Source organism: Oncorhynchus gorbuscha, linkage group LG06 (genome assembly GCF_021184085.1).
Source record: "Oncorhynchus gorbuscha isolate QuinsamMale2020 ecotype Even-year linkage group LG06, OgorEven_v1.0, whole genome shotgun sequence".
NCBI lineage: Eukaryota > Metazoa > Chordata > Actinopteri > Salmoniformes > Salmonidae > Oncorhynchus > Oncorhynchus gorbuscha.
In genome coordinates this window covers 21016231-21138126 of record NC_060178.1, presented here as the reverse complement: position 1 = coordinate 21138126, position 121896 = coordinate 21016231, and the positions used below count along the sequence as shown (strand labels likewise).

At 43.5% G+C, this 121896-nt stretch overlaps 2 protein-coding genes, 1 long non-coding RNA gene and 1 pseudogene across 6 annotated transcripts; 3 read left to right on the top strand and 1 right to left on the bottom strand.

Moving 5' to 3' along the window:
* The first annotated feature begins 11083 nt into the window (after positions 1–11083).
* On the top strand, positions 11084–48277 carry LOC124037046 (histone-lysine N-methyltransferase, H3 lysine-79 specific-like). Of its 4 annotated transcripts, XM_046351671.1 has the most exons (30): positions 11084–11623; positions 27764–27807; positions 27923–27997; positions 28400–28463; positions 28664–28892; positions 28995–29089; positions 29183–29245; positions 29343–29398; positions 29553–29635; positions 30041–30109; positions 30215–30321; positions 34370–34411; positions 34565–34648; positions 34791–35010; positions 35133–35246; positions 35419–35510; positions 37893–37994; positions 38100–38237; positions 38402–38527; positions 39621–40069; positions 40170–40272; positions 40406–40522; positions 40621–40663; positions 40773–40973; positions 41064–41332; positions 41541–41743; positions 41845–41918; positions 45259–45939; positions 46770–47463; positions 47628–48277. In XM_046351671.1, exons 1-29 carry the CDS (start codon positions 11543–11545, stop codon positions 47357–47359), a joined length of 4614 nt encoding a protein of 1537 aa, XP_046207627.1. In that variant the 5' UTR covers positions 11084–11542; the 3' UTR covers positions 47360–47463; positions 47628–48277. The 4 variants fall into 4 exon arrangements, with proteins under 4 accessions (XP_046207627.1, XP_046207625.1, XP_046207626.1 ...); XM_046351669.1 differs by having other exon boundaries at positions 11085–11623; positions 40773–41332; XM_046351670.1 differs by having other exon boundaries at positions 11086–11623; positions 29556–29635; positions 40773–41332.
* Positions 48278–57453: 9176 nt separating this feature from the next.
* LOC124037671 lies at positions 57454–58465 on the top strand (annotated as a pseudogene).
* Positions 58466–60528: 2063 nt separating this feature from the next.
* On the bottom strand, positions 60529–63537 carry LOC124037045. The gene is made up of 5 exons (XR_006839103.1): positions 63405–63537; positions 61412–61453; positions 61184–61318; positions 61020–61105; positions 60529–60746 (listed from the first exon to the last, which is right to left on the bottom strand). It is a non-coding gene; the product is annotated as an uncharacterized LOC124037045 (long non-coding RNA).
* Positions 63538–76017: 12480 nt separating this feature from the next.
* Positions 76018–87538, top strand: LOC124037669 (ornithine decarboxylase antizyme 1-like). Its single transcript, XM_046352616.1, is given in 7 exon segments — positions 76018–76243; positions 84658–84715; positions 84717–84803; positions 84895–85035; positions 85037–85071; positions 86764–86849; positions 86934–87538. Coding segments are annotated over 7 exon segments (657 nt in total). The 5' UTR covers positions 76018–76124; the 3' UTR covers positions 87065–87538.
* Positions 87539–121896: the final 34358 nt, after the last annotated feature.

Genomic DNA, 121896 nt, shown 5'->3' with positions numbered 1-121896 from the left:
ACCTCATCCCCATATTGTTATTTATTTTTTGCTCCTTTGTACCCCAGTATCTCTACTTGCAAATTAATCTTCTGCACGTCTATCACCCCAGTGTTTAATTGCTAAATTGTATTTTTTTTACCACTATGGCCTATTTATTGCCATACCTCCCTAATCTTACTACATTTGCACACACTGTATATAGACTTTTCTATTATCCCATTTCTAACTCTGTGTTTGTGTCGCACTGCTTTGCTTTATCTTGGCCAGGTCGCAGTTGTAAATGAGAGCTTGTTCTCAACTGGCCTACCTGGTTAAATAAAAGGTGAAATATATATATATTTTTTATTTTAAAAAGTCCCTGATAGTTTTTGATGTCATATTCCATATCAAGGAGAACACAGCTTTTCATGTCCTTTGTTGTTCTAGAATGTGTCTCAGTTGCAGGAATCGCCCCCAGCTGTTGAGAGTGCATATTCATGCTTCAGCAGATTAGAATGCAAACAGCAGACACGGCTGCAGAACTGGCAGGAGTATGCGTCATAGTTTTGTGTGTGCGGCAGTGCTGCAGGTCGGTTGAACGATGGGTGAAGCTCCCTCTATACATTTTCAAGTACATAACTACAGAGAACATACAAAAATGCTATCATAATAAAAAATGTAAGTTTACAGTCGTGTTCAAATTTTTGAGAATGACACAAATATAAATTTTCACAGTCTGCTGCCTCAGTTTGTATGATGGCAATTTGCATATACTCCAGAATGTTATGAAGAGTGATCAGATGAATTGCAATTAATTGCAAAGTCCCTCTTTGCCATGCAAATGAACTGAATCCCCAAAAAACATTTCCACTGCATTTCAGCCCTGCCTCAAAAAGACCAGCTGACATCATGTCAGTGACTCTAATTAACACAGGTGTGAGTGTTGACGAGGACAAGGCTGGAGATCACTCTGTCATGCTGTTTGAGTTTGAATAACAGACTGGAAGCTTCAAACGGAGGGTGGTGCTTGGAATCATTGTTCTTCCTCTGTCAACCATGGTTACCTGGAAGGAAACACGTGCCGTCATCATTGCTTTGCTTAAAAAGGGCTTCACAGGCAAGGTTGCACCTAAATCAACAATTTATTGGATCATCAAGAACTTCAAGGAGAGCGGTTCAATTGTTGTGCAGAAGGCTTCAGGGCGCCCAAGAAAGTCCAGCAAGCGCCAGGACCATCTCCTAAAGTTGATTCAGCTGCAGGATCGGGGCACCGCCAGTACAGAGCTTGCTCAGGAATGGCAGCAGGCAGGTGTGAGTGTATCTGCACGCACAGTGAGGCAAAGACTTTTGGAGGATGGCCTGGTGTCAAGAAGGGCAGCAAAGAAGCCACCTCTCCAGGAAAAACATCAGGGACAGACTGATATTCTTATTTATTGCACCCAAATTAGCAAGATTCTTGTACCTTAATCTGATTTGGACCAAAACTACATCTAACAATGAATAAGACATGGAGAATCCAATGAACTGATCATAAGCCACCAACGGACCCCACACACCCCACGCCAATCCCACCCCAACATCCAGTATACAGTATCAGTTCTCTATGTTTGACAAGTAGTGTGCAGCTGCTGCTTAGACTATTGCTTCTTCATCCTTTGTAATGTATTCCCTGTGAATCTGGTGATGTTTTTTTTCCTTTCAAAGAAATTAGAGAATTGAAGTTGATGCATTATTTACTGTAATAATTAGTGGGAAAGTACCACGTTTTGCCCACTAGACGCCACTGTTCCTGCTACTGCCACCACACTATTTTTTCCATGTTGCTGGTCTTTTGTGTTTATTAAATGGATCACAACATTTTCTTTGTAACTTTGGGAAGAAAACCAATAGATTTTGCTCATGATGAAAATGCATTGTATGGTCATCCTCACAATTCAAGCAATTCAGTTTGTCCTTCTCTTAGGCTTTATTTGTGTCCTGGAAACTGTGAATGATTCATTCCGTTCAAAAACAGGTCTGGATTGTGACTAAAATGTTGTAACTAAAACGGCAGCATCTAGTGGGCAAAATCTGGTACTTTCACACTAATTTATGGTAAATAATTCCATGTCAAATTTCTCTGAACAAGGGGAAAAAAACATCAACATATTCACAGGTAATATATATCAAAGGGTGAAGAACAATACTCCAAGCCTCAGCTCAAACATGGAGATCTGATGCTGTAGACTGGTTGTTGGGGTGGGATTGCTGTGGAGTGTGGGGGTCCATGGGTGACTTTCAACAATGTTTTGGATTCCTCATGTCTTACTCAAGGGTAGGAAGAATTTTGGTCCAAATCGGTAGTTGGGTACTATGTTTGTCGAATATTATGTGAATCCTATAAATAAAAAATGGTCAATTTGGGTGCAAGAATTTAGCCTAATTTCCCAGAGATCAAATACAATTTAAACAAACAAAAAAATCAGGAATGGTAATCTTATCTGTTTCGAACATAAGAAACGATTTCATAACAATCTGAGATGGTGGGTGAAATAACATGTAATGACCCACAAGTTAATTATTTGCAATATACTAATTCCTATTAATCAACTGAAGAAATGATTTAACCTCTACGGGATTGGTGTCCCTACACCGGGGCAGTTGTTGCTCAATATGCGATAATGTGACTAGAAAACATTGTAAACAACAGCCAACTTCCGGGACATAGACATGTCTGACATGGGCATAAAGCTTATATTCTTGTTAATCTAACAGTAGCTATTACAGCAAAATAATACCATGCTAAGAATACCATGCTGTTTGATGACGACAAAATACTTTTATCACGGTTTGATACATTCCCATCTGAAGGTAAATAATGTACTAACATTCAGTAATCTTGCTCTGATTTGTCATCTTGAGGGTCCCAGAGATAAAATGAGTGTAGATTTGTTTGAAAAAATAAATTTCTATATTCAATTGTAGAAACTGGTTCTACAGTTTGAACCCATTACTGTCTCTGGCTCCACACCCATCCTGCCCGGTCATCTAGATGTGTGAAGGTTAGTGTCTTTTCTGTAGGGAAGCTAATAATCTATCATGAATTACATTCCTGGGAGTGTGTACAGTCATGGCCAAAAGTTTTGAGAATGACGCATATTAATTCCACAAAGTTTGCTGCTTCAGTGCCTTTAGATATTTTTGTCAGATGTTACTATAGAATACTGAAGTATAATTACAAGCATTTCATAAGTGTCAAAGGCTTTTATTGACAATTACATGAAGTTGATGAAAAGAGTCTATATTTGCAGTGTTGACCCTTCTTTTTCAAGACCTCTGCAATCTGCCCTGGCATGCTGTCAATTAACTTCTGGGCCACATTCCTGACTGATGGCAGCCCATTCTTGCATAATTAATGCTTGGAGTTTGTCAGAATTTGTGGGATTTTGTTTGTTCACCTGCCTCTTGAGGGAGTGGGCTCAATGGGATTAAGGTCTGGGGAGTTTCCTGGCCATGGACCCAAAATATTAATGTTTTGTTCCCCGAGCCACTTAGTTATCACTTTTGCCTTATGGCTAGGTGCTCCATCGTGCTGGAAAAGGCATTGTTTGTAACCAAACTTTTCTTGGATGGATGGGAGAGGTTGCTCTCGGAGGATGTATTGGTACCATTCTTTATTCATGGCTGTGTTCTTAGGCAAAATTGTGAGTGAGCCCACTCCCTTGGCTGAGAAGCAACCAGCATCCCAGGATACTTTACTGTTGGCATGACACAGGACTGATGGTAGAGCTCACCTTGTCGTCTCCAGACAAGCTTATTTTCGGATGCACCAAACAATCGGAAAGGGGATTCATCAGAAAAAATGACTTTACCCCGGTCCTCAGCAGTCCAATCCCTGTACCTTTTGCAGATTAGGAATGCTAATCTTAACCATTTTTAACTACAGAAACGATTTCAGAACAATCTGAGATGGTGGCTGTTGAAATCCTCTTTCTTGTGCTTTTTGAGATGTAATGACTTCTATCTCTGTCATTGGGCGTTATCATTCTCTTTCCTATGACATGTGTACCTTGAGGATCAAAAGGCACTGGGTCAGGGAGGGTATCTCACTGTTGGCTCTCCCTCAATGAAATGCTGTGATATAACAATTTTAAGTCAAATCAATGTTGAGTTGTTAAATCCCAATGTAGACATACTGTAGATCAGGGGTACTCAACTCTAACAGTTCGAGGTCCAGATCCTGCTGCTTTTTGTTCTGATAAGTAATTGCACACACCTGGTGTCTCAGGTCCCTGATTAGAGGGGAACAATGAAAAAATGCAGTGGAACGGGCTTCGAGATCTAGAGTCAAGTTTGAGGCCTGTAGATGCTATACACTGAACTAAACTACCATGTAAATTGTAATACAGTGAGGCTCACAGTACATCTGAGCATTCAGGATCCAAGCCCTAGAAACCTGCTAACAAAACTGGTTAGTTGTGTCGGATTTGTTAGCTACATCCAAAATACACTAAAAAGTACGTGGACACCTGCTCGTCGAACATCTCATTCCAAAATCATGGGCATTAATATGGAGTTGATCCCACCTTTGCTGCTATAACAGCCTCTACTCTTCTGGGAAGGTTTCCACTAGATGTTGGAACATTGCTGCGGGGACTTGCTTCCATTCAGCCAAACAATTAGGTTTGGCTTGCAGTCGGCGTTCCAATTCATCCCGAAGGTGTTTGATAAGGTTTCTGTATGGACCTCACTTTGTGCACAGGGGCATTGTTATGCTGAAACAGGAAAAGGGCTTTCTCCAAACTGTTGCCACAAAGTTAGAAGCACAGAATCATCTAGAATGTCATTGTATGCTGTAGCGTTAAGATTTCCCTTCACTGGAACTAAGGGGCCCACACCATGAAAAACAGCCCCAGACCCGTATTCCTCCTCCACCAAACTTTACAGATGGCACTATGCATTGGAGCAGGTAGTATTCTCCTGGCATCCCCCAAACACAGATTTGTCCGTTGGACTGCCAGATGTGGAAGTGTAATAAATCACTCCAGAGAACGCGTTTCCACTGCTCCAGTGTTCAATGGCGGTGAGCTTTACACCACTCCAGACGACGCTTGGAATTGCGCATGGTGATATTAGGCTTGTGTGTGGCTGCTCGGCCATGAAGACCCATTTCAAGAAGCTCCCGACAAACAGTTATTGTGCTGACGATGTTTCCAGAGGCAGTTTGGAACTCGGTATTGAGTGTTGCAACTGAGGACAGATGATTTTTACACGCTATGCATATCAGCACTCAGCGGTCCCATTCTTTGAGCTTGTGTGGCCTACCACTTTGAGGCTGATCCATTGTTGAATGTCACTGAGCTCTTCTGTATGGGCCATTCTACTGCCAATGTTTGTCTATGGAGATTGCATGGCTATGCACTCGATCTTATACACCTGTCAGCAACGGGTGTGGCTGAAATAGCTAAATACACTAACTTGAAGAGGTGTCCACAAACTTTTGGTGATGTAGTGTATATCTAGCCTAGCAAATGCACTAGCTAGCTACTCACCTCAGTGCAGACAAAAATGTTTCTTAAGGTTCTACACACGTTACTGTCAGCTCTTCCGCAAAGTGTTATCCTTGGTTTAAGGAATGGTAAACACCAACCGGACACCTGGCCAGAAATCTTGAATAACCCAATATTTCATGGTTAGTTGTTGTCTTAACTTTAACGGCATCTCTCCCAACTGTGCCTGCAGCGCTGCCACCGGGGAGATCCCAACTGCTCCACAACATATTCGTAGAGCTTGTGCCAGGAACATCGATCTTTTCATGTTCACCATTTTGGGGAAATTTTTATCAAGTTGTGCCTTCTGTTGTGATTGGTGAGCCGGTTCTTGTTCATTAGGGAAGACAGTGTAAAAATGTTTGCAATGGAAAAGGGAATAAAGCGTATGTTATTGGGCTAGTCCAGATAGTACGTTACCATTTTTGTCCTTTCATGCGTACTGAACACCACCCTGGTTGAGTATTGCTAATTGGCATCCGTGTAGCAGCCCGGCGTGAGAAAGAGTTGGGGGAGACCCGGGTGGGAGTTTTAAACTCTGTCCAAGGCCTGGGCTATTGCGGTGGAGGTAGTAAAACTCATTGACTACGGCAGTGGTTTTTCAAAGCTCTCTTTGGGGACCCCCAGTTTCACAATTTGGTTGTAGCCCTGAACTACACAAAACATAAATATAAACGAAACATGCAACCATTTCAACATTTTTACTGAGTTACAGTTACAGAAATCAGTAAATTCAAGTAAATTAATTCTGCCCTAATCTATGGATTTCACATGACTGTGAATACAGATGCATTTGGTGGTCACATATCTTTTTTTAAAGGTAGGGTAGTGGATAAGAAAACCAGGCAGTATCTGGTGTGACCGCAATTTGGCTCATGCAGCGTGACACATCTCCTTGCATAGAGTTGATCAGGCTGATGATTGTGGCCTGTGGAATGTTGTCCCACTCCTCCTCAATGGCTGTGTGAACTTGATGGATATTCCCGGGAACTGGAACACGCTGTCTTACACGTCAAGCCAGACTCTAGAGCATCCCAAACATGTTCAATGGGTGGCATGTCTGGTGAGTATGCAGGCTATGGAAGAACGGACATTTTCAGCTTCCAGGAATTGTGTACAGATCCTTGCGACATGGGGCTGTGCATTATCATGATGCCGGTGGATGAATGGCACGACAATGGGCCTCAGGATCTTGTCACGGCATCTCTGTGTATTCAAATTGTAAAAAAATGCAATTGTGTTTGTTGTCCTTAGCTTATGCCTGCCCATACCATAACCGCCACCATGGGGCACTATTCACAACGTTGACATCTGCAAACCACTCACCCACACATTGACATCTGCCCAGTACAGTTAAAACCGGGATTAATCCGCACACCTCCAGCGTGCCAGTGCTCATCAAAGGCAAGCCCTTGCCCACTGAAGTCGGCTACTATGCCAAACTGCAGTCAGGTCAACACCCTGGTGAGGATGACGAGCACGCAGATGAGCTTCCCTGAGACGGTTTCTGACAGTTTGTGCAGAAATTCTTTGGCTGTGCAAACTCACAGTTTCATCAGCTGTCTGGGTGGCTGGTCTCAAAGGTGAAGAAGTCGGATGTGGAGGTCCTGGGCTGGCGTGGTTGCATTTGGTCTGCGGTTCTGAGACCGGTTGGTTGTACTGCCAAATTCTCTAAAACAACGTTAGAGGCGGCTTATGGTACAAAATGGAACATTAAAATCTCTGGCGACAGCTCTGGTGGACATTCCTGCACACAGGATGCCAGCCAATTGCACACTCCCTCAACAATTGAGACATCTATGGCATTGTGTTGGGTAACAAAACTGCACATTTTAGAGTGGCCTTTTATTGTCCCAAGCACAAGGTGTACCTGTGTAATGATCATGCTGATTAATCAGCTACTTGATATGCCATGGATTATTTTGGAAAAGGAGAAATGCTCACTAATGTGGATGTAAACAAATTTGTGCACAAGATTTTTGATAAATAAGCTTTTTGAGCGCATGGAACATTTATGGGATCTTTTATTCAGCTCATGAGATATGGGACCAATACTTTACATGTTGGGTTTATATTTTTGTTCAGTGTAGCTGACCTAATCAAGGGCTTGATAATTAGTTGCTTAGTTGAATCAGGTGTGCTAGCTCTGGAATAGTTCAAATACATGACTGGAGGTCCGCTACGAGAGGTTTGAAAACCCCCTGGAAGGCACTATAGCATTCATTCGCGCTACATCGGTTGGCTACATTGGTGGCAGCGATGGGATGCCTATAGGTATTTGTTTACCTTAGAACAATGCCTAGTGACTTCATCAAGAGTTTTTGACCTTCTGGTGTAATGTGTAGTGACAGGTTTGAGCTGCCTACACCCACCCCGAATTTGCTTCAATGGTCAGAAGTGGGGTTGCTCAATACTTTATTTGGCTTTAATACATTATTGAGTCTTCACATAGGAATTAATAGTGGCAGATGATCAATAGCTTTGTCCATTCATATACAGTCATTGAACTCAAGTTGAAGGTGTTAACTCTCGCAAGGCTGCCGGAACAGACGGCATCCCTAGCCGCGTCCTCAGAGCATGCACAGACCAGTTGGCTGGAGTGTTTACGGACATATTCAATCTCTCCCTATCCCAGTCTGCTGTCCCCACTTGCTTCAAGATGTCCGCCATTGTTCCTGTACCCAAGAAAGCAAAGGTAACTGAACTAAATGACTCTCGCCCTGTAGCACTCACTTCTATCATCATGAAGTGCTTTGAGGGGCTAGTTAAGGATCATATCACCACTATCTTACCTGACACCGTAGATAGACCCACCTCAATTTGCTTACCGCCTCCAATAGATCCGCAGATGATGCAATCGCCATCACACTGCCCTATCCCGTCTGGACAAGAGGAATACCTATGTAAGAATGCTGTTCATTGACTATAGCTCAGCATTCAACACCATAGTACCCTCCAAGCTCACAATTACGCTCCGGGCCCTGGGTCTGAACCCCGCCCTGTGCAACTGGGTCCTGAACTTCCTGATGGGCCGCCCCCAGGTGGTGAAGGTAGGAAACAACACCTCCACTCAGCCCCCTCCTTTACTCCCTGTTCCCCCATGACTGTGTGGCCACATATGCCACCAACTCAATCATCAAGTTTGCAGATGACACAACAGTAGTAGGCCTGATTACCAACAATGACGAGACAGCCTACAGGGAGGAGGTAAGAGCCCTGGTAATGTCGACAAAACAAAGGAGCTGCTCATGTACTTCAGGAAACAGCAGAGGGAGCATGCTCCTATCCACATTGACGGAACCGCAGTTGAGTAGGTGGAAAGATTCAAGTTCCTCAGCGTACACATCACCGACTGTCCACTGTTCCAACGGAATTGGACCAACCACACCGACAGAGTGGTGAAGAAGGTGCAACAGCATCTCTTCAACCTCAGGAGGCTGAAGAAATTTCGCTTGGCACCTAAAACCCTCAACTTTTACAGATGCACAATTGAGATCATTCTGTTGGGCTGTATCACCGCGTGGCAAGGCAACTGCACCGCCTGCAACCGCAGGGCTCTCCAGAGGGTGATGCGGTCTGCCCAGCGCATCAGCAGTGGCAAACTATCAGCCCTCCAGGGCAACATCCAGCCGAGCCACTGCCTGTTCACTCCACTATCAACCAGAAAGCAAGGTCAGTACAAGTGCATCTAAGCTGGTACCGAGAAACTGGAAAACAACTTCTATCTCAAGGCCATCAGACTGTTAAATAGCCATCACTAGGCGGCTTCCACCTGGTTACGCAACCCTGCACCTTAGAGGCTGCTGCCCTATATACATAAGACTTGAAATTACTGGACACTTTAATAATGGAACACTAGTCACTTTAATAATGTTTACAAATTTGTGCTTTACTCATCTCATATGTATGTACTGTATTCTATTCTACTGTATTTGAGTCTATGCCATTCTGACATTGCTAATCCTAATATTTCTATATTCCTTAATTCCATTATTTTACTTTTAGGTTTGTATGTATTGTTGAGAATTGTTATATGTTACTATATTGTTGGAGCTAGAAAACAAGCATTTCGCCTCATCCGCAATAACATCTGCTAAACATGCGTATGTGAGCAATTACCTTTTGATTTGAAGGCCGCCTGGGTTACTCCAGGCTGCAATTAGCAACTAAATTATAATTACTTTTTCTGGTATATTAGAAGCAATTATTGGTAACATGATTATCTTCAAAACTTTTATTTACAAGAAGATTGACCACGAAGATCGCCATGTTTCGATTCACAATAATAGGGGATCCTGTTTTCTGCTAACAATGCTGCAGTACCATGGTTGGCCTTGAACTCCCTGACTTCAATGGCAGGGAGTTCACCTCTGCTTGAGTTCAATGGCCCAGATTTCGACTGCTCCTACAGTTTTGCTTCGGTACTGCTGTTTAACACGGAGAAGTCAGATTTGAACATTGCTAAAAGATTTTAACATTGCTAACAAAATATCCATTGAATTATTAAAATCGTTGTTGCTGAGGCAGATTTATTTTTTCTATCACTCACAGCCGAGATCAACATTTTCTATTCATACAATGTCTGCCATGTGTTTGGATGACGTGTTGACGTTGTGCGCATTTGACGTTCTTCCATATAAACCAGATGCAACCCGGATATAATCGGTCCATGAATAGGCGTATACGAATGTGAGTAGATTACCTTGAAAACAATGTTAAGATATCTTGGGTGCATTCCTCAGTTAATTTTATACCGCGTTGGTTAAATTAGTCAATGCGAGGGGGCAGCACTGACCAAGCCTGTAACGTCACTTCCTTGAGTAGCTCAAACGGTGCATGTTATGGGTGCGTTCCTCTGCCCATTCATTGCTGACACATGCCATCTCTCAAATGTTAAAGTATTATGTTGGTCGATGACGTGGCATGCAACCATTGGTTGATGTGTGCAATGTTTGAGCAGGGGACACAACCTTTGTCTCCATGAGAAACTATTTTTAGGGTCATGCTGGGATACAGCTTTTGTCAGTGTGTGTGTGTGTGTGTGTGTGTGTGTGTGTGTGTGTGTGTGTGTGTGTGTGTGTGTGTGTGTGTGTGTGTGTGTGTGTGTGTGTGTGTGTGTGTGTGTGTGTGTGTGTGTGTGTGTACACACACACTTTGACAATAGCTATATATATATATATATTATTATTATTATTTTTTTTTGGGGGGGGGGTTGTTGTGCGCATTTGACGTTCTTAATCCTAACCTGCTATCATAACCTGCTGCATAAGTGATCCTAAACCTGCTACGAAAAGTCCATTTTGACAAGCTGTAACCCTTCGAGACAACTAATTTTAATCGACTTTATTTGGCATCAATTCGCTATTTAGTCTAAACATAGGAATGAATGGAGTCACGTGATCAATGGCTTTGTCCATTTATATTATATACAGCCATTGGCTCCTTGATAAACACACTTGACACACTTTAGGTAAATTGAGGAAAACAAACGACCTCGGTCTGCTCCATCCAAAACATTGGTTTTATTGTTCAATGTCATCACATGCAGTGAGTAATCGAGTAAAATGGTATCTCCCGCCAGTTGTCCGTTATTGGTCCCGGGAAATTCTAATTCAAACTGTTTTATACAGAGGAGAATGTTTGGTTGTTTTCGTCATACTCATCTCTCGAAAAGTAACAATCCGGTTGTACAGCCCCGGTAACCGTTGATAGTTCCCATTCTCCGACTGCCGCTCCCCCCACATAGACATGAAAACAGCCCCCCCCTGGCGTTTCGGTCCCTTTGGTAGTGACCGATTTTCATGCCGGGCAAGATGGCGGCTGTACTGCCGAGGTGTAGGAGCCGCTCGGCATGAAGTCATTTTTTAACAAATTGATTAAAATCAAACAAATATTTGAACACCGGACTACAGGGAGCGTGTACCACTTGCCACTCATTACATTCATCGATATCTAATTGTATATGTTGCGATAAGGATTTATTTCTGACAAAATGATAATTGTAGTAGCTCGCTAAACTAGCTAACGTTAGGAAACGCCGGAGAAAGTGTAGAATGGGAGAAAAGCTAGAACTCAAGCTGAAGTCGCCAGTTGGAGCTGAAGCTGCTGGCTACTCGTGGCCATTACCAGTATACGTGAGTATTTAATTAAACCAACCAAGTTGCCAGTTATAACTTGGCCAACCAAGTGAGGATTAGCTATTCAACTCTTAATGTACCTACCTAGCTGTTGTTAGCTAGCTCTGTGTATAGCTACTAGCTTATGTGTTCGCTAAGGTTACATGCATACAGGCCAGACAGACGGTCCACCACAGGGCTAGCCAGAAGCTGTTCGAAGTGGGTATCATTAACATTATATCCACCGATTCTCAGTGGAGTGTATAGCCAACAATGTGGCTACTGACTGTGCGGAACACCTTACTAGTAAATAGATTACTAACGGATTAAAGTATACACATCGTTAGATGGAGCATGACACAAATTACACACGAGAAGCGCTGCACACTTGGCTAGCTAAGTACAGTATGTTAGCTAGTTATAGGTCCCGGTAACTCTCAGAAGTCTAGAAGAAGCTCTCCACCATTTGGTTTCGGTTGGGTCAGTAAGTTAGCTAGGTACTGTAGCTAACTAGTTAAGGTTCAACCACATAAAGGGTTAGTTATAAATATATTTGGTTAAACTCGGCTAGCTAGCGTTCTTAACGGCGTTCTTTGACTCGCATTATAGTTATGAGTAACGTTAAGCATTTATTTAGATCGCTAGCTCGCTAACTTTTTATTTTATACATCTATCCATGATTTAATGTAACTAGCTACCATGCCATCATGAAGTGAGTCAGAGAGCGATGTTTTAACACCACTGTCATTTGCAATACGTGTAATTCGACTCATGCATGCAAGGAATTTTGCCAGAACTTAAACAATATATTGTACCATGTGTGTTTCAAAATATTTTGCTGAAACGTTATTACTACAGTAGCTGGACTTCAAATGACTCTCTGCCTGGTGGTCACTGTCTTGTTGAGATCTACTGTTACTGTTATTGCACAGAAAGATTGTTGCATACTCCAGTCTGATTGAATTTAGGGTATAGCTGCCAGCTGGAATTGCACTTAAAATCCTGCACTCTTTATGCAATACTGCACTCATGCCAATAGAGTACAATCTGAAGGTATAATTTGCATTAATATAGCAGAAACACTGCACAATTCCTCAACTCTAGTCCCTTATATGGATATAAAAGTTGCTTTTCCACTAGGTCCAGTAAATCAAATAAATAGCGCTTCTGGGTAGTGCCATCCCATATGACTCACATGTGTCTCACATGGTTTGACCAGTTATCCATCCCACTTCTAAAACCAGTTCCACAAATTCAGTGGATTAGCTGACAGACTTGAACATGAAACCTAGTTTCAACCATAAATGTGAACATCCAATACTGTTTTGCAGTATGTAGGTTACTCAAAACATGTTTTTGTTAGTACAGAGGAGACTGCAAACACCTAACCGAAAGGGTGTTAGACAGAAGCCTAATTGCAACTATTTTGCAATCCAGAAGATAGCCTATATACGTTGAGAAATCTGTGGAGGACTAGGCTAAGTTTCGGTTGTTCTACGCAAATCCCACTAAATAAACCAGTAGTGTGGGTTGACTGTGGGCAAAGGCCTACTGAATAACACTTAAGTCTTTTTGTTTTTACTTTTGCATGCATGTCATGTGTAGATTAAAAACAGTGAATCATTGCTGTGTGTTATGACCAAGCTTCTCAATCTTCCGTAGATTGCTTTTTGTTGTTGCATGCACATACTATGATGCTGTAGTATTTTAACCTATGTGGATCTTACTAGATGGGCTATATGCAAAAACATATTTTCCTAGTTAGGCCCTAATGTGTTAAGTAGAGGTCAACCGATTATGATTTTTTTCAATGCCGATACCGATTTATTGGAAGACAAAAAAAGCCGATACTGATTTAATCGGTCGATTTAATAAAATAATAAATAAATAATGTATTTGTAGTAATGACAATTACGACAATGCTGAACGAACACTTATTTTACTTAATATAATACATCAATAAAATCAATTTAGCCTCAAGTAAATAATGGAAGATGTTCAATTTGGTTTAAATAATGCAAAAACAAAATGTTTGAGAAGAAAGTACAAGTGCAATATGTGCTATTTAAGAAAGTTAACGTTTCAGTTCCTTGCTCAGAACATGAGAACATACGAAAGCTGGTGGTTCCTTTTAACATGAGTCTTCAATATTCCCAGGTAAGAAGTTTTAGGTTGTAGTTATTATAGGACTATTTCCCTCTATACCATTTGTAATTCATTAACCGTTGACTATTGGATGTTCTTATAGGCACTTTAGTATTGCCAGTGTAAGAGTATAGCTTCCGTCCCTCTCCTCGCTCCTCCCTGGGCTCGAACCAGCAACACAACAACAGCCACCAACGAAGCAGCGTTACCCATGCAGAGCAAGGGGAACAACTACTAGATGCCTCAGAGCGAGTGACGCTTGAAAAGCTATTAGCGCACTAACTAGCTAGCCATTTCACTTCGGTTACACCAGCCTCATCTTGGGAGTTGATAGGCTTGAAGTCATAAACAGCGCAATGCTTGAGACACAACGAAGAGCTGCTGGCAAAACTCAAAGTGTTGTTGGAATTCATGTTTACGCGCCTGCTTCTGCCTACCACCGCTCAGTCAGATACTTGTATGCTCAGTCAGATTATATGCAATGCAGGACACGCTAGATAATATCTAGTTATAATATCAACCATGTGTAGTTAACTAGTGATTATGATTGATGATTTTTTTTATAAGAAGTTTAATGCTAGTTAGCAACTTACCTTGTCTTACTGCATTCGCATAACAGGCAGTCTCCTTGTGGAGTGCAACGAGAGAGAGGCAGGTCGTTATTGCGTTGGACTAATTAACTGTAAGGTTGCAAGACTGGATCACCCGAGCGGACAAGGTGAAAATCCGTCGTTCTGCCCCTGAACAGGGCAGTTAACCCACTGTTCCTAGGCCGTCATTGAAAATAAGAATGTGTTTTTAACTGACTTGCCTAGTTAAATAAAGGTATTTTTTTAAATCGTCAAATCGGCGCCCAAAAATACAGATTTCTGATTGAAAACTTGAAATCGGCCCCAATTAATCGGCCATTCCGATTAATCGGTCGACCTCTTGTTAAGGCAGAGTTGATTGTGTTTGCACCTTGAGTGTGTGCAGCATGCTTTGAACATATTTGTTTTTGCTGAAGTTCATACTATAGTTTGCCAGATTGTACAAAGGGGAACGAATTGGAAGCAGATGAAATCATTGTGGTTTCTCTGGTGGCTTCAAGTGTGTTTCAGCTGTTTTACTCATTTATAGAAAATTGCGGTAAGACTGTGCTGGGGGGACTACCTGAAAGTGTATTTCTCAGAACAGCGGAGTGTTGTCTATGGCGTGTCTAGTGTTCTGTGTCACACTGGGTAATACCCTTTAACGTCAGAGTTCAGGAACTAAGCAGTACTGCTGCTGACGCAATCCTCCACAGTTGGCCCTGGCTGACTTCACTCCCATTATACCAGAGACTGATAACCGGACTGTTGCATGACTGGCATCCTCAGAAAAAGGCAACGCAAACAAATTAATAATATTTTATGTCAAATGCTTCATAAACCGTTGTAGATTAACAGGGAAAATTGTTTCTTACAGGCCCTTCCCAACAAAGCCGAGAGAATAGTAGAAAAATAACACAATCAATAAATACACAATATGTAATGTTTTGGTGATGGAGCTGCCTCACAACAACTGCTTCTGTGTTATACCATGGAATTGTTGAATACTCGTTTCTAATTGCCTTGAAGGGCATTATTTAAGTGATAATGCCTGAGAAACTGGTGTTTGGAGGATATATTGGCATGACTGCTTCGAGGGCATTATCACTTTTATACAATGGGTTACCATCATATACAAATAATTATTGTCATATTTACATCAACTTTATTTTTATGAATTCAATTCATACAATTTCATCCTTCCACAAGATACAGGCTTGGGTAGGGTTGCTACCCTGCTACAATATAGGGTTGCTACCTAAGGCGGCTGGTTGTTCATTCTATTGTTTCAGTTGCCAGGGTACCAGTTTTTGTTATAAATCTATGGACGTGACCAGATTGTTGGCTGGCACCATTCGTATCCCTTTCTAGCTAGCCAACTTTGGCTAACTCAGTCATGTCAAACAGTGCAACCAGAATAACAGCGAAGTAGCTGCAGTTGCGTTTATTGTAGCAATATGTAACCTCTTGAGCAAGCAATCAAATTCACATAGAAATGATACTTACGGAACTCTCATTTTACTTGAAAGCAAGTTTAAGATGTGGTAAATCTGTTCTATGTGCGCTATTTCTATGCTTCCCGTTAAGCACAGAGTTGTGGGGCAGCAGGTAGCCTAGCGGTTAGAGCGTTGGACTAGTAACCGAAAGGTTGCAAGATCAAATCCCTGAACTGACAAGTTAAAAATCTTTCATTCTCCCTCTGAAAAAGGCAGTTAGCCCACTGTTCCTAGGCCGTCATTGAAAATAAGAATTTGTTCTTAACCGACTTGCCTAGTTAAAGGTAAAAAAAACAACAGTTTGTCTTTTACATTTACATTTACATTACATTTAAGTCATTTAGCAGACGCTCTTATCCAGAGCGACTTACAAATTGGTGCATTCACCTTATGACATCCAGTGGGACAGTCACTTAACAATAGTGCATCTAAAACTTAGGGGGGGTGGGGTGTACACCAGCTTCAAAAAGCTGAAACAAGATTATTTTTGGTTATGGAAAATATAGTTCACAGCGGTTTTGTTGGTACAATTATACTCTGCACTATACTTGCAAACTATATTAGTTTTAACAACTAGGAAATGGCGTAGCTATTTCGGTATAGTGTTAAAAAAAAGAAGAGAAAAAAATTGTGGTGGTGGATACATCTATAACAATGCATGAGCTAATGATGTGCGATTTCACCTGGCATAGAACATGTGCTCTCTCTCCAGGCCACTCTTCAGAAGAGAGCCAACTAACACAATCACTTCAAACTGAAGCTGGAATGACAGCATACTTGCTGAATTTTGTGTTTTTTCTATTGACATTTCTATGTATATATCCAACAAATATTATACCAGCTTATTGATGATTTTGCCTGGCTGAGAAGCTGCCAGCCTGTCTGTTTCGTCCTAAGTCCCAACGCGTTTACCATAGGACAGATGGAGATCGAATTTCAATATTAAAGCAATGTTGCAGATTGAAAACCAACTGCTTGTCATTCCAAAATCATGGGCATTAATGTGGATTTGGTCCACCCCTTTGCTGCTACTACAGCCTCCACTCTTCTGGAGGAGAATTTCCACTAGATGTTTGAACATTGCTGCAGGGATTTGCTTCCATTCAGCCACGTGTAGTAGTGAATGTGCGCACTGATGTTGGACAATTAGTCATGGCTCGCAGTCAGCTTTCCAATTCATCCTGAAGGTGTTGAGGTCAGGGCTCTCTGCAGGCCAGTCAGGTTCTTCTGCACTGATATCGACAATTTCTGTATGGACCTTGCTTTGTGCACAGGGGAATTGTCATGCTGAAAGAAAAGGGCCTTCCCCAAACTGTTGCCACAAATGTTGGAGGCACAGAATTATCTAGAATGTCATTGTTTGCTGTAGCGTTAAGATTTGCTTTCACTGGAACGAAGGGGCCTAGCCCGGACCATGAAAAACAGCCGCAGACCATTATTCCTCCCCCGCAAAACTTTACAGTTGGCACTAAGCATTTGGGCAGGTAGTGTTTTCCTGGCATCTGCCAAACCCAGATTGGTCTGTTGGACTGGAAGATGGTGATGCTTAATTCATTCCAGAGGACGATTTTTCACGCCCTTCCTGTTCTGTGAGCTTGTGTGGCCTACCACTTCGCGGTTGAGCCGTTGTTATGCCTAGACGTTTCCATTTCACAATAACATCACTTAGTTGGAGGAGGAATAATGATCTGGGGCTATTTTTTTCATGGTTAAAGCAAACAATGACATTCCAGATTCTGTGCTTCCAACTTTGTGACAACAGTTTGGGGAAGGCCCTCCTGTTTCCAGCTAGACAATGCCCCTGTACACAAAGTGAGGTCCATAAAGAAATGGTTTGTCAATCAGTGTGGAAGAAATTGACTGACCTGCACAGAGCCCTGACCTCAACCCCATCGAACACCTTTGGGATGAATTGGAACGCCAACTACGAGCCAGGCCTAACTGCCCAACATCAGTGCCCGACCTCACTAATGCTCTTGTGGCTGAATGAAAGCAAGGCCCCGCAGAAATGTTCCAACATCTAGCAGAAAGCCTTCCCAGAAGAGTGGAGACTGTTTATATTAGTAAAGGGGGGACCAACTCCATATTAATGCCCAGGATTTTGGAATGAGATATTCGACGAGCAGGTGTCCACATACACTACTTGACCAAAAGTATCTTTCTGCATTTTCTAAAGGCAGATCTAAAATTCTTCTAATTGTAATTTCCGCACGGCACCAGACTAACTGGATTCTAGTCTTTATCTGTGTGGAGTTCTGGCCATGTTTTTAAAATAAGGGCCTCCTAGACTTCTCAATATGCACCACTGGGAGGGGCAGAAGATAAGACCAGCGTTACAAAGCACTTGATTAGCTGCAGATTCTGCCTGGCTCTTCAGTCTACACATCACAAGCCTGTGGGTGTTTCATTGGGGTGGTTTCTTTTTTGCAGTTTGATCTATTGAACAGGACTATGACTAACTCCTGAGCTAATTAATGTATAATGGTGCAATATTTTGGTATTCATTGGGTTGTATTTTATTTGTTCATCTTTCTCAGTAATAATGCTTCAGGTCAGGGATGTCACTCATTCCATAGATGACCTAGTGTCTGCTGGTTTTTGATTTTTCCTTTCAATGAAGACCTAGACAACCAGGTAAGGGGAGTTTCATACTAATCAGTGTCTTTTTAATTCATAAAGTCCAAGGGAGGAGCGGAAACCCACAATACTCAGCCCTCTGGGGAATGAGTTTGACATGTGCTTTAGGCCCAGTGCTCCTGCCCAGCCAAAAGATGCTGTACATCATACATATTCCAGTACTTCTGACCAAATTACTCCACTCCCCCCACAAAGACGGAACGTGCACTGTTCTGTTGTTCACTGCACAACATGATAGTAATATATGCTGTCTTCCTGTCTCCCCACGCTGAAGCTGCTACCAATCACATGCTTAAACGCTCATTCTCTCACTGTCACCATCTGCGGATTTAAATTTGTAACTGCTTCCATATGAGGAACAGCTCTTGTGCTGCAGAGCCCTTTGTTAAATTATTTTATTGGCTCTAACTAAAGCCAGAATGCTTTCGTACAAGACCATATTTGAATCGATGTCATCTGGCCTATTTTGTGTTGTCAGATGTGTGTTTCTTCCAGTATTTCTACCTGTGTTAAAGTGAAACTAACAAGCCATACATCAATGAATTAAGAAGCACTCCTTGGGCCAATGTGACCTGTGGTGTTATCAGGGAAGATCAAGCATACAGGCATATTAAGGCAGTTCTGCCTAAGAGCTAGACTGTGATGGATGGGTTGATGAATCAGTTTTTCTCTGTGGTAATATCACTGCTGCACCTGTTTAGTTATTTGTTCATTGGTCATGAGTAATGCGTAGTGGAGCGGTATTATTCCCTGGCAGTGCGTCATGGTGAGGTAACGACAGAGTGAAAAGGCGGGGAAGGTAGTGAGTGGTTGAGTCAGTTCCTTCATCGTTCCCACAACATAGGCTAGGAGGGGAAGAGATGATGATTGGCTGTTAGTGCCTCTCAAGCGTCACACGCATTCTTTCTCTAAGCCAGCGTTTATTTTTAGAAGCAGCGCTGGTGTTGCTGCGTGCTGTCTGTGTGCCTGTGTGAGCAGCAGGAACTCCCCCCTCTCTGCCTCCACACACCCACACTGTAAAAGAGGCTGATTTGTATGTGCACACGTGGTCTGTCTGGGACCAGCATATTAACCCCCATATTAAGCTCATTGGAGCCCTCTAATTTTGGTTGCATGTACAGTGCCTTCAAAATATACATAACCCTTGACTGTCTTCACATTTTGTTATAGCCGGAATTCAAAATGGATTTAATAGATTTTTCATCCAGCTTTTATTTGATTTTTTTACTAGTCAAGTCAGTTAAGAAATTTGTATTTACAATGACGGCCTACCCGGGTCAAACCCTCCCCTAACCCGGACGACGATGGGCCAATCGTGTACTGTCCTATGGGACTCTCGATTACTGCTGGAACCCGGGTCTGTAGTGACGCGATGCAGTGCCTTAGACCTCTGCGCCACTCAGGAGCCCTACATACAATACCCCATAATGACAGTGAAAACATGTTTCTAGAAGTATTGAAATGTGTAAATGAGATTTCTTTAAGTATTCACACCCCTGAGTCAATACTTTTGTAGAAGCACCTTCGGCAATGATTACAGCTGTGAGTTTTTCTGGGTAAGTCACTAAGCGCTTTCCACACCTGGATTGTGCAACATTTGCCTTTAAAAAATGTTTTTATTCTTCATGCTCTGTCAAATTGTTTGTTGATCATTGCTAGACGAACCATTGTCAGGTCTTGCCATATATTTTGAAGTAGATTTAAGTCAACTGTAACTCAGCCACTGAGGAACATTCACTGTCTTCTTATTAAGCAACTCCTGTGTCGATTTGGTCTTGTGTTTTAGGTTAATTCATCTCCGTGTCTTGTGGAAAGCAGATTTTCCTCTGATTTTGCCTGTGCTTAGCTCAGTTTTTAAATGTTATATCCTGAAAATTCCTAGTCCTTGCCGATGACATACATGCACGTAACATGATGCCGCCATCTTCATGCTTGAAAATATGAAGTGGTACTCAGTGATTTGTTGTGTTGGATTTCCCCTAAACATAACATTTTCAGGACATGAAGTTAATTTCTTTGCCACAATTGCTGCTGTTTTTAGAATATATGTTTATTCTGTACAATTCACTATGTCAATTTAGATTATTGTGGAGTAACTACAATGTTGTTGATCCATTCTCAGTTTCTATCACAACCATTAAACTGTTTTAAAGTCACTTCGCCTCATGGTGAAGTCACTAAACGGTTTCCTTCCTCTCCGGCAACTGCGTTAGGAATGACGCCTGTATCTTCTTAGTGACTGGATGGTGTATCAATACACCCAAAGTGTAATTAATTACTTTACCATTCTGTAAGGAATATTCAATGTCTATCTGTATTTTTACCCATCTACTGATAGGTAGCCTTATTTGCAAGGCATTGGAAAATCTCCCTGGTCTTTGTGGTTGAATCTTTTTTTTAAATTCACTGCTCGACTGTGGGACCTTTACAGATAATCTTATGTGTGAGGTACAGAGATGAGGTTGTCATTCAAAAATCATGTTAAACACTATTGTGCTGAAGAACATGCGCACATCCAGGTGCTGGAGTTGTAGGCAAACTAATGGAAAACAGAGGAAAGCGCTGCTCATTCTCCCAGGTGTTTTTATTTATAACATTTCGACCCTTAGGTCTTCATGGGGCATCCATATCCCAGATGGGTGGAAGGTCCTATACAGTGCCTTAAAGTATTCAGATCCCTTGAATTTTTCCACATTTTGTTATGTTACTGCCTTACTCTAAAATGGATTGAATACATAAAACATCCTCGTCAATCTACACCCAATACCCCAGAATGACAAAGCCAAAAGGGTTTTTAGAAATGTTTGCAAATGTATTTAAAATGAACTGATACCTTATTTACGCAAGTATTCAGACCCTTTGAGACTCTAAATTGAGCCCAAGTGGTCATCCTTGATGTTCCTACAACTTGATTTGGAGTTCACCTGTGGTAAATTCAATTGATTGGACATGATTTGGAAACGCACGCCTGTCTATATAATGTCCTATAGCTGACAATGCATGTCAGTGCAAAAGCCAAGCCATGAGGTTGAAAGAGCTTAGACAGGATTGTGTCACGGCATTTCTGCAGCATTTGAAGGTCCCCAAGAACACAATGGCCTCCATCATTCTTAAATGGAAGAAGTTTGGAACCACCAAGACTCTTCCTAGAGCTGGCTGCCCGGCCAAACTGGGCATTCGGGGAAGGAGCCAGAAGCTAGAGCCAGAAGCTAGAGCCAGAAGCTAGAGCCAGAAGCTAGAGCCAGAAGCTAGAGCCAGAAGCTAGAGCCAGAAGCTAGCCAGCCAGAGCCAGCTAGAGCCAGAAGCCAGAAGCTAGAGCCAGAAGCTAGAGCCAGAAGCTAGAGCCAGAAGCTAGCCAGAAGCTAGCCAGAAGCTAGAGCCAGAAGCTAGAGCCAGAAGCTAGAGCCAGAAGCTAGAGCCAGAAGCTAGAGCCAGAAGCTAGAGCCAGAAGCTAGAGCCAGAAGCTAGAGCCAGAAGCTAGAGCCAGAAGCTAGAGCCAGAAGCTAGAGCCAGAAGCTAGAGCCAGAAGCTAGAGCCAGAAGCTAGAGCCAGAAGCTAGAGCCAGAAGCTAGCCAGTTTACTGGCTAACGTTAGTATTCAGCTAACCACGGTTTGTGGTCATCAGCTATCCTTAAGCTCAAATCTATTGCCAGTTTTGTACAACGTGACTCAGACCAGAACATACCGGACCTATTTTTCTCTCCATATCCCTGGATTTCAACCGCAAATTCCGGAGCGAGCCAGCTGAAGAGTTCCATCAGCCACTCCTGGGCTGCAATCACCTATCCGGACCCGTTTTACTGCCAATGCGAAGCCCCACCGGGCCTTCACGACTGGACTACCGACATTATCTGCTCGAGGGAGTTATCCAACCGTCACGGCGTGACCTGAACGGCCATCTGCGGCCCGCTAATCGTTAGCGGTCTTATTGGCTGCTATCTTAAAAGGTCTGTCGGACAATTTTTCCTGGGTCACTATCTATTTTGCCGATTGGATTGATCCCCTCTACCACACGAAACCCCACTAATCTACCAACGGAAACGCATGAGTTGGCTAAAAACAGACGTACATCCTATGCTAGCTTGCTACCTATGGCCCGGCTAGCTGTCCGAATCGCCGTGATCCCAACCAACCTCCCTACTCACTGGACCCTTATGATCACTCGACTAAGCATGCCTCTCCTTGTCCATTGTTGTTCTGGTTTAGTGTTTATTGGCTTATTTCACTGTAGAGCCTCTAGCCCTGCTCACTAGACCTTATCCAACCTTTTCAGTTCCACCACCCACACATGCGACGTCATCACCTGGTTTCAATGATGTTTCTAGAGACTCTCTCTCATCACACAATACCTACGTTTCACCTCCACTGTATTCACATCCTACCATACCTTTGTCTGTACATTATACCTTGAAGCTATTTTATCGCCCCCAGAAACCTCCTTTTCTCTGTTCTAGATGACCAATTCTCATAGCTTTTAGCCGTACCCTTATCCTACTCCTCTGTTCCTCTGGTGATGTAGAGGTGAATCCAGGCCCAGCAGTGCCTAGCTCCACTCTTATTCTCCAGGCGCTCTCTTTTGATGACCTCTGTAACCGTAATAGCCTTGGTTTCATGCATGTTAACCTCGTAGAACTACCCATCCCGGATCCGGGAGAATTATCAACTACACTAATTAGCATAGCGCAACGGCCAAAAAATATTCCTAGAAAAATTCATATTCGTGAAATATAGTGAAACACAGCTTAGCCTTTTGTTAATCACCGTGTCATCTCAGATTTTGAAATTATGCTTTACAGCCAAAGCAAGACAAGCGTTTGTAAGTTTATTGATAGCATAGCATTATGTCCAGATAGCAGCAGGAAGCTTGGTCACAAATCAGAAAAGCGGTCAAATTAACTGGTCACGACAATGCCGGGGAAAAATATCCAAATTATGTGAATAATATCGACAAACATAGCAAACGTTTTTAATAATCAATCCTCAAGGTGTTTTTCAAATATCTATTCGATAATATATCAACCGGGACAGTTGGCTTTTCAGTAGGAGCGAGAGGAAAAATGACTACTTCTGTCTTTTACGCAAGAATCACTCGGAGCCCTCAGCTGGCCACTTACGCAATGTAGTCGTTTATGCTCATTCTTCAACATAAAGGCGTGAAACTACGTCACAATTCTGTAGACACCGTAGGAAATGCGTAGAAAAAGGAATCTGGTTGATATCCCTTTCAGTGACCAATAGGGGTGCATAGGAACACAACGGTTTCAAAACATGAGTCACTTCCTTATTGGATTTTTCTTAGGCTTTCGCCTGCAATATCAGTTCTGTTATACTCACAGACAATATTTTTACAGTTTTGGAAACTTTAGAGTTTTCTATCCTAAGCTGTCAATTATATGCATATTCTAGCATCTGGTCCTGATAAATAGGCGGTTTACTTTGGGAATGTTATTTTTCCCAAAATAAAAATAGTGCCCTCTAGTTAACAAGCCTCCAGGTGAGCTTCAATGCCATACGACTGTCCTTCCGTTGCCTCAATACCTCTTGAATACAAGTAAAACTAAATGTCACCAAAGCCCCATGCTCTTCAACCGATCGCTGCCTGCACCTGTCCGCCTGTCCAACATCACTACTCTGGATGGCTCTGACTTAGAATATGTGGACAATTACAAATACCTAGGTGTCTGGTTAGACTGTAAACTTGCCTTCCAAACTCACATCAAACATCTCCAATCCAAAGTTAAATCTAGAGTTGGCTTCCTATTTCGCAACAAAGCATCCGTCACTCATGCTGCCAAACATACCCTTGTAAAACTGACCATCCTACCGATCCTCGACTTCGGCGATGTCATTTACAAAATTGCCTCCAATACCCTACTCAATAAACTGGATGCAGTCTATCTGTTTGTTTTGTCACCAAATCCCCACATACTACCCACCACTAGGATCTGTACGCTCTCGTTGGCTGGCCCTCGCTTCGTGCTCGTCGCCAAACCCACTGGCTCCAGGCCATCTACAAGACCCTGCTAGGTAAAGTCCCCCCTTATCTCAGCTCGCTGGTCACCATAGCAGCACCCACCTGTAGCATGCGCTCCAGCAGGTATATATCTCTGGTCACCCCCAAAACCAATTATTTCTTTGGCCGCCTCTCCTTCCAGTTCTCTGCTGCCAATGACTGGAACGAACTACAAAAATCTCTGAAACTGGAAACACTTATCTCCCTCACTAGCTTTAAGCACCAGCTGTCAGAGCAGCTCACAGATTATTGCACCTGTACATAGCCCATCTATAATTTAGCCCAAACAACTCCCTCTTTCCCTACTGTATTTATTTTGCTCCTTTGCACCCCATTATTTCTCTCTACTTTGCACATTCTTCCACTGCAAATCAACCATTCCAGTGTTGTACTTGCTGTATTGTATTTACTTTGCTACCATGGCCTTTTTTTGCCTTTACCTCCCTTATCTCACCTCATTTGCTCACATTGTATATAGACTTATTTTTCTACTGTATTATTGATTGTATGTTTGTTTTACTCCATGTGTAACTCTTGTGTTGTTGTATGTGTCAAACTGCTTTGTTTTATCTTGGCCAGGTCACAATTGTAAATGAGAACTTGTTCTCAACTTGCTTACCTGGTTAAATAAAGGTGAAATAAATAAAAAACTGCCTTGATCAGGGAGGTGACAAAGAACCTGATGGTCACTCTGACAGAGCTCCAGAGTTCCTCTATAGAGATTGGAGAACCTTCCAGAAGGACAACCATCTCTGCAGCACTCCACCAAATCAGGCCTTTATGGTAGACTATCCAGATGGAAACCGCTCCTCAGTAAAAGGCACATGACAGCCCTCTTGAAGTTTGACAAAAGCCACCTAATGACTCAAACCATGAGAAACAAGCTTCTCTGGTCTAATGAATCCAAGATGTAACTTTTTGGCCTGAATGCCAAGCGTCACGTCTGGAGGAAACCTGGCACCATCTCTACAGTGTAGCGTGGTGGCAGCATCATGCTGTGGGTATGTTTTTCAGCAACTGGGAGACGAGTCCGGATCTCGAGAGAGAGCTGAACGGAGCAAAGTGTATAGCCAGCCTTGATGGAAACCTGCTCCAGAGCGCCCAGGATCTCCGACTGGGGGAGACGGTTCCCCTTCCAACACGACAATGACCCTAAGCACACAGCCAAGACAACGTAGGAGTGGCTTCGGGACAAGTCTCTGAATGTTCTTGAGTGGCCCAGCTGGAGCCTCAACTTGAACCTGTTCTAACGTCTCTGGAGAGACCTGAAAACAGCTGTGCATCAACATTCCCCATCCCACCTGACATGGCTTGAGAGGATCTGCAGACAAGAATGTGAGAAACTCCCCAAATATAGGTGTTCCAAGCTTGTAGCGTCTTATCCTAGAAGAATCTATGCTGTAATCGCTGCTAAAGATGCTTCAAAGTACTTAGTAAAGGGTCTGAATACTCACTTAAATCTATTTCGGTTGTATTTTTAATAAATTAGCAACATTTCTAAACCTGTTTTTTGGTGTGTAGAGATGACAATTTTAGAATAAGGCTGTAACAATGTGGAGACAGTCGAGGGGTCTGAATACTTTCGGAAGGAACTGTATATAGGGGCAGTACCCAGAGACCCCACTTCCTGAAATGGGTGGTGAATGTAACATGGGTTCACAATCTTTACATTCAATGTATCAAAATATATTATCATAAAATGTGGAAAAAGTCAAGGGTTTGTTACGTTACAGCCTTTTTCTAAAAAAAATAATAATTTGTATTTCCCTCGAATCTACAGACAATAACCCATAACAATAATGCAAAAACAGGTTTTTAGATGTTTTTTGCAAATGTATAAATTAAACTACCTTATTTATATTAGTATGCTATGAGACTTGAAATTGAGCTCTGGTGCATTGGGGTGGCAGGTAGCCTTGTGGTTAGAGTGCTGGGCCAGTAGACAAAAGGTTGCTTCCTCGAATCCCCAAGCTGACAGGGTAAATCTGTTATTCTGTCCCTGAACAAGTCAGACTGCCTTGTTCCTAGGCCATCATTGTAAGTAAGAATTTGTTCTTAACTGACTTGCCTAGTTAAATAAAAAAATTGTTTCCATTGATTGTCTTTGATGTTTCAACTTCTTGATTTGGAGTCCACCAGTGCTAAATTCAATTGAGTGGACAAGATTTGGAAAGCTACACCTGTCTATATAAGGTCCCACAGTTGACCCTTCATGTCAGAGCAAAAACCAAGCAACAACATAATTCAACCTTGACTTTATGGGGCGTAAGGCCAGTGGCGTTAAATCTCTATTTAATTCTGGCTTTAAGACAAAATGTTGACTACGTCAAGGGGTGTGAATACTTTCTGAAGGCACTGTATTCATTGGTTATTTTATTACTAGGCTATTCATAGCAGCGTTTGCTCCTTTTGTGAAATGCTTTGCTTACTTTGTGGCTAAATATATTTTATTTCATGGCATGCTCTCTGGTCCTGTAATCTCAGACCTGATGTTATTGTAAGTGTTTTCATGGCGAAATTTGTGGAGGTATTGGCCAGAGCCAGTCCAGCTGAGTGCAGCTAGGCCTTGCTTTCTACCTCCTTCCCTTCTTCCTTCCCGCCGAGGCCCTCCCAGGAGGTCCCGCGTTGGAGCAAAAAGTAGGTCACTGGGTCATCTTAGGCAGTTGGCAACCAGTCTGACTGGAATCCTGCAGTTCCTCCCATGCTGCAATGGCAGTAGGTACAGCAGTGGCCTGACAACTCATCTAATTTAAGTTACTGAGCTTTAAATGCACTCATTCTCCCAGACCACAGCCATTTTAGAGAATGTCAGCTTGATAAGTGATGCACTCTGTGGTCTCTTGAATTGTTATGCTGGCAGTCGTAGTGAATGTGTCACATTAACTACTGTGGTTTGCACTGTGGATTATTAAGTCATTGAGTGCTGCTGGCCTTATGAGCCAGTTGGCTTAACTCGTGTTGGTAGCCGTTAGCATATCTGTGTACATTCTTAGTCTCCTCTATTTGGATTCTGACTGACTAGGGCTGTTATGGTGACTGTATTACCGCCACCCCGGCGGTCACAGGTCATGAAGGCAGTCAACAAATATGATCTTAGCAACCGTTCAAGCAAGAATCATAATTGTTAAGCGTATGAGAACCAAAAAAAAGTCTGGAAGAAATACAAATTTAAATCTAGGCTATGTTGAATGGCAGCGGTAAGAAAGCCATCTGCAGCCAAGAGTCATGTGTCATGTACTGGAAAAGGATCTATTCAAACCCACTATCTTTTCTCCCCTTTTGTTTACTTTATCTCCAGGATAAACACCATGATGCTGCTCATGAAATCATTGAGACCATTCGGTAAGTAACTACCACCTTTCTATCTCAAAAGCATAGTGCAGTGAGTGACTGTACTTCTTGACTGAGTTAGACTAGGTCTTTGTAAACTAACCCCTGTATTGATCATTGTTCTCAGTTGGGTGTGTGAGGAGATCCCAGATCTTAAGTTGGCTATGGAGAACTATGTCCTCATCGACTACGACACAAAGAGGTGAGCTGAGCATCAGACTATGAAGAACAAGGACTGTGATGCTGATCTTAAGCACAGTCTACCAGAGCACCTGTAGTCACAGTCCAATACCATAGTAACATCCAGAGTATGCGTAGAAGGGACTAGCACTTTTTTATATTTAAATGTTCTTCCCAGGGGGGGGATGCAGATACTAATGACAGGGATGCTCATTTAGGAATATTTTGGTTTTGGTGTGGTAGCAGCCCGAGAGATGAGTCTCGTGGAGTGGAGGCAAACTGATATGCAATTAGCCTTCTTGTATCCACGGTCCTGGACAAACTAACATCAGCACAAAAATACAAGTCATGGGCTGCTAGCTTCCTTGTCCATGTCTTGTCATAAGATGTTGATAGACGTTATTTATTTGTCTGTGTGTTACAGCTTCGAGAGTATGCAAAGACTTTGTGACAAATACAACAGAGCCATCGACAGCATCCACCAGCTGGTGAGTTGGGATGTCTCTACAGTTTAGTCCAAACCTTATTTCTGAACACGTTATGTTAAAACGCTGAAATGTTACATTTAATTATCTTTCTTGTCGCCGTTTGTCACCGTAGGGAAAACCTAGCTCACTTGTGCACAGCGACATGTTTCTAACCTAGCTATGTAATATCGTCATACTGAACTCCCTGTCCTGTGTGTCAGTGGAAAGGCACCACCCCGCCCCTGAAGCTGAACAAGCGGCCGTCCAACGGGCTCCTCAGGCATATCCTGCAGCAGGTGTACAACCACTCGGTCACGGACCCAGAGAAGCTCAACAACTATGAGCCATTCTCCCCCGAGGTGTACGGTGAGACATCCTTTGACCTGGTGGCCCAGATCATCAACGAGATGGAAATGATGGAGGACGACACCTTTGTAGACCTCGGCAGCGGTCAGTGTTTACCTCAATGTTTAGTTCCTAATGAGATAATCAGTCTTAATGTGACTCTCAGCCCGGTGTATTATTTGCCATCTTAATCATCTGTAATTGCAGGAGTGGGACAAGTGGTGCTGCAGGTTGCTGCAGCAACAAACTGTAAACACTACTTTGGTGTGGAGAAGGCAGACATTCCAGCCACTTATGCAGAGGTAAGTTCCTAACATCCCACACCGAGCTTGATGGTTTTTGTCATCTATTCCAGATGGTTGTCATAAAAGTAATTTGTGTGCTTTTTCTTTCAGTCCATGGACAAAGAATTTAAGAGGTGGATGAAGTGGTATGGGAAGAAACACGGGGACTACTCGGTAAGATTATGAGTTGATCTGACAGAAGTGTCATTCAGAAATACACAAATGGTTTTGGATTGCAGACATGCAACTTATTTTCCTGTTTATTTTCAAGCTGGAGAGGGGAGATTTCCTGTCTGAAGTGTGGAAGGAGAGGATAGCCAACACAAGGTACAGTACCTCTATATAATCTGGAGGCTTCCACTCCCACTGAGATGTCACTGTGTATTTACACACGTCTGAACACAAGGGAAATGTCTGCACAGCTTCAACTCTAAATCGTTTTCTCCTCTTCTCCCTTCTCTCCTCTTCCCCGTTTGTCTAGTAGTGTAATTTTTGTGAACAACTTTGCTTTTGGTCCAGAGGTTGATCACCAGCTGAAGGAGCGCTTTGCTAACATGAAGGAAGGTATGTAGTAAATGGCCCTTTTGTTACCCTGTGTCAAGCCCACCCTGCCATTTTGGTACAGCAAATTAAGAACCTTGGATAATTTCAATAGGTTATTGATTCAGCTGCTTTCATTAGAGATAACAAGAGAGAGGGTAACATGCAGGTAGCTAATGTCAGCTGTGTCAATACCACACACTTGACCTCTGAACCCTCAGTCATTTGACCTCTCCTCCACATGACCCTTGTGTTTTAAAAGCTAGACATGAAAGCATGGTCTATCCTGCCATTGATTATTTATTGCAGCCACATACACAGATCAATCTGGGACTCATTATAGATCTGTGTTTGTATTTAGTTTTAAGCATTCTCAAATAGCCTTTTGTGAAGTGTCTTCATGGGAAGATCATGTTTTTTCTCTTTTAGGTGGGAAAATTGTATCCTCAAAACCTTTTGCACCTCTAAATTTTAGAATCAACAGTCGAAACTTGAGTGGTAGGTTTTCATCATGTTCATATCATTCTTATGGATCTCAAAGATTCTAGTGTGTTTTCATGAACTAAATGGATTGCCTTTCTGCTCTTTGTTTCTCCTTTTCAGACATTGGCACAATAATGAGAGTCGTGGAGTTGTCTCCGTTGAGGGGTTCAGTGTCCTGGACTGGAAAACCAGTTTCCTACTACCTTCATACGATAGACCGCACCATAGTGAGTCAAGCTTTCCCCTCTTTTACGCTCATCCCCTCCGTCCCAATACATGCACAATGTTGTAATGGCAGTTGCTCTACAGTGACACCATTTTACTCATATGCGCCTAAATATTTTGCTGTACGACCTAGAATTTTGATTTGGGAGCACCCGTGCGGTGAGAGAAAAAAAAAGGATTCTAGCTTTATTACCTCCAAAATGTTTTAATTGTGCTCCTACATTTCTATGTGCACCTACATGTTCCAACTTAGGTGCACATGTGCTCCTTGTAAAAATAAAAAAAAGAAGGGGAAAAAACGGGGGGAAAAGTCTGTTTATAGTAGGGCAACTTTGAATTGAATGAGAGCTCTCAATCAGTTCTTGTGTATATAAAATACCAATGCGTACGGTAGCAGTACTCAGAACATGTTTAGTCGGACATATCCCTGCAGGAAACAACTGCATCTGCTGGTATAGCCCTGCAGTGGACAGAGGAGAGGTGATACTGAGCCAGGTGATGGCGCAACCAACATTACTACTAGCCTACATGTTGTACCATGAGTGTTTTCAACTTGTTTAGGAACATTAAAAACAGGACTTGCTTGCTTACTTTTGCACTCAGTTAGCCTGACTGCAAGCAGGAAATTTTCACTTTTCTGCCTGTTGGTCGTGGTGGCATATTGTGCCAATAGAACCTAGAACAGGACACTCCAACCCTGTTCCCGGAGAGCTATGGTCCTGGAGGGTTTCTTGCCAATCCTAATGTAGTGCACCTGATTCTAATAATTATACTGAACAAAAATATAAACACAACATGTAAAGGTTCGGTTTTATGAGCTGAGATAAAATGTCATTTTTTTCCCATATGCACAAAAAGCTTAATTATAAAATTGTCCATGAATTTGTTTACATCCCTGTTAGTGAACATTTCGCCTTTGCCAAGATAATCCATCCACCTGACAGGTGTGGCATATCAATTAGCTGACACAGGTGTAGCTTGTGCTGGGGGACAATAAAAGGCCACTCAACTGTGCAGTTGTCACAACTCAATGCCACAGATGTCTCAAGTTGAGGGAGCGTGCAATTGACATGCTGACTGCAGGAATGTCCACCAGAGCTGTTGCCGGAGAATTTAATGTTCATGTCTCTGCCATAAGCCGCATCCAATGTCGTTTTAGATAATTTGGCAGTAGGTCCAACTGGCCTCACAACCACAGACCACGTTTAACCACGCCAGCCCATGACCTCCACATCTGGCTTCTTCACCTGCAGGATCGTCTTACATGCTGACTAGAACGGGGCGTGCGAATGTTGATTTCTGTCCATCCAGACCATACGTGATCAGGACACGCAGGTTGAAATATCAAAATGAACTCTGAGACAACTAATTTGGGGACAGATTGAAACGCATCAAACATTCATTATAATTTGTCCTGAGATATAAACATTGGGTTATTTGAGCTGAAATGCACAAGATCCTCTACTCCGACAATGAATCCACAGATTAAAAGGTAAACCTAGTTATTTTCTGGTAATCTTTCCAGTCTTCTGTGGACTTTATATGGCAGTTGGCAACCAACTTTAACTTCTTGCGTCGAGCCCACCCGGATCCGGGATCGTGAATACAGCCTCAAGCTCATTACCATAACGTTAACTATTCATGAAAATCGCAAATTAAATGAAATAATTATGCTAGCTCTCAAGCTTAGCCTTTTGTTAACAACACTGTCACCTCAGATTTTCAAAAATATGCTTCTCAACCATAGCAAATCAAGCATTTGTGTAACAGTATTGATAGCTATTGATAGCTAGCGTTAGCATTTAGCGTTAGCATTCAGCAGGCAACGTTTTCACAAAAACCAGAAAACCATTCAAATAAAATCATTTACCTTTGAAGAACTTCTGATGTTTTCAATGAGGAGACTCTCAGTTAGATAGCAAATGTTCAGTTTTTCCTTAAAGATTATTTGTGCAGGAGAAATCGGTCCGTTTTCTGCGTCATGTTTGGCTACCAAAAAAAAAACTAAAATTCAGTCATTACAACGCAAACTTTTTTTCCAAATTAACTCCATAATATCGACAAACATGGCAAATGTTGTTTAGAATCAATCCTCAATGTGTTTTTCACATATCTATTCGATAAGTCACTCGTGGCAGTTTGTTTTTTTCATCTGTTCAAAATGGAAAAATGCACGCACCTGGAGATTACGCAATAGTTTCGATGGAGGACACAGAGCGGACACCTGGTAAATGTAGTCTCTTATGGTCAATTTTCCAATGATATGCCTACAAATACATCACAATGCTGCAAACACCTTGGGGAAACGACAGAAAGTGTAGGCTCATTCCTTGCGCATTCACAGCCATATAAGGAGACATTGAAACACAGCACCTCAATCTGGCTCACTTCCTGTATGAAATTTAATCTTGGTTTCGCCTCTAGCATTGGTTCTGTGCCACTCACAGACAATATCTTTGCAGTTTTGGAAACGTCAGTGTTTTCTTTCCAAAGCTGTCAATTATATGCAGTCGATCATCTTTTTGTGACAAAATATTGCGCTTAAAACGGGCACTTTTTTTATCCAATAATGAAATAGTGCCCCCATAGGTTGAAGAGGTTAAGGTGCATTTACCACCACCAACTGGGCTTGGAGTGTGGACCTCACTTAATCTTTCAATCATCCATGTGGGTATATGTTCCTAAAAACCAATGAGGAGATGGGAGAGGTGTGACCTGCAAGCACATCAATCTTAAAAAATATATCAAGTTCAGTGAGCAGTTCAGATTAAATGATTGAATAACGTGTAAATGTTAATTTGCAACTTGCACGTAACAAGAGCGGTGTGGTCTGCATGTTAGACCAGCCACATGGACAGCTGATGAAACAGTGTTTTTGTCTGTAATAAAGCCCTTTTTGTGGGGAAAACTTCTGGTTGGCTGGGCCTATGGCTGTCCAGTGGCTGCACCCCTGCCCATTCATGTGAAATCCGTAAATTAGAGTTTAATGAATTTATTTAAATGGACTTATTTTCTTTATATGAACTGTAACTCAGTAAAATCATTTCATGTTACTTTTTTATTTTTGTTCAGTTGCTGGTTGATAAGATGAATCAGGTTAGTAAGACAACCTACAGGATGGTAAGCTCTCCAGGAATAGGGATGGAGAATCCTGACCTAGAAATGTGTCCTTCTGTTAGTTATGTTTGGTCTTGATACTGGTCTATACTGGTTTGTACCATCTCAGTGCAAGTGAAATAACTGGGTAAGTCTTTAATCCTTAAATCGATTGACGCATCCGTCAGTTTTAAGATGGAGATATCTGTTTTTTTGCATGGGCTGCGTCTCAATCCACCATCTGCCTATGTCGGCCTTCCGCATCTGTGGTTGAAGGTGGCCGAGCTACAGCGGTGTTTGTCAGACCATGAGACATCCTGAAAATCGGTCTTCTCACAAACGTCTCTAGCGTCCGAACGGTTTGGCCTACAAACTAATATGACCACTCTATGGAAAGATGACTCTTTTGCTCTACAACCCCCACAAGTGTCACGGGACTCGTCTGAAGGTAACCCATACAAACAGATAGAAGTATGGAGGTAGTTTTGTGAACAAAAATAAGGGGTTTAATGTGTTCCGAAAAAAAATATTTCCTGAGCTTTCTTATGTCCTAGAAATAGGACAGACAATTCAAAAACGTATTCCTTGAGATTTATTTTGTCTTTTTGACATTTATGAAGGAGTTATTCATTGCATTTCTGTGGGCAGTAGTAGTAGCCAATTTATTTTTAATATTTAATTAAATTGGAATCGTTAATGAAATTATAACTAGGGGTCCTAAAATTCTAAATCAAATAGCTAAACGGCTGAGCCTTCGAGGTTAATGTATCCATTCACTGGAGGCAGTGGAAACGGTGAGGTCATCGCTGCATTGTTTCTGTAGCTCCTCACTAACTCATCCACGTGTTGGAGGGCTTATGGACAGTGTCAAACAAGGGCACTGCGCTTAGATAGCAGAGGTCACTCTCCCCTATGTCCTTGTGCAATACTTGATACCTTCTTTTTCCTTTTCAGCTTGAAAACTATTTTCATAGTCTCAAAAATCCTAAACTCAGGGTAAGCTAAAAAAAGTTTGTTCCTTTTGCACTATTTTATATTGTCATTACTCTGTGGGCAATCTTGGTCACCTCCAGCTTTACTGTTGCTCCTATTTCATGCCATGCTGAACGATTCACATGGTAAACAACAGATGTTCCTATGTGTTTTTAGGAGGAGCAAGAAGCAGCTCGGCGTCGTCAAGAAAAGAATAGTAAAAGCAACAGCACCACGCCAACCAAGGCAAAGGAGCACAAGGCAAGTGACTTAGCTGACTTTATAGTCTTTTCACGTCTCTATGCTAAGTTCTTGCGCTTTACCCTATGATATGAGATCACTTTAGCAGCTCTAGGTCCGAATTTTCTCTCTCATGCTGGTCCCTTCCCTGTATATGTCTTAGGATTCCTGTGAGGAGGTTGAGCGACCAGGCCTATTGGCAGTCGTGAAGGCGCCACCCAAACCGCGGCGCGCCAAACTCCTCAAGGGCCGCAAGCTGAGTGCTCGGAAGCGCGGGCGTCCCAAGAAGGCTGCTGTAGCCGCAGCTGAGCGAAAGAGCAAGAGCAGCCAGAGTGCCCTGGATCTGCTGCATGCCAAGACCCTCTCAGCAGCACCCCCTCAGGGTGAGCCACCTGGTGACAGTTTTACTCAGGGCTGTGTCCATATACCCTTGTGCATTTGTGTTATTCAGCCTTTTACTCATTGTGGTCCATGTCTGTTTAGCTGACTTTCTGTGTTTCTACAGATGCATACAGGTCACCTCAAAGTCCCTTCTACCAGCTACCTCCCAAAGTTCAGCACTATGCATCTGGCCAACTTCTGCTGGGCCCCAGTCCTCCTGGCCTACAACAGCTTCTTGGTGAGCACCGCTACCCTCACCCCCACCCTTAGTTATCACGTCAGTCAGTCAGTCAGTCAGTCAGTCAGTCAGTCAGTCAGTCAGTCAGTCAGTCAGTCAGTCAGTCAGTCAGTCAGTCAGTCAGTCAGTCAGTCAGTCAGTCCTGATAAGCCATTGCTCTCTCCTCACACAGACAACATTAAAGTCCAGTACCTCCAGTTCATGGCCTACATGAAGACACCTCAGTACCGCAACAACCTGCAGCAAGTCCTGGAGCAGGAGAAGGTAAATGGAATGTCCAAATCACTCACTCCATCTTGTGAACTCTGACAATCACTAATGGTATTGCCACCTTTTTAAAAAGTAATAATTATTCACTCCCTCAGACTCACACCGCAACTCTCACACCTCTCTTTATCAGTCATGTTGGATGAGACTATCCTTCTGGGAATGTTGCATCTGATCAGGACAAGGGCAATGTTGCTTTTAATCAGGCAAGGTGACTGGAAACATGACCGAATACAAACGGTGTAACTATTCCCTCCGCAAGGCAATCAAACAAGATAAGCGTCATTTTAGAGACAATGTAGAATCTCAATACAACTGCTCAGATACAAGAGGTATGTGGCAGGGTCTACAGTCAATCACGGATTACAAAAAGAAAACCAGCACTGTCACGGACCAGGATGTCTTGCTCCCTGGCAGACTAAATAACCTTTTTGCCCACTTTGAGGACAATACAGTGCCACTGACACTGCCCGCAACTAAAACATGCGGACTCTCCTTCACTGCAGCCGACGTGAGGAGAACATTTAAAAATGTCAACCCTTGCAAGGCTGCAGGCCCAGACGGCATCCCCAGCCGCGCCCTCAGAGCATGCGCAGACCAGCTGGCTGGTGTGTTTACAGACATATTCAATCAATCCCTATCCCAGTCTGTTGTTCCCCCATGCTTCAAGAGGGCCACCATTGTTCCTGTTCCCAAGAAAGCTAAGGTAACTGAGCTAAACGACTACCAGTCATCATGAAGTGCTTTGAGAGACTAGTCAAGGACTATATCACCTCCACCCTACCTGACACCCTAGACCCACTCCAATTTGCTTACCGCCCAAATAGGTCCACATACGATGCAATCTCAACCACACTGTCCTAACCCATCTGGACAAGAGGAATACCTATGTGAGAATGCTGTTCATCGACTACAGCTCGGCATTTAACACCATAGTGCCCTCCAAGCTCGACCCTGGGTCTCGACCGACTGGGTACTGGACTTCCTGATGGGCCGCACCCCAGGTGGTGAGGGTAGGCAACAACATCTCCACCCCGCTGATCCTCAACACTGGGGCCCCACAAGGGTGTGTTCTGAGCCCTCTCCTGTACACTCCCTGTTCACCCATGACTGCGTGGCCACGCACGCCCCCAACTCAATCATCAAGTTTGCGGACGACACAACAGTGGTAGGCTTGTTTACCAACAACGACGAGACTGCCTACAGGGAGGAGGTGAGGGCCCTCGGAGTATGGTGTCAGGAAAATAACCTCACACTCAACGTCAACAAAACTAAGGAGATGATTGTGGACTTAAGGAAACAGCAGAGGGAACACCCCCTATCCACATCGATGGAACAGTAGTGGAGAGGGTAGTAAGTTAAGTTCCTCGGCGTACACATCACAGACAAACTGAATTGGTCCACCCACACAGACAGCATCGTGAAGAAGGCGCAGCAGCACGTTGTCACCAAAAGCACTCACAAACTTCTACAGATGCACAATCAAGAGCATCCTGTCGGGCTGTATCACCGCCTGGTACGGCAACTGCTCCGCCCACAACCGTAAGGCTCTCCAGAGGGTAGTGAGGTCTGCACAACGCATCACCGGGGTCAAAACTACCTGCCCTCCAGGACATCTACACCACCCGATGTTACAGGAAGGCCATAAAGATCATCAAGGACAACAACCACCCGAGCCACTGCCTGTTCACCCCGCTATCATCCAGAAGGCGAGGTCAGTACAGGTGCATCAAAGCTGGGACCGAGAGACTGAAAAACAGCTTCTATCTCAAGGCCATCAGACTGTTAAACAGCCACCACTAACATTGAGTGGCTGCTGCCAACACACTGACTCAACTCCAGCCACTTTAATAATGGGAATTGATGGCAAATGATGTAAAATATATCACTAGCCACTTTAAACAATGCTACCTAATATAATGTTTACATACCCTACATTATTCATCTCATATGTATACGTATATACTGTACTCTATATCATCTACTGCATCCTTATGTAATACATGTATCACTAGCCACTTTAACTATGTCACTTTGTTTACATACTCATCTCATATGTATATACTGCACTCAATACCATCTACTGTATCTTGCCTATGCCGCTCTGTATCATCACTCATTCATATATCTTTATGTACGTACATATTCTTTATCCCCTTACACTTGTGTGTCTATAAGGTAGTAGTTTTGGAATTGTTAGGTTAGATTACTTGTTGGTTATTACTGCATTGTCGGAACTAGAAGCACAAGCATTTCGCTACACTCGCACTAACATCTGCTAACCATGTGTATGTGACAAATAAAATTTGATTTGATTTAGCCTCGACTTGTAAAGCTTCCTCGCTTGTGTTCCTCCTTCCGTCTCCCTCTCTCCTCCAGCTCAAACACAGAGGGCTTTCTGGGCAGGCGGAGCATCTGCAGACTGCATGTCAGACCCACAAAGAGAAAATCAAAGGGCTCTTCCACCACAAACTGGATGAGGTAGGCAGACACTGGTGACTGTCTAATAAAAAGAGCGTATATTGAGACTCAAATAGTGGTTGAGTACTCGATCCCTGAAAGTTGTACCATGTCTGTTCCACTCAGCTGGGAGTGAAGGCCCTCACCATGGAGGACCTATTGGAGGCCCAGAAGGAGATCTCGGCCCACAACCGTCAACTGAAGGAGCAGACCAAGCAGCTGGAGAGAGACATGGCCGAGCTGAGGGATCACAGCCTGCTCCTGGTGAGACTTTTTTTTGTCATTTAGCAGATGTTCTTATCCAGAGCGACTTATACTGTATTCCTGGCTGACTTCTCTCTGGCCGCTTTCACATTGGATTTCATCTGCATGCTTGACACTGTTGGACCAGAGGCATGTAACTACCTGGAAGTGTCTGTTTGTCTCAGTTGAAGTCTCGATGTGAGGAGCTGAAGCTGGATTGGAGCTCTCTGTGTCTTGAGAGCCTGCTGAAGGAGAAGCAGGCCCTGCGTAGACAGATCTCAGAGAAACAGCGCCACTGCCTCGAGCTGCAGGTACACCTCTCACCTGTTCCCAGGGCTCTAAAGTGCAGGCATTTTGGTCGCTTATACTCCTTAAAATTTTACTGTGCGTCCTGGAAATTTTTATTTGTGAGCACGAGTGCGTCTAGGGAAAAAAATCTTCCAGATAATTAGGCTTTTCTGTACTGTTGCAAAGTGTTTTAAAGAAGAAGAAAGTGTTGTGATTGCGCCATTACTAGGCTACATAGAAAACAGATTGTTGCTAGTCAGTTCAAAATATTAATTTGCTTAAGTGTATCATAAGACATGAACAGAATGCATCAGTGATTCGTGTTTTCTGCAACTTTCTGAAGAGGCAACGCACAGGAATGCCCGTCTGTGTGCGGTTTGAGTATGTCTACCACTGTGTTGCGACGTTAATGGTAGATTTAAAGGCTTTCTTGTCTGTGTTTCTCAAAAACCTCAATTAAAAGTTAAGTCCAATGTAGCTTATGCCTACCCTGCAGCAAGACATCATGATTATTTGCATCCATTTGTTTTGCAAACCCTACAGATGTGAGCTACAAACACTGCTAACCAAACAATAGTCTGTTGCTATAGAGGGGCATGGTGCACACTTAAATGAAAGGTTAACAACACTCAACAACAAGTGGTCTACTGAAGTGGTTTAAGCATTGTTGTGGACATGGAACTTCCTATTTAGTTTATGAGTGTTGTTTTTTTAGAGCACAACCTGACAACTTACATAACCGAATATTCAACAAATTACTTGGTAATTTCAATTAGTTATTTGTATCAACATTTTTGCTTTTTATAATAAGCAGATGTGTTTCCAGGGTTACCTTTTAGTTTGTAGGGCACAACATGTGCTTCAGAAATAGCTCATTCATATAGGCCAGCTATAGGCTATATCTCAATCTATTTAAAGAATTGTATTTTCTGGTGCTCCAACCTTCTTATAGCCCTGCCTGAATCCCCTCTTTCCTCCCCTGCCTGTTTCTACTGACATACTCAGAAATAATTGAAAGGATCCGTCTACTGTTATTGTGAAGCAGTGGCATGTTCTCATAAAGCTTTGTTCCTCTTCTTACCTTATGCAATGACTCCCCCTGTTGTTGGTTCTCAGATCAGCATCGTGGAACTGGAGAAGAGTCAGAGGCAACAGGAGCTGCTCCAGCTCAAGTCCTACAGTCCCTGTGAGGGCTCCCTCTACCACAAGGGCCTCCCCGGCCTGGAGGCCCTCCCCCGTCCTCCCCTGGACCACCACACCCCCAAACTCAGCCTGGCTGCGGCCAGCCTCAACAGTCTCAGCCCTGAGCTGTCCATCAACAGCATCGCCCCGCCCTGCTTCCACAGGGGTGGTGTGGGGACCAAGGGAGGGCTGCTCTCCCGCTACCTGCCTATCTCGCCCGACCACGAGATTGTACCCCCCACCCCAGATGCCCGACACAGGCAGCTGGGTCACCCCCTCCCCGACTACACCCGCTACTCCCCAGCTAAGATCGCCCTGCGCAGGCACCTGAACCAGGACTCTAGTCTGGCACACTTCAGAGGCCTGGGCTTCACTGGTCTCAGGTTAGTCAGGTTTAATATCTACAACCACTGTAGGGACTCTGCTAATAGGTTTGTTACATGTTTGTAGAGTACTGTATTTCTGACACTTCTGTTCCTGCAGGGATATGGTTGCTGTCACCTCTCCATTAGGAGCTAAACTGAGCTGCCTCTCTCCCAACTCATCAGACAGTCTGCAGAACAACACACCCAGGAGTGCTGAGAGGGTAACTCTATCCACTCTGTTCCCACACTGTCTGACTCCATCCTGACACACAGCCTACCATGCTGACTCAAACACTATTTACTCTCCCTGTATTTTCCTCCCTAAGTTGTCCTCTGTCTGTGTGTGATATCCAGGGTGACACCATCACCAGCCTGCCCATCAGTATCCCCCTCAGCACGGTGCACCCCAGCAAGCTCCCTGTTAGCATCCCCCTGGCCAGTGTGGTGCTGCCCAGCCGAGCTGAGAGACTGGTGAGTACATGTAGAGCTAGGGTTTGATTTTGGACTGGGTAATAAAGGTTACGTGTGCTGTAATAAAACACGGTTGACTCAAACTTTTGTTTTTGTAGAGGAGCACACCGAGTCCTGTGTTCCAGACGGGCCAGACCAATGGTAAGCAGCCCCAAATACACTAGTACCTTAACCACATCCATTGAAACTTGCATGTGTTGACAGACCTCTCCTGAAGGACCAGCGTCTAACACGCTCTGTTCTTCCTCAGGGTACTCCTCTAGCTCAGGGCTGATGAACGGAGGCTCTCATTCTGAGGACCAGGACAGTGCTGCCCCCTCCCCTCCCCCTCACGGTGCCCCTCTAACGGGACCAACACAAGGCCACAGCCCCCCTCTCAGCACCGGGGGGGTCCTCCACTACGCTGACGGCCCCCCCAGAATCCTCCCTGAGGACTGGGCCGAGCGGCACGGTGAGTCTGACTCTGAGCCCCAGGACAGCGAGTCCAGACGCCGCATGTTCTTCTCTTCCTCCTCCTCTTCCTCATCTTCATCCTCTTCAGGGGGCGCAGTGACTCGCCTACACCTTGGCTCGGGCAGGCAGGGCAAACATCACCACGGCAACCACAACACCAATAACCACCACCACTCGCCGGGCTCCCAGCACACACACACCCACGGCCATGGATCACAAGAGGGGCGCAAGCGTGGGAGGAGAAAGCGCAGCTCCATGGGGGCTCAACCTGCCAGCGGCTCCCCAAAGAGGAGGTCCTTTCCTGGGCTCAGCTCCACCAGCCAACCCTCAGGATCCCCACTCAACATCAACTCCATGGTGAGTGAAGCCACATTCAAGTTGCTTCCCTGTCCTTCAGTATGTGGTCCATGGCTAAGTTGATTGCAGCGTGGTACTTGCTATAGGAGTTGTTTGATTCCCAAATATCTACTCTATACATATTTCAACAAGAGTTGTTCAAGAAGAGTTGTTTGATTCCAACAAGAGTTGTTTGATTCCCTAATGGTTTCTGTGTTTGTCGTGTCAGGTGAACAACATTAACCAGCCTCTGGAGATTGCTGCCATTTCTTCCCCGGAGCAGTCTGGTTGTAGCCCCTGTGGGCCAGACATGGACCAGCCTCCTGTACTAAAAAGAGAACGCCCTCTGGAGATCAACGGCTCAGGACACTACTCCTCTGCACCCAGCTCTGACGACGACTCTGGCTACCCTGCTGACAGCTCCAGCTCAAGGTATAGTAAATGGTGAAGCAGAAAAGCCACGTTGCTGCTTCTCTACACAAGAGTACATTTTAAGTTTTTATATTTTCTTTTAATTTGTCTTTTTTTTTTAGAATTGAAAGGAAGATTGCCACTATTTCCTTGGAGAGTAGAGATGGAGCAGGCAGACCAGGGAACAGCGAGCGGGGTAAGGAACGTCCAAATGTGACCGCTGAAGCCTGCATAATAAACATGATATTATAGAACTGACCGATATGGACAGAGTCATATCATGATAAATGTTAGTATTTTGCTCGATAACAATAAATTCAATGATAAAAAAATACTTTACAGGGCTCTTTTTCAGTCCCAATTAAGACAACTGAGATCGTAGCCTATGGTTTAAAAAGTAAGCTATTTCATCTCACATATCCAGGGAATGGATGATTAAATAGGGTCCAAAATAATCTGCATTATAATTTTGGGGTGCTCTTCAAAGAATTTGCTCACATCTTTGTGCATATTGGCCTTTAGGCTTTATTATTCACCACCTGAGGAAGTGGGAACTAAAAAGGTTTGACTCAAAATACAAGCTAGATTGCTAACTCAAAATATTATATTGTTGCTATATAGCCATGTAGGCTAATAGATTAATCTATCAGTAAATGTATGCTGTTTCATTAGCTGAAATAAAATATCCCAGAAATGTTCCATACACACAAAGCTTATCTCAACTTTTGTGCACAAATTTGTTTATATCCCAGTTAGTGAGCATTTCTCCTTTGCCAAGATAATCCATCCACTTGACAGGTGGCATATCAAGAAGCTGATTAAACAGTATGATCATTACACATGTGCACCTTGTGCTGGGCCCAATAAAAGGCCACTAAAATGGGCAATTTTGGCACAACACAATGGCACAGATGTCTCAAGATGTGAGGGAGAGTGCAATTGGCATGCTGACTGCTGGAATGTCCACGAGCTGTTGCCAGAGAATTCAAATATTATCTACCATAAACAGCCTCCAATGTCATTTTATAGAATTTGGCAGTAAGTTCAACCAGCCTCATAGACTACATGTAACCACACACCAGCCCAGGACTTCCACATCTGCTTTCTTCACCTGTAGGATAGTCTGAGACCGGACAGCTGATAAAACTGGGTTTGCGCAACCAAGAATTTCTGCACAAACTGTCAGAAACCGTCTCTGGGAAGCTCATCCGCGTGCTCGTCGTCCTCACCGGGGTCTTGACCTGACTGCAGTTTGGTGTTGTAACTGACTTCAGTGGGCAAATGCTCACCTTCGATGGACACTGGCACGCTGAAGAAATATTTTGATTTTCTTTTTTACCTTTATTTAACTAGGCAAGTCAGTTAAGAACAAATTCTTATTTTCAATGACTTCCTAGGAACAGTGGGTTTTACTGCCTGTTCAGGGGCAGAACAACAGATTTGTACCTTGTCAGCTTGGGGATTTGAACTTGCAACCTTCCGGTTACTAGTCCAACGCCCCAGGCTAGCTACCCTGGTTCTCTTAGCTGCTGCCAAGGTAGCAGCTACTTTTCCTGGGGTCTGGCTAAATTAAGGTAGTTATACCATTTTTAAAACATTACAATACATTCATAACAGATTCCACAACACACTAAGTGATTCCCGGTTTCAACTGTACTGGGCAGATGGCAGCAGTGTATGTGGGTGAGCAGTTTGTGGATGTCAACATTCTGAACAGTGCCCCTTGGTGGTGGGGTTATGGTATGGGTAGGCATAAACTACGGACAACAAACACACTTGCATTTTGCCGATAACAATTCGAATGCATAGAGATACGGTGACGAGATCCTGAGGCCCATTGTTGTGCCATTCATCCGCCGCCATCACCTCATGATCCAGCATGGGACTGAAAATGTCTCAGTTCTTCCATGGCATCCATACTCACCAGACATGTAACCCATTGAGCATGTTGGAGATACTCTGGATTGATGTCCCGCCAATAACCAGCAACCTCCCACAGCCATTGAGGAGTGGGACAACATTCCACAGGCCACAATCAACAGCCTGATCAGCTCTATGCGAAGATGTGTCCAGCTGCATCATGCAAATGATGATCACACCAGACACTGACTGGTTTTCTGATCTATATATATATATATATATATATATGGGAACACTTAAACAACACAATGTAACTCCAAGTCAATCTGTGAAATCAAACTCCACTGTTGTGCAAATGGAATAGACAACAGGTGGAAATTATAGGAAATTAGCAAGACACCCTCAATAAAGGAGTGGTTCTGCAGGTGGTGACCACAGACCACTTCTCAGTTCCTATGCTTCCTGGCTGATGTTTTGGTCACTTGAATTCTGGCGGTGCTTTCACTCTAGTGACAGCATGAGACTGAGTCTACAACCCACACAAGTGGCTCAGGTAGTGCAGCTCATCCAGGATGGTACATCAATGCGAGCTGTGGCAAGACGGCTTGCTGTGTCTCTGTGAGCGTAGTGTCCAGAGCATGGAGGAGCTACCAGGAGACAGGCCAGTACATCAGGAGACGTGGAGGAGGCTGTAGGAGGGCAACAACCCAGTAGGAGGACCGCTACCTCTGCATTTGTTCAAGGAGGAGCAGGAGGAGCACTGCCAGAGCCCTGCAAAATTACTTCCAGCAGGCCACAAATGTGCATGTGTCTGCTCAAACGGTCAGAAACAGACTCCATGAGGGTGGTATGAGGGCCCGACATCCACAGGTGGGGGTTGTGCTTACAGCCCAACACCATGCAGGATGTTTGGCATTTGCCAGAGAACACCAAGATTGGCGTTGTAGGGAGGTCATACAGGCACGTGGAGGCCACACACACTACTGAGCCTCATTTTGACTTGTTTTAAGGACATTACATCAAAGTTGGATCAGCCTGTAGTGTGGTTTTCCACTTTAATTTTGAGTGTGACTCCAAATCCAGACATCCATGGGTTGATAAATTTGATTTCCATTGATCATTTTTGTGTAATTTTGTTGTCAGCACATTCAACTATGTAAAGAAAAAAGTATTTCATAAGAATATTTAATTCATTCAGACCTAGGATGTTATTTTAGTGTTCCCTTTATTTTTTTGAGCAGTGTATGTAAATATATATTTGTTCGTCACAGATACCTAATTTTTTATTTATACATATCTGTATTCCCAGTCATGTGAAATCTGTAGTTTGGGACCTGATTTAATTTATTTCCATTGACAGATTTTCTTGTGACCTGTAACTCAGTAAAATCTTTGAAAACAAACCTAACATGCAACATTTTCAGTGTAGAACAAAAGTAGTTGCTTAAACTGTATTCCCCCACAATTGCATTTTTAGCAACAGTCATCCTTGTGCTTCTCAAAAGGCATCTCTTTGTGCTGGCTTACTGGCTTACATAAACTGCTTCGGAAAGAGGAAGGCCGTGTCGGTAACTTCAGTTTATCGTTCCAGCGCTGTCACTTGTCCAATGTCTACTGTACTTTGTCTTTTTGCTTTTTTCCCCCCACTTTACTTTTTCTCTCTATTGGGTCAACAGGAAGGAAATCTGGAGGCAGCAGTGGGAACAGCACTGGCAGTGAAGTCTCCTCTTCATCCTCATCTTCCAACAGCAAGTGGAAGTCTACCTTCTCCCCCATCTCAGACACCAAGCAGCCCCCAGGCGAGCTGAGGCAGGGGGGCTCCCCCTTCGGTATGGGGAGAGAGCCACTGGGCCTAGGCACCGACTCAGACTCTGATCACAAACCGCAGCAGAGGAGGGGGGGGGAAGGGGGTGGGGGCGAGTCCTCAGCATCTCCGTACATTCCCCCTAGCCCCTTCCTCAGCCAGGAGGCTGGTGGCCGGCCAGGGGCAGGCCCCCAGGGAGGAAGCGGCTCTGAGAGGCAGGCTATGCCGAAACAGAAGCCCAGGGGGGAGTGGGAGCTGAAGACATCCAGCAGCCTAGGAAACAGCCAAAACCTCTTCATTTCTGCGGCTGCCAGCGGTGGTATCCTGAGTGGGAAGGTGGGGGGAAGCCCAGTAGCTGTGTCATCAGCCTCAGGGGCTTCTGTGGGACAGTACCTGGGGGCCCAGTTCCCCCTCGGGGGGGCCTCTGTCCTTCAGTCCCTGTTTGGGGCCCAGACGCCCAGCACCTCGGTGAGCGGGACCTCTCGCCTGGTCAACGGACACTCTTCCCTGGGGAGCTTCTCCAGCGCTGGGCTGGCAGGCGGAGCAACTGGAGGTGAGGCCCACTGACATATTCTAATCGGTTACCTTTCCTTCAGCAGCACTGTTAACTATGGTTTGGGATAGAGGATTTAGCATTTATTAGGATTCCCATTAGCTGTTGTTAAAGCAAGAGCTACTCTTCCTGTGAGATCAGTCCTTAGATAGGGTTGCTGTGTTAGACAGCTCCAGAGGGATTCAATGGAGAGGCCCGAAGTTGGACAGAGGTAAGTGTGGGAGCCCTGTGCTGCTGCCTGTCTCAATGCCCTTGCTGCTTTGCTTTGCCATGGACTGGCTGTACAGAAGCTGAGTTAGACACCCTTGGGAAATGCCTAATACTTCAATGAGAGTACAGATCCTTAAGATGACAAAATTGGTTCATGAAGTCATGGCCACGGACATAGGAAATGTCCTTTTAATATAATAAAGACATATTGCATCTGTGATTATCTGTGTTGGTAAGATATAGATCTCTCAAGCATTGAAAATTGAATCAAAGAAACCTAATCAACATGGCCATTTTCTATGGGTGTTTGTGTCACTTGCTTGTCTTCTGTGTAATTTATAGACATTTCACTATGATTTGCCACATTGCTGTTTTATTAGAACACCACAATCAATTTAAAGCAGAGGAATGGCCATTGAGCTATGTTGTAATACTTGAATGAGTTGATGTGTCAAAGTGAAATGTCTGTCTGCTTTCTGTGTGCTTGTCTGTATGACTTGCTTGGCGCTATGCAAATCCTGGCTCAGCCCCTCTGTCTCTCTGTCCTCCCCCCCATCTCTCTGTCCTCCCCCATCTCTCTGTCCTCCCCCCATCTCTCTCTCTTGCTGTTTAATCCGCAGGTATTTTTCACCACGTGGTGCCCTCAGTGTCGTCCCATCAGTTTGGGGCTGTGCTGCCAGCCACAGGAGGCCTCAGCTCTCTGCTCAGTCTCTCCTCCTCTCAGCAGCATCAGCACATTGCCCCTCACTCATGCTCCTCCTTCCTGGCCTCTGTGTCCTCCACCATCCCCCTGCCCCTCTCACAGGCCCAGCATAGCCGCACCCAGACAGTACTGCACACTCCTCTGCCCCCCATGCGCTCTCTTCCACCTCCCCCACCTCTACTTAATGTCTCCTACTCTTCCTCTGTCCCCTTTTCCTCTGAGCCCACTCCCTCGTCTCGCTCTGAGTCCTTCCTCTCCTCACGACTAGTTGCCTCTTCCCTCCAGCATCAAAGGGCACAGTCCTCCTCAATCTCTCTCTCTGGCTCCTCTGCTGCTGCTTCTGCCCACCTTCCTCCTTCCTCTCGTAACTTCACAGCACACCACCCCCCCTCACCTGCCCCCTCCAACCCCAGCCAGTATATCAGGAGGTGGGGGCATCATGTGGAGGACTCTGGGCTTGCCTGCTTCCTACATGTCGTCCTCTCAGCACACCGGTTCCCGGCCTAGGTAGGGTGGGGGTGGGGGGGGGGGGGAGTAGGTCAGTCAGAGGGATAAGGAGGAGAGATCTGGTTGTCCCTGTTCTCCCCAAGCTGCTATTCAGTCCCAACAAGGTAAGTTAGACTCCTACTCTAGGTTTGTGAATAGATTAGCTCTATGATAAATCCGTTCTTCATGAGCCGTCTCATGTCTGCCATGTCCTATCCTGTTATGTGCCCTTGGTCACGGCAGAATTTTGTCTTGTTTTCTGAACCTGGCTCTTTCCTCTCCCTGGCAGGTAACTGAAGAATATCTACCTCAACCCAACGTAACCTATGCAAATGGCCAGGTGTGGACCACGGTACTCTTTCACTGGTGCTCCTAAGCCTGTTAAATTGCCACACACTCTCACATTGACACACACAGCATGGCATCCTGAGCGGAGTTGAGCGGTCACGGGGGTTTTTGTGTCGTGGGTTGAGGCTGACTGTAATCCGTGAGTTGTGTACCTCCCATCCTGAATGAATTGGTATGCTGCCTGCTCTGAACATTAACGTTATAGAGACACAGGACATGCACTGTTTCCATGGCAGTAAGTTGTACAGGTACATCACTGTCACCATGTAACCTGGTGCTACTAAGTATGAAATATAGATGACTATATTGAGCTTTAAGACTCAACATTTGATGACAGAAGAAAGCACAGTTAGCAGTGTAGTTGTCCATGTTATATTACTAAAGACAGACTGTATATGGCGGGAGACTCCTGTTGTACCTTCATCCCAGTATCATCTTTGTTCTGTCATTATCTGACCACCAGGGTGTTTTCTTTGTCCCCCCACACACACACACACAAATAATTTGTTTACACAGGACGACCAATTCTGATATTTTTTCCAGTAATTGGTCGTTTGACCGATCAGCTCTGAAAAAGATCTGATGTGATTGGTCAAATAACCAATTAGTGCAAAATATATATATATATTTGTCTGCCTGTGTAAACGCATCTATATAGTGGGGCAAAAAAGTATTTAGTCAGCCACCAATTGCAGGTTCTCCCACTTAAAAATATGAGCGAGCCCTGTAATTGTCATCATAGGTACACTTCAACTATGACAGACATAAAAAAAATCCAGAAAATCACATTGTAGGATTTTTTGTGAATTTATTTGCAAATTATGGTGGAAAATAAGTATTTGGTCACCTACATACATGCAAGATTTCTGGCTCTCACAGACCTGTAACTTCTTCTCTTCTTCCTCTTGGTTCGACCCGGGACGCATGCGTCCCATCTAGACATCTGGAAATGCAAATGCGCTACGCTAAATGCTAATAGCACTCGTTAAAACTCAAATGTTCATTAAAACACACATGCAGGGTACTGAATTAAAGCTACACTCGTTGTGAATCCAGCCAACAAGTCAGATTTTTAAAATGCTTTTCGGCGAAAGCATGAGAAGCTATTATCTGATAGCATGCAACACCCCAAAAGACCCGCAGGGGACGTAAACAAAATAATTAGCATAGTCGGCGCTACACAAAACGCAGAAATAAAATATAAAACATTCATTACCTTTGACGATCTTCTTTGTTGGCACTCCTAGATGTCCCATAAACATCACTATTGGGTCTTTTTCTCGATTTAAATCGGTCCATATATAGCCTAGATATCGATCTATGAAGACTGTGATCAAGGAAAAAAACTGTGTTTTATTAACGCAACGTCATTTTTTTAAATTAAAAAAGTCGACGATAAACGTTCACAAAACACTTCGAAATACTTTTGGAATGCAACTTTAGGTATTAGTAAACGTTAATAATCTATCAAATTGATCACGGAGCGATGTATATTCAATAGCTCCACGTCTTCAAATCATGTTCAGAAATTTCTACTCCAAAACATCCTGTCGGAGACCGGAGGAAATGGGCTGTCTTTTTCGTTTGACCAAGAAAAAAAGCCTAGGCAATTGACAAGACTGGTTACATCGTGTGGAAGCTGTAGGAATTGCAATCTCGGCTCCAGGTAATTTGGTTTCCATTCAACAATACATGCAAGTGGCGCATTGATACTTTTTCCAGTTTTCAGTGATCAGTTTTTATTTCGCTTTTCGATGAAACGCAGGCTCTGTTATAGTCACAGCCGTGATTTAACCAGTTTTAGAAACGTCAGAGTTTTATATCCACACATACTAATCACATGCATATACTATATTCCTGGCATGGGTAGCAGGACGCTGAAATGTTGCGCGATTTTTAACAGAATGTTCGAAAAAGTAGGGGGTAGAACAGGTTAAGAGGCTCCTCTGTCCTCCACTCATTAACTGTATTAATGGCACCTGTTTGAACTTGTTAACAGTATAAAAGACAGCTGTCCACAACCTCAATCACACTCCAAACTCCACTATGGCCAAAACCAAAGAGCGGTCAAAGGACACCAGAAACAAAATTGTAGACCTGCACCAGGCTGGGAAGACAGAATCTACAATTTGGGGTTATTGCAGCTTGGTTTGAAGAAATCAATTGTGGGAGCGATTATTAGGAAATGGAAGACATACAAGACCACTGATAATCTCCCTCGATCTGGAGCTCCACGCAGGATCTCACCCCGTGGGGTCAAAATGATCACAAGAATGGTGAGCAAAAATCCTAGAACCACACGGGGAGACCTAGTGAATGACCTGCAGAGCTGGGACCAAAGTAACAAAGCCTACCATCAGTAACGCACTACGCCGCCAGGGACTCAAATCCTGCAGTGCCAGACGTGTCCCCCTGTTTAAGCCAGTACATGTCCAGACCCGTCTGAAGTTTGCTAGAGAGCATTTGGATGATCCAGAAGAAGATTGGGAGAATGTCATGGTCAGATGAAACCAAAATATTACTTTTTGGTAAAAACTTGTTGTGTTTGGAGGACAAAGAATGCTGAGTTGCATCCAAAGAACAACATGCCTACTGTGAAGCATGGGGGTGGAAACGTCATGCTTTGAGGCTGTTTTTCTGACGACTGATCCGTGTAAAGGAAAGAATGAATGGGGCCATGTATTGTGAGATTTTGAGTGAAAACCTCCTTCCATCAGCAAGGGCATTGAAGATGAAACATGACTGGGTCTTTCAGCATGACAATGATCCCAAACACACTGCCCGGGCAACAAAGGAGTGGCTTCATAAGAGTGGCCCAGCCACAAAGCATTTAAAAATATATATATTTATTTTTAATTTTACCCCTTTTTCTCCCCCAATTTCGTGGTATCCAATTGTTTAGTAGCTACTATCTTGTCTCATCGCTACAACTCCCGTACGGGCTCGGGCGAAAGTAATGTGTCCTCCGATACACAACCCAACCAAGCCGCACTGCTTCTTAACACAGCGCCATCCAACCCGGAAGCCAACCGCACCAATGTGTCGGAGGAAACGCCGTGCACCTGGCAACTTTGGTTAGAGCGCACTGCGCCCGGCCCGCCGCTGGAGTCGCTGGTGTGCGATGAAACCAGGATTTTCCTACCAGCCAAACCCTCCTTAACCCGGACGACGCTAGGCCAATTGTGTGTCGCCCCACGGACCTCCCGGTCGCGGCCAGTTACGACCGAGCCTGGGCGCGAACCCAGAGTCTCCGCTGCAGTACAGCGCCCTTAACCACTGCGCCACCCGGGAGGCAGTAAGAAGCATTTCAAGGTCCTGGAGTGGTCTAGCCAGTCTCCAGATCCTCAACCCCATAGAAAATCTTTGGAGGGAGTTGAAAGTCCGTGTTGCCCAGCAACAGCCCCAAAACATCACTGCTCTAGAGGAGATCTGCATGGAGGAATGGGCCAAAATACCAGCAACTGTGTGTGAAAACCCTTGTGAAGACTTAAAGAAAACGTTGGACCTCTGTCATTGCCAACAAAGGGTATATAACAAAGTATTGAGAAAACTTTTGTTATTGACCAAATACTTATTTTCCACCATAATTTGCAAATAAATTCACAAAAAATCCTATGTGATTTTCTGGATTTTTTTCCCTCATTTTGTCTGTCATAGTTGAAGTGTACCTATGATGAAAATGACAGGCCTCATCTTTTTAAGTGGGAGAACTTGCACAATTGGTGGCTGACTAAATACTTTTTTGCCCCACTGTGTGTGTGTGTGTGTGTGTGTATATATATTAATTACACACAGTCTAGACCAGTTTAACCCGACTCTGTACAGGACTAGGGACCATGCAGCTGTGACTGCATCTCTGTCGCTCTGCTAGCTAACCTTTAACCCTGATAATTTCTTCAGTGAATTAAATATGATTTGACCGCATTAGCTTTTGGATACAGTATGAAACGAGAAGCTGTTGGTTCAAACACACTGGATAACATATTTGTGTTCCCTCACTGTGGCAACATCCCTGGTGCAGGGACAGCACTAAAAAAAAAGTTATTGGTGTGATCATTTATGTTAATAATGACAGTTTCTGGAAATGTAATAGTAAGCCTCTAGGGTCTTCTCATTCATTTGAATGCTGTGTCAAAATGTATAGAAGTGAACAGCAGAAAGACTTGAGGATGTAATGGGGAAACAGGATTCAATTACTGAGACGGTCAGTTGATAATCACTACTTATAGAGCCAGCTAGGGAGTAGGGACCTGCAACGCAATGTGCATTCTTCACAAGTAGGAATTTCAACTACTCTAACTTAAGCTTCTTGGTTTTGTTTTTATAGCCCTGCTGAAAACACTGATAGGATGAAAAATGCAGGTGTAATTTTGGGACTTTTAATATGGTCTGTGTTGTATTCAGGCAAGTCTCTGGAATCCTCAAGGAGTTCACAGGGGATGGGTAAAATATTTTTTTTACGTGTCACCTTTTGTCCACTGAAGGCTGTAGTGGTACTTTCTACAGCCTGTCCAATCTGCACACACTGGTATACGAACATCCTCACCCACACACTGGTATACAAACATCCTCACCCACACACTGGTATACAAACATCTTCACCCACACACTGGTATACAAACATCCTCACCCACACACTGGTATACAAACATCCTCACCCACACACTGGTATACAAACATCCTCACCCACACACTGGTATACAAACATCCTCACCCACACACTGGTATACAAACATCCTCACCCACACACTGGTAAATGCATGAATAACAACAAACTACTGGGCAATTTTCACTTGATTTATTTCATTTTTGTAAACAACATTGTACTGTGAATGGGAGACATTCTGACTGTTTAATTGTGTATAATTTTGATTATATTTATGCTGTCATGTTTTTGTTTTTTTGTTCTCCTGAAATGTGTAACAGTGTAGAATGCATTAGGTATAAGTGTGTACTTAACGTAGTCTGAACATTGGTGCTACAATCTGTATAACTCTGGACTGTGCCTCATTTTATTTATACAATATTAAGAACATCAATAACTGTTGATACTTGGTGCTTCTTGTACACAGGGACGTTTTAAATGCCATTTTCTGGCATTCTTTCTCATATTTAAAGTGTAGTTATCAGATTTTTGAATTGTTGTACTAGTGTACAACTGCAGACAATTTGGCTCAGAGTTAAGGCAATAGGTAACGCTCTCATTAGATGTTTTCACACAGTATTTTTGGCATACTGCGAAACACCCTTTAGCTTTCAGAAACTTGCCACTTGTTCAGGACTATTTGTAAATGTTTTTCTTGTATTCTTAATTTTAACTTAAGTTTTAATGGTGTGTTGCTGAATATGAAACGCCTAGATTGCTTTGGGGTATTATTTAATTATTTTGGGGGGGGGGCTGACATGTGGCCAACTTCTACAACCTGTCAAACAGGTTGGGCCAGGACCCAAGGGAGACAGAGGTGCAGATTTGTTAAGCCAGTGCTTTAATAGTGAGAAACAGCATGACTATTCAGTGTCAATGAGGGCTCCTCTGTACCAGTTAAAAGTTTGGACACTTTTCTTTTGGTTACTACATGATTCCATATGTTATTTCATAGTTTGATCTATTCACTATTCTACAATGTAGAAAATGTTACAAAAATAAAAACCCATGAATGAGTAGGTGTCTAAACTTTTGACTGATACTGTATATATTTATCTAGAGAGACTCGACGCTTGTGCTATGTGCTTAACACATGCAGACAGAGATTTTGTGCTGAAACTAGACTGTCTGGATTGTATCAGATTTACTTTGTGCTTTTTAAAGAAAAACGTATACTGGTGCTCTTTCAACCACACAAATTGATTTCAGAAAATGTTCTGGGTACATCCAAAAACCAAATGTCATCTCATTTCTACTGCCTGGGATATGTCTTAAAACCGCCTCCTTCCCATAGCGTGAGCATATTACATCTGTTTGTAATTACATGTTAATTGTTCCAATATAACTGGTAGTAGAATAACTAGTAGGTATTATGTGAGTTTGTAACAATCAGGCTTCCTTTAGATCTGATTGCCAAATGAGTCCTTATTAATTGAGGATTTGAAGCAGCAGGACATTAATTTCTCTTCACTGTTTTGTTTGTTTCACCTATACCCTCAAAGAAAAATGACTCATCAAAGCATTAGTCACAATGTGGTCCGGTAAACGAGTGCTTTGTAACCAGGAATGTTTATCAACCCTTCATGTTCAAGTGAAGTGAGGACAATGATTTGTTCATGTCAGACATGAATTCCATTGTTAACAGCGCTGACAGGTCTTTTTTGTAATGATTGTTTTCATTTTTTTTCTTGGTGTTTTGATTTCATCACAGTTTATCAATTACGCTTTTATGACAAGATTCAGATCAAGTTGTAATACTCTTAAACAGACAGTGCAGTGCTCTCCCACACTTAAAATGAGGGAAAATGCAGCTATTGATTAATACACTTCTCCTGTTGTGCTAGAGGGGGAAGGTTTAAACTTCAACACAGGCTCTCGTTTACTTTTTCATCTGAATATAAATATATATACTTCCTAGTTGGCTGGAGTGGCAATGTGTGTGGGAGTGAGAATAGTATTGGGTAGTGAATATTGTTCAGGTTTTAACTAACTTTTACAACATGCCCCATTTCTAATATGTCCACTGAAGAACTACGCCTATGATCTCTCTGGCAAATGTGGATGATATATATTGAAGACATATAGTGCTCTATACATTTTCTCAATGCATAACTTTACAGTTAAGACTTTTCCACATACCAAAACTGAATCCTGCCAAGTCTCTCTCAGGAACTTATCAGATATCTTGAAATGCTATAACACTTTGAATACTGTATGTCCCACTTATCTTAAAACTGGGACTTGTGTTTCTCCCTTTCTCAGGACCAGGGACCGCATTTATATTTTGATGTAACTTAAATTGATATTGGTGCTATGAGTTGACAAACTGCCTTAGATGTATGTTTGTCGTCTCAATTTCTCACTGTCACACACATCCAGCCACGCCAGCAAAAGACTGCAGGTTTGTTCGACTAGTCTGAAGATGTCGTGGAAAAGCCTCATCTCTTCCTACTCTCTCACACGTCTCAATCCCTCTCCTCTTTCTCAAAATGAAATGTCCTTTGACCATCAGTGTTGTGATCCTTACATAGGAGAACGCTGTGTGGTTGAAGGAATTAATTTAACTAACTCAGTAAAGCCAGGGCAGGTTTGAGGTGCAATAGGCAAACCTACTTTCCAAAACACCCTGGGTTGTCATGGAAACTCTTGGTGTTGGTGCTTTTATCTTAAATATGATTAATGACAAATTGAAATTTGTTTAGCTTTTTATGATTAATAAAATGTTTTCTTATGAAGTGTTTCATTTGCGTCTCTGCTTATTGGTGATATTATGCATATTAAAAAGGTGCTCTTTATGCTTTTTATTCAAGATTTTTAGGCTTTAAAGTGAAGGAGCCTGACAATGACGCTATGTAGGTTTGGGATAAGTTCATAATTTTTCTACTACTATTAGAGTAGTATGTTCTGTACAAAGCTAGGCTTATCAGTGTGTGTTTTGAGAAATTACTCTTCAGTTCTGTCTGTCTAGTGGGGAATGCACATTTCAGGAAAAAATGTCCACAATTGGGGAAATAATGGACTTGATACCATTTCCTGTAGGCCTAGTAAATAAAAGCAACATTTGATGTCATGTTCTGGGATTACTCTGAAGTACACATTGTTAAATAGTGTTAGGCATTATTACGTCTGTTTTCAAACTGTTAAATTATCATTCTTGTCATTTCGTTTGTGGATTTGTGAATCTCTGCAGGAATTTGTAAATGAACCTTGGTTGTATCACTTGGCATGGTTGACCACTAAGCAGGACCGCCTCAACTCAAAGACCTTGGTTGTCTGCAAAAGAAGGCTGCAGCTGTGGAATTTGTCCAGGAGGCCCTTCTCGACCCCAGAGGTCTCAACAGCAGCATCTCATGGTCTGGCCATCAGAGATCCTTTAATTGGTCAGACGTAAAGGGCGCTCCTATTTAGCACACACACTTGTAATCTATCTAGCAATGTAGCACATCCATACTCCATCCCACTGTCCGTAGAATAACTGCTGAGAGGACTTGAATGCAAATGTGTCTAATCTGTCATCCAATTCGTCACCTTTACAAGCAGCCACTTGTGAGGCAATTCGATTAACATTCCAATATCTGTTTGTGCATTGGAAGAAAAAGTAGAAAAGGCAGGAGATTGAAACGATAGGATAGTGTTTAGAGTCGGCCAGTTGTCCATGAAAGGCCTTTAGAAATGTGATTACATTAATGTTTTTTTGTCTCCAAGCGTCCTTATCTTTGTTTCGGTGTTTGTCAGTCCCCAGTCTATCCTCACCCACAGGGAGGCCAGGTGTCCATCTGCGACACACACAACGCTCCATAGTCTTGTGCTTCCTTTCCATAGCTTTCTCAGCCCACCAAAATATTCACAGCTTTGGGTGGCAGGTAGCCTATCGGTTAGTGTTGGGCCAGTAACCGAAAGATTGCTTTTTCGAATACCTGAGCCAACAAGGGGAAAAATCTGTCGATAGGCCCTTGAGCAAGGCACTTAACCCTAATTTGCCCCAGGGTGGCTGTACTAGTATGGCTGACCATGTAAAACAACCCATTTCACTGTACTTATCTAGGTGTCTGACCGAACATTTATTTTAGCATATTGTTCCTCTACATGTTGAGGAAACAATGTTTCCCCCCATCTTTCAATGGACACATCACATGGTATTGAGGCAGTATACTACACAAAACCATTCTCCCTTGCTGACCTGAACCAAACCAAGTGTTAGATCCAGACATGACGGGCTGCCATGAGGCTGTGGTGCGCATTCTGCCTGATACTGATGCTATCCAGTGTGGGGACACTCCATATTTTGGAAGTACACCAGCTCATGTAGAGGTAGTTGAGGATATGCTTTCAGCAATTTGTGAAGTTTAGGTCCAGGAAAGTGATCTGAGACAGGATTTCACTTGGTGTTGGAGTTTGGAGCACCAGCTGTGTGAGCAATCTAGCTGAAGACTCCAAAAAAGAGAAACATGGGTTACATGTTTGGCACCCAACCAGTTATGGATCTGATTCTGAATGAAATGGGATACTCTCTGCCTCCCTTCCAAGATCAAGTTCATACTGCTCCTTGCCTTTAGAAAACCTCGAACAGCAGCCTTAAGCGCCATCACTTTCACCAGTCAATCTACAGCCTTAAACAGGTTAGAACTCTACCTACTCATTTACAACATTACTGAACTTCTTGTCTTTCACATTTTAGAAGTCTCTTTCTTACCATAGACCATTTCAAGACTGGTGTAATGCTGTTGGTATCGGACTCCCACTTTTCCCCATTTCCCCACTTCTGACTGTATGTATTTTAAGGGAACACAGTTCCTCATCCTAACAGGAAAGCTATCAGAGGGCAAAAGTCACCTGAAATGGCGATTCAATGTTGACCCAAAAACACCAGATACAGGTAAGAAGAACACTTCATCTTGTTCAGCTTATTGTTTTCCAAGTTACATGCTGATGGAAGGAAAGCATATTATAAAGCTTATTTACCCTTCTCAGCTACAAGGTATGATTGGTGAAGGAGCAAGAAGTGATGTCAGTGTCATTCTCCTGGTGCTTTTCTCAATGGCTAAAGGAATTAATGAAAGGGCAGTTGGCTTTGGCTTTTTTTTTAAATATATGCATTTTTCTTTATTTTATTATTATTTTTCTTAAATTTGTGTAATTGTCCTTCTCCCAGTGACAAGCCAAAGTCCTTCCCCTGCTTCCTCCAGGACCTATGCTTTTCTGTATGAGCTGCAGGAGTTCCTCAGTGCTGTCCAGCCACCACAGATGCAGTCACAACCACGGTCTGCTCTGGTCCCGCTGTGTACCTTGCATTCTCTCCCCACCCTGTCCCTTGGGGTGTTGTCCAGTGAGACCGTCCTGGCCGGGCTTGCTCAACTCACACTATTCTCCTTTCCCACACTGGGCTCTATATTCCAGGGGCTCCACAGGGAGCTGGCCCTGCGGCCTGCCCTGCTGGAGGTGCTCAGGCAGAGGCTGGAGGAGGCTGTGGGCAGGGATGGACAGGCTGTAGAGGCCCCGAGAACTATGTTCTTCCCAAAGAAGGTGAGGAACCACCAGCAAGTGAGCAGGCCTCAATGTAAATTCATGATACATGTCTGCATTGATTGCATTGCCAAGTTATTCATTTATTTATTTTTTATTCACTCACATAGAGGTGGAGAGGGAGCAGCAGGCCAGGAGGGCCCAGGGAAGGGACACCTGTTTCGGCTGCACAGCCTCACCCTGTCCTGTCAATTCCGACTGGCTCATCTTCAACTACCAGGGAGTCTGCTGCTTTCCCCTGACCAACGGTAACAACCAGGCCCTTCTTCTGAACAGCCAGGTCCAGAGGGGCCCTGGAGCGCTCACCTTTGTGTGCCTTTTGACAATGAGGACCTCAAGGTGGTGGAGTTGGATCAAGATGGAACCAAGATCTCCATCAAACCCAACATAGTGGCCAAGGAGTGTGGTTGCCACTGTTTCCTCCATGTGGTCCAATGACAGTAATTATGGCAAGGGCCAGGCCAACTGAATGGGTGGACCATTACTCATAAGTCAATGATTTTGTTTATTGTATATACAGTGGGGAGAACAAGTGTTTGTTTCACTGCCGATTTTGCACGTTTTCCTACTTACAAAGCATGTAGAAGTCTGTAATTTAATATAGGTACACTTCAACTGTGAGAGACGGAATCTAAAACAAAAATCCATAAAATCACATTGTATGATATTTAACTAATTAATTAGCATTTTATTGCATGACTTAAGTATTTGATCACCTACCAACCAGTAAGAATTCCAGCTCTCACAGACCTGTTAGTTTTTCTTTAAGAATCCCTCCTGTTCTCCACTCATTACCTGTATTAACTGCACACTTTTTAACTCGTTACCTGTATAAAAGACACCTGTCCACACACTCAATCAAACAGACTCCAACCTCTCCACAATGGCCAAGATCAGAGAGCTGTGTAAGGACTTCAGGGATAAAATTGTAGACCTGCACAAGGCTGGGATGGGCTACAGGACAATAGGCAAGCAGCTTGGTGAGAAGGCAACAACTGTTGGCGCAATTATTAGAAAATGGAAGAAGTTCAAGATGATGGTCAATCACCCTCGGTCTGGGGCTCCATGCAAGATCTCACCTCGTGGGGCATCAATGATCATGAGGAGAGGGATCAGCCCAGAACTACACGGCAGGACCTGGTCAATGACCTGAAGAGAGCTGGGACCACAGTCTCAAAAAACCATAAGTAACACTACTCCGTCATGGATTAAAATCCTGCAGCGCACGCAAGGTCCCCCTGCTTAAGCCAGCGCATGTCCAGGCCCGTCGAAAGTTTGCCAATGACCATCTGGATGATCCAGAGGAGGAATAGGAGAAGGTCATGTGGTCTGATGAGACAAAAATAGAGCTTTTTGGTCTAAACTCCACTCGCTGTGTTTGGAGGAAGAAGGATGAATACAACCCCAAGACACCATCCCAACCATGAAGCATGAAGGTGGAAACGTCATTCTTTGGGGATGCAAAGGGGACAGGACGACTGCATCGTATTGAGGGGAGGATGGGTGGGGCCATGTATCACAAGATCTTGGCCAACAACCTCCTTCCCTCAGTAAGAGCATTGAAGATGGGTCGTGGCTGGGCCTTCCAGCATGACAACGGCCCGAAACAAACAGCCAGGGCAACTAAGGAGTGGCTCCGTAAGAAGCATCTCAAGGTCCTGGAGTGGCCTAGCCAGTCTCCAGCCCTGAACCTAATAGAACATCTTTGGAGGAAGCTGAAAATCCGTATTGCCCAGCGACAGCCCCGAAACCTGAAGGATCTGAAGAAGGTCTGTATGGAGGAGTGGGCCAAAATCCTGCTGCAGTGTGTGCAAACCTGGTCAAGAACTACAGGAAACGTATTATCTCTGTAATTGCAAACAAAGGTTTCTGTACCAAATGATAAGTTCTGCTTTTCTGATACATCAAATATTTTATGTCATACAATAAAATGGAAATTAATTACTTAAAAATCATACAATGTGATTTTCTGGATTTTTGTTTTAGATTCCGTCTCTCACAGTTGAAGTGTACCTATGATAAAAATTACAGACCTCTACATGCTTTGTAAGTAGGAAACATTGCCGATTTTACAGGTTATCAAATACTTGTTCCCCCCACTGTATATTGTGGCTAATATATGCATGTATACTCCGTATTTTGGCAAATTTAGTACAACATCCGGGAACTTTTGGCATACTAACTATAGCCATACTATGACCAATAAGCATACTACTAGATTCACGTCATAATTCCGAGAAGTTCAGTTCAGTAATAATTACTGAAAACGCTGTTCACAAATGCTCTCCATCCAACCTCACTGAGCTCGAGCTGTTTTGCAAGGAGGAATGGGAAACAATTTCAGTCTCTCGATGTGCAAAACTGATAGAGACATACCCCAAGCGACTTACAGCTGTAATCACAGCAAAAGGTGGCGCTACAAAGTATTAACTTAAGGGGCTGAATAATTTTGCACACCCAATTTTTCAGGTTTTGATTTGTTAAAAAAGTTTGAAATATCCAATAAATGTCGTTCCACTTCATGATTGTGTCTCACTTGTTGATTCTTCACACAAAAAATACCGTTTTATATCTTTGTTTGAAGCCTGAAATGTGGCAAAAGGTCGCAAAGTTCAAGGGGGCCGACTACTTTCGCAAGGCACTGTATATAGAATATATACTTTGATAGAATAAGCACCGGGCAAACTGACATTTATTTGATTATTCTTTCTGAAAATGTCAGCCTATTTGTTGTATTAGCCTCTTTACCATTCTCCATCATGCTCTCTATCATTCCTTCACAGCCCTTTGTCAGGCATCTCTATTTCTGTTCCTCAAGACTCCCCCTCTTCTCTGGTTTTCCTTTTGTTCCATGGTCTTATCCCCAACTCGGCAAGCTGTCCCACAGAGAGGCTGGAGGGCAGGAAGAGGGAAACACCAGGTACACAACATAAGGTTCCAAAACAGGGCACTTATAACTAACACACTGAATAACAAATGAGAAGCACACAGAAAATACACTGAGTGTACAAAACATTAGGAACGCCTAATGCTATTTCCATGACAGACTGACCAGGTGAATCCATGGCAAAGCGATGGACCCTTATTGATGTCATGTTGCAACTCAATATTAGGATTGCGTTCCTAATGTTTGGTATACTCCGTGTAAGCTATAAGTCCCTGTACCTGAGCTGTGCCATCTGGCTGTGGATCTTCGCCTCCAAGTAACATCTGAGTTAGATCATTCTCCTCTAGAAATACTTCCAGTGCATCTAAACCACGAGAGAGAATGCATGAGCTAGTCTGTGTGCATTGATTATATTTTTACTATCATGCGTTTCAACACTCACCATGTACTTCATTCACCCCTGAGCTCACAAGCACAATGATGATGGCCAAAACTATGCAACGGTTTAGAGTAATGCCTTTCCATGGGTTCTCAACCTCCTTCAAACTTTGGATGGACAAAATACCTTCATATGACACTAGAAGTAGACAGAGTGGTTGGTCAACATGGGACAAAATATACTATTTTCTGAATGTAGAAATGGAAATGTAATGAATAAGGATTTTATTACTGCTAAGACACTCAGTTGATGTTGTTCTGGATCTGTTGTGTCCTGTAAATTCAGGTAAATATTGGGGTTTTGTTAATGCAAGATATTTGAAAGGTAAACTTATTAAACATCCCAGTGACGGTAAAGACTAAATCTTTTATTTTCAGATTGTTAACTCAACTGAACATTTGCTCTAAAATCACATGGGCAATGAGGACTGAGCACTAACAAGGATTGGGGTTACGGTGCCTTCAGAAAGTAATCTTTACGCCTTGACATACTCCACATTTTGTTGTTACAGCCTGAATTCAAAATGGATTCAATTGTTTTTCCTCACCCATCTACACACAATACCCCATAATGAAAAAGTAAAAACATGTTTTTAGAAATGTTTGCAAATTTAGTGGAAATGAAATACAGATATCTCATTTACTTAAGTATTCACACCCCTAAGTCAATACAGGGGTAATTGGCAGCAGTTATAGCTGAGTGTCTTTCTGGGTAAGTCTCTTACAGCTTTGCACAATATTTGTACATTATCTTTTTATTCTTCAAGCTCTGTCAAGTTGGTTGTTGATCATGGCTGGACAGCCATTTACTAATCCTGCCATAGATTTTCAAGCTGATTTAAATCAAAACTGTAATTAGGCCACTCCGGAACATTCAATGTCATCTTGGTACTGTAAGCAACTCCAGTGTATATTTGGCCTGTTGTTTTAGGTTATTGTCCTGCTGAAAGGTGAATTTGTCTCCCATTGTCTGTTGGAAAGCAGACGGAACCTGTTTTTTTCCTAAGATTTTGCCTGTGTTTAGCTTTATTCTGTTTCTTTTTATCCCAAAAGACTCTCCCTAGTCCTTGCCAATGACAAGCATACCCAAAACATGATGCTGCCACCACCATGCTTGAAAATATGAAGAGGGGTACTCATAACATAACAATTTGTATTTCGGACAAAAAGTTAATTTCTTCGTCACTTTTTTGCAGTTTTAGTTTAGTGCCTTATTGCAAACAAGATGCATGTTTGGAATATTTGTATTCTTTATAGGCTTCCTTTTCACTCTGTCAATTAGGTTGTTGAGCCATCCTCAGTTTTCTCCTATCACAGCCATTAAACTCTAACTGGTTTAAAGTCCCCATTGGCCTCATGGTGAAATCCTTGAGCAAGTTTCCTTGCAATAGGACATCTGTTTATTTGTAAAGTAGCAGTGGAGGATGCTGAGGGGAGGACTGCTCATAATGACTGGAACGGAGCAAATGGATTGGTTCCATTCCACTAATCCCCTGCTCCAGCCATTACCATGAGCCCGTCCTCCCCAATTAAGGTGACACCAACCTCCTGTGCTTTGTATTGACTGGGTGTATTGATACACCATCCAAAGTGTAACTAATAACTTCACTATGCTCAAAGGGATATTCAATGTTTGCTTTTTGCTTCATTCTTTTTTTTAACCTATCTAACAATAGGTAACCTTTGCAAAGCACAGGAAAACCTCCCTGGTCATTGTGGTGTTGGAAATTCATTGCTCGACTGAGGGACCTTACTATTATCTGTATGTGTGAGGTACAGAGATCATGTTAAACAGTATTATTGCACACAGTGTCAGTCCATGCAACTTATGTGACTTAAGCACATTTCTACTTCTGAACTTACTTAGGCTTACCATTACAAAGGGGTTGAATACTCTTACTAATTTCAGCTTTCCATAATTCCACTTTGACATTACGGGGTATTATGTGTATACCAGTGACACAAATGTTCAATTTAATACATTTTATATTAAGGCTGTAAGACAACTTTGTGTGGAAAAAGTCTAAGGGTGTGAATACGTTCTGAAAGCACCATGTTTATGCTGATGTCGAGGACACGATCAGTCGCAATAAAGCATGAGGCATAGACCAATAAAACATTTCTTAAAATAGACATCAGTCAAATAACAGTCCTTGTCAAATTATTCTCAAACTACATTCTAATGCAAACCTATAAGAACTCATAAATGACAGAATGAGTCTTACCTGTGTTGACTTTTTTCTCCTATGGAGGGAGAAGTTTGTGGAAATTGATAGCAATTCACTGGTAAGTGTCTTATAGCCTGCCCTGCTTTAGATGCCTTCGTCCCTGACAGGCAGGCACAGCTGAGAGCTTTTGAAAAAAAAATACAAATAAAGCACTGGAGAGATTTTAAAGTGCATTCGGAAAGTATTCAGACCCCTTTACTTTTTCCACATTTTGTTATTCTAAAATGGACCATTTTTATTTGGGGGGGGGGGGGGGGTTGAATTACACATAAAACTGATTACATTTACACAGGTATTCAGACCCTTTACTCAGTACATTGTTGAAGCACCTTTGGCAGTGATTACAGCCTCGATTCTTCTTCGGTATGATGTTTCAAGCTTGGCAGTGGTGGGACAAAGTAACCGATTGTCATACTTGAGTGAAAGTAAAGACACCTTAATAGGTTAGTCAAGTAAAAGTTAGTCACCCAGTAAAATACTACAGTAAAAGTCTAAGAGTATTTGATTTTAAATATTAAGTATCAAAAGTAAATGCAATTGCTTGTATCAAAAGGTATAAATCATGTTACGTTCCTTTTATATTAAGCAAACCAGACGGCACAAGTTCCTTGTTTTTTAAATTTACGGACAGCCGGGGGCACACTCCAACACTCATAATTTACAAACAAAGCATTTGTGTTTAGTGAGTCTGCCAGATTAGAGGCAGTAGGGATGACAAGGGATGTTGTATTGATGTGTGTCAATTGGACCATTTTCCTGTCCTGCTAAGCAATCAAAATGTAACAAGTTATTTTGTGTGTCAGGGAAAATGTATGGAGTAAAAAAGTACATTTTCTTTAGGAATGTATTGGAGTAAAAGTTGTCAAAAGTAAAGTACAGATACCCCAAAAAACTACTTAAGTAGTATTTTAAATTATGTTAACTATATTTGGACACCTCTTTTTGGAGTTCCTCCCATTCATCTCTGCAGATCCTCAAGCTCTGTCAGTTTGAATTGGGAGCGTTGCTGCAAAGCTAGTTTCTGGTCTCTCCAGACACGTTTGATCAGGTTCAAGCCTGGGCTCTGGCTGAGCATCTCAAGGACATTCAGAGCCTTGTCTGGAAGCCACTCCTGCATTGACTTGGCTGTGTGCTTATGGTCGTTGTCCTATTGGAAGGTGAATCTTCGCCCCCCTAGTCTGAGGTCCTGAGCACTCTGGAGAAAGTTTTCATCAAGGATCTCTCTACTTTGGGGTGTTCATCTTTCTCTCGATCCTGACTACTCTCCCAGACTCTGACGCTGAAAAACATCCCCACAGCATGATGCTGCTACCACCATGCTTCACTGTAGGGATGGTGCCAGGTTTCCTCCAGAAGTGACGCTTGAAATTCAGAGCATAGAGTTCAGGCTTGGTTTCATCAGACCAGGGAATCTTGTTTCTCATGTTGTGAAACTCTTAGAGGGCTGCCATGTGGCTTCTGTCTGGCCTCTACCATAAAGGACTGATTTGGTGAAGTGCTGCAGAGATGGTTGCCCTTCTGGAAGGTTCTTCCATCTCCACAGAGGAACTCTGGAGCTCTTTCAGAGTGACCATCAGGTTCTTGGTCACCTCCCTGACCAAGGCCCTTCTTCCCCGATTGCTCAGATTGACCGGGCAGCCAGCTCTAGGAAGAGACCATTCTTGGTGACCTTCAATGCCGCATAAGTTTTTTGGTACTCTTCCCCAGATCTGTGTCTCGACACAATCCTGTCTCGGAGCTCTAAGGACAATTCGTCCGACCTCATGGCTTGGTTTTTGCTCTGACATGTACTGTCAACTGTGTGCCTTTCCAAATCATATCCAATCAATTGAATTTAGCACAGGTGGACTCAAAGTTCTAGAAACATCTCAAGAATGATCAATGGAAACAGGATGCACCTGAGCTCATAGCAAAGTATCTGAATACTTATGTAAATAAGGTATTTCAGTTTATTTTTTATTTTTAAAACATTTGCAAAAATGCCTATAAACCTGTTTTAGCTTTTTCATTATGGGGTTTTGTGGGGTATTGTGTGTAGACTATTTTTATATATATTTTTTTAAACCAAATGTGTAAAAGGTCTGAATACATTCCGAATGCAATGTATACTGTTGATTGCTGCTACATACTATTAACTATACAACAACGTGTTCTGTATGGTGGGGAAATTACAAGATTGTTATTATGCTGTTATTGCATCAAATTGTTTTATGCAACAGAATAGTGGGTTCTTAGAACACTTTCATCTGTGTGTGTTCTACTGAGGATGTGCCTCTGCAAGATTTAACACTGACATAATATTTACGATGCTTTGGGTGATAAACCTAACAAGGCCGCATTCCATAGCATGAGTTGGTGTTTCTATTCTATAAGGTACAAATGGAGCTAGGGCCAGACCCTGGTCTCAACACAATGAGGACAGTATTTAGTAGCAGATACTGTTTTCTGTGAATTATTAGTAACCTTGTGACCCATTCCATACTTCTGTTGGTCATGAACATCCAGGAGGATGGGCTTTGCTATAAAATGCTCGTTGATGAGAGTTTTCATTGAGAGGGACATGATTTTAGAAACTATAAGAGGAAATTGTTTGTCACGCCCTGATCTGTTTCACCTGTCTTTGTGATTGTCTCCACCCACCTCTAGGTGTCACCTGTTTTACCCATTAGTCCCCGGTATATTTATCCCTGTGTTTCCTGTCTCTTAGTGCTAGTTCATCTTGTTTTTCCAAGTCAACCAGTGGTTTTTCCTAGTCCTCCTGGTTTTGACCCTTGCCTGTCCTGATCCTGAATCCGCCTGCCTGACCACTCAGCCTGTTCTGACCTCGAGCCTGCCTATCCCCTTGTACTGTTTGTCCTCGGACATGATCACTGAACCTGTGCCTGTTCTGACCTCAAGCCTGCCTATCCCCTTGTACTGTTTGTCCTCGGACCTGATCACTGAACCTGTGCCTGTTCTGACCTCGAGCCTGCCTATCCCCTTGTACTGTTTGTCCTCGGACCTGATCACTGAACCTGTGCCTGTTCTGACCTCGAGCCTGCCTCTTTCGGACAATCGGAGTCTTACAAGCGTGCCACGAAAAGGCCCAACACTCTTTTCAAGAAGGCCTGATTCTGACAAATACACTAAAAGAACCTAGGCATTTACACGTAAATACATTCATGATTTCTTACTCCAATCGGGCGGCAGTTCGTGTGCAAAGTATATGATCACTGTGAGAGTAGTTTCTAAATGTACCAAAGTATTATGTCTCTGTCTCTCTGCCCCCCGCCCACCTCTATCGCTTTTGTACAAGCAACCATGTTGTTGTCAGTCTGCTAGGGACCTGTTTCTAATGTATTAAGTGTGTATGTCTACCCTGTGTTACCATTTAATTAGATAGTAAATAAATAATTAAACCAATTTGTGTAGTACTGAATCATAAGTAAGGCTCAGGTTTTGCAGATGCATGAGGTTACGACTTCAGAATGATGATTTGATACGAGATTATAAATTCACTGTTTATGGATGTGATAGATAGACCTTTTTTAGTTTTTAATTTGGGAGATGGTAACTCTTTAACCTCTACAGGGTGGGTGTCCCTAAACCGGGACGGTTGTTACTAATGTGACTAGAATGACGTTGTATACAACAGCCAACTTTCTGGGACATAGACATGTCTTATATGGCCAGAAAGCATCAATTATTGTTAATCTAACTGCAGTGTCCAATTAACAGTAGCTAATAAAGTGAAATACCATGCTATTGTTTGAGTAGAGTGCACAACAACTTATCACGGCAACTGGTTTGATACATTCATTTCTGAAGGTAAATTATGTACTTACATTCAGTAATCTTGCTCTGATTTGTCATCTTGAGGGTCTCAGAGATAAAAATGTAGCATAGTTTAATTTGATACAATCAATGTTTATGTTCAAATGTAGGAACTGGGATCTACAGTTTGACCCCACAGCTGTATCTGGCTCCACACCCACCTCGCTCAGGCCATCTCTCAGCGATCACTGCCTCATTGCCTGCATCCATAATGGGTCAGCGGTCAAACGACCTCCACTCATCACTGTCAAAAGCTCCCTGAAACACTTCAGTGAGCAGGCCTTTCTAATCGACCTGGCCGGGGTATCCTGGAAGGATATTGATCTCATCCAGTCAGTAGAGGATGCCTGGTTATTTTCTTTAAATGCCTTCCTCACCATATTAAATAAGCATGCCCCATTCAAGAAATTTAGAACCAGGAAAAGATATAGCCCTTGGTTCTAATCAGACCTGACTGCCCTTAACCAACACACAAACATCCTATGGCGTTCTGCATTAGCATCGAACAGCCCCCGTTATATGCAACTTTTCAGGGACGCTAGAAACCAATATACACAGGCAGTTAGAAAAGCCAAGGCTAGCTTTTTCAAGCAGAAATTTGCTTCCTGCAACACAAACTCAAAATGTTCTAGGACACTGTAAAGTCCATGGAGAAAAAGAACACCTCCTCCCAGCTGCCCACTGCACTGAGGATAGGAAACACTTTCACCACCGATAAATCCACAATAAATGAGAATTTCAATAAGCAATTTTCTACGGCTGGCCATGCTTTCCACCTGGCTACCGCTACCCCGGTCAACAGCACTGCACCCCCCACAGCAAATTGCCCAAGCCTTCCCCATTTCTCCTTCTCCCAAATCCAGTCAGCTGATGTTCTGAAAGAGCTGCAAAATCTGGACCCCTACAAATCAGCCGGGCTAGACAATCTGGACCCTTTCTAAAATGATCTGCCAAATTGTTGCAACCCCTATTACTAGCCTGTTCAACCTCTCTTTCGTGTCATCTGAGATTCCCAAAGATTGGAAAGCAGCTGCGGTCATCCCCCTCTTTAAAGGGGGGGGGGCACTCTTGACCCAAACTGCTACAGACCTATATCTATCCTACCCTGCCTTTCTAAGGTCTTCGAAAGCCAAGTCAACAAACAGATTACCAACCATTTTGAATCCCACCATACCTTCTCCGCTATGCAATCTGGTTTCAGAGCTGGTCATGGGTGCACCTCAGCCATGCTCAAGGTCCTAAACGATATCTTAACCGCCATCGATAAAAAACAATTCTGTGCAGTCGTATTCATTGACATGGCCAAGGCTTTCGACTCTGTCAATCACCAAATTCTTATCGGCAGACTCAACAGCCTTGGTTTCTCAAATGATTGCCTCGCCTGGTTCACCAACTGCTTCTCTGATAGAGTTCAGTGTGTCAAATTGGAGGGCCTGTTATCCGGGCCTTTGGCAGTCTATGGGGGGTGCCACAGGGTTCAATTCTTGGACCGACTCTCTTCTCAGTATACATCAATGATGTCGCTCTAACTGCTGGTGAATCTCTGATCCACCTCTATGCAGACGACACCATTCTGTATACTTCTGGCCTTTCTTTGGACACTGTTAACAACCCTCCAGACGAGCTTCAATGCCAAACAACTCTCCTTCCGTGGCCTCCAATTGCTCTTAAATACAAGTAAAACTAAATGCATGCTCTTCATATGATCGCTACCTGCCTGCCCGTCCAACATCACTACTCTGGACGGTTCTGACTTAGAATATGTGGACAACTACACATACCTAGGTGTCTGGTTAGACTGGAAACTCGCCTTCCAGACTCACATCAAACATCTCCAATCCAAAGTTAAATCTAGAATTGGCTTCCTATTTCTCAACAAAGCATCCTTCACTCATGCTGCCAAACATACCCTTGTAAAACTGACCATCCTACCGGTCCTCGACTTCTGCGATGTCAGTTACACAATTGCCTCCAATACCCTACTCAATAAACTGGATGCAGTGTCATGCAGGTGAAAGAGGACCCAAAAGCGACTTGGCGAAAACAGAGTCTTTAATCCAGTAAAGTAAATACAATCAAAAAACACAACTTTCACTCGAAATGATGAGGACAAACTGGAGACTCGATCTTGAACAGCAGGTGAACAGCAGGTTGCCTCGGGAAGGCACTTGAACCAAACAGACTCAGACACCTGCTCACCACGCAGCATCTGAGGACAACACGACACGACAGGGCGATACACAAACACAGCACGATGAATTCTAGACAAGGAACCGACAGGGCAGAAACGAATAACAAGGAGAGAAATAGGGACTCTAATCAGGGAAAAGGATCGGGAACAGGTGTGGGAAGACTAAATGATTGATTAGGGGAATAGGAACAGCTGGGAGCAGGAACGGAACGATAGAGAGAAGAGAGAGCGGGAGAGTGAGAGAGGGAGGGGGAGAGAGAGGGATAGAAAGAGGGAAAGAACCTAATAAGACCAGCAGAGGGAAACGAATAGAAGGAGAAGAACAGGGACAAGGCATGATAATCAATGACAAAACATGACAGTACCCCCCACTCACCGAGCGCCTCCTGGCGCACTCGAGGAGGAATCCTGGCGGCAACGGAGGAAATCATCAATGAGTGAACGGTCCAGCACGTCCCGAGACGGAACCCAACTCCTCTCCTCAGGACCGTAACCCTCCCAATCCACTAAGTATTGGTGACCCCGTCCCCGAGAACGCATGTCCATGATCTTATGTACCTTGTAAATAGGTGCGCTCTCGACAAGGACGGGAGGGGGAGGGAAGACGAACGGGAGTGCGAAGAAAGGGCTTGACACAGGAGACATGGAAGACAGGATGGACGCGACGAAGATGTCGCGGAAGAAGCAGTCGCACAGCGACAGGATTGACGACCTGGGAGACACGGAACGGACCAATGAACCGCGGAGTCAACTTACGAGAAGCTGTCGTAAGAGGAAGGTTGCGAGTGGAAAGCCACACTCTCTGGCCGCAACAATACCTTGGACTCTTAATCCTGCGTTTATTGGCGGCTCTCACAGTCTGTGCCCTGTAACGGCAAAGTGCAGACCTCACCCTCCTCCAGGTGCGCTCACAACGTTGGACAAACGCTGAGCGGAGGGAACGCTGGACTCGGCAAGCTGAGATGAGAACAGAGGAGGCTGGTAACCCAGACTACTCTGAAACGGAGATAACCCGGTAGCAGACGAAGGAAGCGACCAGAGCGTATTCTGCCCAGGGGAGCTGTTCTGCCCAAGACGCAGGGTTTCTGAAAGAAAGGCTGCGTAGTATGCGACCAATCGTCTGATTGGCCCTCTCTGCTTGACCGTTAGACTGGGGATGAAACCCGGAAGAGAGACTGACGGACGCACCAATCAAACGACAGAACTCCCTCCAAAACTGTGACGTGAATTGCGGGCCTCTGTCTGAAACGGCGTCTAACGGGAGGCCATGAATTCTGAATACATTCTCGATAATGATTTGTGCCGTCTCCTTAGCGGAAGGAAGTTTAGCGAGGGGAATGAAATGTGCCGCCTTAGAGAACCTATCGACAACCGTAAGAATCACAGTCTTCCCCGCAGACAAAGGCAGACCGGTAATGAAGTCTAGGGCGATGTGAGACCATGGTCGAGAAGGAATGGGGAGCGGTCTGAGACGACCGGCAGGAGGAGAGTTACCCGACTTAGTCTGCGCGCAGTCCGAACAAGCAGCCACGAAACGGCGCGTGTCACGCTCCTGAGTCGGCCACCAAAAGCGCTGGCGAATAGACGCAAGAGTGCCTCGAACACCGGGATGACCAGCTAACTTGGCAGAGTGAGCCCACTGAAGAACAGCCAGACGAGTGGAAACAGGAACGAAAAGGAGGTTACTAGGACAAGCGCGCGGCGACGCAGTGTGCGTGAGTGCTTGCTTAACCTGTCTTTCAATTCCCCAGACTGTTAACCCGACAACACGCCCATAAGGAAGAATCCCCTCGGGATCAGTAGAAGCCACAGAAGAACTAAACAGACGGGATAAGGCATCAGGCTTGGTGTTCTTGCTACCCGGACGGTAAGAAATCACAAACTCGAAACGAGCGAAAAACAACGCCCAACGAGCTTGACGGGCATTAAGTCGTTTGGCAGAACGGATGTACTCAAGGTTCTTATGGTCTGTCCAAACGACAAAAGGAACGGTCGCCCCCTCCAACCACTGTCGCCATTCGCCTAGGGCTAAGCGGATGGCGAGCAGTTCACGGTTACCCACATCATAGTTGCGCTCAGATGGCGACAGACGATGAGAAAAATAAGCGCAAGGATGAACCTTATCGTCAGACTGGAAGCGCTGGGATAGAATGGCTCCCACGCCTACCTCTGAAGCGTCAACCTCGACAATGAATTGTCTAGTGACGTCAGGAGTAACGAGGATAGGAGCGGACGTAAAACGTTCTTTTAGAAGATCAAAAGCTCCCTGGGCGGAACCGGACCACTTAAAACACGTCTTGACAGAAGTAAGAGCTGTGAGAGGGGCAGCAACTTGACCGAAATTACGAATGAAACGCCGATAGAAATTAGCGAAACCTAAAAAGCGCTGCAACTCGACACGTGACCTTGGAACGGGCCAATCACTGACAGCTTGGACCTTAGCGGAATCCATCTGAATGCCTTCAGCGGAAATAACGGAACCGAGAAAAGTAACGGAGGAGACATGAAAAGAGCACTTCTCAGCCTTTACGTAGAGACAATTCTCTAAAAGGCGCCGTAGAACACGTCGAACGTGCTGAACATGAATCTCGAGTGACGGAGAAAAAATCAGGATATCGTCAAGATAGACAAAAACAAAGATGTTCAGCATGTCTCTCAGAACATCATTAACTAATGCCTGAAAAACAGCTGGCGCATTGGCGAGACCAAACGGCAGAACCCGGTACTCAAAATGCCCTAACGGAGTGTTAAACGCCGTTTTCCACTCGCCCCCTCTCTGATGCGCACGAGATGGTAAGCGTTACGAAGGTCCAACTTAGTAAAGCACCTGGCTCCCTGCAGAATCTCGAAGGCTGATGACATAAGGGGGAAGCGGATAACGATTCTTAACCGTTATGTCATTCAGCCCTCGATAATCCACGCAGGGGCGCAGAGTACCGTCCTTCTTCTTAACAAAAAGAACCCCGCCCCGGCCGGAGAGGAAGAAGGCACTATGGTACCGGCGTCAAGAGACACAGACAAATAATCCTCGAGAGCCTTACGTTCGGGAGCCGACAGAGAGTATAGTCTACCCCGAGGAGGAGTGGTCCCCGGAAGGAGATCAATACTACAATCATACGACCGGTGAGGAGGAAGGGAGTTGGCTCGGGACCGACTGAAGACCGTGCGCAGATCATGATATTCCTCCGGCACTCCTGTCAAATCGCCAGGTTCCTCCTGAGAAGTAGGGACAGAAGAAACGGGAGGGATGGCAGACATTAAACACTTCACATGACAAGAAACGTTCCAGGATAGGATAGAATTACTAGACCAATTAATAGAAGGATTATGACATACTAGCCAGGGATGACCCAAAACAACAGGTGTAAACGGTGAACGAAAAATCAAAAAAGAAATAGTCTCACTGTGGTTACCAGATACTGTGAGGGTTAAAGGTAGTGTCTCAAATCTGATACTGGGAAGATGACTACCATCTAAGGCGAACATGGGCGTAGGCTTCTCTAACTCTCTGAAAGGAATGTCATGTTTCCGAACCCATGCTTCGTCCATGAAACAACCCTCAGCCCCAGAGTCTATCAAGGCACTACATGTAGCACCCGAACCGGTCCAGCGTAGATGGACCGACAAAGTAGTACAGGATTTTGATGGAGAGACTTGAGTAGTTGCGCTCACCTGTAGCCCTCCGCTTACTGATGAGCTCTGGCTTTTACTGGACATGAATTAACCAAATGTCCAGCAACTCCGCAATAGAGGCACAGGCGGTTGGTGATCCTCCGTTCCCTCTCCTTAGTCGAGATGCGAATCCCTCCCAGCTGCATGGGCTCAGTCTCTGAGCCAGAGGAGGGAGATGGTTGCGATGCGGAGCAGGGAAACACCGTTGATGCGAGCTCTCTTCCACGAGCCCGGTGACGAAGATCTACCCGTCGTTCTATGCGGATGGCGAGAGCAATCAAAGAGTCCACATCTGAAGGAACCTCCGGGAGAGAATCTCATCCTTAACCACTGCGTGGAGTCCCTCCAGAAAACGAGCGAGCAGCGCCGGCTCGTTCCACTCACTAGAGGCAGCAAGAGTGCGAAACTCAATAGAATAATCCGTTATGGACCGTTCACCTTGGCATAGGGAAGCCAGGGCCCTAGAAGCCTCCCTACCAAAAACTGAACGGTCAAAAACCTGAATCATCTCCTCTTTAAAGTTCTGGTACTTGTTAGAGCAATCAGCCCTTGCCTCCCAGATAGCTGTGCCCCATTCTCGAGCCCGGCCAGTAAGGAGTGAAATGACGTAAGCAACCCGAGCTCTCTCTCTAGAGTATGTGTTGGGTTGGAGAGAGAACACAATCTCACACTGCGTGAGAAAGGAGCGGCACTCAGTGGGCTGCCCGGAGTAGCAAGGTGGGTTATTAACCCTAGGTTCTGGAGGCTCGGCAGGCCAGGAAGTAACAGGTGGCACGAGACGAAGACTCTGGAACTGTCCAGAGAGGTCGGAAACCTGAGCGGCCAGGTTCTCCACGGCATGGCGAGCAGCAGACAATTCCTGCTCGTGTCTGCCGAGCATGGCTCCTTGGATCTCGACGGCAGTGTAACGAGCGTCTGAAGTCGCTGGGTCCATTCCTTGGTCGGTTCCTTCTGTCATGCAGGTGAAAGAGGACCCAAAAGCGACTTGGCGAAAACAGAGTCTTTAATCCAGTAAAGTAAATACAATCAAAAAACACAACTTTCACTCGAAATGACGAGGACAAACTGGAGACTCGATCTTGAACAGCAGGTGAACAGCAGGTTGCCTCGGGAAGGCACTTGAACCAAACAGACTCAGACACCTGCTCACCACGCAGCATCTGAGGACAACACGACACGACAGGGCGATACACAAACACAGCACGATGAATTCTAGACAAGGAACCGACAGGGCAGAAACGAATAACAAGGAGAGAAATAGGGACTCTAATCAGGGAAAAGGATCGGGAACAGGTGTGGGAAGACTAAATGATTGATTAGGGGAATAGGAACAGCTGGGAGCAGGAACGGAACGATAGAGAGAAGAGAGAGCGGGAGAGTGAGAGAGGGAGGGGGAGAGAGAGGGATAGAAAGAGGGAAAGAACCTAATAAGACCAGCAGAGGGAAACGAATAGAAGGAGAAGAACAGGGACAAGGCATGATAATCAATGACAAAACATGACATGCAGTCTATCCCAGTGCCATCCGTTTTGTCACCAAAGCCCCATATACAACCCACCACTGCGACCTGTACGCTCTCGTTGGCTGGCCCTCGCTTCATACTATTCACCAAACCCACTGGCTCCAGGTCATCTACAAGACACTGCTAGGTAAAGTCCCCCCTTATCTCAGCTCGCTGGTCACCATAGCAGCACCTACCTGTAGCAACCGCTCCAGCAAGTATATCTCTCTGGTCACCCCCAAAACCAATTCTTTCTCTGGCTGCCTCTCCTTCCAGTTCTCTGCTGCCAATGACTGGAACGAACTACAAAAATCTCTGAAACTGGAAACACTTATCTCCCTCCCTAGCTTTAAGCACCAGCTGTCAGAGCAGCTCACAGATTACTGCACCTGTGCATAGCCCATCTATAATTTAGCCCAAACAACTACCTCTCCCCCTACTGTATTTATTTATTTATCTCTTTTGCACCCCATTATTTATATTTCTACTTTGCACATTCTTCCACTGCAAATCTACCACTCCAGTGTTTTACTTGCTATATTGTATTTACTTTGCCACCATGGCCTTTTTTTTGCCTTTACCTCCCTTATCTCACCTCATTTTCTCACATTGTATATAGACTTATTTCTCTACTGTATTATTGACTGTATATTTGTTTTACTCCATGTGTAACTCTGTGTTGTTGTATGTGTTAAAAAAATCTAGATTTGTGAAAGTTAGTGTATAAGCTAATGATCCATCATGTATGACATTTCTGTAAACTTAAATTTTTATTACCATGGCATTTTTGTATGTTCTCAATAGTTATGTACAAATTGGCCAACTCCTGGCAGACTTGATACAAACTATTGTCATGTAATATTGTCATGTAATTATTCACTGGATCAGTCTGAAACTTTGCACACACACGGCTGCCATCTGTTGGCCAAAATCTAAATTATACCTAGACTCCTATCGGAAAGTATGCCCTTTCTCTTGCATTTCAAATGTTTTTTTTTTGTTTGTATTACCTTTTTACCAGGTCTCATGTATTATTTTCTCCTACATTAATTTCACATTTCTACAAAGTTCAAAGTGTTTCCGTTTAAATGACACCAAGAATGCTCCTATCCTTGCTTCAGGTCCTGAGATACCCAAATCTAACTGCCTGTATGTCATTTTAGGATAACATGTTTTTTTTAACGGTACGATCCTTAAAGAACCGCTCTTGTGGTCCCTCAAATCCTAATGAGTTAATTGTTACATGATTCAGGTAATCGGGTAATAATTAAACATAGTTGATTTGATAAATAACAGTCATCAGATTAATGAAAGTACATTCACGACAATAGATATCCTATTAAATTGTCATTCCCAATTCTATGGTTTAATTCCAAAGTTTAATTCATCAAACGTCATGGTTTTAGGACACTCCCTTTCCTTTGTGACTGCTGACTCGAGCAGCCCTCCCCTTATGCTGTGGCAGCCTGAGCCTACGAGAAAAATTATTTGGTGAGGAGAGAAGCAAAAGGGATCTGCAGTCTTGGACGCTGTTGGCCTTATGGTTAAATCCAACCTTCAGACGATATTAAATAGCCACTGTTTTGTCAGAGAAAAAGAGAAAACCACATCCACAATGCCAGTTAACGAACTGCCCGGTAATAACCCCGAGAGTGAAAGGTAAGTTGAGATAGTGTTGTAATTGTCAGAAGGAATTACTCATTGGGTCAGTAGCAGAGGCCTAGCTAACTGTAACCTTACTCCGATAGCAACTTGTTTACTGTTTTTACAGTTGATATTATGTAAGTCAGTGGAACAATATTGTGCCGAACTGCCTTTTTATCTCAAAGTTGACTATATTTAGCTCTAATTGAAGTCTGTATAATGTTATTAAAGTTGGTTGCTGTTTATATCGAACAAATTGTCATTTAGCATTATGCTGACGACGTTGGGTAACGGGTTAACGTTAGGTAGCTAGTTAGGTTACCAGCTAATGCTAACTAGCCAGCTCGTTCTTTGACTAGCTACTTTGGTTTTGTCAATGCACTGTTTAACGCTAATTGCTCTATTTGCGATGCATTAATTAACCAACTAACGTTAGCCACGGCAACATGTTTTCACAATAATGTTGGGATAATTGGATTAACACCTTATTTCGTCGAATGTTCTGGAAGACGTTTGTCGACGTTAGTAGCTAGAAACGTAGTGACAGTGCGTTTTAAGCAAGAGTCACACAGCCAGTTAGCGAACGTTAGTTAGCAACTACTAGCCATTGCGGCAAATATGTAGCTTACAACACTTCAACACTTGTAGCTTCTCACCCGCAGGTATCAATATCATATGTCCACTTGCATATGTTTGGCCAATAAAAACCTGTGACGACTTGACTGGGTCGACAATATACTTTCGACCTAGGTTAGCTAGGTAACATGAGTGACAACTAGTTAACTTACCTATTGGCTCAGTTCCCTGTCAGTACTTGTGCCTAAAAACCAAAGTACAGGATGTGCAGTCTAAAAGTTGGTTATTTAGCTAAAAACAACCCAGCTAAGGAACAGCAGTGTACACTAACCCTATCAGAATTTACATCCCTTCTCATCTGTGGGAATTAAAACTTGTATAGACCAATAAAACCTAGACAACACGAAAGACCTTGCCCTAACACAAGTCGGCTCACCATGGAGTATTTTCCATTTGATTATTCTCAATAGATGCAAATCGTCATGATTAGCCTCGGCAGTCTGAGTCTCACTAAGTACAACTACTGTTGACTTGTGTAGTATAGTTTCCTATCAGAATGGACACACCAAATATCTATTCTATTTTCTGCCAGGCAGTATTTTTCCACATCAGATTCATTCAACTGGTAAAGGCTGTTACGCAAGAGGTGGACTCATCTCCCACCTGACTAAGCCAGCTGTCAAGTTAAGGCGCTTCATGAATGGTTTGTCTGGGGATTTTGAGGAATTTTGTGAATGGCGTAGAATAGCAGTGCAGTTGAATCTGTGGTAACAATTTACAGGTGGATTGTGAACGGCCATGATGCTAGTTGGATTTTATTTGCAATTATCTGGTCAGGTTGTTTCCAAAGGAACCTCGTTCACTAGAACCACAAGTGATTCCAGTCAATATACCGTAGTGATGAGCCTATGCCGTCGCTCATACACTTCAGAGTGTATATCACTGTTACTCTGATTTTGAGCTCCAAGGTTGACAATGGTTCTTACTTTGCTTTCACATGTCTGCTCCATATATAACACTGGAGTGGCATTTGCATATGAGTCTAAACAGTAACACCACCGCTAATGGGTTATGGGTTTGTTCCTGCTTGGAGAATAGACCTACTCTCAGTTGCTTAGGCAAAATGGCTGATCAGTGTAGTTGGTAATCTGGCACATGTCTCAGTGATGTAAGAGGTTGGCCTTTTTGTCGCAAGTGCAAACTTGAATTAGGTTATGAACTCCACCATTTTTTGCCACCCTAGTTTTTAGCCCGGGTAGCTGAAATTGTTCTCAGTATTTTTCCATTAACGTTGTTTCCCGAAATGATGCAGACAGTGGCACTCGTCTCTTCCCCCATAGGCTACTCCCACTGTGACAGTTCACTCTGCTTAATCAGTGATATGTCAACAGGGAATCAGTCACCATGGCAGCCATCTCTGACAACCAAGCTGAGTGAAGGCAGTCATTTTGTTTATTGAATCATCACCAGGGACTGAAACTAATATTTTGGTCCACTAGGCACTGTGGCAGGTAGATTTTTTTTTTTTTTACCTGCTGTAATTTTTTTGCTATATTTACCCCGAAAACCACATATGGATGAGCATGCTTTGAAATCTTTATAAAACAATGCATCTATTAATAGTAAGTGATGTGGTACAGTGCCTTCTGAAAGTATTCACACCCCTTGACTTTTTCCAAATGTTGTTCCAGACTGAATTTTGAGCTGATTAAATAGTTGTCACTGGCCTACACACAATACCCCATAATGTCAAGGTGGAATTACCTTTTTAGAAACGTTTACTGACGAAAAATCTAAATGCAACATGTAAAGTGTTAGTCCCATGTTTCATGAGCTGAAATAAAATATCCCAGAAATGTTCCATAAGCACAAAAAGCTTATTTCTCTCAATTTGTGCACACATTTGTTTACATCCATTAGTGAGCATTTCTCTTTTGCAAAGATAATCTTCTATACACCTGACAGGTGTGGCATATCAAGAAGCTGATTAAACATCATTATCATTACACAGGTGCACCTTGTGCTGGAGACAAAAGGCTGCTCTAAAATGTGCGGTTTTGTCACACAACACAATGCCACAACTGTCAATTTGAGGGAGCGTGCAATTACCATGCAGTGCAGGAATATCCACCAGAGCTGTTGCCAGATAATTGAATGTTAATTTCTCTACCGTAAGCCTTATCCAATTTTAGAGATTTTGGCAGTACGTCCAATCAGCCTCACAACCGCAGACCACGTGCATCCAGGATCTTCTAGGACCAGACACATGGACAGCTGATGAAACTGTGGGTTTGCACAACTGAAGAATTTCTGCACAAACTGTCAGAAACTGTCTCTGGGAAGCTCATCTGCATGCTTGTCGTCCTCACCAGGGTGTTGACTTCACTGCAGTTCTGCGTCATTAACCGACTTTAGAGGGAAAATGCTCACTTTCGAAGGCCATTCGTATGCTGGAGAAGTGTGCTCTTCACAGGTGGATCCTGGTTTCAAATGTACCGGGCAGATGGTCATGTGGGCTAGTGGTTTGCTGATGTCAAGAGTGTGCCATGGTGGGGTTTTGGAATGGGCTGGCATAACCACGGACATGACTACAATTGCATTTTATTGCTGGTAATTTGAATGGAGAGATACCATGATGAGATCCTGAGCCCCATTCTCTTGCCATTCATCTACCATCACCTCATGTTTCAGTATAATGCACAGCCCCCATGTCGCAAGGATCTGTAAACAATTCCTGGAAGCTGAAAATGTCCCAGTTATTCCATAGCCTTTATATTCACCAGACATGTCACCCATTGAGCATGTTTGGGATGCTTTGGATCGACGTGTACGACAGCTTGTTCCATTACCCGTCAATATTCAGCAATTTCCTTCACACAGTCATTGAAGAGGAGTGGGATAACATTCCACAATCAAACAGCCTGTTCAACTCTGTGAAGGAGATGTCACGCTGCATGAGGCAAATGGTAGTCACACAAGATACTGACTGGTTTTCTGAGCCACACCCTTCTCTTTTTTTAAGGTGTCTTTGACCAACAGATGCGTATCTGTATTCCCAGTCATGTGAAAGCCATAGATTAGAGCCAAATGCATTTACTTGAATTGACTGATTTTCTTTATGAACTTAGTGAAATCTTTGAAATTGTTGTTTTTTATATTTTCTGTATAAAATTAAAACATGAAATGTCTTGAGTGAATAAGTATAAGTAACTCCTTTTATGTTAAGCCTAAATAAATTCAGGAGTAGTGCTTAACCCCCCAGAGTTGATTGACACATAAGTTAATTTAGTTTTTGACCCTCTGCCATTTTATGAATGTGTTATTCAATGTGTTTCTATGGGCTTTAGTAGTAAATGCGAATATCAATATTTTATCAAGTAAAAAAAATATATATATTTATCTGATACCTAAAGCGGTCCTAAAATCAAATACCTAAATGATCCATTGTATGACCATTTTTAAAACAATTCCATATGTCAGCTTAGCACCCCTTTCCCCCAAAGACATTAAATATCCCTTTGAGCATGGTGAAGTTATTAATTACCCAGTCACTACTAAGATACTGGTGTACTTCCTAACTCAGTTTCTGGAGAGAAAGGAAACCGTTCAGGGATTTCACCATGAGGGCTGTACAGGGAAAAAAAAACATCACATAACATCCAGTTAACATATGGTTTGCAATAAGGCACTAAACTGCATCAAATTTGGTAAACAAATTCACTTTGTCCTGAATTTTGGCTGCATCATGTTATGGGTATGCTTGTCATTGGCAAAGACTAGGGAGTTTTTTTGGGATAAAAATAAACTGAATAGAGCACATGGAAAATCCTAGAGGAAAACCAGGTTGTCTCTTTTCCAACACACTGGGAGACATTCATCTTTCAGCAGGACAATAACCTAAAATACAAGGCCAAATATACGCCAGAGTTGCTTACTATGATGACAATTGAATGTTCCTGAGTGGCCTCGTTACAGGTCTGACTTAAGTCATATTGAAAATCTATGGCAATGGCTGTCTAACAATGATCAACAACCAACTTGACAGAGCTTGAAGAATTTACAAAGAATGTACAATGCGGTTTTCACTTTCCTTAATATAAATTCAAAGGGGGATACCTAGTCAGTACAACTGAAAGCATTCAACTGAAATGTGTCTTACACGTTTATTAACCCAACTAAACTCTGCGTTTATTTTTCAGCATACTTAATCTGTAAATATTTGTATGAACATAATATTAAACTGAGACCTAAACTGAACAAGTTCCACAGACATGTGACTAACATAAATGGAATAATGTGTCCCTGAACAAAGGGGGGTCAAAATTGAAAGTAACGGTCAGTATCTGGTGTGGCCACCAGCTGCATTAACTTCTCTGGGATATGTGGGATGCTAGCGTGCCACCTAACCAACAGCCAGTGAAATTGCAGGGCGCCAAATTCAAAACAACAAATCTCATTATTAAAATTCCTTAAACATACAAGTATTATACACCATTTTAAAGAAACTTCTCGTTAATCCAGCCACAGTGTCTGATTTCAAAAAGGCTTTATGGCGAAAAGTCACAAAAAAACATACAGCCATTTTCCAAAGGAGAGATGTCACAACTCAGAAATAGCGTTATAAATATTCACTTACCTTTGATCTTCATCGGAATGCACTCCCAGGAATCCCAGTTCCACAATAAATGTTTGTTTTGTTTAAGTCCATTTATGTCCAAATACCTCCTTTTTGTTTGCGTGTTTAGCCCAGTAATCCAAATGCACAGTGCACGAGCAATTAGTTCAGACAAAGTCAGTTATTACAGTTCGTAGAAACATGTCAGACGATGTATAGAATCAATCTTTTTAGGATGTTTTTAACACACATCTTCAATAATGTTTAAACCGGACAATTCCTATGTCTTTAGAAATGAAAAGGAACGCAGCTAGCTCTCACGGCCGCGCGCCTGACTGAACTCTGCCAGAACTCTGACTCAAACAGGTCTTATTCTCTCCCCCTTCACAATAGAAGCCTGAAACAATGTTCTCAAGACGGTTGACATCTAGTGGAAGCCTTAGGAAGTGCAATATGACCCCATAGACACTGTATATTGGCTAGGCAAAAACTTAAACCAACTAACTTCAGATTTCCCACTTCCTGGTCGGATTTTTTTCTCTGGTTTTTGCCTGCCATATGAGTTCTGTTATACTCACAGACATCATTCAAACAGTTTTAGAAACTAGTTAGGGTTAGGGTTACTAATTATATGCATATTCTAGCTTTTGGGCCTGAGTAGCAGGCAGTTTACTCTGGGCAGCTTATTCATCCAAGCTACTCGATACTGCCCCCGTTCCCAAAGCAGTTAAGTACTACAGTTAATCTCCTCCTCATGGACTGCACCAGATTCTCATGGACTGCCAGTTCTTAATGTGAGATGTTACCCCACTCTTCCTTCCACCAAGGCACCTACAAGAACCCAGACATTTCTGTCACACAGGTATGATGTTGAGATGTACCTATCCTGTGCAGATGTGGTCTGCCACTGCGAGGACGATCAGCTGTCCGTCCTGTCTCCCTGTAGCACTGTCTTAGGCGTCTCACAGTACGGACATGGCAATTTATTGCCCTGGCCACATCTGCAGTCCTCATGCCTCCTTGCAGTATGCCTAAGGCACATTCACGCAGATGTGCAGGGACCCTGGGCATCTTTCTTTTGGTGTTTTTCAGTCAGAAGAAAGGCCTCTTTAGTGTCTTAAGTTTTCATAACTGTGACCTTAATTGTCTATAGTCTAAGTCTGTTAGTGTCTTAACGACCGTTCCACAGGTGCATGCATGTTCATTAATTGTTTATGGTTCATTGAACAAGCATGGGGAAACGGTGTTTAAACCCTTTACAATGAAAATCTGAAGTTATTTGGATTTTTACGAATTATCTTTGAAAGACCAGGTCCTGATAAAGGGACATTTCTTTTTTTGCTGGCTTTAGAAAGGTGTGGGGGCTTCCTTAATCAACATCCACGTCATCGGTGCCTGGGAACAGTGGGTTAACTGCCTTGCTCGGGGCAGAACAGATTTTTACCTTGTCATCTCAGGGATTTGATCCAGCAACTGTTTGGTTACTGACCCAGCGCTCTACTAGCGTTATATTTACATTTACATTTACATTTACATTTAAGTCATTTAGCAGACGCTCTTATCCAGAGCGACTTACAAATTGGTGCATTCACCTTATGACATCCAGTGGGACAGTCACTTAACAATAGTGCATCTAAAACTTAGGGGGGTGGGGTGAGAGGGATTACTTAACCTATCCTAGGTATTCCTTAAAGAGGTGGGGTTTCAGGTGTCTCCGGAAGGTGGTGATTGACTCCGCTGTCCTGGCGTCGTGAGGGAGTTTGTTCCACCATTGGGGGGCACTACACAGTTTGTTTGTTTCTTACATCTGCAAACGGCTATTTTCTTAGCGATTTGAGCCTAAGTTGTTAGCTGCTAATGCTAATCAATAGTTAGCTGGCTGAATAGCTAGCTAATAAATGTACTGAGTCAGCGCAAATGTAACTAGCTATACAGCCTGATAATACGGTGGTGTAGACCTAAATCAGCATGTGCAGCCGTATCTTCTAAATCAAAGAGGAATACGCAAAGCATGAGTATGTTAGCTACATGAAGCAGCTAAGAGAACATTCAATGTAGCCAAAGATTATAGATTCCCATTGTCAACTCTTTGGTTCTTACCCTGTCACAATAACTCCTCCCTGGTATTTTCATTCGTTGTCATGACAAACACTGTATTCAAAGTGTCCGCTATGATATTCTAACTATAGAATTAGAATAATCATTATATTTCCATCATTCCAACACTTTCCCAAGTGATTTGCAACATTTGGTTAAGAATAAGGCCTAGGCCTCCCGGGTGGCGCAGTGGTTAAGGGCGCTGCCATCAGAGTCCCTGGGTTCGCGCCCAGGCTCTGTCGTAACCGGCCACGACCGGGATGTCCGTGGGGCGACGCACAATTGGCCTAGTGTCGTCCGGGTTAGGGAGGGCTTGGTCGGTAGGGATGTCCTTGTCTCATCGCGCACCAGCGACTCCGGTGGCGGGCCGGGCGCAGTGTGCGCTAACCAAGGTTGGACTGTGTACCCTCCGACACATTGGTGCGGCTGGCTTCCGGGTTGGATGCGCGCTGTGTTAAGAAGCAGTACGGCTTATGTATCGGAGGACGCATGACTTTCAACTTTCGTCTCTCCCGAGCCTGTATGGGAGTTGTAGCGATGAGACAAGATAGTAGCTACCACAACAATTGGATACCACGAAATTGGGGAGAAAAAAGGGGTAAAAAATAGATTGTTTGCCCAAATCATGCAACCCTACATGGGAGTGTGGAAATGATTTCAAATGAGCACAAGAAATTGATAAATTCTAAACTATTTATGGTTTTATACGGTTCAATTCAATCAAAATGGAGAAAGACTCATTGAAATCACTTAGAATGTATGTGTTGCCACCCTAGGGTCAACCACTTATAAAGTAAATTTAGAACTTTCATTATTAAAATACCGCCATATTGTCCAATTTCTTTTAAACACAGTGATCTAGACTTGGGTGTGAATACGATATTTATTTATTTCATTGTCAATCAATTTGGAAACATTTATAAAAACATGTTTTCACTCTGTCCATTATGGGGTATTGTGTTGATAGGTGAGGAACAATTTGTTCAATCCATTTTGAATTCAGGCTGTCACACAGCAAAGTGCGGAATAAGTCTAGGACTATGAATATATTCTGAAGGTGCAATATATTGCTCAATGTAAAAGTTGTATGACTCCTGTAGTAATAATGGCTCTGTTCTTCTGTGTTCTCCATCACCTCCAGTCAGAGGCGGTGTTCCCGCTGTTGCAGTAACCCCTGTCCGGGGCCTCTGTGGTGTTCCTGATGCCCCTCGCCCACCCCTGAAGATCCCAGGTGGGCGAGGAAATGACCAGCGGGATCGCAGTCTTTCAGCTAAGCTATTCTACTCTGTGAGTCCACTCTCCTTCACATCCTCTGGCATTAGGATACATGTCAAACCTCTCTTCGTACCCACTCATTTAAAAAAAAAAAATCTTGCAGGATGCTCGGTTGCTGGTTCTTGAGGAGCCTCCACCCATCAACGGCAGAGTGCGTTTCCTGCTCTTTGAGCCCCGTCGCTCAGTGGGCAAGCACTGTGTCTGGAGGGGGGCGCTGAAAGGGAGGAACATCTACATCGAGATCCCCCCCTGGAGCTCTGCCTGAGGGCAGCAAAGACAGGTCAGTGATCCAATGCAAATGCAACCTCTTTTGTCTACCGGTTTCCTACATTCTCCTTTTCAGCTCATTTATCACCTGATTTTACTTAAAGGAAAATCCACCCAAAACAACTCATTCCTTTAGTTAATGAACAAAGGTTTCATTTTGGCGGTATAATAAGGTTGGTAGCAACGTGGTAAATTATTGTGGGAATCTGTTGCAGCTCAAGTCGACAACAAAATCCACAATGCAATGCTTTCTTTAGGGGCTGGCTAGGTTGCTAGCTAGAAAATGTAGCTACACACAATAATCGTAAAGATAATCTCAGCATGTAAAGTAGCTAGTTAGTGCCGTTTGATTAGGCAATTTAGGAGTCAACAATCTCACCATGTTCAATCTGTAAATCGATGTGTCTCAGTAGAGTCCAACATTCACAACTACAGATATACTTTTGAGGAGATGGGGAAATGTTGCCCATGCTACGTCAATGTGCCGTGTGGTGCATTCTGGGCAATTCTGGGACAAAGAGCGCTCTCCTTCAAGGAGTGAATGGGATTCTTGGCCGCCATCTAAAAATTCCCAACATTGGCACAAATTTTGTCAAGAAGAAGTACAACATTACAAATATTTTCAAAGATGTAAGATAACTAGCTTTGGAATCGAGACATTACGTACTTTTGCGGGAAATAGGCATGTTTCTTGACATATACCCTCACTTTGAGAAGGGATTGTGTGATGATTAGCTTAGCAACTTTGTGACCCAGCATGACAACGTGAACGCGATTGGTAACCGCACCCATGCAATGCACCCTTGACTAAAGAGGCAGACTTATAGGAAAATTAGCTAGACCCTCTATTAAATTAGTTTTCTCGAGGTAGGAATATCGCAAAAAAATATGACCAATGGCTCATTCAAGAAGGCATCCTCTCGAGTTACGACATCGGCCAATATTGAAATCTGTCGTATGATAGACGTTTTCGCAATCTAAAAGTCGTTTCCTATTAACTTTCATTGTAATGAGAGCGACTTTATCGCAGTACTAATATATGCCATTTAGCAGACGCTTTTATCCAAAGCGACTTACAGTCATGTGTGCATACATTCTACGTATGGGTGGTCCCGGGGATCGAACCCACTACCCTGGCGTTACAAGCGCCATGCTCTACCAACTGAGCTACAGAAGGACCGCAGTACTACATCATACTGGCCGGCCGGATTTCTGTCTTCTTGAACGCCAATATCTCAGATACACATGAAATGACCCTGGGAATCTATAGAACATCTATGAGATGCACAAAAACAATATAACGTTCAAAACAGGTGACCCTTTAATAAAAGGCGCATCTCGATAGGTGGTCCAGGTATCCTCATGAAATAGTTGGCATTTACTATTTTCTGTATTGTTCCTCAAGCAAGCGGAGGCCAATCCCCATTAGTCCACCTTGAATGCCCTACTCTTTCTGCAATTGTCTAAAACCTTATTTTGTTCTAAATGTATTTTTTTACCCTTTAGTATGTGTATTTTACTGTATTTAGTTATACTTGCTTTACAGGTTTCCTATTGCTTTACAATAGGCAACCTTTTTTAAATATATATTTTTTTATCGCTGGATGATGTCTTCAAACCTGTTTTACATGTTTTTTTCTTGCTAGATGGACTCTGTTTCTATTGCACTGCCTTAATAGCTCACTGATTTACTTCCCTTCTCCAGTTTTGCTCTCCTGCTGGAGTTTGCGGAAGAGAAGCTGCAAGTTGACCATGTCTTCATCTGCTTCCATAAGAACCGAGACGACAGAGGTAAGTTCCTGTGTGTCCAGTCAACCCTTCTTTTTATACTTTTTTTGTTTGAGTCTTCTCACACTACCTTCTCTCTCGCTCCAGCATCTCTGCTGCGTACCTTCAGCTTCCTGGGCTTTGAGATTGTGAGACCAGGTCATCCCCTCGTCCCTACCCGTCCTGACGCTTTCTTCATGGCTTACAGCATCGAACGAGACTCCTCTGATGACGAATAACTGATCACACACAAGTTTGCTTTTATGTACCCTTCCCCATCCCACTCTATCACTTAGGGAAAATGCATATTATCAAAACTCAGTGAGGTTTAGGTTTCCTGTGAAATTGTTTTTGTTTATTACCTTTGATGTGCTGTATTACAATGACATTTGCACTAGTGTGTAATGTTAAACCAGGAATGGACACATCTGGAAAATGTTTCCTCACCACTGTAATAATTTCCATGTGTAGTGCTCATTTCCCCCTCCCCCATCCACCACAATGATAATCTCTAGGATGTAATATATATGGTAATTTCCATGCTGCATACTCATGTAACTAGTTTTTCCCCCTGGCTACTTCAAGTTGATTTTCATGTTTAGTTTTAAAAAAAAAAAGTGTGCATGAATTATTTTGTTTTAGTTTTGATTCACTTGACTGAAATCTGCATGTAACAAGTGCGCGAATAAAAGTGCTCACCTTAACAAGTGGAATTTTGATTTCTAGTTATGTTGTATGGATTGGATACAGCGCAGTGAAATATGTAAAGAATTGTACAAGTAACATTTTGGCCTATGTAGACCAGAGGGTTATACCAGTTTTAAAAGCATCATCTTTTAAAATCACTCTGTCAGTGTTGAATTTCACCTAGTGCACTGTAAGTTGATGTTTTAAAATCATTACTGTGTGCTAATGGGGCTCCTTGGATCCATGAAAGGTTAAGTGCATATACACTGAGTATAGAAAACATTAGCAACACCTATAAAAAAATAAACTTTAACCTTTAAGTAGGCAAGTCAGTTACAATGACGGCCTACACTTTCCATGACAGACTGACAAGGTTAATCCATGTGAAAGCTTTGACCCCTTATTGATGTCAATTGTTAAATTCACTTCAATCAGTGTAGATGAAGGGGTGGGAACGGGTTAAAGAAGGATTTGTGTTTCAAGTTCATTTTCCTGTGTGTGTCAAGAATGATCCACCACCCAAAGGACATCCAGCCAACTTGACAACTATGGGAAGTATTGGAGTCTGCATGGGCCAGCATCCCTGTGGAACGCTTTCGACACATTGTAGAGTCCATGCCCTGACAAATTGAGGCTGTTCTGAGGTCAAAGGGTGGTGCAACTCAATATTAGGAAGGTGTACATTTTGAAATGGCTTTAATTTGGGCTTTTTGATATGGAGTTGATATGTAGTTATTATCCTTGGAAAACCCTTTAATGGAGAAATAAGCTAACCTTTTAATGGAGAAATAAGCTAACCTTTTAATGGAGAAATAAGCTAACCTTTTAATGGAGAAATAAGCTAACCTTTTAATGGAGAAATAAGCTAACCTTTTAATGGAGAAATAAGCTAACCCTTTAATGGAGAAATAAGCTAACCCTTTAATGGAGAAATAAGCTAACCTTTTATGCATTCCAGATACATAAAGTTTAAAATCATCCACATTTTACATTGGAGGATCAGTGAAGCAGTGAACTTAAACGTATTTGAAATATGAGTATTGCTGTGAATAATGACAACTTCTGGTCCACTGGTCTAGTCTTAGTCGTGCTGTGGTCCTCATCACAGCCCTGGAGTCAATGAAGGAGAGTTACTGCAGACACAGTAAGTGTTCCCAATCCAGACTGAGCTGGTCCTGAATCAGCCCTGTCTCTGCCAGCTTCAGCAACAGAGGGGCCTGCTTGACACTGCAGAGTGAAAGGTCCAGTGGGATTTAGCTTGAAGAGCTTAGTATGTGGACCCCAGAGCAGAGCCTGCAGGTTCCAAACTATGTTTGCTATCTGTAGCCCATTACACCTATCCTGAAGCAAAGAGATGAGCTGGAGAAGCCATGGTAGATATGGGGAGTCCTAGGTGGCATCATCTGAACTCTGTCTGCTGAGAGGTAGCATTGTCAGGGAGGTACAGGCAGTACTCTAGCAATGCTCAGAACTGAGACTATATGGATGGAGCAGCATAAGCAGTAAGGTTATGGATCAACACCACATTAGAGGCTCCCCAATCACTCCATAGGGTCTGAATCACCCCCTTTATCTTTGCTTTATCATACTCTAAGAACTCTTCACTTCTACCACGTTCTCCTGCTTTATATGCCATAGTGTCCACTTTATCCTTCTTTATATGCCACAGTGCCCACTTTCTCCTTTATATGCCACAGTGCCCACTTTCTCCTTCTTTATATGCCACAGTGCCCACTTTCTCCTTCTTTATATGCCACAGTGCCCACTTTCTCCATCTTTATATGCCACAGTGCCCACTTTCTCCTTTATATGCCACAGTGCCCACTTTCTCCATCTTTATATGCCACAGTGCCCACTTTCTCCTTCTTTATATGCCACAGTGCCCACTTTCTCCTGCTTTATATGCCACAGTGCCCACATTCTCCTTTGTTATATGCCACAGTGCCCACTTTCTCCTGCTTTATATGCCACAGTGCCCACTTTCTCCTTCTTTATATGCCACAGTGCCCACTTTCTCCTTCTTTATATGCCACAGTGCCCACTTTCTCCTTCTTTATATGCCACAGTGCCCACTTTCTCCTTCTTTATATGCCACAGTGCCCACTTTCTCCTGCTTTATATGCCACAGTGCCTGGCATTGATTGCATGTTTTTATTTTTATAATTTGCCTTTCCTGCTATTTTCTCTCCCTCTGTTTTCACCCCTTGACCATACCAGTAAGAAGCGCTGTGCCCTCACACAGGTGGCTGCGTTGCTGCACAGGTGTTGCAACCCCAAAGCCAACTGTAGCAGCAGACTACTCACGTTTTATTTAATTTAATTTATTTTATTTCACTTTTATTTAACCAGGTAGGCAAGTTGAGAACAAGTTCTCATTTACAATTGCGACCTGGCCAAGATAAAGCAAAGCATTTCGACACATACAATGACACAGAGTTACACATGGAGTAAAACAAACATACAGTCAATAATACAGTATAAACAAGTCTATATACGATGTGAGCAAATGAGGTGAGATAAGGGAGGTAAAGGCAAAAAAAAGGCCATGGTGGCAAAGTAATAACAATTTGCAGTGGAAGAATGTGCAAAGTAGAATGTGCAAAGTTGAAATAAAAATAACTTGCCTCTCATAGGCTAGTAGTTCAAAGCTCTGCAGGACCCTTCCCTCTTGTATAAAGTCTTCCAAAGTAGCTTCTGGTTGGTAAATCTCTCCAGGGTTGGGGAGTCCGTTACAAGTAAGGGATTACAAAAAACGGTAACTGTAATTGGTTACGTTACCAGCAAAAATATTGTAATCAGATTACAGATACTTGTGAAAAACTAAATGATTACTTCGAGGATTACTTTTAAATTCAGAAATTATTTTTGAAAAAAATATGACACTTCTCTGTTTCCTCAATGACATTCATATCAACATTTTAAAAAGGCGCATATTTAATTTTGTTCCACCTGAGCGAGTCTGACAAATCAGAGAACACTACAGTATGATGACACCAAATGTGTTTGATGGATCGCGGGAAAAGAGCAGGAATTGACTTTTGTAGGCTACAGTCCAAACTATGTCTTCCAATAGTGCGAATGCTGTCGGCATCCAAAAATTATTAAACTTGAATTAACGCTTGGAGGTAAGGATGACAGCAGTGGTGTAGTCTACGGCGATACGGATATCACTTATTGATGTGAATCACACTGCTGCGCTCTCATTTAGCTATTTGCGCCTTACGGATTGTGGTTGTTGTGGATTGCTGTTCACAAACCTAAATGTGTATTTGATCCCAATAATAGTTGAATTCAAGAAGTTTAAACTATCAATCATTGTTTTTGAAACCAGTGGACAGCCATTGATAAATGCGCTCTTGCATAGTGCGGATCCCAGCCTATGGAATAAAAGTGTGGGTTTTATTGCTCAATCTAATTCATGTTGATAAAAAATGTATCCATAGGTCTAATGGACACATGCTCAAACTAGCACACTTTTGGTAAACTTAAATTGCCAATCTGTGGTTGCTACATCCATTTTTGTATTTATAAAAATATATATATTTAATGTACAGACTAGCAAAGTTATATGTAGTAGAAAGCGATGAGTTAGAAGAGCCTACACAACCAAGCCATAATGTAAAATTTAACATTCATATAGGGCCAGCTATGTAAACTTTTAACATTGATTTATCCTGCAATAGATGTCCTTCAATTGGTAATATACATTGTTGTCTTCTTCTAATGCCTTTTAAGGGGAAAGTAATCTAAAAGTGACTGAATGTTTATTTATTTATTTTACCAGGCAAGTCAGTTAAGAACACATTCTTATTTTCAATGACGGCCTGGGAACAGTGGGTTAACTGCCTGTTCAGGGGCAGAAGGACAGATTTGTACCTTGTCAGCTCGGGGGTTTGAACTCACAACCTTCTGGTTACTAGTCCAACGCTCTAACCACTAGGCTATGCTGACGCCCCAATGTAATCAGCAGAGGTGGGACCAAGTCATTGTTTTACAAGTCCTAAGTAAGTCTTAAATCTTAGCACTCAAGTCCCAAGTCAAGACAGGCAAGTCTGGGTCATGTCACAAGTCAAGACCGACAAGTATCAAGTCAAGTCTCAAGTCCTAAACTTTGAATTTTGAGTCCTAAACAAGTCATAATGTGCTCTTCACCAAATGTAATACCATTTCATATTTTTAACAAGAGTAATACTTAGTATATTACATTTAGTCAAATCATGAATGCTTTACTTTCCAATAAACGTTATGTTTTCATGGAAATACATGGGTAGCCAGAATGTATGCACACATGACTGTAAGTCGCTTTGGATAAAAGCGTCTGCTAAATGGCATATATTATTATTATTATTATAGAAAGACCACCCCAATAGTGATCGACTATCAAGGATTGCTATAGGGCACAATCGGGCGATGTAGGCTTGTACACAATTGCCCAACCTCAACACACACACACACTCTCTCTGTGTGTGGTTACTGTAGGCTAACAAATGTCAATGGTTTTAGGAACAGCAGTAACATCAGGCAGGATTTAGGCTACCAACTGCCTAGCCAGTTGTAGCTCAATCTTGGGTGCAATGATCATGTTCCCGCACTGACTGACTGTGTGGAGGCTCATTGATTTAACATTACGTTAGCCTACATGCTACACTAGCAAAGTTATGAATGATATAGCTGTCGGCTGTATTAGCCACAACTTACCGTTCTTTGTGCAGCTTCAAATGTCGAACAAAGTTGGAAGTTGTTGCGCTCCATCTGTAATTTTCTTCCCGCATGTTTTGCAAGTTGCAATCCGTTTTTTGTTGATACAACTTCGTCTTTATATCAGAAAATAATCATTTTGTGTATCATCTTTCCAAAGGCTCCATCTGAATTCACTCGCCAATGTTCCTCTGCACTGCCACATGCAACCTTTTCTCAACTGGCACAATTTGATTGGCTGCTGTCCGATTCAAACTGTAATCCGTTAAATGTAGAGTTGTTGTGCTGCACACTTTTTTTAATAGCATGATTTTTAATATTTGGGCTTGGGGAGGGTATCAAGTCAGATCGAGTCAAAAGGCTCAAGTCCAAGTTAAGTCACGAGTCATTGGTGTTAAAGTCAAAGTCGAGTTGCAAGTCATCATATTTGTGACTCGAGTCCACACCTCTGGTACTAATCAGATTATGTTACTGAGTTTGGGTAATCCAAAAGTTATGTAACAATTTTGGACCGGTAACTAAGGGGAATACCTAGTCAGTTGTCCAACTGAATGTATTCAACTGAAATGTGTCTTCTACATTTACCCCAACCCCTTTGAATTAGAGAGGTGCATGGCACTGCCTTAATCAACATCCACAGCACCCAGGGGAACAGTGGGTTAACTGCCTTTCTCAGGGGCAGAATGACAGATTTTTACCTTGTCAGCTCAGGGATTTGATCCAGCAACCATTAGGTTACTGGCCCAATGCTCTAACTACTAGGCTAGAAACTGTAACAGATTACATTTAGAAAGTAACCTACCCAACCCTGAGTCTCTCTCAAAAGTCACTGTGTATCCCATGTGCAATAGTAAAACAACTGTAGGCCGGGCCACTGCTGTCCTCAGATTTTTGTCTGCCTCAATTTGGTGATTCTGTCACAATGATCAGACTGAGGATTCTGAAGTGATTTTGGTTTTGGTTCCAGGTTCTTTCTCCAGTGCTGGTCATGATGGGAAAGATACAATGACCTACTGGGCGTTGACATGGGGCGACACTAGGCGAGGTAGGATCAGACGAGGGGGAAACTTTACTGTTTACCTGGGAATGAAACCAGCGAGAAAATATTAACATCCGAAAACCTTTCCTTTTGTAAAGAAGTCGCATCAAAGTTGGTTGGCTTCTCTAATGTACAGTCTTACAAAACAGCCCTTTCTAACCCATGGATGTTTGCTGTTGTCTTTGAATTCTGTTGGGTTGCTGAACACCTGTTGGCAGTTCAGAGGAAGTGTGTGTCACTGGGGTTTGAATGTGTGAGTTAGGGGTTACCAAACTTGCCATAAGGGTGCAGATCATGACTTGTGGCTTGGGGTAGATCATAGAAATACCACTTTTTTGTAATTATCTCCTATTTTTGATTGTGGCTGTTTGCATTTGGTGCAGCTGTGTTTGCATTTTGCTTGATTTTTGCACTGTGCACATGACTCAACTATGAATACTGTGTAGGCTATATATTATTGAGTATAACCTATATATTATGAGTATATCATCTTCCCAGGAAACGTTGGGCTATTCAGGCTGTAGTACAGTGAAACTGCTATCTGCACGGGCTGGTAGTTTTCACAGAAGAGGACATCTTTGAGCTGAAATGCACCAACTTCTTCACTGGATTCTCTCATCAGGAGAACCCCAGCCTCCAGGTGCTGTGCCATATTTCTCAGGAACAGTAGGTCGCGATGCTGAATGCCTTGAGAAATATTCCCCTGATTGTGGAACTGCTGAAGAAATAGTGAAGCTGTTTGTCAGGTGTATCGAAGTTCAGTTGAGATATGGGCTGCAAGTGGAGAGGGCTCTTCTGGACTGTTCTTTCTTCATCTCTCTCTACATGGGCCTGAGTGTCTGTGATGGGGGCAGGCTTGTAGAGAGTGTTGTCATAGTTTTGGTAATGGCAGGGTAGCAGGCAATGGGGAGATAGGACACAGATAGACCCCTGGTAGGGATAGGGTGCGAGCCAGCCTCTTCTTGGGCGCTGGTGGTGGGGTGGTGCTCTTTAAGAAAAATCTCTCTTGATGACAGTAAGAGGGTTCTGAGAGTTTTATTTATTTATTTTTATTTCACCTTTATTTAACCAGGTAGGCTAGTTGAGAACAAGTTCTCATTTGCAACTGCGACCTGGCCAAGATAAAGCATAGCAGTGTGAACAGACAACAACACAGAGTTACACATGGAGTAAACAATAAACAAGTCAATAACATAGTAGAAAAAAATTATCTATATACAGTATGTGCAAAAGGCATGAGGAGGTAGGCAATAAATAGGCCATAGGAGTGAATAATTACAATTTAGCAGATTAACACTGGAGTGATAAATGATCAGATGAACATGTGCAGGTAGATATACTGGTGTGCAAAAGAGCAGAAAAGTAAATAAAATAAAAAACAATATGGGAATGAGGTAGGTAAATTGGGTGGGCTATATACCGATGGACGATGTACAGCTGCAGCGATCGGTTAGCTGCTCAGATAGCAGATGTTTAAGGTTGGAGAGGGAGATAAAAGTCTCAAACTTCAGAGATTTTTGCAATTCGTTCCAGTCGCAGTCAGCAGAGAACTTGAAGGAAAGGCGGCCAAATGAGGTTTTGGCTTTAGGGGTGATCAGTGAGATACACCTGCTGGAGCACGTGCTACTGAGATAAGGCGGAGCTTTACCTAGCATAGACTTGTAGATGACCTGGAGCCAGTGGGCCTGGCGACGAACATGTAGCGAGGGCTAGCCGACTAGAGCATACAGGTCGCAGTGGTGGGTGGTATAAGGTGCTTTAGTAACAAAACGGATGGCACTGTGATAAACTGCATCCGGTTTGCTGAGTAAAGTATTGGAAGCTATTTTGTAGATGACATCGCCAAAGTCAAGGATCGGTAGGATAGTCAGTTTTACTAGGGTAAGTTTTGCGGTGTGAGTCGATTTTGGATTGGAGATGTTTGATATGAGTCTGGAATGAGAGTTTGCAGTCTAGTCAGACACCTAGGTACTTATAGATGTCCACATATTCTAGGTCGGAACCATCCAGGGTGATGATGCTAGTCGGGTATGCGGGTGCAGGCAGCGAACGGTTGAAAAGCATGCATTTGGTTTTACTAGCGTTTAAGAGCAGTTGGAGGCCACGGAAGGAGTATTGTATGACATTGAAGCTCGTTTGGAGGTTAGATAGCACAGTGTCCAAGGAAGGGCCAGAAGTATACAGAATGGTGTCGTCTGCGTAGAGGTGGATCAGGGAATCGCCCGCAGCAAGAGCAACATCATTGATATATACAGAGAAAAGAGTCGGCCTGAGAATTGAACCCTGTGGTACCCCCATAGAGACTGCCAGAGGACCGGACAACATGCCCTCCGATTTGACACACTGAACTCTGTCTGCAAAGTAGTTGGTGAACCAGGCAAGGCAGTCATCCGAAAAACCGAGGCTACTGAGTCTGCCGATAAGAATATGGTGATTGACAGAGTCGAAAGCCTTGGCCAGGTCGATGAGGACTGCTGCACAGTACTGTCTTTTATCGATGGCGGTTATGATATTGTTTAGCACCTTTAGCGTGGCTGAGGTGCACCCGTGACCGGGTCGGAAACCGGATTGCACAGCGGAGAAGGTACGGTGGGATTCGTGATGGTCAGTGATCTGTTTGTTGACTTGGCTTTCGAAGACCATAGATAGGCAGGGCAGGATGGATATAGGTCTGTAACAGTTTGGGTCCAGGATGTCTCCCCCTTTGAAGAGGGGGATGACTGCGGCAGCTTTCCAATCCTTGGGGATCTCAGAAGATACGAAGGAGCGGTTGAACAGGCTGGTAATAGAGTTAGCGGTAAGTACAGAACATGTCATCGTCAGAACAGAAACTTTCCAGAGAAATCATTGCCCAGTTTCACACTTTGACTCTATGATTATTGAGAACTTCTTCAGAATAAGGAAGTGAAAATACAGAAGAAGACTTAGACTTAAGCAATAAGGCCTAGGAGAGGTGGTATATGGGCATTGTAGTGCCTGAATACAACCATTAGCCGTGGGATATTGGATATTGATTCACTCTCTCTCTCTCTCTCTCTCTCTCTCTCTCTCTCTCTCTCTCTCTCTCTCTCTCTCTCTCTCTCTCTCTCTCTCTCTCTCTCTCTCTCTCTCTCTCTCTCTCTCTCTCTCTCTACAAGTAGTGTCTGTGTAATGGCATAGCAGTACTTATGCAGTAACCTCAACTACAAAATAAGGATGAACATCAAAAAGAAACTCCCAACTTCACACAACTTCTCTTTTTTTCTCTCACTCCCCTTTTTAGTTAGATCCATCACACACTTGGTCTCTGCCTCCATTGTACTTTGACTTCTTCTTCTTCAATGTGCTTGCCCCCAATTACTTTGGGATGCATCTGTTTTGACAAGCACGTGTGAATTCATGTTGTACACTGTACTCCCGTAAAGATTATTACTGTCTTTGTTTTATAGACAATTTAGCATAACAAAGTGTCTGATCTGTGTTGTTTTGTCAACTCTACAACTGTCTTATTTTATTTACCCTGATGTTCATTGTGCATAATGTTTATGATTGAGTGAATCCCTGCTTAGGTCTATGGTAGAGGATCATACACACAGTCAGCCATTTCTATTTGTCATTGTGGTCACTCTAATTGATGTTCCTAGTAATGATGCAACATTTTGCGGGTGCTATAGATCTATTCATATTTCAGTTTAGTCCATCTAGGGTTGCAGAGTGTCTTTGGCTTATCTTGGAGAACATAATTGAAGGTATCTGGCTTGACTAACATTCACTCTACTTGGACATTCAGTCCTTGGGAAGATGGGAGGTTGGACCTGTTATTGTTGAAGTGCAGAGAGGGATTATAATTAAAACAGGTATAACAATAGCACACTGAAGGCCTATTGGTCAGCATGAATACGTTTAAACAAGCTTGTACATGCAACTTTCTTAATTTGCAGTGGGCATTATTCCGAGAATGAATATCTGGCTCCATTATTTCTGTCATGCCCTGATCTGTTTCACCTGTCCTTGTGCTTGCCCCCCCCCCCGTTCAAACCTACCAGTGGTTTCCCTTGCTCCTGTCTTTGCTATAGTCCCTGTTTTCTAGTTTCCTGGGTTTTGACCCCCGCCTGCCTGCCTGCTGTCCTGTACCTTTGCCTCTACTGTGGATTACCGACCTCTGCCTGACCTGACCCTGCCTGCTGTCCTGTACCTTTGCCTCTACTGTGGATTACCGACCTCTGCCTGACCTGAGCCTGCCTGCTGTCCTGTACCTTTGCCTCTACTGTGGATTACCGACCTCTGCCTGACCTGACCCTGCCTGCTGTCCTGTACCTTTGCCTCTACTGTGGATTACCGACCTCTGCCTGACCTGACCCTGCCTGCTGTCCTGTACCTTTGCCTCTACTGTGGATTACCGACCTCTGCCTGACCTGATCCTGAGCCTGCCTGCTGTCCTGTACCTTTGCCTCTACTGTGGATTACCGACCTCTGCCTGACCTGACCCTGCCTGCTGTCCTGTACCTTTGCCTCTACTGTGGATTACCGACCTCTGCCTGACCTGACCCTGCCTGCTGTCCTGTACCTTTGCCTCTACTGTGGATAACCGACCTCTGCCTGACCTGACCCTGCCTGCTGTCCTGTACCTTTGCCTCTACTGTGGATAACCGACCTCTGCCTGACCTGACCCTGCCTGCTGTCCTGTACCTTTGCCTCTACTGTGGATTACCGACCTCTGCCTGACCTGATCCTGAGCCTGCCTGCTGTCCTGTACCTTTGCCTCTACTGTGGATTACCGACCTCTGCCTGACCTGACCCTGAGCCTGCCTGCTGTTCCGCTGCTTTACACCCTCTCTGGATTATTGGCCCCTGCCTGCCTTGACCTGTCGTTTGCCAGCCCCTGTTTACAGAATAAACTTTAGTTTCTTCAACACTGTCTGCACCTGGGTCATACCTGAAACATGATAATCCTATTGAAATATATTAGGCCAAGTGCTCTTCAGACAAGGGGGTTTGTGTGATTTGGTTTTAGAATTATAGGGTTTCATCTTTCGTCTTTATCCCACAGTGAGGCACTCTCCCTCTTAATGATAATCTAGATCTGAGAGAGAGATATAATGAGTATCAGTAGAAGGTTAGACATCATTAGGCGCGAGTGTCCTTTCCCTTAAGAGCTACTCATATGATGAGAGCCACAGAGAACAGGGTCTATCTCACAGCAGACGTTGCGTCAGCACACTATGAACAATATGCACTTCAGCTTTACAGACTGTTGGACGTATGGCCGTACAACGTCTCATCTGCAACAGATTGAGTTGCTGAAATACATCATCCTTTATGATATGTAGCTTTAAATGGTCATCTGAAGAGTAATAAACCATTGAAAATATATAGCCATTCTATGTGTTGTTATTGATGGTGCATGGTAGATTGGGATGTCTGTTTGAAAAGACCGGCTGAAATTTCTGCCTGTTTTGGTGGGATGGAGTTTTTGCTTGCCTGGTGTCATCACCAGGCGTTTTAGACCAATAAGAAAGAGAGCTCCAATCTTCTCTGCCAATAACAGCTGGTTTTCAGTTTTCCCCTCCCCATTCAGACCACTTACAGACAGTCCAGGCAAGATTATTGCTTGAGAAATTGCTCTTTGTTACTTTTTGACCATTTCAATTGAAAACAATCAAAATAAGGTTTTGCCCCACTGCCAACTTCATTGTTACCCAGAAATGATTTGATATAGAGATGAATACGGCTGCACTGGCCCTTTAAAACACACAGACATAAGGCTAGCCATAGTGGGGCTCTATATACTGCAGGTCTGAAGGGGGGCTGACACGGCTGCTGACACTGCTGCTGACTGAAGGTGACTAGGGATTGGAATCCATTAGTATTAACGTTGGTCAGTGCAACATGAATGCCCATCCACAACCATGATGATATAATCCAAGAGATAGCCTACACCATCTCAGTTGGATTTATTTTGAGGGGCAATATTATTATTATTCATTGTAAATCCAACAAGTGCGTCTTGGAAATTGGAAATCTTTGAAAAATGTATCTAGCGTGTAGCCATAGCTAATACACTAGCCAGTCATCTGGATTTCATGATATATTGACCTGTCTTTAGAGGAGACTGTTTATGAAAGGCTTCTTCATGGCATTTAAACAAAATGATGAATTCATGACCAGCTTTCATATGAATGCAATGTTTTATTGTTGGATTTGACAGAACACCAATACAATGCATCACATGAATTATCATGTGAGGAACTGAAAATGTGCAAATACGGTCTATACGGTTTATATTACAAATGGGTCCTTAGCAAAACATGCTGAAGTAGAGAATGCATAATCAAGATACATCTGTAAGCTGTAGAAATGTCTTGATGGTTATTTCCTGTAATGTAAAGGGCATCCTACTATCCTTATTTTCTGATAGAACAATCACTCAATCTCCTGAGTCGTGAAGTGTTTGCGTAGAACTCCCCACAGCCGACATTGAGGTTTGACTCCTGTGGCATGTTTCTGTGAGGCGGTGGAGGATGAGGATGATACTGGGGAGATGGTTTGCTGTATCTCCTCCTGCTTCAGTCTGTGAGATACTATATTCTCTGGAGAGGTGTTGGACAGTAGACGACCGTCTGGAGGCATTGTGTTTGATGTGAATGGCCTGTGTCCTGTGGTGGACACTGTCCTCGTCCTTGTGTAGCCGCCGGAGCCCAGCTTGGAAAAGCAGAGCCTCCTCGTTGACCATCTGAGGGCTCTGACTCAGGGTGACAAAGCCGTAAGGGGTGGTGACCTTGGCAAGGTGAGGCAGAGACAGGGCAGCTCTGGTCGTTGGGTCGGGACACTGCTCAGGTTCCAGGAAGGGGCTGGGGTACGAGCTCTCCTTGTGGAGGGGAGACCGCTTTTGGATGAAGGGGTCTGAGGTGGGCTTTTCGCTCAGTTGGAGACACAACGTTTGAGGATGACGCTGATAAAGATAGCGAAGAGGCTGAAAGAGATAAACAGCCGGTGTCCACTTCAGGGCTTCCAAAACCTTCGTCTGCCTCCTCTCCATCATCCTCTTGGGAATGGTGAAGACTGGGAATGGTAAACTGTGGAATACTGCTAGGTGTCAGAATATTGCTGAAGATGTTGTCCTTACATGAGTGGCAGTCTGATCCAAAGGAACTCCCTAGAGAGCGCGTGCTGGCGGTGGCCCACAAAAGCGCACGCATCCCTGCGCAACTGGGTTTTGCACTACTGCCTATAGTTCCAATGCTGATGGTGCGTGTCACTGTCATATTCTTGTTCATTGTGATTGTTGTGTGTGTGTGTGTGTCTCTCCCGTTCACCAGTGCGCGCCTTGGGAAGGCTTGGCTAGATTGGTCTGGAGAGAAACCAGCGGGGCTTTATACCAGTGTCTTCCCCCTCACCCCCTCATGATCTCCCACTTTGGAGTACCGTGTGTGCGTACGTGTGACGGTGTTTGTCTCGTAGCGGAAGCTCTAACCAAGTGTGGTTATTTCTGTTCAGAGGGATGGACCTAATTAACTAAATTAAATAAATATACTAAATATTTGTGTGTATTGTAGTGTATTGTTAGATATTACTGCACTGTTGGAGCTAGGAACACAAGCATTTCAATACACCCACAATAACATATGCTGAATATGTGTACAGTATTTTTAATAATTACAAAACAAAGCAAGAATTTCCCCTGTAAAGAAGTAGCTGTTGACATTATTGCTAATGTTGTGCTTTTTTGTTCGGTTTATTATATTTATTCTGTAGCCTACTCAGTTTCAATAATATATTATATATTATGGTCCTAAAATCAGTGGTGGAAAAAGTACTCAATTGTTAGAAACTCAGCAAGAAAAGAAACATGCCTTTTTCAGGACCCTGTCTTTAAAATATAATTGGTAAAAATCAAAATAACTCCACAGATCTTCATTGTAAAGGGTTTAAACACTGTTTCCCATGCTTGTTCAATAAACCATCAACAATTAATGAACATGCATGCACCTGTGGAACGGTCGTTAACGGTAGGCAATTAAGACAGTAGGCAATTAAGGTCACAGTTATGAAAACTAAGGACACTAAAGAGGCCTTTCTACTGACTCTGAAGAACACCAAAAGAAAGATGCCCAGAGTCCCTACTCATCTGCGTGAATGTGCCTTAGGCATGCTGCAAGGAGGCATGAGGACTGCAGATGTAGTTAGGCCAATAAATGTCCATACTGTGAGACAACTAAGACAGCGCTACAGGACGGACAGCTGATCATCCTCGCAGTGGCAGACCACGTGTAACAACACCTGCACACAGGATCGGTACATCTGAACATCACAGGATGGTAACAACAACTGCCTGAGTTACACCAGGAACACACAATCCCTCCATCAGTGCTCAGACTGTCCGCAATAGGCTGAGAGAGGCTGGACTCAGGGCTTTCAGGCCTGTTGTAAAGCAGGTCCTCACCAGCCAATGGGCACAAACCCACCGTCGCTGGACCAGACAGGACTGGCAAAAAGTGCTCTTCACTGATGAGTCGTGGTTTTGTCTCATCAGGGGTGATGGTCGGATTTGCGTTTAACGTCGGAGGAATGAGCGTTACACCGAGGCCTGTACTCTAGAGCGAGATCGATTTGGAGGTGGAGGGTCTGTCATGGTCTGGGGTGGTGTGTCACAGCATCATCGGACTGAGCTTGTTGTTATTGCAGGCAATCTCAACACTGTGCGTTACAGGGAAGACATCCTCCTCCCTCATGTGGTACCCTTCCTGCAGACTCATCCTGACATGACCCTCCAGCATGACAATGCCACCAGCCATACTGTGTGTGATTTCCTGCAAGACAGGAATGTCAGTGTTCTGCCATGGCCGGTGAAAAGCCCGGATCTCAATCCCATTGAGCACGTCTGGGACCTGCTGGATCGGAGGGTGAGGGCTAGGGCCATTCCCCCCAGAAATGTCCGGGAACTTGCAGGTGCCTTGGTGGAAGATTGGGGTAACATCTCACAGCAAGACCTGGCAAATCTGGTGCAGTCCATGAGGAGGACATGCAAGGCAGTACTTAATGCAGCTGATGGCCACACCAGATACTGACTGTTACTTTTGATTTTGAACCCCCCGTTGTTCAGGGTCACATTATTCCATTTCTGTTAGTCACATGTCTGTGGAACTTGTTCAGTTTATGTCTCAGTTGTTGAATATTGTTATGTTCATACAAATATTTACACATGTTAAGTTTGCTGAAAATAAACGCAGTTGACAGTGAGAGGACGTTTCTTTTTTTGAGTAAAAGTATAGATGCCTTAATAGAAAATGAATTAAAAATAAAAGTGAAAGTGACCCAGTAAAATACTACTTGAGTAAAAGTCTAAAAGTATTTTGTTTTTAATATTCTTGAGTATCAAAAGTAAAGGTACATGTCTAAATAATTTCACATTCCTTATATTATGCAAACCAGAGGCCACGATTGTTTAAAAAAAGGATAGCCAGGGGCACACTCCAACACAGACATAATTTACAAACTAAGCATTTGTGTTTAGGGAGTCCACCAGATCAGAGGTAGTAGGGATAACCAGAGATGTTCTCTTGAGAAGAGTGTGAATTGGACCATTTTCCTCTCCTGCTAAGCATTCGAAATGTAACAAGTAATTTTGGGTGTTAGGGAAAATGTATGGAGTAAAAATGACATCATTTAATTTAGGAATGTAGTGGAGTAAAAGTAGTCAAACATATAAATTGAAAAGTAAAGCAGGGGCTCAACTTTGGTTTTAGAAGTGTGGGGGGGGGGGTGTACAGTTGAAGTTGGAAGATTACATACACTTTAGCCAAATACATTTAAACTCTCACAATGATATTTAATCCTAGTACAAATTCCCTGTCTTAGGTCAGTTAGGATCACCACTTTATTTTAAGAATGTGAAATGTAAGAATAATAGTAGAGACAATGATTTATTTCAGATTTGATTATTTCATCCTAGTGGGTCAGAAGTTTACATGCACTCAATTCCTCCTGACAGAGCTGGTGTAACTGGGTCAGGTTTGTTGGCCCCTTGCTCGCACATGCTTTTTCAGTTCAGCCCACAAATTTTCTATAGGATCGAGGTCAGGGCTTTGTGATGGCCACTCCAATACCTTGACTTTGTTGTCCTTAAGCCGTTTTGCCACAACTTTGGAAGTATGCTTGGGGTCATTGTCCATTTGGAAGAGCCATTTGCAACCAAGCTTTAACTTCCTGACTGATGTCTTGAAATGTTGTTTCAATATATCCACATTATTTGACTTCCTCATGATGCCAACTATTTTGTGATGTGCACCAGTCCCTCCTGCAGCAAAGCACACCCACAACATGATGCTTCACGGTTGGGATGTTGTTCTTGCAAGCCCCCCCCCCTTTTTCCTCCAAACATAATGATGGTCATTATGGCCAAACAGTTCTATTTTTGTTTCATCAGACCAGAGGACATTTCTCCAAAAAGTACGATCTTTGTCCCCATGTGCAGTTGCAAACCGCTTTTTTATGGCGGTTTTGGAGCAGTGGCTTCCTAGTTTCTGAGCGGTCTTTCCAGTTATGTCGATATCGGACTTGTTTTACTGTGGATATAGATACTTTAATACCTGTTTCATCCAGCATCTTCACAAGGTCCTTTGCTGTTATCCTGGGATTGACTTGCACTTTTCACACCAAAGTATGTTCATCTCTAGGAGACAGAACGCATCTCCTTCCTTCCTTCCTTCCTTCCTTCCTTCCTTCCTTCCTTCCTTCCTTCCTTCCTTCCTTCCTTCCTTCCTTCCTTCCTTCCTTCCCCAACACTAATCCAGGGTTCTAATGATTAATAACATTTAAAGTTCAGAAATCCAAGCCAATCAATAGTTTGTCAAAATTGGCTGGCTGTGCTTGCCTTCCATGAGCAGCTGTCCTCACTTTGCGTCTGTCTTGGATATGTGAGGCCCTTTTTTTTAACCAAATTTTTTCTCCTTACCTACCATGTCTGCAGATGACTGCTCTCTGTAGGTTTTGGTGGCTGAAGACTTTCACTGCTAGTGAGGATGACCACACTAGTTCAGTCCACCAGTGTCTATCAGGCCACAAGCGTCGGGCCAAGTGCATACTGTTGGCTATCCTGCCCTGACCTCTGCAGAGCGCCCAGGGCTATCCCATCTGCACCAGCATCTGCTGGTCCTTATCCACAGGCATGTATATTTAAGGTTCCCAGACAGTGTTTTGTCTGGAATGGTAGTGGGGAAGTAGCTATGTTAATGTTTGCTGTTTATTCCAGAGTTCGTCTCCCCCACTAAGCCCTGTGGGTAGGGCAACAAGAGAAGACAGGATGACATTGATGAAGAGAAGCAGCAGACCTGGGTTGAGGCCCTCACTCAGGAGCTAGTGGAGGATGAGGACCCTTTTGTTGATCCTGACTATGAGGCGGGTTCTCTTGCTATGGGTTGCTTGACTGGGCCCAACCCTTCTCTTCTCACATTGGTAGTGTAAATGCATGCACTAAACCAATTTCTTCACACACTTGTATTCCATGGTTCTTGGATGGATTTTACACTTGTGTACCACTCCCAGACAAACCTAGCAAAATTCATGCTTGATAAATGTATCTTTGCTAAGAAGCTATTTTTGTTTCTTTTTGACCATTTTTATTGAAAACATTAACAGTAAGGTACTTAATTGTTACCGGGAAATGATTTGATATTGAGATAAAAACGTCTGCATTGAACCTTTAATAACGTCAGACATGCAATGTAAGAACTGAACAGCAGATGGCAGTACCTGATTTTGGTTAAGCCTGAAACATCCAGCTGTTTTGAAAGGTGGATGACTTGATAAGCTTGCAGTTGATAGTTGTCACCATATGTAGGGAAACATAAGAGATACAATCATAACACGAGTACAAAGAGTTGTTTGCTACTTGACCCTTAGGTGTCAGTTAAGTAACATCCTATTTGAGATGCACGAATGACTCATACACAAAATGCCAGTTAGATCCCGTCTTTGTACTTGTATTGACGCATTCAAAATCAGTTGGCAGTACGTGCATATCTAAGCTAAATACTGTAAAGTTCAGATGATTTGGTTCAGAAATTGAAATGAATGATTTCCATTGCAGAAAGCAAAGTTTTTAGGTTAGCTGTCAAACAACGGGTCCGAGCATGTACTGTGATTACGTCATTGCCACCCACAGGCCTTCACCCCTCAACGTATATATGCTCATGAACATACATAACTTAAACGGAAGCATCAAAACAGCTTTGTTTTCCTGCAAAAAAAAAAAAACTTGTTTTAATGAATCAGTGTCACATATGACAGATGAAAGCTAATTGGCTCTGTTGTACTTATGTGTCTGACAGGATACAGAGATGGGGGCAGGATGAGTTTGCAAAGGGCACCGGTGCCCTCCCCCAGCCCTGTGCCCATGCTCCTCCAGGGTGCCAGGCTCTAGGCTGAAGAGGACCATGTGCCCTCCCCCAGCCCTGTGCCCATGCTCCTCCAGGGTGCCAGGCTCTAGGCTGAAGAGGACCATGTGCCCTCCCCCAGCCCTGTGCTCATGCTCCTCCAGGGTGCCAGGCTCTAGGCTGAAGAGGACCATGTGCCCTCCCCCAGCCCTGTGCTCATGCTCCTCCAGGGTGCCAGGCTCTAGGCTGAAGAGGACCGTGTGCCCTCCCCCAGCCCTGTGCCCATGCTCCTCCAGGGTGCCAGGCTCTAGGCTGAAGAGGACCATGTGCCCTCCCCCAGCCCTGTGCCCATGCTCCTCCAGGGTGCCAGGCTCTAGGCTGAAGAGGACCATGTGCCATCCCCCAGTCCTGTGCCCATGCTCCTCCAGGGTGCCAGGCTCTAGGCTGAAGAGGACCATGTGCCCTCCATCTGAGAGGAGTAGGTGGGAGGTGTTGGAGAGCCCCTCAAAAACCCCTCAATCTATTTCCAGCACTCACCCATTTCTGTCAGCAACCAACTTCTCTGTATATCTTCTCTTTCTATGTTCTACTCATAAAGGTGAGCTTCAGGCGGCAGGTAGCCTAGTGGTTAAGAGTGTTGGATCAGTAACCCAAAAGTCACTGGATTGAATCCCTGAGCCGACTAGGTGAAAAATATGCAGATGTGCCCTTGAACAAGGCACTTAACCCTTATTGCTCTTGTAAGTCGCTCTGGATAAGAGTGTCAGCTAAAATGTAGCAGAAAGTGCACATTTTTATATGGACTATGGAACCAATAATCAAATTTGTATTAAACTTAGTCACTAGTGTAAAACTATACTGTTTAGTTTGGCAGGAAACCTTTTTGATTGCCAAATCATTTTCTCCACAGTAATCTTCAGAATAGAGCTAGATGACAAATTGGAATGAATGAAAAGCTGGTTGTTTTTGGTTGTGGGAGGGAGAGAGGATGATGCAGTGAGAGCTGGATACAAAGCAGGGACTGATGGTCTCTGGGGATTCCTTTGGCTGTCTAGGTGTTTGAAGGAGAGCCTGCTCAGTCTGGGAGTGTTTGTACTTCGCTCTGGAGACAGCCTGTCTGGCTTTACACCACACGCTCTTCCTCACTCGCTACCTTTCAACTACACTGTGCTTTTGAAACACAGTGCTGGGAAAGGTCATGTGTGAAAGTAAATGTACATGCATAGTTTCAGCTGTGCAAGGTTACCTGGGCATGTGGGCAATTCTTCTACAGTGTGCTGCTTTTGTCGTGCCACTTCGTCCCCTAATGAATGACATCACGCAGAGTGATGTGTCAAGGTAATCAGTTTACATGCTGTGTTTTTGCACTGAGGTTTTTATGTCTTACATGATCTAGATGCCCACACTAACTTCCATACAGGATGCTTAATGAGAGGCACTGTTCAGTCCCCCTGTGGTTTGGCACAGCACACTGCAGCCATCAGCACATTGTGACATGGGCACATTGTCACCTTGACTGAATGGCAGCAGGTGCTGCCTCCTCCCCAGGCACTCTGTCTGACCTGCAGGCTATTATCTGATAGATTACAATGTGACTCTTTAATGTCAGGCTACAAAAGGGCTCTCGTACTAACTCTTCCTCCTCTTTCTCTCTGTTTCGGTCTTTCTGCTCCCTCCCTAAGCCTCTCCGAGACACACAGAGTCTTGTACAACTAACCTTGTGGGGACACAAAATCTTATTTTCCCTAACCTTCACCCGGAAACCTAACCCTAGCTCCTTACGCTAATTCTAACAGTAACCCTAAACCCCCTAGAAATAGCATTTGATCTTGTGGGGACTAATAAAAATGTGCCGGTTGGTAAATTTTTTGTTTTACTATTCTTGTGGGGACTTCTGGTCTCACAAGTATACTTAAACATGTCCACACACAACATCTAATGACCAATAGTCCCCTTGGATTTATGCAGCCATCCATAATCTGTATAAAGGCTTTATAGAGAGCAGGGAAAGAGAGCCAGAGACTTGGAATAGCACTGGCTGGGTAATAAGGACGGGGACAAATGCAAAGAATTCACATTTTTGACCATCACTGTTGAGTGCAGTGAAGGGACCCTCCAGATGACTGGCATGGTTACCTAAGGAGCCTGTAAATCACAATGAAGATTAAAGTGGGCACATTTAAAGCTGCTGTGGATGTGCAGTGCCCACCAGAAATTGTGTGCAGAAACATTTGAAATAGGTAGACATTTTTTGGGGGGGGGGTGTGTCTCATAGAGTTGATAATAGTTTGGGATGCAGATGGAGGCTCTTGAGCCATCGGGCTCCAAAACATGGCCTTGTCCTTGATGTAATCTCCAATTTTTCAGCTAGAGCAACTCAGTGGTGTAAAGTACTTGAGTAAAAATACTTTAAAGTACTACTTAAGTAGTATTTTGGGGTATCTGTACTTTACTATTTTATATTTTTGACAACTTACTTTAATTCACCACATTCTTAAAGAAAAGAATGTACTTTTTACTCCACACATTTTCCCTGACACCCAAATGTATTCGTTACATTTGGTATGTTTAGCAGCACAAGAAAATTGTCCAATTCACGCATTTATCAAGAGAACATCCCTGGTCATCCCTTCTGCATCTGATCTGATGCACTCTCTAAACATAAATGCTTTGTTTGTAAATTATGTCTGAGTGTTGATGTGCCCCTGGCTGTCGGTTAAACAAAATTGTAAAATCGTGCCTTCTGGTTTGCTCAATATAAGGAACTTGAAATTATTTATACTTTTGCTTTTGATACTTATGCATATTTCTAACAAAACTTTTAGACTTTTACTCAAGTAATATTTTATTGGGTGACTTTAATTTGAGTAATTTTCTATTAAGGTATCTTTACTTTTACTCAAGTATGACAATTGGGTATGTTTCTCACCACTAGAGAAACTGTGTTGAAATGGAAACAAAATAATCTGAATGCCTTGAAGGCCAGTAGACTAGGTGTGGCTGAACGACGTGCACCTTGTGTTTTGGTCCATCAGCTCATCATACCTACACACGGGATGAAACGGCCTGGCTGAACTCTCAGTCCTGAAGGTAGCTTGCCAGATGTGGTCAGTAACATCTCTCCCCAACAGCCCGACTCACTGAAGTGAGAAGCAAGAGATCAGGGCTTGGCTCTGGTGTGTGGGGCCATCACCTCTCCTTCTCAGTCTGACCATGATGACAATCCCTTTCACACATGCAGCAAACCCTCTTAGAAGGAAGATGGATCATAAGAGGACACTGTGCACCTGCGGCAGACATTCTAGACTCTGATTCTTTTTTGTTAATGAGCAAACTTATGAATGCATGGTTAATGTCTAAACTGTCTATCAAAGAACTGAGAGGTACTGGTAACTGCGAAAATAAAGGAAACACCAACATTAAGTGTCTTAATAGGGCGTTGGTCCACCACAAGCCAAAACATATTCAATACACCTTGGCTTAGATTCTACAAGTGTCTGGAACTTTATTGGAGGGATGTGACACCATTCTTCCATAAGAAATTTCAGCATTTGTTTTGTTGATAGTGGTGGAAAGCGCTGTCTCAGGCGTCGCGGCATTCTCCCATTAGTGTTCAATTGGGTTGAGATCAGACAGCCATGGCGTATGGTTTACTTCATTTTGATGCTTGTCAAACCATTCAATGACCTCTCGTGCCCTGTTGATGGGGGCCATTGTCATCCTGCCTAGAAGGCCAGCATCCCAGAGTCTCCTCTTCACTGTTGAGGTTGAGACTGGTGTTTTGCAGGTACTCTTTAATGAAGCTGCCAGTTGAGGACTTGTGAGGCGTCTGTTTCTCAAACTAGACACTGTAATGTACTTGTCCTCTTGCTCAGTTGTGCACCGGGGCCTCCCACTCAAATCAAATGTGATATTCTGGTTAGAGCCAGTTTGCACTGTTCTGTGAAGAGAGTAGTACACTGCTTTGTATGAACTCTTCAGTTTCTTGGCAATTTCTCACATGGAATAATAGCCTTCAATTCTCAGAACAAGAATAGACTGACGAGTTTCAGAATTAAGGTCTTTGTTTATGGCCAGTTTGAGCCTGTAATCAAAGCCACAAATGCTGATGCTCCAGGTACTCAACTCGTCTAAAGAAGGCCAGTTGTATTGCTTCTTTAATCAGAATAACAGTTTTCAGCTGTGCTAACATAATTGCTAAAGGGTTTTCTAATGATAAACTTGGATTAGCGAACACAACGTGCCATTGGAACACAGGAGTGATGGTTTCTGATTATGGGCCTCTGTACACCTATGTATATATTCCATAAAAAACATCTGCCGTTTCCGCCTATGTAGATATTCCATAAAACATCTGCTGTTTCCAGTCATTTACAACATTAACAATGTCTACACTGTATTTCTGATCAAGTTGATGTTATTTTAATGGACAAAAAATTTGCTGTTCTTTCAAAAACAAGAAAATGTCTAAGTAACCCCAAACTTTTGAACGGTTGTGTACATTTATGCCTAATTTACTCAAGTGTTTCCACTATTTTGGCAGTTACCTTTAACTCACACACTAGGAGCCTCACAGTTTGAGAGCAGAGACAGCTTGTTAAGTCCCTATATTTCACAATTAGGGCCAGGAATGCAGATGGCCTGTTCTGATTGTCATTTGCTTGATTGGAGGACAGGCTCTTTGATTCAATATGCTCACAACACCTGCATTACGTGTCACTTTATGTTTACATCATGCTGATTTCATTACAAGATAATTGAGAGGACAACTTCTGACATGATGTTTTTGTGAAATTGTATCCATCGTACATTTGAACTGGTGTAAAAAAAAGTACCTCATTAAAAACGAGACTTTCTGTTTGACGCTTTTGGAACATTCCCCATGAATAATGATGATGCCGCTTGTACAGAGACCTAATTTGCTTGTAGCTAAGGACTTCTGGCCTCTGGATCCAAACACCAAAATAGCTCCTATTAAGACTGACGGCCAATTACAGCCATTTAACAACTGCATTTAGGCTGCGTTTAGACACGCAGCCCAATTCTGATAATTTATTCCACTAATTGGTCTTTTGACCAATCACATCAGATCTTTTCACATCCAATCTTTTCACATCAGATCTTTTTCAGAGCTGATCTGATTGGTCAAATGTGCGAAGAAAAAAAAAGATCTGAATTTGGCTGCCTGTGTGAACAGGTCCAATGCAGCCGTTTTGATCTAAATATCAAATAATTTCTGGGTAACAATTAAGTACTTTACTGTGATTGTTTCCAATTAAAAAAAGCTTCTTAACAAAGAGCAATTTCTCAAGCTAGAATTTTGCTAAGTACTGTCTGGGAGTGGTTTGAGTGAGGGTCCTAATTGGATGAGCCTAATGGGAGGGATATGTAACCTGAACTAGCTGTCATTGCCAGAGAGGTTTGAAACTCTCTTTGTTATTGGTCTATTAACTTATACCGCCTGGTGATGTCGCCAGGCAGGCCAAAACTCCATCCCACCAAAACAGGCTGAAAGTTCAGGCGGTCTTTTCAAACAGCTCTTACACTAAAATTACATGATCATAATTTTCACAATTTCACAGTATCTTTCCAATCTCAGGAAAATCAAGTTTGACTGCATTGGGCCTTTAAGATACACAGCACCACAGAGATGGCAATGCAATAACATTTTCCAGTGAGTTCTATATATGCACAATTTCATTCTGGATATGCCCCTTGCTTGGGGATTAGTGTTTGGAAGGTGCTGCTGACTCTAGAATGTAGGGCAGAGAGATGAAGCGAGAGCTGGGATGGAAAGGAGGTCAGTGCTGTTTAGAGACACACCATCCAGGAGATCTCATTCTCTCACTTTTAGGATTGCAAAATTCCAGAATTTTCCCAAAAAGTACAGGTTTTTCAGAAATCCCGGTTGGAAAATTCTTTGAATCGGGAGGGAATAAGCAAGAAATCCAGAATCGTCTAACCATGACTTCTGAAAAACCTAGGGGTTTTGGGAAAGTTACTGACATTTTGAAACTCCACTCACTTTTAAGGCTTTTTTTTATACTTGACAAAAATAGCAGCATTAGTTTTTCTAGTTTTATAGAATATGGTTAATTTATGTGAAACAGGATAGCACAGTGGAGGGTACTAGTTCATTACTAATGGGGTGGATACAGATGTTTATAGCCTTATGTACTATATAGTGTCAGTTCATTACCATTTCTCATGTAGTCCCCTATTCCTCAGTCTGTGGGGTCTACGCAATATAAACAAAGATTATGCAACGTCTCTAGTGAATGTTTGTTTTCGTCTCCCCCAACAGCCACTCATAGATGTTCTCTGCCTGACAGTACAGTAGCAGACAGGGTTGGGTGACAGTGATGGTAATATGCAGAGTGTGTGTACCTACCCCTTTAGTCAAAGGACCTACCTCAGCTCTTTGATGTGCCCACCGGAAGTAATGGGATTTGTCATGTCTTCAGACTTCACTGTATCTTCACTCAGACCTATTCTGTATGTGTACAAGAGATACAGTGCCCTGCGAAAGTATTCGGCCCCCTTGAACTTTGCGACCTTTTGCCACATTTCAGGCTTCAAACATAAAGATATAAAACTGTATGTTTTTTGTGAAAAATCAACAACAAGTGGGACACAATCATGAAGTGGAATGACATTTATTGGATATTTCAAACTTTTTTAACAGATCAAAAACTGAAAAATTGGGCGTGCAAAATGATTCAGCCCCTTTACTTTCAGTGCAGCAAACTCTCTCCAGAAGTTCAGTGAGGATCTCTGAATGATCCAATGTTTACCTAAATGACTAATGATGATAAATACAATCCACCTGTGTGTAATCAAGTCTCCGTATAAATGTACCTGCACTGTGATAGTCTCAGAAGTCCGTTAAAAGCGCAGAGAGCATCATGAAGAACAAGGAACACACCAGGCACGTCCGAGATACTGTCGTGAAGAAGTTTAAAGCCAGATTTGGATACAAAAAGATTTCCCAAGCTTTAAACATCCCAAGGGGCACTGTGCAAGCGATAATATTGAAATGGAAGGAGTATCAGACCACTGCAAATCTACCAAGACCTGGCGGTCCCTCTAAACTTTCAGCTCATACAAGGAGAAGACTGATCAGAGATGCAGCCAAGAGGCCCATGATCACTCTGGATGAACTGCAGAGATCTACAGCTGAGGTGGGACACTCTGTCCATAGGACAACAATCAGTCTATTGCACAAATCTGGCCTTTATGGAAGAGTGGCAAGAAGAAAGCCATTTCTTAAAGATATCCATAAAAAGTGTCGTTTAAAGTTTGCCACAAGCCACCTGGGAGACACACCAAACATGTGGAAGAAGGTGCTCTAGTCAGATGAAACCAAAATTGAACATTTTGTCAACAATGCAAAACGTTATGTTTGGCATAAAAGCAACACAGCCTGAACACACCATCCCCACTGTCAAACATGGTGGTGGCAGCATCATGGTTTGGGCCTGCTTTTCTTCAGCAGGGACAGGGAAGATGGTTAAAATTGATGGGAAGATGGATGGAGCCAAATACAGGACCATTCTGGAAGAAAACCTGATGGAGTCTGCAAAAGACCTGAGACTGGGACGGAGATTTGTCTTCCAACAAGACAATGATCCAAAACATAAAGCAAAATCTACAATGGAATGGTTCAAAAATAAACATATCCAGGTGTTAGAATGGCCAAATCAAAGTCCATATCTGAATCCAATCGAGAATCTGTGGAAAGAACTGAAAACTGCTGTTCACAAATGCTCTCCATCCAACCTCACTGAGCTCGAGCTGTTTTGCTAGGAGGAATGGGAAAAAATTTCAGTCTCTCGATGTGCAAAACTGATAGAGACATACCCCAAGCGACTTACAGCTGTAATCGCAGCGAAAGGTGGCGCTACAAAGTATTAACTTAAGGGGGCTGAATAATTTTGCACACCCAATTTTTCCGTTTTTGATTTGTTAAAAAAGTTTGAAATATCCAATAAATGTTGTTCCACTTCATGATTGTGTCCCACTTGTTGTTGAGTCTTCACAAAAAAATACAGTTCTATATCTTTATGTTTAAAGCCTGAAATGTGGCAAAAGGTTGCAAAGTTCAAGGGGGGTGAATACTTTCTCAAGGCACTGTACAACTGGCCATTTCCCTGTTGCCTGAGCGATGCTTGGCGACAACCGATGAATGATTCAACTCATTACAAATATGTATTTCCTCTCTGGACCTGTACACACAAAGTAAAGTTTGGTATTTGAGATGAGGGAATCGCCTTAGTTTGAGCTGATGGAGCTGGGGGAGAGGATGTGGAGGAGTGTTACACTCATGTTTCAATAACCTCATCGAGAGCTCATTTTCATTGACTTAGCGTCTGGAGATGAGATTTCAGATTGGTCTGCCTTGCCAGCAGGAAATTAAAGTTGGATGGTGTGAGATTTCTGTGACGCTGTCTATGTGAAGCGAGCAAAATCCACTTCTGTTTCTGACAATAATTTCAAAAGAAAGTAGGCCTATGCCGTCAGAAAATAAAATATCCCCCAGCCTTAGTGCCCTGTATAGCTTCGTGATCTCATTTGATCATTTTCTCACAAAAAGGCCATTTTGTGACAAGTAAGTTTTCATCCTGCCTTGCCTTGGCTGGCAGTTGATCATTGGACATAATAACAACTATTTATTTATTTGTGCCAAGAGAGAATGTATGGCTCCCTTAAAAGCGTGTGATGGATATAAACTCTGGAAGGCCAAAACAATCTACCATTCCTTTATGCTTGTGTGCTCCCAATATTGGTATTTGTCATATTGAATAGAATGAATGCTCTGCCAGTCATGTTATTTGTTTTAGAATGGGAAAATGAAAACCGATACTAAGACTAAAATGAATGCAGAACCAGGGACGTGTCAGGCCAGGGTAAGTGTAGCAATGTGTTTTTGAAGCACCACGGCCTATAGAGAGACCGGAGGAATGAGTTTTGTGAGGCATCAGTCTGGTTTTATAGTGCTGCTGGTACGCCAACCCAACATGGCAACTACAGCCAGGGTTCTTATGTAAGAAGCCGTGAGCAGGGAGCTCTGAATAGGACTGTTGAACCGCTAATCATGAAAAGGAGTCCAACTACCTTCACTCACAACAAAACAAACCGTTTGACTGAAAATAAGCTGGAAGGGAAAAATGTGGAAAGGGGAGCGGTTACATAATGGGAGCGATTTGTTTCCCTTTCCTTCTATGAAATTAACTGGGTTTTTCAGGGGGGGGGGGGGTTCGAGTCATTCAGAGCACTGTGCTCTGACAATACATCAAAAAAATCAAGAGAAAACTGCAAGACTCAATAGAAGACAAAACAAGGAACAAACCAAAAAGACAGGCTTTTGAAAAATTAACTATTTTTCATAAAATTGTACAGTTATCTTAGCTAGCTGAATTGCTAGCAGAATTGTTTACTTGTTGCTAAGCAGTTGCTAGGGACTCTCCTGGAAGAAGCTAGCTAGCTTACAAAGAATAACAACAAAAAATATCTAGTTAACAGAAGAAAGGAAGACAAAATAAGGACAAAAGAAGGACAGAAGAAAAAGGAAAAGAAAGAGGACAACATAGTGAAACAGTCAGCACTTCTATTGCAACTTGTATTTCGTCGTCCTAACGTAGTCTACACTGCTATCTGCCCAGCAGCTAGCCAGTTAGCATACGTCCACCGTCTACCGAATAGCAGCACTGTAGAAACTATTACACTCAACTGAACGACTTGATTAGTGTAGTGTTAGCTAGCTACATAGTTGTCTTTGCTGTCTTCGTATCCAAGATAATTGTGTAGTTTAGAGCGTGTAGTCTTAGAGTGATTATCTTAATTTACTGAGGTTAGCTAGCCAGCTATTTGTCGTCCTTAACGTAGGAGACACTGCTAGCTAGCCAACAGCTAGCCAACGTCTACTGAATAGAACTTCCGCACTCAACAACCCGGTCGCATTCCGCTTCGCTCCACAGGTAGTATCACATTTTTCATTTCATTTCATTACAGCACAACGGTTTGATTTGTTTGATCGTAGCTAGCTACATAGCTAGCTACATAGCCGTCTGTGTATCAAAGATAATTGTTGTCGTTCTTTTAACGCAACGTAACGTAATCAACACTGCTAGCTAGCCAGCTAGCCCCGAATAGCAGCACTGTAGAAACTATTACACTCAACGGAACAACTTGATTAGTGTAGTGTCAACAACGCAGCCACTGCCAGCTAGCCTACAAAGTCAACAACGCAGCCACTGCCAGCTAGCCTACTTCAGCAGTACTGTATCATTTTAATCATTTTAGTCAATAAGATTCTTGCTACGTAAGCTTAACTTTCTGAACATTTGAGACGTGTAGTCCACTTGTCATTCCAATCTCCTTGCATTAGCGTAGCCTCTTCTGTAGCCTGTCAACTATGTGTCTGTCTATCCCTGTTCTCTCCTCTCTGCACAGACCATACAAACGCTCCACACCGCGTGGCCGCTGCCACCCTAATCTGGTGATCCCAGCGCGCACGACCCACGTGGAGTTCCAGGTCTCCGGTAGCCTCTGGAACTGCCGATCTGCAGCCAACAAGGCAGAGTTCATCTCAGCCTATGCCTCCCTCCAGTCCCTCGACTTCTTGGCACTGACAGAAACATGGATCACCACAGATAACACTGCTACTCCTACTGCTCTCTCTTCGTCCGCCCACGTGTTCTCGCACACCCCGAGAGCTTCTGGTCAGCGGGGTGGTGGCATCGGGATCCTTATCTCTCCCAAGTGGTCATTCTCTCTTTCTCCCCTTACCCATCTGTCTATCGCCTCCTTTGAATTTCATGCTGTCACAGTTACCAGCCCTTTCAAGCTTAACATCCTTATCATTTATCGCCCTCCAGGTCCCCTCGGAGAGTTCATCAATGAGCTTGATGCCTTGATAAGCTCCTTTCCTGAGGATGGCTCACCTCTCACAGTTCTGGGCGACTTTAACCTCCCCACGTCTACCTTTGACTCATTCCTCTCTGCCTCCTTCTTTCCACTCCTCTCCTCTTTTGACCTCACCCTCTCACCTTCCCCCCCTACTCACAAGGCAGGCAATACACTCGACCTCATCTTTACTAGATGCTGTTTTTCCACTAACCTCATTGCAACTCCCCTCCAAGTCTCCGACCACTACCTTGTATCCTTTTCCCTCTCGCTCTCATCCAACACTTCCCACACTGCCCCTACTCGGATGGTATCGCGCCGTCCCAACCTTCGCTCTCTCTCCCCCGCTACTCTCTCCTCTTCCATCCTATCATCTCTTCCCTCTGCTCAAACCTTCTCCAACCTATCTCCTGATTCTGCCTCCTCAACCCTCCTCTCCTCCCTTTCTGCATCCTTTGACTCTCTATGTCCCCTATCTTCCAGGCCGGCTCGGTCCTCCCCTCCCGCTCCGTGGCTTGACGACTCATTGCGAGCTCACAGAACAGGGCTCCGGGCAGCCGAGCGGAAATGGAGGAAAACTCGCCTCCCTGCGGACCTGGCATCCTTTCACTCCCTCCTCTCTACATTTTCCTCCTCTGTCTCTGCTGCTAAAGCCACTTTCTACCACTCTAAATTCCAAGCATCTGCCTCTAACCCTAGGAAGCTCTTTGCCACCTTCTCCTCCCTCCTGAATCCTCCTCCCCCTCCCCCCCTCCTCCCTCTCTGCAGATGACTTCGTCAACCATTTTGAAAAGAAGGTCGACGACATCCGATCCTCGTTTGCTAAGTCAAACGACACCGCTGGTTCTGCTCACAGTGCCCTACCCTGTGCTCTGACCTCTTTCTCCCCTCTCTCTCCAGATGAAATCTCGCGTCTTGTGACGGCCGGCCGCCCAACAACCTGCCCGCTTGACCCTATCCCCTCCTCTCTTCTCCAGACCATTTCCGGAGACCTTCTCCCTTACCTCACCTCGCTCATCAACTTATCCCTGACCGCTGGCTACGTCCCTTCCGTCTTCAAGAGAGCGAGAGTTGCACCCCTTCTGAAAAAACCTACACTCGATCCCTCCGATGTCAACAACTACAGACCAGTATCCCTTCTTTCTTTTCTCTCCAAAACTCTTGAACGTGCCGTCCTTGGTCAGCTCTCCCGCTATCTCTCTCAGAATGACCTTCTTGATCCAAATCAGTCAGGTTTCAAGACTAGTCATTCAACTGAGACTGTCTTCTCTGTATCACGGAGGCGCTCCGCACCGCTAAAGCTAACTCTCTCTCCTCTGCTCTCATCCTTCTAGACCTATCGGCTGCCTTCGATACTGTGAACCATCAGATCCTCCTCTCCACCCTCTCCGAGTTGGGCATCTCCGGCGTGGCCCACGCTTGGATTGCGTCCTACCTGACAGGTCGCTCCTACCAGGTGGCGTGGCGAGAATCTGTCTCCTCACCATGCGCTCTCACCACTGGTGTCCCCCAGGGCTCTGTTCTAGGCCCTCTCCTATTCTCGCTATACACCAAGTCACTTGGCTCTGTCATAACCTCACATGGTCTCTCCTATCATTGCTATGCAGACGACACACAATTAATCTTCTCCTTTCCCCCTTCTGATGACCAGGTGGCGAATCGCATCTCTGCATGTCTGGCAGACATATCAGTGTGGATGACGGATCACCACCTCAAGCTGAACTTCGGCAAGACGGAGCTGCTCTTCCTCCCGGGGAAGGACTGCCCGTTCCATGATCTCGCCATCACGGTTGACAACTCCATTGTGTCCTCCTCCCAGAGCGCTAAGAACCTTGGCGTGATCCTGGACAACACCCTGTCGTTCTCAACTAACATCAAGGCGGTGGCCCGTTCCTGTAGGTTCATGCTCTACAACATCCGCAGAGTACGACCCTGCCTCACACAGGAAGCGGCACAGGTCCTAATCCAGGCACTTGTCATCTCCCGTCTGGATTACTGCAACTCGCTGTTGGCTGGGCTCCCTGCCTGTGCCATTAAACCCCTACAACTCATCCAGAACGCCGCAGCCCGTCTGGTGTTCAACCTTCCCAAGTTCTCTCACGTCACCCCGCTCCTCCACTCTCTCCACTGGCTTCCAGTTGAAGCTCGCATCCGCTACAAGACCATGGTGCTTGCCTACGGAGCTGTGAGGGGAACGGCACCTCAGTACCTCCAGGCTCTGATCAGGCCCTACACCCAAATAAGGGCACTGCGTTCATCCACCTCTGGCCTGCTCGCCTCCCTACCACTGAGGAAGTACAGTTCCCGCTCAGCCCAGTCAAAACTGTTCGCTGCTCTGGCTCCCCAATGGTGGAACAAACTCCCTCACGACGCCAGGACAGCGGAATCAATCACCACCTTCCGGAGACACCTGAAACCCCACCTCTTTAAGGAATACCTAGGATAGGATAAAGTAATCCTTCTCACCCCCCCCCCTTAAAATATGTAGATGCACTATTGTAAAGTGGCTGTTCCACTGGATGTCATAAGGTGAATGCACCAATTTGTAAGTCGCTCTGGATAAGAGCGTCTGCTAAATGACTTAAATGTAAATGTAAATGTAATACAATAACTGATATATATTTTACACTGTACGTACATACATACATACAGTTGAAGTCGGAAGTTCACATACACCTTAGTCAAATACATTTAAACTCAGTTTTTCACAATTCTTGAAATTTAATTTAAGTAAAAATTCCGTCTTAGGTCATTTAGGATCACCACTTTGTTTTAAGAATATGAAATGACAGAATAATAGTAGAGAAAATTATTTATTTCAGATTTGATTTCTTTATTCGCATTCCCAGTTAGTCAGAAGTTTCCATCCACTCAATTAGTATTTGGTAGCATTGACTTTAAATTGTTTAACTTGGGTCAAATGTTTCGGGTAGCCTTCCACAAGCTTCCCACAATAAGTTGGGTGAATTTTGGCCCATTCCTCCTGACAGAGCTGGTGTAACTGAGTCAGGTTTGTAGGCCTCCTTGCTCGCACATGCTTTTTCAGTTCTGCCCACAAATGTTCTATAGGATCGAGGTCAGGGCTTTGTGATGGCCACTCCAATACCTTGACTTTGTTGTCCTTAAGCCATTTTGCCACAACTTTGGAGGTATGCTTGGGGTCATTGTCCATTTGGAAGACCCATTTGCGACCAAGCTTTAACTTCCTGACTGAGGTCTTGAGATGTTGCTTCAATATATCCACATTATTTGACTTCCTCATGATGCCATCTATTTTGTGAAGTGCACCAGTCCCTCCTGTAGCAAAGCACACCCACAACATGATGCTGCCACCCAAGTGCTTCACGGTTGGGATGGTGTTCTTCGGCTTGCAAGCCTCCCCATTTTTCCTCCAAACATAATGGTCATTATGGCCAAACAGTTATATTTTTGTTTCATCAGACCAGAGGACGTTTCTCCAAAAAGTATATTCTTTGTCCCCATGTGCAGTTGCAAACCGTAGTCTGGCATCTTATGGCGATTTTGTAGCAGTGGCTTCTTCCTTGCTGAGAGGCCTTCCAGGTTATGTCGATATAGGACTCGTTTTACTGTGGATATACAGTTCCTTGCGAAAGTATGCGCCCCCCTTGAACTTTGTGAACCTGTTGCCACATTTCAGGCTTCAAACATAAAGATATAAAACTGTATTTTTTGTGAAGAATCAACAACAAGTGGGACACAATCATGAAGTGGAACGACATTTATTGGATATTTCAATCCTTTTTAACAAATCAAAAACTGAAAAATTGGGCGTGCAAAATTATTCAGCCCCTTTACTTTCAGTGCAGCAAACTCTCTCCAGAAGTTCAGTGAGGATCTCTGAATGATCCAATGTTGACCTAGATGACTAATGATGATAAATACAATCCACCTGTGTGTAATCAAGTCTCCGTATAAATGCACCTGCACTGTGATAGTCTCAGAAGCCCGTTAAAAGCGCAGAGAGCATCATGAAGAACAAGGAACACACCAGGCCGGTCCGAGATACTGTTGTGAAGAAGTTTAAAGCCGGATTTGGATACAAAAAGATTTCCCAAGCTTTAAACATCACAAGGAGCACTGTGCAAGCGATAATATTGAAATGGAAGGAGTATCTGTTAAGCTGGTGAATGAGGACCCAAAAGCGACTTAACGAAAACAGAGTCTTTATTCCAGTATTTGACAAAAGTGATAATCCTGGATATTATCAAGGTGAAAACAAAACAGGAAAACTGAAATCCACTCGTCAGTAGAGAGGACTGACTGGAGACTCGACCATAGACTGCAGGTTGCTTCGGGAAGGCACCGGCCGTAGCAGACCTAGACACCTGCTCACACGCAGCATCTGAAGAAGGTAAAACACGACAGGGCGAGACAAGGACACAGAACAGCGAACATCATACAAGGATCCGACAAGGACAGAAGCGGAAAACAGAGGGAGAAATAGGGGCTCTAATCAGAGGGCAAAATAGGGGACAGGTGTGAAAAGAGTAAATGAGGTAGTTAGGAGAATGAGGAACAGCTGGGAGCAGGAACGGAACGATAGAGAGAGAGAGCGAGAGAGGGAGAGAGGGAGGGGAAGAGAGGGATAGAAAGAGAGAAAGAACCTAATAAGACCAGCAGAGGGAAACGAATAGAAGGGAAGCACAGAGACAAGACATGATAACCAATGACAAAACATGACAGTATCAGACCACTGCAAATCTACCAAGACCTGGCCGTCCCTCTAAACTTTCAGCTCATACAAGGAGAAGACTGATCAGAGATGCAGCCAAGAGGCCCATGATCACTCTGGATGAACTGCAGAGATCGACAGCTGAGGTGGGAGACTACAATGGAATGGTTCAAAATCTACAATGGAATGGTTGAAAAATAAACATATCCAGGTGTTAGAATGGCCAAATCAAAGTCCAGACCTGAATCCAATCGAGAATCTGTGGAAAGAACTGAAAACTGCTGTTCACAAATGCTCTCCATCCAACCTCACTGAGCTCGAGCTGTTTTGCAAGAAGGAATGGGGAAAAATTTCAGTCTCTCGATGTGCAAAACTGATAGAGACATACCTCAAGCGACTTACAGCTGTAATCGCAGCAAAAGGTGGCGCTACAAAGTATTAACTTAAGGGGGCTGAATAATTTTGCACGCCCAATCTTTCAGTTTTTGATTTGTTAAAAAAAGTTTGAAATATCCAATAAATGTCGTTCCACTTCATGATTGTGTCCCACTTGTTGTTGATTCTTCACAAAAAAATACAGTTTTATATCTTTATGTTTGAAGCCTGAAATGTGGCAAAAGGTCGCAAAGTTCAAGGGGGCCGAATACTTTCGCAAGGCACTGTAGATACTTTTGTACCTGTTTCCTCCAGCATCTT

Excerpts from the sequence above, each read along its gene's own strand:
- LOC124037046 (XM_046351669.1), top strand. The coding sequence starts at position 11,543 with ATGGGAGAAAAGCTAGAACTCAAGCTGAAGTCGCCAGTTGGAGCTGAA. Across the intron at positions 28,893-28,994 it reads CTTTGTAGACCTCGGCAGCG|GAGTGGGACAAGTGGTGCTG; the intron begins GTCAGTGTTTAC and ends CTGTAATTGCAG. Across the intron at positions 40,664-40,772 it reads CCAGACGGGCCAGACCAATG|GGTACTCCTCTAGCTCAGGG; the intron begins GTAAGCAGCCCC and ends GTTCTTCCTCAG.